This window comes from Lygodium microphyllum, chromosome 25 (genome assembly GCF_053477565.2).
Source record: "Lygodium microphyllum isolate KBCC chromosome 25, Lygodium_microphyllum_v1.1.10, whole genome shotgun sequence".
Classification (NCBI taxonomy): Eukaryota; Viridiplantae; Streptophyta; class Polypodiopsida; order Schizaeales; family Lygodiaceae; genus Lygodium; species Lygodium microphyllum.
The window spans coordinates 33675957-33811767 of NC_141159.1; the positions used below are offsets into that span (position 1 = coordinate 33675957).

General features: G+C 40.6%; 2 protein-coding genes and 1 pseudogene across 3 annotated transcripts; 2 read left to right on the forward strand and 1 right to left on the reverse strand.

The window, feature by feature from the left end:
* Positions 1-36242: 36242 nt before the first annotated feature.
* Positions 36243-83781, forward strand: LOC148014064 (phenylalanyl-tRNA synthetase class IIc family protein). Its single transcript, XM_087666168.1, has 10 exons — positions 36243-36547; positions 80033-80226; positions 80326-80532; positions 80718-80835; positions 80938-81014; positions 81215-81394; positions 81485-81529; positions 81657-81761; positions 82665-82778; positions 82849-83781. The coding sequence occupies exons 1-10, from the start codon at positions 36307-36309 to the stop codon at positions 82897-82899; spliced, it is 1332 nt and encodes a 443-aa protein (XP_087522294.1). The 5' UTR covers positions 36243-36306; the 3' UTR covers positions 82900-83781.
* Positions 70878-72012, forward strand: LOC148014065 (V-type proton ATPase subunit E pseudogene; annotated as a pseudogene).
* A 9148-nt stretch (positions 83782-92929) lies between the features above and the next one.
* On the reverse strand, positions 92930-119223 carry LOC148014066 (heterogeneous nuclear ribonucleoprotein 1-like). 2 transcript variants are annotated; one of them, XM_087666128.1, is made up of 13 exons: positions 119085-119223; positions 118675-118812; positions 118505-118594; positions 118245-118310; positions 118096-118161; positions 117933-118018; positions 117774-117819; positions 95434-95497; positions 95281-95357; positions 94800-95192; positions 94603-94707; positions 94349-94507; positions 92930-93979 (listed from the first exon to the last, which is right to left on the reverse strand). In XM_087666128.1, the coding sequence occupies exons 2-13, from the start codon at positions 118714-118716 to the stop codon at positions 93869-93871; spliced, it is 1305 nt and encodes a 434-aa protein (XP_087522254.1). In that variant the 5' UTR covers positions 118717-118812; positions 119085-119223; the 3' UTR covers positions 92930-93868. The 2 variants fall into 2 exon arrangements, with proteins under 2 accessions (XP_087522254.1, XP_087522255.1); XM_087666129.1 differs by having other exon boundaries at positions 92939-93979; positions 95443-95497.
* Positions 119224-135811: the final 16588 nt, after the last annotated feature.

Consider the following 135811-nt stretch of genomic DNA (forward strand, 5'->3'; position numbering starts at 1 on the left):
TTGTGTCACCTGTGGGATTTGTCACACCTGTGGGGACATCTACTCCAGTCACTCCAACTTTTGCTTAGCCGTCCATAGGGCAAGTGGCACCCCTATGGGTGCTACTCTGAGAGATACCACCCCCGTGGGCACACCAAATGCACAGAGGTCTCACGATCGCAAGTGGGAGAGGACACATCTTAGACATACCCTAGAGGGGTATGGATACCTTGTAGATGATAGGACAGGAGCCGTCATCATGAATGATGAGGAGAGGAGGGTGATAGCTCATATGAGAGAGTTGTTCCAACAAGTTTTTCGACACAACGTCCTAGATCATTGGAAGAACATACAAGCGGGGAGCAAGGACTACATAGTAGCATCCTTGCATTACGAGTTTTCAATACCACCGCAACATATAGGTTATCCACAATCTGGATGATGGAGTGCATGTGTGTGTATTTGTCACACAGACGATCGAACGCATGCAAGGCACTTAAGAGTGGGGTCTTGAAGCCTGAGTGGCTAGACACAAATGACTAGCACCGACTCAAGGAGGCTACAAATTCTCCAAGACGTTGGAGACAACAGTGCAAGGCAACGAGGGCATAACTCAAGGCAGGAGTGGTCCATCATCTTAGGAATGGCAGCCATAGGACTTATCTGGAGGACTTTGTAAGTTTTTCGTTTGTTCTTCTCGCTTTATTTTTTTGCAATATTGCTTGTACTGACAATCATGTTTCTAACAGTTGTATTTTTTTTCTTTGCAGCACTCAATTACAAACCGCGATCCCACCGCCCTAAAGACTCGATATGCAGAGAGACACGGTCTCACTGCATTGATTGATAGATTGTATATATGCGGCAGCCCAATAAGTCACTCATATTTCTTGTCCGTAGTTACTAGTTCTAATTAAAATGCATTATTGTATGGTGGACTGATGTGTAGTAGTTTCGTTTTTTGCAGAGTCCATTCAATGCTCCTTTGCGACGGAATGAGCTTTCAGATGGCGAGGATCTATAGCTCCCGCTTGGATCCATGGAGCGCACATCTTGCCACAAAAAAAAAAATCATCTGTAAATGTCACTATTAGCATCACAAATTTACTGTACACGTTGTTATCAGCATCGCAGTTTGCATCGCAAATTGTCGCTATTTGTGTTGCTATGTTCACTAATACTGACGTGTTTAGCGACAACATGGGCAATTTTTTTTGTGAACATTTTCGTTACTTTGAATGTCGATATGAGGCCTGTATCTTGTAGTGTTACCTAACACCAATCTAATCTAAACATGAGACAACAAAGGTGGGTTAAAGTCTTACAAAAGTACAACTTTGATATTAAATATAGGTTAGGAAACGATAATGTAGTTATAAATGCTTTAAGCTACATACAAATGACAAAACAAGAAGCTGCAAAGGGCCCTAAGTACCCCCTAAGTATCAACTATGACGAAGGGATGTTCAACTTAAAGATCAAGATCCTACGTTAAAACTTAAGTACTGAGACTTCTTGATTGAGGAAAGATCTTGTGTACTTTAAGAAAAGATTAAGTATTCCTTCTAGTCATGAACTAAGGAAGAAGATACTTTGAGGAGCACATGATTCTCCATTTTTAGGACATCTTGGCTATGACTTTCAAAGCAATTCCGAGAAGCTACCACAAGGAGAATCTCAAAGATGATGTACTTAAGTATATCAAAGAATGCCTAAGCTACCAAAGGGTGAAAGTAAATCATGTTAAAATACAAGGCAAGCTTCAACCTCTTGATATTCCTTACATAAAGTGAAAATTCATTAGCATGGATTTCATGGTAGGCTTTCCTCCAATCTAAGGAGGCTACAACTCTATCACGGTGATTGTGGATATGCTAAGAAAGGTTCTTCATCTCATACCCATCAAGACAAACTATAAGGCTTCAGACATTGCAAGATTATTTGTTAAGGAAATCTTTAGGATTCATGGGTTGCTAAAAAGGATTGTCAGCGAGATTGAGATTCTCTCTTTACCTCTTGATTGAAGAATTCATAGAAGATATCATAAAGACATATTGTTGTAGAGAGCCTAACATGTGGATGCAATACCTACCCTTAGTAAAATTTACTTAAAATGTGTCTCACCACCAAAGCATTAAGATGACTCCATTCTAGACCTTATAAGGCAAGTATATCTCACCCTGCTCAACTTTTCTAGTCCAACACTAAAGATAGAAGCCTCCAATAATATGCTAGAGGAGATGGATAAACAAGCTAAGACCATAAGTCATGATATCCAAGAGGTTAACGATTGCCAAAAAGGCTAGTTGATCTTGGAAGACAATAGCATATCTTCAAAGAATGAGATATGGGGTTTCCATGTGTCCCATCCAAAGACTAAGAGCTCACTATTATTGGGTGAATTCAAGAAACTAAGGCCATACCTAACAAGATCCTCAAGTTTCTAAGGACCAATACATACAAGTTGCAACTTTTCAAACACTTAAAGATCCATAATGTTTTTCATATTATTTTGCTAAGTGCTTATATATCCAACCCCAATCATGTATTAGATTATCAATAGATTGCTATGTCAAGCCAAGAAATCCTTGAGCTCCATCTTGAGAAAATACTAAATGTAAAGGAGAAAGTTCTTAGAAGTAGAACTTTAAGGGAATACCTCCTCTAGTGGAAGGACTATCTTGAAGAGTATGCTACTTGGATTGATGATGAGGAAGCTCTATGCACAATATCCCCAATTTCTCTCGAGAGGAGGACATCTTGATTCCCTTAAGGGTGAGAGAATAAAATTCCTTTAACCTTAAACCTTAAGAAAAAAAACTAAGCTTAATAAAAGAGTTTCAAGCAACCCAAAACGACTCTCTTTATCATCATCTATCATCAAACTCAAGGTCATTCCCCATTGTTACTCTAGATCATGACGTTAATGCAAAGCTAGGCCGCCACCATCACAATGTGCAAATCCCCGTTAGAAACATCTCTTTATCCAACTTAGGATGATCTAATTTCCACCTAACACTCACAAGCACATCAAGATTTTTATCAAACACTAGTCCATCACACAAGGTAGTTCTTGTGGTTGATGGTTATTTGTTCTTCTGTCGATTTGCTACTTGAGGCAGCACACTTGTTTCTCACTAATTTGAAGTTTATTTCTTGGTTGACTTATTAGTGTAGATCCACTGCCTAAATCAACACTCAAATGCTACTAATTTCCCATGCTATTTCTTTATCTTGTCAAACTAAGAATAGTTGCTTTTTACCCCAAGTAATGTTATGAACGTTCATATTCATATTTATTTGATTAGTTATTTATTTAAAGTGATTGGATTTTATATATTATGTGGATTTTTATTTTTAGTTGATTCATCACATAATTGTGACTTAAATTTTGGAATGTGACTTGTAAAGAATGCTAAGGGACATGCAAGCACAAGGTTTTTTTCACATTGGTTAACTTTTGCCTATGAAAGAAAACCTTTACAGGACAAAGAAAGAAACTCAAGGAAGTTAAGATAATTAAGATAATTTGAACCATCATCCATATCATTAGCATCAGGTTTTGTAAGATAATTAGGAACATTGTCGATGGTGATCCTTAGATTTTTGTAGCACAATTATAATCCATTCCTATTGTTCTTTGTATGATGCTTCTTCTTGCAGTTAACATTACCCCCCTCCTAGACAAGTGTTAGTCCCATGGCACTCAATATTGTAGGTGGTGTGCTCCAGCCTACATCAAAGACATGTATCCTAAGGATAGTACAGGAGCCGATGAAGAGTACTTTTTAGGGTTTTGTAAGTTATGGTTGGGGTAGTGGTAGGTGATAAGGCTGTTGAAGTTAATGGCATTCTTAGGGTTCTTCAAAAGGTTGTGGAAGCTTGAAGAAGATTTGATGGCGTAGCAAATCTTGCAATCTTCAATATGTGTAATTGAAAACATCTTGTGCAATCTCTCCATAGGATGAGTGCTAGTCTTCTTTTTGGGCACATGACATATTTTTGTTAGTTCAAAAGTCAAGTCAACTGAGCCTTGAGTGTTGTCCCACACTTGAGGACTCAAAGATAGGTCACTTACTCTTTTCCTAAGCATTGGTAAGTTTATCTTTACAAAAAGTTATTGATGTCTGTTAGGGTTAAGTTTATGCAATGTGCTTCATAATCCACTTCACATTTGGTTGTGTGCTTGAAACGTCTTTCAATTAGAAATTCCTATATGAAGATCCCATGTATGGGTTGATTGTTCCATCAATGTATGCAAGTTTGGGTTTCGGCCATGCATTGTAGATAAGGATGTTATAATCCACTCCTTCATTAATAAGAGCTTCGATGGCACACTCTCACTTCATGATTAGTCTGATCCTAAGATAGGTAGGTGAGATTAGTTCTTCATGCATTGTAGATAAGGATGTTATAATCCACTCCTTCATTAATAAAAGCTTTGATGGCACATCTCACTTCATGATTATTCTGATCCTAAGATAGGTAGGTGAGATTAGTTCTTCATCTTTGAGATTGATGACTATAGCCTTGACCATTCTAATTGAGATGTGTCATCCTTCTAGCCTACTTAATGTGCTAGATGTTTGGTGTTTAGGTCAATCGTGATACATGTGAGTAATATTGCACTTGCTGCATCTCAAGTCTACTTGATTTTCAATTGAAGGTTCTTACTTTCTTGGGTAGCAGTCTAACACATGCCCTGGATGGTGATGATTATAGCACTCCCATGTTTGCCTCAAATAGTTTCTACATTTTCCTCTCCCCCATCCTAGCGTCATGATGTGCAAGAGAGTTCTTCACTCCCATGTTACCTTTCTCATTGTATGCTACATAAGGATTCACATATTCTCCTTCACCCCACAATTCTTCTATCAAATGTGCAAGAGAGTTCTTAGGGGGCTAAATTATGATGTGGCCTAGAGGATTGCTATTGTTGATGGACTGATTTCAACTCTAGGGAGGATAATTGGGATCCTTGACTGGGTTGGGCTAGTAAGGCTAGTTGCTCCACTTGTTGGGGTCATGTTGAGTAGTTGAGACCATGACTAAATTGCAAGTAGCCATAGTTTAGATTAGGAGTTGGGAGCCTTTGAGGAGCTCTACAATACACAGTGCCATGCCCAACATGTCCATGATTAGTGCAAGTGCATGCAGACAGTGAGCATGCTAATGGTGGAAAGTGGTCTTTGTTGCAATGTATGCATTGCACATTCTACCAATAGGGTTGGGAAAGCTTAATGGATTGAACCATTTTTTATAGCTTCTATTGTTACTTCATCAAGTTAGTTATAAGGTTCTATGCTCTATTGGCCTAAGCCTTACCTTGACTTTACTGATATTCTTGTCTCGATAGTCTATAGTTTTCTTGTATTTGTTTCTTTCTTTGTGTAGATATTCAATGCAAATGGCTTCATTGAGCACATCATTGATACTAGAGTGATTAAGGCCCGAGTTTTCTACCATGTTTTTGTAAATCCTTCCATCAATGGCGTCCTTGATGAAAGGTTATAACCTTAGTAGTAGGTTATTTTGTAACTGTGATTTGCTTGAAAAAGCTCTTTACTTTCAAGAGGTAGTTCCACATGCTATCTTCCACTTGCTTCTCAACATTTATCAACTGGATGATAAGATTATCATCATAACCCATCTCTATGAAGTGTTTAATAAAAATATCCTTGAGTAGTACAAATGAGGTTTTCTTAGTGGCATCAAGTCCAATGAACCAAGTTCACCCCTTTTCTCTGAGGTATAGTCCAAATTCTTGTGCTACTTAGCATCACCAACAATAAGGTTGTTCACCTCACAAACATGTTCAAGCTATTCTACAAGTTTTAAGCATCTATCCTCAATGTGGTACTTTTCAAAGTTTTAGCCATACAAGGGGAATTTTGGCTTGGTCTCACATTCCAAGTGTGTTTCCTATGATAGTCAAGATTGTTTAGGCTATATGGATCCCAACATGTAACATTTTTGTTGGGTCAAAGAGGTGTCACTGCACAAGATCCAAGAGTGAATCCTACAAGGATCTTATTGCTCTATCATTTAACAACATTCTTTGAATGCCTTCCATTTCAATGTGTCTGGTGACTAGCTATTGTCTCATGTCATTCTTGAGATTCCATAATTAGGTAAGAATGCTAGCACCTTGGTCATGAAGCTCAATGAAATTTCTCTCCATGGCTTCCAAGGATTTGTTAGAGACATCAAAGCTAGTGGCATGTTGAAAGGTATCACTGGTGGCCTAAATTTCATCTAAGGTATCCCTTATATAGATGGTTTCATTGATTGTGTTTAGCATGTTATAGTCTGACAATAAGGTTTTTTAGGTCACTAATAAAAGTATTGTCAAGGTCTATAGATCCCTTTGGACTAGAGGTCTTGCTTACTAGTGGAGATGGGATATCACGGCTACTTTGCAAGCGCATAGAATGATGCATATTTTGAGATCCTAAGTTGGCTCAACGGTTCTCTTGATTGTGGTTGTTTTTTTCAAGCCTTGTTACCTTAGTTCTTTAAGTTTGCTCACACATTATCAAGTTGTTAATGGTTTCTTCTATAATTATTGTTTTTAAGCTTACTATAACACTTCTTGCTACTATAAGATTTGCAATAATATAGATTGCTATTGTAAAAACAATAGGAATGCTAGTTACTAGTATAGGTATTGGAGAAATTCAACTTGTTGCTCTAGGTACAGGAAAAATGCAAATTGCTACTATAGGAATTTTGGTTGCTGCGCTAAAGGAAGTCAAGATATTGTTGTAAGAATTCAGAGTCTTATTGTAGGAATTGTTGAGATTTATGTTCTTGTACACCATTCTAAAGCTTTCTTGATAGAGAAAACTATAACATACACTTGCTACAAGCATTCACTTCATACAGTATCATCATTATTATGCTAAAAAATCAATCAACATGAATAACATCAACCATTCCTATTGTAACATGAATTGCATGAATATCCACTATATGTATTTGGATACTTCAAGATGCTCCAACTTCAATGATAGACTGATCAAAGTCCTCAAGGACTTAAAAAATATTAGTCTTAATTGAAACATCAACAACCTGATCATGCAATGCATAGAGATCCTCAAGAATAAAATATTAACTTGAATCATGTGCAAATCAACAATTTCATTATTATTCTATAGAACAACTTTCTCAAGAGCATTAATGACTTCAAAGCAATGACTTGGAAATCCATTACATTCCTCAATTGAGAAACATCCTGCTGTGTAGTAATGCTTTCTCTTCTTGAAGCCAATTGATAATAGACAAAGCTTTAATTGCTGCAATATTGGCTGCATTTCTCTCATTTTCAAGGTCAACAAAAAACCAATGAATCATTTTAGTTGGAGATAAAATCATAGAGTGTACCTCATGCGAAACTTCAAAAAACCAAACAAACTAATTGCATTCTACAATTCTTCATATTCAAACAACTTTTGCAAACGAAATGTAGTGCCAATCTTGTAATCTCGCTCTTCCTACAAAGGAATTATAGTGTTAATCTTGCAATTCTGCAATTCCTATAGTGGAACATTGACTTGTTCGTCATGTCAAGAAATGTAATGACCTTAAATATTATCTTGCATGCTGGAAACATGGGTATCCTGAACATATACATCCAAACATGGTGCATTTTGTACTACAAGTAGTGGCACTTCTTAACAACTTAACAACTATATTATTTTCCTTAACATCAATAAGAGAACAAAGAAGATCATCCACAATGACATCCTCGTTTGCAAAAATCATAATCCTCAAACTTATCATCCATAACAACATCATCTTCTTGAATACATAACTAATCTACGTGAACACCAATTTGATCATCTTCATTGTTCATAACTTTTGGCTTGTTTTTTTCTTAATTAAAGCTAATTGGAGATTGATTGTGGCAGTTTGCAAATTAATACCAAAATATGGAAAATACATTGAGATTATTGATGCAAAGTGTGTGATGATCCACTCTCCTATTGGCAAGTTGCTTTACTGGGATTGGGGTACTCGGGCTTCTTTGTCTCTTATCCTCTCTCACTCCCTTTACCTCAATCATTGGCATGACCATGGGTAAAGAGCACCAATCATCATCATCATCACTTGAACTTGAATCAGAATCTAAATCAAAATCCAAAATATCTTTATATATTTCCTTGAGCTTTTCAACTATTGTAAGCGATCTCCCAATATGCTAAACACTCAAACAAGACCTAACTTTCTTGCCTTTATGATTATCATGCCATCCATAAGCATCATAAAGAATATCCTCAAAAGAATCCAAATTCTCCCATGCTTTATCCATCTTCGAACTTGAACCCTTCTTTGTTGCTACTAAAAACCTCTTGTGGATACCATTAAACTCATTACATAAGTCAAACATGTAGAAATACTTGCAAGATTTTCCTTCTTCACAAGACCCATAAACATAAGAACAATTCTTTGAAGGATATCCAGACTCAAAACATACTTTGCACCTCTTTTTCTTCTCCTTTGATTTACCCATTGCAATCAATCAAATTGAAATTTGCTCTCTCATGAATCCTACATAGACTTCCTATAATAGGCAAAAGATAGTGCTTCCTCTTTCTCACTAGATTTAGCTAGTGTTTGTTATAGAGAGGGTATTCCTACAATGAGTTTTTCATTTTAAAAGTTCTTTGTGAATAACATATCTCCATTTTTATCCAAAATCTTCATGCTTCTCCTCTTGCAATTTTCTAAAACTCTTGTTGTTGGTTTGCTAATGGTTTTTTCAATTCTTGAGACTTACCGCTAAACAAAATAACAAAGTAATGGTCCGTTATACAAGCAGAAAGGAAAAATTAACCTTCTAAACTACATCACCCTGCTTTACGTAATATATCACTGCTTTAGGCAATTGTCATGTTGTGACAAAAAAATTCAGATTTTTGGTATCAAACAGAGGTGCTTTGGTTAGGCTATGAAATAAGAGATATAGGAGGGTAGTAATGATAAAATTGCATCATCTTTCTGTATGAAATGTATCACTACTTCATATAAGAAATTTGAATTTTGAACGTCAAACAATGTCATTTTTGCTACTGTTTAAAACTAAAGATATAGAGAAGCAATGACAAGGTATATACATAGAAAACCCTTTGAACTATATAATGCAAATTCACTTTTTGTCCATAAAACAAAGTCATTTTTCATAAAGCTTCACATTGGAGGTTTAGGATGACAATGGTAGGATTGCCAAAGTGTTTTAGCCCCAAATCTATCTCGAATTCACAATAGGACTGAACTGCCTCATATAGAAATAGGCTATAGTACTTTAGGTAGTGTAGGAAATACAAAATGTTGTATTAGGCAATCAACCAGAAACTAAGATACAATGACATACAGACATAGCACCACACTCTTCAATACTAATAATGATAAATCAAAGATAGAAATCAAAGTGTATGACAAGGGACTAGATCAGACATATAGAGAAACCATGATGCCAACTGTCAGATCTCATGTAATATTTGAAAAATCCATCATACAATAGGTCGTAATATTATTACACTTCATGAGACATACAACTTTATGAGGCATTTTAAGTATAGTTCATAAAAGAAATAGTAAAGACTAAGGTTCTAAGCCATTCTAATAAAAAAACCTTACTTTTCACTATCAATGCTCATCTACAACAATAGGTATTCAATAATACAAATCTATTTTCAATTTTTCTTAACTTGAGCAAGCCTTTTGGGAAGAAATCAATCATATTAAGTCATAGACATTTGAATTCTTTGCTTATTGCACTTTAGCCTTGTATTCCTTGTATATTATAATAACTCCTTTATGTAGCCCCAAAAGCACCCTAAAGAGGGTTCTTTGAATTCTTTAAGCTTCTACAAGTTGCAACCAAGTATATGCAATAATATTTTATCCCAAAGAGCAAAGAAGCATGCTAAAAATTCGAGACAACACTATGCAATCTAAATATCCTATTTTGCCTTATTTCCCACAACTCATATGAGCCACAAACTCACTCTTTTGTTTCCTCAAACCATACCTTGAAGGTCCATGAGTATTTAGCCTTATTTCTCTTCACCAAAGCCTCCAATTTGCATGAGTTTTCAGTCCCCCTTCTTCTCCACATTTTTATTAGGCCTAGTTTGCCTTTGCTATTAAAGCACTTGCCTCTTGCATACTCTTTACTCCTTATAGCCACTTGGACTCTGGTACCATGTAAATTTTACACAGTGTAGCATATAGAATCTAAGCAAAGAATAGAGGATATATAACAAAATAAGAAAATAATAGAAACTTCTTTAATTCAAAACAAGTTGACATAAAAATGGCTTTGTCCAGCCATGTGCTTCCACTATGAAGCTTAGATGGGGTTTAGATTGATGATAGCAAAGAGCTCAAGGATAGTTGAAAGAACTTTCATTGGGTGAAAGGTAGATGGACAATGGCTTTGGAGGGGTCTCCTTTTTATAGCCTGAGAAGGCATTTAGGTCAGCTTGTCCAACCTATCATATTATGAACCTTCTCTAGTTAGCTAGGGAATATTCTAATGAATGTTTCCTTTATTACCTTGATACCTCCCATACCCTACAACCAAATGTAGTGTGCTTCAAGTTGCTACCATCTTAGCTACTCTTTCTAACCCAAAGGCTCAACGGTCACCTTTTTGTTAGCTCATACATAGAGCCATTTTATATACAACTCAAGACCAAAGCAATGCAAGTTTGGAGTTCACATGTTGCTTCTTCTCATAACATGAGGCTTACAATTTTGAGTGCACCTTACGAGGGTGGGGCATTGAGTATATCTTATATCATAGACCCTAGGGCTTAACCCTAAAGGCTCACTAGCATCATTCTACATAAAGGGGCATTCATCACACTCTAAGCCCATTGGCAAATACCCATAGATGTCCACTTCACCCTTATGTAGCTAATTCACCACTCATAGGAGGTACTCTTGAGTTAGGTTAAGACCATCCACTAAAGTCATGACCTACCACCCATAGTAGGATCATCATCATCCCTTTCACCCGTCCAATTCCTTAGCTCTAACTCGCTTTGGCACAACCTTAGACCGCACTTTAGGCACCTAATAGTAGGCACCAAGGTCAACACCCACTTGACCTAGTGCACAGATCGGATGCTGTATTCTCGCGTAGTGAGCCCCAGAAGGTCCCCAAGAACAAAAGAACTCTACTTTTTGCACAAAACTCAAGGTAGAAAGCAAGCACGACATGAACAAGAGATCAATTGGGTGCAATCTCCCCCCATGCCTTGTGTGAGCACTCCACAAAGCATGTATTTTATGTATTAATCATCTTCAAGCTCAAATAATAGCCCGATTTACAAAATAGCACGCTTTTGGCTTTTGAGTTTGCTTTAGTGCCAAATAGAAATAAAGCTAATGGGCGGGCGCCCAAAGAGTCAGGCATACCCAATATGATGTCCAAATACAAATATCATAATCATGCACCCATACGCATATAAAATAATAAATAAATATTTAACGCCTTAATAAATAAGCGTGACAAAATATAGGCGCCATGCCTAAGGTATGCGCCCATCAAAATATAAGTGAAAACTCGAATACACGCTATCCTCCAATGCTTTCCTCCGCCACTGCTGCTATCTCTACACATCAACTGAAGCATTCACAATCGTTAGTAAAATAATACAATTAAACCGACAAAAGTGAATACCTAGCAGTCTTCAGCTACATAAATAAATCAACTGGTTAGAAATCAATCCTAACCTTAATTTATCACGAGTGCGCACTCTAAACTCATAAACGTTTATTAATTTAATATGTATTTTACGGGATCACCCACTATGGAATCACCCATGTACACGCTAAATTAATGAAACGCCCGGAAAGGATAGGCGTCCCCATCAACTTCTCGCACAAAGAATCCACTTTGTGTATGAGCCTCGGTCAACAAAGTTTACGGAATCCACCGTAAAACCTCACGGAATCCATCGTGGCACCGAATCCATCATGAAATATGCCTCCTGGCATCATGACCAATCTCCATTTAGGTCTTCTTCTCAATTAGATACACAAGTTAGGGCACACATAAACTTAATGCACTTGAACTAGCTAGGTGACAAATCACTTAGGATTAACCATGAGACACATTGACAATTAGACTAATAAGTAGTAAGTTATACTAACCAAAAGGATAGAAAGACCAAAATCTTCCATGGAGCTAACTTGCATATCATTAAAAGGTATTGGTTATCCAAAAAAAAAATTATGGAAAGCAAAGTGCTTGCACACAAGAATAGTACATAGTGGATAGGAAACAAGAGGTGATAGTCCTTAGTTTTAAAATCATAAGTGGCATTTAAAATAAACTAAAGAGGCAGTCTAAATTACAAGTCACTCTATCCTATTGCAAGTCTTAGAATAAGTTTCTTGGGTCTTCCATAAACTTGGACAATGTCTTAGATATTGAGAATTTGAGACAGCCACAAAACAAAGAAAAAAGAGAAAAATGGCAAATTCAACTGCACATAAATGGAAACTCACAAAGAGACATAAGCTATACACCTAAATAATCGAATTCATGACAATGAATTAGGCTAGTAAAGCACCAAGAAGACATGGGCTCATACACATGCTCGGAAGTCTTGACCCTTGATGATAGTCAAAAAATCCTAGATGAAGATTTGGGGAAGTTGAGATCAAAAGCACTCTGATATATTTTCTTGTCTCGAGAGTGTTGTTCAACTTGGAGAACATGAAAGGCAAAAGCACAAATGTCACAACATGGAAAAGGAGCAACACTACAAGAATATCTCACAATACTTGCAAGAGTCCTTATGTGGCTTTTGCACTATAGTGGGTTTGGACATAAGCCAACTAGTGTAATTAGACTTAGCATGCAAATATCAAATGTTGGTAGACCAAAGTAGGAATACTTTTAGTAAACTCATGGATCTATTGATATTAGCACAATAGGAAAGAGTTGAAATGCAATCTAAGATGGATGGTGTTAGAATATATCATTGAATAGAAGCCTAGCATGATCCTCTAATGATTCCCTAGTTGATCTCATACATAGGAAATTACTTGAAAACTTGAGTGCACTTCAAGGTAGAACTCATGTGGCTAATACACTATTCATGGGAATGGGTGTCACACCCAAAACCCAGGAGCAATCCAAGATCCCCTTAATATCCAAATAATTGGGCAAATATATAATAGAGAATGACTCGTATAGCTTTATAGAGTAGTTTGAGCAAGTATGTGAGGTAAAAAACCTCAATATTGGCTCAAAAAGAGCATAAGACTTTAGACTATGTGCTTAAGAGAAGAGGGTGCAAATGGTTCATAGGGTTAGATGCTAACAAGGAGTTGCAATTTTAAGACCTCATCATAATGTGCTTTGTAGATTTGGGGCAACCTCATTTTATGCTAATGATTCTTAAGCACAAGAGAAAGAGAACATGAGATATTATGTTTTGAAAGTCCAAAGCATGTACAAAATGAATTTTGCTTAGCAAGAAAAAGATCCAATTCCAAGGCAATTGCAAAAGCTTTATCAAAGTTATCTATAATGAAAGAATTTGTAAGGCAAGTAATTCAACATTGGACAAATCTAACTTTATAGTTTCCTTGAATCAATGATCTTCAGAGGGAAAGGAGTAGATATTAGAAGGGGGGTAATCATCAAGATCCCATGCTTACAAAGAGTGACATTGAAATCGACACAAAGTGAAACCTCCTAGTCACCTTCAAGGGCCAATAGTTGGAGCTCTACAAACTCAATAAGCCCTAAAGTAGCAAAGACCTTTCCAAAAGAATGTGCAATGCATTTCGAAGTCAATCGTTTTCCATTACAGTTCCGTAAACATACTTGGGCATGCACAAATTCCAAACACTTTAGGCATTAAACTTCATATTGTTATGCCCTAAGAAGAATCCCCTACTCTGCTCCATTTGCAAAACTTGGATATCGACAACAAAACTAGTGCCCATACTACTAATGGCTACAATAGCTAGCATTATTTACACCACTAGAGAAAAAGCCAACAACTCAAATAGTAGAAACTAATGATTAGGAATACCATAACCTCCAAGGTCTATTGTGACTCACCCTCCAATGGTGCTTATGTACATTATATCAAATAATCCATAGAAGAAGAGGAGTACACCAAAAAATATATCACATGATGAAGAGGGAAATGTCATTGTTATGGATTGTCACCTGATTGAAGTGATGATGATAGGACATGGTCAAGGGACAAAAACAATCCACCCTAGGAAACCATAGAGTGCTACAATTGTAGGCAACCAAGGCATGCATCCATTGAACGTCCTTCAATTGCTTCAAGTGTGGCATCACTCATATGTACTTTAATTTCCTAACTGAAGGCAACCAATCATAAGTAGTTGGTGCATGTTAGTCTCTTTGAAGTAGATATGATCATGAAAAGGACACCATATCTATCCAAGTGAATGATATCCCCAACCCTTCCATTGCTATAGATCAATAATAAGCAAGAAGAACTCAAAGAAAAGGGGGAAACATGTTGTGATTAAGATTCCCTTAAAGAGAGATTGAATGTACCATCACAACACCACATAATGAGAAGATAGCTAGAGCTAAGGTAGGAGAATACCAAACCTTGACCATCAACTACAAGTAATCGATACATCAAAAAATTGGGTATATCAAGCACAAGCTAAGATGCAAGGTTTGTTGATTGTGGCAACCTTGTCCATGCCCATAAGCACAAATACCTTTTGGAGGCATGAAACATACCCATGCATCATTGCCACATTTACCTTTACCAACATAATGATTTGGTAAGAAGTGCTAATGAAAGAAAGTGCCATCCTTTAGAAGACTTTTGAGATTGAAGGTGTAATAGTGACAATCAAACTAGTACCTCACTAGTCTCACAAATGTGACACAACCAACCTAGCTTTGATCTTGATGTTAGGGAACTAGGTGTCAACATGTTCTGGGAAGGAGCTAAGTGTCATTGTGTCCTTCTAATGGAAGTATTGGGTGACTCCATATGAAGAGAGAGAATCGATATAGGGTGTGAGTTATCATTGTAAACAATCAATCTTAGAAGCATGGGGAAGCCCATATATTAAGAATGCACACTTCAATCTAACTGTAGCAAATAGGTTCAAAGTTTACCTATTAGGCATGTTGAAGGACTAGCTAGTTAAGATTATGAGCATGAAGTCCTCCACAAGATTTTGCAATCATGAAAGTAGTAGATTATGATATGTTGTTTGGACATCCTTGGAAGCAGAATGCAAGTTTATTCAAGGATTAGGGCAATGGTATTTAGTTTTCCTAGGCAACACAAGCAAGGCAATATGAGAAGAGATGGAGCGCTAGAAAACTACAACAATTGATTTGGATGCAATCTCCAACATGCTTAAAGGAGACTCAAATTTCTCTATCAACATCAATACCACTCAATATATACATTCCCTACCTTGAGGATGAGCAACATTGGGTGGACATCTTGGTAACACTAGACTTCTCATTCTCTAAAGAGGAAGAATACAATGAAATCCATAATCAAATAGTCAAGAAGGCAAGGAAGATATCATTGTGCACATAATTGAATCCAATGCAAACATGAATTTGGTCTAACATTAATGACAAACTTTAATATGTCAAAATAGCTTAAGATGAGAGGGCTATGTACCCAAGTAACAATCACAAAATTAAAAAATTTGCTTGCATAATGGTATTGATGCCTCAAGTATTATAATATTGGAGTGAACTTTGTCATCTTTAAAGAGTTGTCAAAGCTACCAAATTGATAATAAACTGCACTACACCAAGCATTATTTGATTATCACAATAACCTAGTAGTGACCTTGATGAGGATAGAAGACTCCAAAGTTGAGGATGGGAGAAAAATAAAGTGCTAGAATACAAAAGTGTAGTAGAGGAGTTGGGTAGGAAATGTATCAAGCAAATCCTAGTACATTCAAAACCATTGAAGCTTGACAAATAGCTCTTGATGTCGAAATAATGAGAAAATTATAGAGTTGGGCTAGAATATGGAAGTGTAGAGGAGTTGGGCTAGAATATGAAAGTGTATATGAGTTGGGCTAGAATATGAAAGTGTAGAGAAGTTGGGAAGGAAAAGTATTAAGCAGATTCTAGTAGATTCAAAATCATTGAAGCTTTATGAATTGTTCAAGATGTCGAAGCAATGAGAAGACAATTTGAAATAGAATGGCTTTACAACGTTGAGGTCTTGGATCATGAATGATCAAGGTATAAGCGCACAAACCTCATTCCATCTCTTGAAGTTCTTGTGATGATAGGAGGAGAAAATGACATAGACATTGATTTTCTCAAGAGTCAAACAAATTGAGAGTTTGAATGCAATATGGACATCGATCCTAAGATTCCTCAACCAACCAAAGAGTGATAGAAAAAGAAGGGTATTTCTATTCCCTTGAGATAATGCAGTTAAAAGGTGCTCAAAAAAATAAACTCCAATGCTAAAAACCAAAAGAAAACATAAAATCATCCTAAACAATTTACAAAATTCAAGAAAAAAGATTTCACCATCATGTTGCTTGGCATGAAGAGATAAGGTAAGTATAGTGAATGAATTGAGTGACCCACAAAGGTCAAAGAAGTAAACCTCACTAAAGAAGGAGAAGCACTTGACCAATGTACACTACCAAGGACCTTATTGGAAAAGAGGAGAATTAGTTTGCTCAAAAAATTCCAAGTCATACTTGCCTAACCTTAAGGGAGTTGCACCTCATGTGGTGATACATATAATCCCAACCAGCCCTAATGTAAAGCTAAGTGAACCCATGATAGATGCATCTTGTTGAAGAAGAATTGCATAAGCTCCTCAATGTAGGGTTCATATACAAAATTGAGCACTCGATTAGGTATAACCCATCACAATGGTACTAAAGGAGAATAACAAAATCGACGTATGTGTAAACCACAAAAAAATAAATGCTGCCATAGGAGAGATCATTACACACCACCTTACATTGTGTAAATGATCAAGTGCATGGTAGGCAAAAGGGTGTATAAATTTATACACAAATTCTTGTGCTCCAACTAAGTGCAAGTCCATTTGGACAACTATTGCAAGATAAACTTCACCATCAAATAGGGAGTATATTGCATACATTGTTATGCCTTTCAACAACCCAACTAATCTATTGATCACTTTCTAATGCTTAATACATACTACTTTTAAAAACATGCTACAAAAATGGCTTGAAGTGTTCATGGATGATATTTCTTCACATCCAAATGGAACAAACACCTAGAAAAATTTAAGGCTAATCTTTGAATTTTGTATGCAATATCAACTTTCCCTTAACCTTATGAAGTGCCAAATCAAGAGGACTCTTCCTAGCCATGTCATGTTAGAATGGAATCACTATGGATAGTGTAAAGATTTAGCTAATTATGGCCCTACCTCCTCCCACAAACCCTAAGGGAATTCAATGTTTCCTAGGCCTTACTGGATTCAATAGGTGTCTCATGTTAAAATATGTTGTAATAATAAGACTGGCATAGAAGCTCCTAGTAAATTAGAATTGGATCAGGAATTCCAAGCTGCATATGAAGCTCTCAAAAAGGCTTTGATAACAACACCCATACTAAGGCCCCTAGAGTTGGACAATAACATTTCATGTACATATCTATGCATCCAAAATTGTTATCAAAGTGGTACATTGCCAACATGGCAAGCATAATATGGATTTTCCTAGTGAGCTTTGCTAGCAAACTCCTCATAAATACAAATTCGAATTATTCAACAACTAAAAGGGAGGGTTAGGAATGGTATATGCAATAAACAAATTTTATCACTATATAATTATATTATTTGTTGACCATCAAGCATTGTTACAATTTGTACAGCATTGGTTGCATAGGTTGAGGGTCCTATTCATGCTAGAATTTCAATTTTACAATGTTTGTGTGGAAAGGTTGATACTATATGGGTAGAGGCTAAAGCCACTCGTAAGAATGTCACTGGAACCATTCATGAATTCTTGTGGGAACTATTCATTTCCTGATTTGACTACCCCACTAAAATTATCATTGACCAAGAAACCACTTTATTAAAGAAATGATAGAACAAGCATCTACTCTCAACATTCCTAGTTAGTCATAGGAAATTAGCCCCATATTATCCATAAGAAAATGGAAAAGCATAATCTACAAATAGAACATTAATAAATGTCATGACTAAGATAGTTTCTACATCCACAAATAGAACACTGATAAGTGTCCTGACTAAGATAGTTTCTACCTCTCAAATAGATTGGGATAACAAACTCATGATTACCTTATGGGCTTCAAAATGGCATTCAAAATAAACGTGGGCCAACCTCCATTTAGGGTAACTTAAGGAACTAATGATATCATGCTAGTGGAGTTCCTCATCCTTTGTTTGCACATAGCAATGTAGGAGTGATGGGAAGGTAATAAAGCTTGGACCAACCCCTTAAGAAAACTAGATCAATTGATTGAAACACACCTCCTAGCTACCCACATGTTTACCATTGAAAAGGCCCTATGAGAGCTTGATTTTACAAACATGTGCAACATAGAGAATTTGACAAAGGATATCTAGTTCTCATGTACGTGATTAAAGGCCGTAAACAAAAGACACTGGAGGATTTGGACCTTTATATGTATATATAATTAGTAGAGCTAGAAACCTTAGAAGGAGAAAACATGAGACACTTCAATGGTTACATAATTAAAAAATACAACCCTCCAAGTCATTATTTTCTTGAACCACTTGATAATGAGCTTGACGTCCCTATCAAAGCCATCACAATATCATAGTAAACTTGGTGTGAGCAAATTGAACAACATACTTGACTCACTCAAACAAGCTCAACCAACCCATCCAAGTCATGTATCCTGAACTAACACCTTAAACTTCCATGTTAGGGCCATAAAGAGTAGTAATTTAGACATGGAGTGGGAACCAAGCTCGTTCAAGTTTGTGTTGACTAAATAGGGGTGTTCTGATAGGCCTGGTTAGCTTAGGTTATCATGCATGTCCATTGTGTAGGCCATCGTTAAATTCCTGAAGGTCATGAACCATGAAGAAGATGGTATATCAAGGACATTTTGCTTTCTTGTCGAAGGGTCATGAACTGAGGGAGGTTTTTTTCCTTCTCCAAATCATACTAACTATAGCCAAGGAAGTTAAGGTCAATGCTCTCATAAACAAAGGTTTTGACTTTAACACCTTACCATATCCCTTCTAGAGTCAAGTAGGTCAATCACAATTGGTAGCCACATACACTAAGCTTCATCCCTATGGTGGCAATCCCTATTCCTTACTAGGAGATGTAAGATCATGGTTGTTGTGGATGTAGGAAGCACCCTTTTGCTCTTCTATGTTCTTTTGTGCCAAAAGATGTGGGGAAGTAGATCCTCTTAGACTAGTTATTTAACCATCAAGTTCAATGCAATGTCAATGATGCACTTATTATTAGGGCTAAGGTGATCTCTACTTTCACCTCAAATGAATTTGTGGAAAAACACATGAAAATTACTAATCTAGCCACACAACCTACCACTAGTAAGGGGATCCATTCCTTTTGCTATGAAAACTCAAGCCAAGAACTTACAACCAATTAATAGAACTAACCCCCTCCACAATCATGAAAACAAAAATGTATTAGTAGAAACCCAAGGATTAAGCTAAACCATCAAGTTCTCCCCACCTACACATAGAAAGTCAATCTAGCATAACACAAACCACACATGGTCATGTGCCTTGCTTAAACAGGTGCCCAAAGCTTTGCTTGCGAAACAAGATTTTGACAAGTGCTAACTTTAGTTGTATACTCAATAAAATAGCAATCTACTCTATTCATCAAAATTCTAATGGGCGCTCAAGCAAAGACAATCCTTGGTTCATGTGCAAGCTAGTACTAGTTCCATGAAGTTTCTAGAAGGTTCTAAAACATTCTAGAACATTTTAGAAGATTTAAGAACTACTAGATGATTCTAAGAAGGTTCTAGATAACTTACTGGAAAGTTCTAGGAGATGGTTGCATCAATGCTTACATCAACATTGCTTATGTCATCATTTATGTCAATAATGCTTGTGTCATTAATGATATCATCATCTAGAAGTTTCCGTTAGTCCTCATTCTAGTATGAATAGGGGTCTTCGGCTACAAGCTCTTCAAACTTGCCATAAACTATTATGAGGATGGCAAGTGCTCTTCGAGAGTGAGGAGATTGCTCTCACAACTTGCAAGAGAAGAACTTGAAAGAGAATTTGAACTAGAACTTGATTGCATGATAACTCAATTCCAAGAGAATGCTCAGAAGAGCATGGCTTGATTACAATACAAGACTCGATATAAGACAAGAACTAGAAGAGGACTTACCTTGCTACAAAAGCCTCACAACTTGGCAAGGCTCTTCTTAGAGTAGGTATATTGGCACCACGGGTTACCTAATGATAGTCTATGATTGCAACCCAATAAGTGCCTCATTTTTAGCATAAATAGCTTGTTGTAATGGCACTATAGCTACTGTAAAATCAGCCATAAAGCGTATTGAACGCTCATCAAGAGGCCTGAGAGGTGTCTACATCTCATAGAAGATAGCATGATGGCTGTGTATGACCTGTTGGGCATCCAAATCCCATAATATGTAGGCCTTAAGGTCACCATCTCCATAACCAAGAAGGATACATCTACGTGACATAGGCTCATGTGGCATACGTATAGATGCCTGGCAGCTAAACATCCTCAAGTTATCATAGGAGGGCTGCATGCCACTCCATGCCTCATGGGGTGTAATACCATCCAAGGTCAAGCACGGAGTCCTATTAACCAAATAGATTGCCATCATAAGGGCCTCAGCCCAAAAGCCATAAGACAACCCAGCTATGGTAAGCATAGAAGCAACATTTGCCTTTAAGGTCAGGCACATGCCATGAGCAATACCATAATACCATGGGCACAAGAAATCAATGCCATATTGCTGACAAGAGGTCTAAAAGCTAGGAGAGAGAGCATGACTTTCATAATCCATCTGCAAGCACCTAGGCCTGCTACCAACAGAATCCATAAACTTGTCAAGCATAACTGCAACATCCTCAATCTACACCAAGGGAAAAGCCCAAACACGGTGGGTAGCATGATCAAAAAAGGTCATAAAGTACAACACTCCACCAAGTGACTGGGAAGGCATAGGTCCATATACTACACAATGGACAAGATCTAGAGGAGCATGCCTCATACGATCGCCATAAGCCAAGGGGGCTCTGCAAGGACCAAGAGTACAATCAGGGCAAGCATCAAGATCTGTAAGTGACATAGGAGACATCAATGAGTCTGAACGAGACAAGATCTCCATCTCTCTGTGGTGCATATGACCAAGGCGATAATGCCATAACAATGCATGTGGTATCCAATATCCAAATAACTGCAACCATAGAATCTCCCACATGAGAGACATGCACTGGGTAATGAGAACCAACTCTAGAACCTCTGACCAAAACCAAGCAACCACAATAGATCTTCCATGACCTATCCTAAAGAGAAATAGAGTAACCTGCATCATGCAACTGACTAACAAAAATCAAGCTCTTACTGAGCATGGGAACATGTAAAATATCCCTAAGCATAAGAGAAGTCCCATTAGGCAAAGCTAGGTGTATATCCCCTGTACCAACAATAGCATAAGACTGCTCAAGGCCCAAATCAATACATCCGTCAACCTCCGTGTAAGAAGAGAACCATGCTCTATGAGGGGTAACATGACAAGATGCCATAGAGTCAAAAGGCCAATCAAACGCATAGGCCTGATCACTGACCAAGTAAGCTATAGGGAAACAAGATGACAGGAGTACATGCTCAACTGCATCATCATGGGTAACTACATGTACCTCACCACTAGTAAGAGTGGTAACACTTGTTGCATCTGTTGTATCTCTGACTCTCTGCTCATGTGGAGTCTATCTTTGTCTCTACTGCTCTCTAATCCATCTAAAGCATTTTCTTTGAACATGCCCAAGCTTCCCATAGTGGAAGCAAACAACATCTGAAGGAGAAGAACATGTAGAAGATGACAAGAAATCCAAGTCATCATGAATAGGGCTATCCATAGCATTCACGAAGATCAAGCAGTCGAGGGCTATCCCAACGTAGGGAACCTGCTCATAAAGACAATCATTTGCAAGTACATCAGTGCTAGAAGTATACTGCAAAGGCACATGAAACCTCAACAGATGGGAGGACATAAAGGCATCAACCAAGGATGCAAAAGCTCCCACATGAAGAAGAGTCGTAGCCAATTGCATGACATAACCAACCACAGTACGATAAAGCATAAGACATCTACCATAAGAGCATATGGTATTTAGCCATGAAATCATCCCATAACCATAATGGCAAACATGACTCTACAGTACATCGGACCACATAGTAGCATCCAAGTCAATGCAAGACCAGTAAGTGGCATAAGATCCTGCAATGGTCAAGCTCCAGGAGAAGCCCAAGTATTTGTACAACAACATCCAAATAAGTGGCTCTATAAAGTGCATGACAGTAGACAAAGTGCATAGCCGGGTAAGCATCAAGAGCAACTGCTCTCTGACCTGTTATGGGCAAAAGAAACCCAACTAGCATAGAAGCTAGGCAACACAGAAGCAACAAAGCCATAACCGCTAAACCCAAGCATTGTCAATAAGTCTACTGATCAAGGAGTAACCCACAAAGAACCAAGCATTGATGAGCAATGAAATCTCAATAACCAACTGCGAAGACAATGAAGCAAGCACTACTCAAAACATGTATTTGCATCCAAGTAAATCCAAGATCCATAATTGGGGCATTAAGGGCCAAATAGCATCCAAGCTGCATAAGTGATAAGCCAACCAAATGCAAACTGCTCCACAAAATTCTCAAATGTAAGTCGATTCAAGCCTAAACATCTACCATACTGTAGTCGAACCCAAAAGCATCCACATCAGACATCAGTCCCATAATGGGTAGCATGGGGCATAAACCTTGTCAAGTGAAATGCCAATTGCAAAGAAAATGACAGTGAACCAAGAATTGAGCTCCACTCTTTGCTCAAGAAGCATCCAAGAGCATAAACATCAAAGTGGCATCATCCAAATACATCAGCATATCATTCCAAGTAGTCGGGAGCACCCATAGACCATAGGCATAACCAAATTGGGGGTAAAAAAACCTATCAACCAAGGTAGCATAAATCCCAACCAACAACGAAGTGTTCGCATCCAAATCAAGACTCAATAGCTCTCAAATAGCATATCTGGGCATAAACCATGATGACCAAGCATCAATACATCCAACAAGACACCCAAATGTCAACAAAGAGCATTATGTATAAGCCATCCCTGATAAGACCTTGCTGCCCAAACAATGTACAACAGTAAATTCTTGCGTAAATCGAGCTATGAAAGCTCAAACCAAGTCCCAAACCATCTCAAAACATCGGTCAAACATCCCCAAAGCATTTGGGCATCAAATACCAAGCCTCGGGAGCATCACATAAGCTAAGAGCATGACATTTTCTTACTGTAAATCAACTCAGATCTGTTACAAAAATTTATGTGATTAGAATTTGGCAGATCTGACATCATCATTGCATCCGAAGCGTGCCAAAACCCCAAGTTAGACTCTTACCTTGCCTAAATCAGATTCCGAATGCCCGAGATATGAGAAAAAATGGGATTTTTGAGCCAGATTTTGAAACAGACGCAAAAAAACGTGAGCTGTTACTATGGGGCATGCTAGTTATGCTGAGGATAAGGGGAAAAATGGGGGCATACAAGGTGCCCAATGAAGCCAAGGAACACCTGCAAAGAGCCTATGATAGCCAGGGAGAGGCGGGAGATGAAATCTTACCTTGGGGGGAAGAAGCCATGGATGGCATTGAAGCTCCAAGCTCTAGGTCTTCAATTCGGGCTGAAGTAATACCAGGCCAAGCTCCATGATCAAGCTTTGATCCAAAGCTCTGATACCATTTGAAGGGGATGCAATGGCAATGGAGAAGAAGAAGAGGAAGATGCGGGAGAGAAGAGCATACACAATGTAGGTGCTGTCCAACTGAATTGACAGCCTTATTGCACTATCATCATATTATATATGAATAAAGAATGGGCGATCACAATGTACACAGGCAGACCCAGAGGCCTTTTACCCCAACACCCTAATCCTAAACTTCATGTATAAAGAGGATGAGAAATAATGGAAGAAGTTATTCGTGTGTGTGCAAAATTTTCTCTCTTGATTTCTTACAACCTATTGGCCTTGACAGTGTGAGTACAGGGGAGGTAATGTAAGTGCATGTGGGGCGAGGGACATAGCAACATGAAGCTCTTTCATGCAATCTTTTTCCTCTCCATTTCATCATGGTGAGTGCCTTTGAGAGAGAGCATGTGAGTTGAGAGTGCAAAAGGGTGAGGGGCATGGAACAAAAAGCCTTCTTCTTCTCTTAATCTCCTTGAGTTCATTGTGGGTGTTTCCTCTCCATCGCAGAGTGAAAGATGGCAAGGTTGATGATAAAGGAGCATGCACTTTGGAGAGACAAGACAATACGATGACTACAATGAGGTAAGTACATGTGTTCTCCCATCACTGGTATGGATCCATTGTGTGACTAGACTAGGTGAGAACTAATGATGGATTTCATGTGTGTTGAACCTCTTGAAACAACAACAGCATATCCAATGGTTCCAACATTAAGCTTGTAGAGAGTGATGGGAGCTAAAGAATACGTCCTATTGTTTGTAACAATATCCCTATTTAAGGATAGCTTATGGACTCATTGTTGGCCGCTCACCTTATCGTTTGTGATGAAGCACCTTGTTTCCCATGTCTATATGGATGTGCATTCAATGGAAAATTGTGTAACTTTTTCGAGTGGTCATGCTATTTTGGCATTGCATAACAAAAATATCCTTGTTATACTCTTGAGAAACCTTAATTCTATAATGGGTTTGTGTAATGATACTCGATTAGTATGCCAAAATTTCATAGAAAAGTTCTTGAAGCTCAAATTATTATTGGAATAAATATTGGTGGTACAATTTTTATTCCCATAATACTTCATTTTGTTATGAGAAGAATATAATTTCCTACCCCACTAGCATTCGCAATGACTATTAATAAGTCCCAAGGGCAACCTTTGAGGTACATAGGCCTTTTTCTTAAGACTCTAGTCTTCTCCTATGGTCATTTGTATGTTGCATTTTCATGGGTGAAATCTCCCAATTCAATCGAAGTTTTGCTCTTAGATAAAAGTGCGGATTCACAATCCACCAAAAGTATTGTATATCAAGAGGTTTTATAAAGGGCAAAATAGTTTTCTACTACAATCATGTTTTGGGATGGAAAAAAATCCTATTCGTCATGCTTTTGACTTAGTTGTGCTATTGAAGTATTGTAGTCCTTTTTTTGATGAAGTACTTGTTCTCATATATCAATATGATATGTATTTTATATTTGCCAATGATATGTGTCATTGATATTATCACCTTCTTTTGTGTTGTGTATACAATTACCTACTTGTGGGTGATGAATAGATCTCCACATGGCATTTGAAAATGGACAACCCTGTATTCCAAACATTACAATAAACAATGCAAACTTGGTGATTGCAACTTTTGCCAACAATACAAGTATCAGCGCCTCAAAAAAAGCTTCATATGCATGTGGATGCCTTACTAATTTATCATTTCCTTTGTATTGTTGTCTTCTTTTTTCTCCAATTATTTTTACTTATCTACCTCTCTTCACTTTTTCCCTTCTTAGTAGAATTGAGCTTTTGCTCAAGTAAAAAGATGGCACATCATGTGAGCTACATAAGAAAGAAGGAGAGAGGCATGCAAATGTTGCCACCTTAAAGCATTCAAGACCTTTTGGGCCAACAAGGGTTTCTTCAACATCATGGGACCATCATAAGTTGTTCAAGAAATTTAAGAAATTAGCGACCATGTTCATGCCATGCTACAATGTATCTCTAAGGAGATGCAATCTCAATCCCCATTTGTTTTTGGCATTCTTTGACAAATACATAGTTCAGAACTGAACTGTCATACTATCAATAATGAGATGTAGTTTGAAGTGAAAGGTGCAATGGAAGCTACATATGAGACAAGAAGATACACGGAAGCCCTGGTCACTAGCATGTGCCCTATGCTTGAGATTTAAAAAAAGGAGACAAATAAAGGCATCCTTAATAATGGCTATCGTGTGAGGTTGCCTTATTTTTTGGAGTAAGTGTCCATCGTGCAAAAGGAAGTTTTGACTTTGAAGATGTCTGTAGTGAGGTTCAATGCTTTATTGGCACAAATGACCCAACATCTCCTTTCTACTTTTGAAACACAACAGACCTATTTTGTTCTATGTTTGTAATGCTTTCTTTGTATTGTATCTTCATTTGAGATTCATACTTCATGCATCTGGATCTTCATTACTTCAATATCCATGATTTGTAATATTAAGATTTTGTTGGTCATTATTGTATAATTTTGAGTTTCCTCGCTTTGATATTTCTCATATTTTAAAAATTATCTTTGAGTATCGTATAGATGTGTTGCTACATTTATTTATTTTTACTACTACTCTGACTCTAAAAGTGGTCTTACATGTTTCTTAGGCAATGCACTCTTTGATTATAATATGGATATAGTATACAATAACTTTTGATTTTCTACACTAATAATAAGTGCTCTTTGACAACTCTTTCAAATATTCTGGGACTTTGTTTTTCTTGTTTTAAATGGCTACCCCACATATTGATATCATCTTGCTTTGCCAACCCAATTCTAGTTGTAGGAGCAATTTACATCCCTTTGGGTAGATCCCATCATGTGTAGAACCCTTGCTCGTGTCATTGAGCACCTCTTAACATTGCCTCTTAGTGTAAGCTTGATCCCGAATCTATAGAAGAAATCTTTGGCCTCATCAACATCGAGCTCTCCTATGTCAAGTATAATTTTCTCTTGCCCACACATCCATAATGATAGATCACATCCTCTAGTAAGAACCTACATATGGCACTAGTATCCTTAGTCCTCAAAGCTCAATCTTCAACTCAATTTGTAAGGTCCTCCTGTGCAAGCATAATATACCTCATTTGTCGTAATCCCATAGGCATGGTCATTAGATCTACAACTGATTTGTATTGCATAGAGAGAGGGTAGGTAGGATGCAAACCATCTTACAACCCATTTATAATGCCTCAAAAATGAATAAATCTAACACATATTGTAAGTATCAACAAACTATAAGACATTCTTACTTCAACATTCTCAAATGTAGCCCATATAACTCTATGACTAGCCCATAGACTCTCATGAAACTCACACATGATCTATAACTAAGTACTCTTGTCACACACTACTTGCAAAGGAGTTCCTCTTTTATGTATTTGTTAACCTCGATGCAAAGAAAGTGAGAAGAAAGCAAAAGAAAATCAAAAAGACATAGGGCAATGCGAAAAAAGGCAGCCCAACGAAAAAATAGGAGAAAAAGGGCCAAATGTATAAGACGCAAATTGAAAAGTCGAGGGCAAGTGCAAAAGGGGAAATGCACATCTTAAATATAATATCACACCCTAAATCCTTGTAAAAGAGTGCCAGGCTCCCTCTTATGCAATTTGTAAATATAGACGAGCATGAATGAAGGAACAATGGGAAGGGAATAGGGAAAGAGGACCTAGGCTAAAATGGCCGGTCATGTAAAAAAGGGATGGGTGGCCAAAGAGGAGTAGGGCATGCATAAAAGGCAAAAGTGAATGAAGAAACTCATTCTTGTGTGTGGCCAAAACTAGCTCTCCTCTTCTTCTTCTCTTCTCTTCTCTTGCATGTGGCAATGGAGCTTGGAGCTTGGGGCTTGAGGATTGAGCTTGCTTGAGCTTGCACCTTGGATCATGAAGCTACTGAAGAGCTCATGGGAGGAGGCAACTTGATCAAGCATGAAGGTAAGCGCACTACACTCATAGGTGTGAGAGTGCATATGGCTATGTGAGAGGTAGCCATAGCACTTGGCTTGAAATGCTTGAAACAATAAGTGGTTAGTGGGTCTTGGCAATCGAGCAAGAGCACCCACAATATTGGATGCTTCCAAAGATAACCATGTTTCAGAAAGCAACCATATGCCTTTCTTATTATCCTCTTAAGCTCATCATCCATATCTTCTTATCAAGGTACTCAAATATTGCCTAATCTATAGCATTTCAACATCATATGGCTCTTCTACAAAAGACTCTACCAAAGAAATAGAACACTCATGATCCAGTACATCTCCATTAAATTTAGTCTCTTCTTCACATCATCTTCATCTTCATATCTAACATTAGACAATAAATTTTCCACACTAGGTTATCCTTTCTTGCAATATATTAGACTTTAGGATCCATAGATTTTATGTATGCAATCCACCTCAACATGGCAATATCAAGTGTAGAACAACTTGTGTTTATCCCAAGAAGAGGTAAATAGGTTTTGTCTTACAATTATTGGTGCTCCAACAAAATACTCCTTATCACATTTCATAGATATAACTACTAGCCACAATTCTCTCTCAATGTATGGATACCTCTGTGTTGCTCATTTAGTACCTTTGCCCCAAATCTAATGCACCTCTTCCAATCTAGTCAAGATCTTTTCACAATCAGCAATGTTTTCAACCACAAATCTTTTACATCCCTATTCAATTCTTCATCTTTTTCTTTTTCAATGCACCCTTTTATTAGTACATCATGTAGAAAAGACTCAATAACATGAGATATATAATCCCACAATACTTTATTCATTGCATTTATCATTTGTGCAATAGAATTCATTGCCCTTAGTGGTAAAGTGCATGTCCACACTAATCTCAATGATATCTTCATGGTAGTAAGATATGCATTTTCAACTGCTAACAAGAATTGATTATAACCAAAGTATAAGTCACCCAAATAACATTTCACTCTATCGACAAGTGCCTCAATAAACTCATCTACAATAGGGCTTGTGGGCTTGCTCCCATGTTCCTAATGGCCACTTTATTAGTTGGTTGGACATCCTAAATGAATCTCACTGTCCCATTTTTCTTGGGCACTATGAATCACTCTTAGACTAAAGAAATGAAGAAGGATCCAAAATCCCCATCTTTATCTTTTCATTCAAGATATCAATCAATTTAGATAGGTAAACCTTTGGCATGTGAATTGGCCAAAGTTCCATGGCACATGTAAAATAGTGAAAATATCCATTTTGGATTCCTAAAGTTTGGCTAACGAGAAGGCAACTAAATCATCTCCTTATTGTCTAGAGACAAAGGTAATGCAACTAGTTTTACTTTCTTATCCATGGTCTTATACTTCATATCCACTTTTATTTTAGCCTTGTCATCTGCGCATAGATATTCTTGCTTCACAAATTCTGCTATCACCTAGTACATATCCAAAGAACACACCTATACCACGTTCTTTTTAGCTTTAACTTAGATTTCGAAATACCTGAAAGTTTAACCATTGTATCCACATAAGACAACCCATCATACATCCCAATTGTGCATTCTTCAAACCATTTTCTTTCATGTATTTTAGTACTCTAAAAACATATTGTTTTACGATCATTTTCATGCTCTCAACCCTTTGAAAATATACAAAACTTCTTGCTAAATACATATGAACACAATCTAACTAAACACACAACCCCTCGGTATTGGTTGAACTACTTCGAGTCCACTTATACTAGAAGATGGGACTTTTTAAAGGGGGTGATGACATGCCTACAAGCCCCATATCTAGAGTTCGCAAGCAAGTAAGGAGTGATGCACACTCCTTAAATGTGAATGATTGGGTACTACAACACTAAGCAATCCTTGAAGAGCTTGTAGATGGATGAAGCTATCCAATGGCCCGTGTCATTGGCACCGCCACAGGTGCTAGCATGCAAACATCCTAAATGCACTTGTCCGCATCAGATATTGCTTGAAGAGGATGGAGTGGAAGTGGCGCATGCACTAGTACTATGTGGGTATGTCCTCAAGGTTGGGCTTTAAGCTTAATGTGGCTGCCATCAATTACCCCATGCACATTAGGAAAAAGAGTGAGTGCTTGGAAGTCCATAATAATGTTTCTTAGATGCTCTCTAGTTGGAACAAAGATGAAGCTTGATCGAAGATTGATAATAAGCATTTTGACAATAATGTGGCTATAATTCCTCAAAATGGGCTCATAGACTTGTTTAAATTAGTCTGTAAAGTTGTAGGAATTGTCCCCTTCCCTAAATTTTTCAATTTGCTTTTGAGATTAATTTTTATACAAAAAAAGCCAATCAAAAGGCACTAGATCATGTGATAAGATCTAAGCAATGCCATAATCTAGCTTCTAGTGTTAGACGGTATTCCAAATTTAGCTAGGATTGAAGCTATTAATGTAGTGCTATTCCTCTCATTGGCGATCCAACATTTGTTTAATCAAGAACTCAAATGAAGTGAGATCCTCTTTGAGGGCTCTCTCATTTTAGCATTCCCTCCTTGTCCTATTTTCCTAGCAAGAGGTAGGATCTATTGGAATTGACTTATATTAGCCTCTCTCATTTGCTTATCTACTCATGGCAACTATGTGAATCTAGTGACTTGCTTCAGTAAATCTCCCCCTAATCTTCTTTATTCTTCCAAGTCAATTAATATTTTCTATTTTGATTTTCCTATGTGCACCATTCTTGTTTGTTGATCATATTGCATGGTTGGTTTCTGAACTTCCATTTGAGATTCAATCGAGTCAAAGCCTACAACTCAATGTGGATAGCGTTCTTGACTCTTCTTGCCTAACTAAAGTTTCTATAAGGCTCATGAGTTTAGAAAAGGGGATGGAAGTTTCCAAGAAATCCACTCTTACCTCAGGTTGCATGAAGTATTCTAGATGTGTAGCATGCTAGGTGTTGAAAGGTTGTTGCCCAGTTTGCCCTCATTGACCATAAAGGCAGTTTACAATCTAAGGTCTCTATCCCTTAGAATCATGATTCACACAAAAATCTATATAGCCCTTTTGCTATTAGGGCTTTTGACCCTTGCATAGGTTGATCCATAATCTAATATATTTGTTTTCATGGGTGCACCTATGATATATGGTTGCCCAAGGATAATCAAATGGGAAGTTGCATCCAATACAAAGAAGTGTTGGTCATGCTAGACATCTTGAAATGGTAATCTTTACATTAGGGTAAGTTGCATATAAATCTCCACATGCATTGTTAGCAACCTGCATCCTCTAACCATGTTCTATATCCAGTGATCATATGTCGTTCTTATATAAACTTTTGACCATTACGTTGATTTTGGATCCATGGTCAATAAGAGCAATGCCAAGTGTTTCTAGATTTCCCTCCCCCCCTTTTCACTATGGTTTTAGTGGTTGCACGAGCCCAATGATTTTGTGTGTGATGACTCTTAGGCATCATACATGAAGCCTCATCATCATTGTATCATCTGTCACACACCTTTTTGCATATAGCTGCAAACCATTGCATTTTCAGTCTTACCACTTACTTTCCTACCATCAACAATGATATTTTCAGCATCGGCAATTTTAGTTTCAACACTGTCATTATCATCAAGCATTGCTTAGTACACTACAACTTAGGCTCTACTTCATCCTACACCAGAGCACATGTTGATTCCCCAACTTTCTACCTTTTTCACTTAATAATATCAATGATTTTTCCATAGAGTTTACTCTTGGTAATACTAAGAATCTCTCCAATAGTAAATTCTACTTTAGTATTCAAGATGTGATCTTCCAAGACCTTTTTCAAGTTAGTTCCAATTTCTATATTCCAACATCTTGCATAGCATGCTCTAATGCAGGCCTAACAGAAGGCAGATGCAAATTTGAATTAGATCCACCACTACCTGCCCTCTTAAGCATTCTAAGATTTTCATCATTTCCTTCTCTTTTCTTCCATGACAACTTTTGTGTTTAGAGACTCAACAAGATAAGCACATGCAAAAAAGGAATTTGCAAAAGCATCCCAACTTGCCTTTTCTCGAATATTCTTCCCTGACTCATTCAAATCTAATCTAGGAATTTTATTATTTTTTGTTATATGCATAGCATGTGTCCAAATCCTTGCTTTCTTGCCAGGCATAGATGTATAGCCAAGATCTTTTTCAATCTACAACCCATAGGTAGTTACTTTCATTTTAACATATTCATTCTTTAAAGCCATATAATTGACTAGCTTTTGCATGCCGCCATTTCCAAAGTTTGGATTGAGTGGTAGGCCTATCTCATGTAGGTGAATATTTTCATCTTTGAACAATATCAAATTCTTGTCCAATGTGTCTTTATACATCTCGCAATCCCTACACTCATGCTTAGTGTTGTCACACCAAATACATCACCATACAAAGGCTTCTCTAATTGAAGCTCTTGGTCGTGTAGATCACCCCTTTTCCTCTAGCTCAACAAGCTTTAGTTGTAGGTCACACATACCCTTGACTAATTCATCCATTACATCCTCTTTTACATGGGTATCTATAGACACTTGTTATTTACTTGCATGTTCAGTAACCTTATTTGCTGAAGGCATAGGTCCAATATGCATCATGGCCCTTCTTCTCTACCTTTTGACAAGGATAGAGACAATATCCTTAACATTCATACATTCATCTTTCAATCCATATTCAATGTTTTTATCTTCCATGAGTTCTTCTAGGCTCCATTGCAATGTAGGATCAATTGATTGCAAAACAAATTTAGTATTTTCAAATTCGAAACCATGTTGCTCTACATAACTTCTAGAAGCCCTTTATTGGATTTTGCAATCCACTCCGTGAAAGTATTGTAAGGAACCAATCTTGCATCCTCTATGAAACATTCTTCCTTTACAGCTTTCTTAAACTCATTCCATGTAGCCCCTTTTGGATAAATCTCATTTTATGAGTGGCTTCAACTCGTGGATTGCAAGTCGAACAAAATAATGACTCATCCTATGAGTGCTGATACCAAATAAAACTAGCTTTTCTACATATACCTTTAAGTAATCAGGAACATTTTCCAACCATCAAATAATTTAACTTGGCTCTCCATAGCCTGCAATGCTTTAGTCATGACATACTCATGTTTTGCAAAATATTGATGCATCTATTATTATTACTATTATTGTAAATATGTGTTAAAGGTTTGCAATAATTAGCTAGCTTCTTTAGATGAACCTGTATAACCAAAATGTGTAGCATCCCTTGCACTGTAGAACTTGACTCTGGTGCTTTCACATCAAGCCCACCAAAGATGTTATAGGACAAAATGCATGTAGCTAGTAGATAGAGAGTCCCTAAACAGAAAGTCTAGCTAATGGGAAAGTATCTTTAGAATATGGAGAAGGGAGGTGTAGGTATATATCAAAGGTTCAATGTATTTAACTACCATGGTTTGCTCTCTCCTATCCATGATAGTAGCCCCCTTTTCAAAAGTATGAAAACCATAATCAAGAACTCATGTAATGTGGCCCTTTTACTCATCCAAGTGACCCCCAAGTTCTCTAAAGTTGGGCACTCTTGAATCTTGAACATAATCTTAAGGTCTCACTTAAGTGAGACTTCTTGTCTTTTGGGCAGGTAGGACATTTGTCAATACCATCATGTCAAATTTATGGATTGCCTTATCTCTTCATGTGGAAAAGACAAATAATGTGCCATGTATGGTTGATAAAGTCTTCATGTAGACAATCATTCATATGAGATTCATTCACTTGGACCTATATCCTCATAAAATCTAGGCAAATAGTATCTTGTATGCATATAGATGAAATATCTAGGTAAATGGTCTTTCCTATAGTTTTCCATTGGTGAACTTGTAGCCGCACGAGAGAGAGAGAGAGAGAGAGAGAGAGAGAGAGAGAGAGAGAGAGAGAGAGAGAGAGAGAGAGAGAGAGAGAGAGAGAGAGAGAGAGAGAGAGAGAGAGAGAGAGAGAGAGAGAGAGAGAGAGAGAGAGAGAGAGAGACTTACACTTTAGGCATGGCCAAGAGCATGGAAAAACCTATCATCCACGCTGGAGTAGATGATCTTGTGGGGAGAGATAGGTAAGGCGGGTGCATGGAGCACCCATTGTGATCCTCCTTTTAAGAGTATTATCGCTACTCATCCTCACTCTTTTAAAGGAGGGCAATGGCAACAATTAAGAGAGAGAGAGAGAGAGAGAGAGAGAGAGAGAGAGAGAGAGAGAGAGAGAGAGAGTACCCTTGCCTACAAATCGAGGGTGAGCTCATCCCTCTTCTTGAATTTGTTGTTCCTTTCATTTTAGCTCTCTTGGTTTCACTTTTTCTCCTCTCTATAATGCCATATGGAAATTATTCAAAGGTTTTCTAAGGGTTGTATGAGGTTGCAACGTGGCACTCCTTGCAAAAACTTTGCTTAATAAGTAGAAAAGATGCTTCTAAGCTACCACACTTTGCATGCTTGGGGGAGGGGCCACATGGTGCATGTAATTAACAAGAGTTTATGGCAATAAAGAAGAACTAAACCACTTGCCAAAGCATAGCCATGCCCACCATTCTCAAATTCATAGCCCATTAATATCATAACTCTTAAACCTAGGTTGCCCCTAATGTTAGCAAGGGAATGAGACACACTAATGCTCAATCTTGAGTAGCAACAATGGAGACACTTGAGCTAGCCAAAACCCCACCTCATCCTATTATACCCAATGACATGTGGGTGCTATTGTAGGGTTAATGGGGTGTAATAAATGAAAACCACTCTTTCGCACTACATGTTTAGTATACCCAATCATTTATGACAATGAGTCATTAATATGATGTAGCTTACTATTGAACTACTGTGGATTTGATGGACAAGTCCATATGGAAGTCCAACACTTTCATGCATTTTCATTACTCTTGTTAGAGTAGGGTCACATGAAGACCTCCTAGAGCTCTTAGGAGTTAACTAAGTTTCATGCATTTTCATTGCCCTTGTTAGAGTAGGGTCACATGAAGACCTCTCAAAGCTTTTAGGAAGTCCAACAGTTCTGCCTATTTTCATTACCCTTGTTAGAGTAGGGCCACATGAAGACCTCTTAGAGCTTTTAGAAGTTAGATAAGTTGGTTTCAAGTGCTATGACGGGCCCTTTTATTCTTCTTGTGTACTGAAAGTATAGTTGCCTTTCTTTGAAAAGTCAAGTATAAGTAGGAGGTGTGGCATGACCCTTAGAAGCAACCGAGCCCTTAGTGTAAAGTGGCCAATAAGGTGTGGCACAACCCTTGAAGAAACGTAACCCTTAGAATAAAGGGGCCACTAAGGTGACATACACCCTAATTGACCCCAATTGAGTGAAGATGTATCTCTTTTAGCCATTTAAAGTTATGATACAAGTTCTTATGTATTATACATAACCTTAATGTGAGCCAAACAATTGACCTATTTATAAATTTTTTATATTTTGGATTTTTAAATCTTTAAAACAATGCCTCCTTAATTGTTTTAACACACACACACACACACATATATAGAGAGAGAGTGTGTGTGTATGTGGCTTTAAAAAATTCTTTTAACTTTGTTTTACAATACTATATTTGGGCCTTTCTTACACATTAATAGCTTTGGAGAGTGTCAGTTTATTGGCCTCTCTTTGACACTCTTTTGTGAATCTTTTATTTATTTATAACTAAGTCTCCTTAATAAAAATATCAAAATACCTAAATTTTGTTAAATTTAATATCCTGTAATTATACAAATAGACTGTTTAAAAAACATAAATGACTCACTTGAAAGAAAAAAAAGAAAGAACTACTAGATGACACCCTATTAGCCCCTTTAAAGCCGCACTATGCTTAGGTTGAGTGACCTCTACATATGTAGCAAGCGTAGTTTGAAGAGATAGGGTCACAACTAAGCAAGTGATGTGGTATTGCCAACAGTGAGGAGAGACAAGGAAAGACCGCTACCAGAAGAGAGAGAGAGAGAGGTCTTGATCACCGAGCTCTTCTAGTCGTTTGATGGCCCGTATGTAAAGTGGAGGAAGTTTAGATAGTACCTTCATTTTTATGAGGTACTACCTCGACTTTGCAGAGTTGTGTTGAAGCGGTCATCAGTGGGGTCAATTGCTTGCGGAGGTCGAAGTAGGTATGCCACACAGATGTTTACTTTTACTTATCCAAGACTTGCTCAAGTCAATAGTAGGCTTGGGCGTGTCCCGGTGCTCAACCTACACGAGTTTTCCTTACGATTAATTTGCCCTCCAAATGTTCTTGCCCACTCATATGCATTCCAAAATCAAGGAGCCATATAAAGTACGCTGGAAAGGTTTTGCTAGTTCAAAGCCCTTTTGACAAAACGGATAGACTGAAACGATGGCGTTCATGCTCGTTCATCACTCCTCGTACTGTGTGATCGCCCGTCGTGTGCCCCTCTTATCTGCGGTCTGGCAATCTTATTCCGGGTCGCCGCCTGGAATGCCGTCTGCCAAGCTGAGGTCCTGCAGACATCTCTCGCAAGTGGCCACTCAAACGCAGCTTTATCAGCGGAGAAGCAGGCGGTCTCCCGTCGTCACCTCCGTCCTGGAAGTCGGGGGTGTCACCATCTCCCGTGAAGGTTTGTGGAACTAAGAATTTCTCTGGATCTGTGCTGCTCTTGTTGATGCACAAATATCTAGGTAAGTACAGTATTGCCTTGAATGGTTTATAGATGGTAGTGTTACCGTCAGATGGCAGGCTTTGAAGTGTACATTCGAAGTGTTATAAATTGGCAATGGTAGAGTGCTACTTAGAGGCGCATCAACTGTTATAGATGGCAATCTTTGAAATGTACAATTCAAGTAATGTGTATAGGCACTGGCAGAGTGCAACTCACAGGTGCATTGAATGTGTGAGAGTGGTGTATAAATATTGGGGCTCTTAGGAAAGGTTATAAGCATGTGAGGACGCTGCTTCAACACAAAATGATAGGCTCATCGGAAAGACTTGGATTTTGTGTTAAGTTTTTACATATTAACCTTGGTATCATAGGTTCAAGGTTAGAAATAAGTGATTCTTGGAAACTAGTGAACAATAGAAAAATGGAAAAGAAACTCATATTGATGGATGGTGCAGTTGCGTTTAGGTACGATACATGTGCATGTAGCTCATCAGTTGAGTTAAAATCCTCCAAACTAGCAGAATCCAACTCTTTGAAGCCTAGTGTAACGTGCCCGTCTATCAATTGTGCAGGCACGTTTTTAGCGGTCCATCGAGAGACAAATCTAAGCAACGCTGTTCGGCATTCCCGTGGAATATTACGGGGTTTGTCGCCTAGGGTTTCTCGATTTTGCCTTGCAACGAAATATTCGCGACTGAACCCACTGGGATCAACCTGAAATTTGGGTTTCTAGTGGTCAAGGTCTCCTGACAGCATTCTAGGGTCGGGTCCTGGACATCCTACTTTACGCAAAGGTACCCAAGCGGAAGCAGATTCATGCCGCACTTGGTTCAAAGAGAATGGGAAACGAGAGGGATGCGTCGCTTAACCTTTCCACCGTAGGGCATAGTTCTATTTCGGTTCCCTAAAATGGCATGAATCGGGTTTCTAACCTAATAATATCTAAGGGTCGGTCATCGGTAAAACCTTGTGAGAAGCCTCCCAATTCTTTGGGACTCCCCTACCGTAGGATAAACCTGTCGGAGGTTTCGTCCATTCGCTTTCCTTAATAGGCGTTCTTTAGTTATCTAATTAGGTCTTATCACATTTATGTGTGACATTTAAAATCAACTTCCTTAATTAGGCCTTTTAGGAAACAGGGTTCGTTCGCGTAATTTATATTATAGACACAAATACAAAGTAAGCAGTCCTTTTAACAAACAAGTTTCTTAACTTATCTTCAAGTTAATCTTTGTCTCCTGTCCATACAGGAGAATTTATATGTCTCTTCTGCCTTGCAGAAGTATCTGGTCCAAATCACGTGGCACCACAAATTCCATCCTTTATTTAGAATAGGATTTTCCAATGCCACAGACGTTGGGGCCACGGAGATCCTCAACTCCGTTCCGGACTTGGCAAGGGGTGTCCAGAGCTCCACCTGATCCGCAAGCTACCTAGGAGTGAAAACATTATTCCTGTGGTTGGCCTTTTTACAACTCGACCTTTTGCTCGTAATTCGAGCAGTATCCTTCTCGGGTTGATCCGCGGTGCAATCTTGAAGGTGATCCACCCATGCAAAGAACATTTTCTTAATTAATTCCTTTAAGAATCAGGCATAGTCAAGGCAATTAGTCCTAATATTATCTTCTAAAACAACATTCCTTTATCCTCATGGAAATTTGTCATCATAGACCCTTGCTATGAATTTACCATCAAACACAAGCACTTGGAATAATCATCAAAACGACAATCCAATAATCAATTGAACGTAAAAGCATTTAGGATGTTGTTTGATCAATCGACAAAACCAATTATATTTTCTAAACAATGCAAGAATAGATGCGATAGCATTTCCATCCGCATATTCTCTCTTCCCCTTGGGATCTAAGAGCGATACCGGGTTAATTAAAGAAGCTGGCTATTACCTATCCAACTAATGTGTTAGGTAATTAAATAACTAAAACAACCCGAGGAAAGTGCAGAGGATGGGCCATAGGTCCGTCCTACGGATGGGTGGTCCCGGTTGGCCGGGAACTTTTCTCAAATTCATGATGAACCGCAGGAAGATCGTCAAAGAACACGAACAACTAAAGCGTTGACCTAGAGTTAAAAGTGAACCCGATTTACGTCCTTTTAGGGGAACGGAATGGGACTATGCCTTATGGCAGAGAGGTTGAGCTTTGCATCCCTCTCGTTTTCCATTCTCCTTGAACCAAGTGCAGCATGAATCCGCTTCAGACCTGGTGTTTTTGCGTAAAGTAGTTCGCTTGGGTCCGACGCTAGTTGCTGTTAGGAAAATTGATCACTTACATTGATCGACAGCCCAACCTTCTTCCCAACAAGTATAAAAGTATCGGTCTTTCCTTTGACTTAGGGTTTTCTAATCCTTGAGCTCTCCACTTGCCTTTGAGGCTTGGAGTTGTTGTTTTATCTAGCTTGACTCCGAATTGGATTAATGAAGGTAATAGTTATCAGACGGATCTCAAGGTATCTTAGTTTTAATCCCTAGGATTATTACTTGTACTAACTACGTACATCATTAAGATTTCAATCTATCGAATATGGGCTATGAGTTCATGATGTTAGCAAGATATTCGCTCTCCCCCTTGGGATCTAAGAGCTATACTATGCAAAATTTTACTTAACACTCTCTTTCTTCGGCTAAGGCATGTGTTAAGGTCTCATATAACTATGCAAGATGTAAGTTCTATTGATCACTTACATTGATCGACAATCCAACCTTCTTCCCAACAAGTATAAAAGCATCGGTCTTTCCTTTGACTAAGGGTTTTCTAATCCTTGAGCTCTCCACTTGCCTTTGAGGCTTGGAGTCGTTGTTTGTATCTAGCTTAACTCCAAATTGAATTGATGAAGGTAGTAGTTATTAGACGGATCTCAAGGTATCTTAGTTTTAATCCTTAGGATCATTGCTTGTAATAACTACGCACATCATCAAGATTCCAATCTATCGAACATGGGCTATGAGTTCATGAAGTTAGCAAGATCTTGGGCAATGATATAGAGTTTCTTAAAACGATTTTCCTTTAAACTGGGTTGCTTACCATGCAATCCATCAAGTGCGCAAGCTGCAACATATACCTTTAATGTGGCGAAAACATTATTACTAATTTGCAAGAAGAGGGAGTTGACAATACTCTGGAACCTTATATGCTTTCATGCTACTTATGATTTTGTTATGTAGCACCGGGATGCAATTTACTTCTCTTGATACATGCACCTTGAAGACTCAGTTTTGCGACTATTTGAGATGAAGTTTATCCCTTTCAATGATTTTCTTTGGGTACAAGGATTTGTGCGAATCTCAATGCGCCATATGTATAAATCAATGCAAGGTTATTTCTGGTTATGGAGAACCTGATGCGGAATGAATTATCCTACGATTCCCTACGAGCTCATTAACCATTGGGAAATAAATTCAAGCTACTCATTTAAATGAGTTCATGCGCATGCCAAAGCGATATAATCTATGTCCCAATGAATAGAGGAGATGAAAATTAGTATCTGGGTATTTGGAGGTAAATTATCCATACTCGACATTGTATTCGTATTAATTGCAACGCCCTGGCCACGGCAGCTCTATTGTCAGATGCGGGATTACCGTTGGTGCGTGTCACCCTTTGTTTTGGAGCCATACTTCCAGATTATGAATCTCACTTACTCACTCACTCTCTCTTCTATTGCGACTCACTCACTCACCCACCCACCCTTTGTTTTGGGGCGACTCTTCTATTGCGAAGGGAGGAGCTCATGGATAAGAGTAAAAGGGTAAATGCGTATGGCCACCCTCTAAGAAGGGGAAAAGGGAGAAACCTTCTAGAAGGTTCTCCTCTCTCTCTCTCTCTCTCTCTGTGCTCGTGCAGCATCAAGGCACCCTTCTCCCTTGCGATGGTGGAAGAAGAGAAGTGCCGAATCGCAGTCCTAGGGGGGGTTGTATAGCGGGAGAGGTGGGGAGGAAGTGGAGTGATGGTGGTGGTGTCAGGCACCTGTTGCCGTTTGCATGGTGGCGGGTGGACTGGTCGAGAGCCAGGGGGGATAGGCCACGTGGCCTCCCCCGCGTGATCATCATTGTCACTATCTTCTCCTTCATCGATGTCATTTTCTCCTTCTTCCTTCCCCCGCCACCTATTCGGCGACGACAGAGGGGGGGGGGGGGAGATTTTTTTTCAATTTGCTTTAATTATTTTTAGGGGAGGGAGGGTTCCTATGCGAGGGGCGGGGATACTACATCCTCTTCTCCGTAGAGAACTCGAGATGTACTCATCTTGGAAGAACTAAGGATTTCATTCTGAAACCTGTGGGGTAGGACCCATCGTGTATTCATTGCGACACTCTGACCACTCATAAGCATAAGGTCTTTTAAAACAACAACTCATTGTATTTGATATATTCGAGTTTGACCAACTAACTTAAGTTTGGCTATGATTGCTTGATCGGTAGAAGCAATTCCTGAAGCAGATAAATAATCATTCATCGACTCAATCCATATCTTCGCCTGCGCTACGACGTCTATTCCTTTTCCACCAAACTTGGGTGCCTTAATCTGCTTGAGGAGGAATTTCTTCTCTTGCACGTCAACATTTGTAGGTGCAGAAGGTGCCTGATAATCAAGCCATACGACTTAGGTTATTCTGTTTAGGATATGTGTACGAACATACTTTAATCAATCACATATCATTACAAAGTTTGGCTCTGATACCAACTGTACCGCTAGAATGTTGTCAGGAGACCTTGACCCCTAGGAACCCAGATTTCAGGTCGATCCTAGTGGGTTTGGCCACGAACATTCCGTTGCGAGGCGGACTTGAGAAACCCTAGGCAACAAACCCCGTAACATTCCATGGGAGTGCCGGGCGGCATTGCTTAGATTCATCTCTTGATGGACCACTAAAATTGTGCCTGGACAGCGGATAGGCGGGCACGTTACACCTAGATGGAGTAGTTGATGGGTATGCTACAAAAGGAGTGCGGAAAGAATGGGAGAAGAGAGGAACTCCTTCGAGCAATGTTAAATAAAAGAGGCCAAAGCTCGAAGTCTACATTGGAATGGTCGAGACAATCTAGCAATGAGAAGGACAAAGTTGGGATGAAGAATGATTGTGCCCTTGGGTCCCCTCTATAGAACTTTTTGAGACAGTTGTCCTATCAAAACTTCTTCCATTTCAGTTTTAGTTTGAGCATCCTACCAAAACTAGGATAGTGTGGGGTGTTGGTGTCAGAAGTGGTGCAACAATGGAAGCGTAAACATAAGTTGTAATAAATTGCTGAAACACAAGACAAAAGAGAAAGGGAAAGAAAGAACACAATACATATGAGAACTTAGATGTATGCTCGGGAAATGGAATCCATATACCAAGACATGAGATAGTACAGAAGCAATGTGAGTCACCGGCTGTGGAGGCAATGCGGGTGGAGGCAATGACTTCTACTTCCTCTCTTCAAGAAGATAGCTATCAAGTGATGAATGAATGTGGAGGAGGGAGCCTGACAATATATAGGCCAAATAAATGCAAAAAATATGATTGGTCGGCCAACATTTAATGCTAGCTGACTCGCTACAAATAATGCCAAAACACAATAATGCTGGCAAATAAAATGCCTAAAATATCTATGTGCCCAGTTTGCTCTACCACATGTACAGATTGAACGATAAACTGACTAGTTTGCTAACACCCTCTCTCAGATCATGGGTGATCTGATACAATACAATATACAATGATAATGTTGCATCATAGTACATACAACAATGTCCATCATATTAGAACCATGGATACCCAAGTAGTGGGTGCGCAAGCCACCACCAAGGTGCTTCAGAGAGAACCTAATGTCGATGTCGATCGTACCAGCTTCTAAAGATAGAGAAGATCATAACAACTCTCAATGTCTATCAACAATGCCTCTGAGGTAGCATATGTGACCATCCAGTCACCAATGTTGGAGCGCATAAATGACCATGAATACCCCTTCTTTGGTTAGAATGCCAAAGGGTCTTCTCATGTGAGCTCGAGACGAAAGCCACCCACTCTCTATCACGTAACCAACCCATCATGAACCTGGATGTTAATCCCAACTCCAGGATTTGTACTTGCTAGACTTCGGTCGATGTGTCAGGGATGTCCCTCTCTAGATCTTGTGCATCTGTATCGAAATATAGATGAGGCACGACTGCTCCATCTCACCACCCTCTCACACTCCCTCTGGTATTGGAGAGTTGTGAGGGATGACCTCATCACCACCACTAGAAGGCAGCTAAGGAAGGGGCAACCAAGCCCTTTCCACAATCCGAAGAAGAAGATCCCTTTCGCGCCTTGGACTTTGCCTTGGCCGGAGGATCGGAATTGGAATCTGAGGCAGATGATGACCCGTCAGAGGAGTCCACATCCCGCTTCATCTTTTGCTCCTTGTTCTTCTTGGAAGCCGCTAACTCGTTGCAGTCCTTTTTTAAATTACCTTTCTTGCCACAGTGGTAACACTAGGCGTTCGACTTCTTCGTCTTCGAACACCTCTCTAAAGCTGCAAAAGCCTCACTGGAATCTCCATGTAGCGTATCATCAGTGGATGTGCATGGAGCAACCATCTGTAGAGGATTTAGAAAAGAAGGTATTTGGAGAGGGAACACAGCCAAAACACGAGCACAGATTGTAAAAAGCAAGAGTCACATACAATATAACCCAAAATCTGACCAAAATAAGACAAAAGCTGCTGTAAAAAGTCAAGAAATCAGTCAAAAACTGCCAAAAACAGCAAAAACGGCCTGATAATGCAAGCGCCCAGCTAGGAGGAGATACGGAGGCACCAAAACGCAGGCTGAAACAGATGCACAGGCTAGACGGATGCTGATGTCAGCAAAAAACGCAAGCAAAACAGGTCGCCTGGTTGGAGCAGTAGTCGCCTGATCAGCAAGGGTGAAAACAGTCCTGAATCAGCAAGAAAACACAATAGGAACACAAAACTTGAAATCTGATATCATGTTAGAAGTGGTGCAGCAATGGAAGCATAAACATAAGCTGTAATAAACTGCTGAAACACAAGACAAAAGAGAAAGGGAAAGAAAGAACACAATATCATAGTTGCACTAGTACCACGTACGAAAGGTTTGATGCTATACCATACTTTAGGTACCGTACCTTACGTATTAGTACCATAAGGTACGAACTTAATGGATATATCTTTCCCATTCGAATTGCTCTTTGGGATGAGCTAAATGCTCCTTATATTAATATGATTTTCCCATGAGATTAGGTTATTTGAGGTTCAAACAATTTCTCTCAACCTTCTCTCTCTCTCAAGCCCACATTTCTCTTATTTGTATGATCATGCATGTATGATGTATCCACTCCGATCTATGTAGTTATAAGTTGTAGGTAGTAGTAGCGCATGTTGCGCATGCAACATTAGGTTTTGGCATGTTACCCTCAAGTACTCATCTTATATACTCTAATAGCATTGCTATTTAGACTTGAAATATCTATTTTATTATCTTTAGTCCAAAATAATCAAGTTATTTTTTTTGTATTAATATCGTACCATACCTTATAAAATCTTAAGGTACCATTTAGTACCGTATTTTATCATATCGTACCGTATCGTACCTTTTGTACCTGACAACTATGCACAATACATATGAGAACTCAGATGTATGCTTGGAAAATGGAATCCATATACCAAGACATGAGATAGTACAGAAGCAATGTGAGTCATTGACTGTGGAGGCACTGGCATCTGCTCCCTCTCTCCAAGAACTGTCACGTGATGAATGAATGTGGAGGAGGGAGCCTGAGAATATATAGGCCAAATAAATGCCAAAAATATGACTGGTCGGCCAACATTTAATGCTAGCCGACTCGCAACAAATAATGCCAAAACACAATAAATGCTGGCAAATAAAATGCCTAAAATATCTTTGTGCCCAGCCTGTTGTGCCACATGTATAGACTCAACCATGAACTGACTAATCTGCTAATAGTTGGAATGAAGAATTGGCTCACATATGAGAATTAATTTTGACTAATTTTTCTTAGCTTAATATTCAAGTACTACTTTACACCCCACATCATTGTTTTAGTTTCTTTGTCTTGACCGTTGGACCACAAAATGAGAGATCAAAGGCAAGCCTATGGATTCCATCAATTCCTAGGTGTAAAAAAGGAGCAAGACTTGATAGTTGGACCACAAAATTGAGATCAAAGGCAAACCTATGGATTCCATCAATTCCCAGGTGTAAAAAAGGGAGCAATACAATGAGAATGATTTAATCAAAATGATAATAGTAGGAAGAAGTGCCTACAAATATTTTGAAGTTGTAGTGGACTGAAAACTGGTCTAACTTGCAATCTGGTCCAACTCGACCACCCATACCTTGAGTTGGTGCCAATTGAAAATATGCCTAGTCCTAGACATGCTATCTGGCTGCCCACTCCTAAAGTGGCCATAAGGAACTTTTGTTGTCCTTGCTTGCTGCCCTACATCTACCGCAAAATGTGTCAATGGTTTGATGCTAAACATGAACCCTTGAGGCTTGCTAGATAGAGGTGTGACCATCATTGAGTTTTCTTATGCCTTTGTGTTCTAGAATCTATAGTCTAGTTCAATCTTTAGAATTCTCTCAAATTTAGAACCTCAGATTTCAGGTTGGAGTTATTAACGCCTCTCTTTTTTTTGTGTGCGCACACGTTGGGGTTTAGAGCAGCAGACAATGTTTTCACGCATAGGTGTGTCATCAATTAAGGCCAAAATGAGCTTGAGTGCATCAACACAATAGTGAGCAAGGTTGAGAATTGTAGTTGAAATCAATGCTGGATGATCGAGCAAACTTGCCATGATGATGATCGGGTGCCTAATATATAGGCAAAGCTCAAAAGGCTATATACAAGAGTCATGTAGCTAAGATTGGAAGTTGATAGAACGCTTGAAGCTGGATGGAGATCCCAATGTACCCCATTGACTGAGTGATGGGGCTTAAAAGAAGTGTCCATAGTGCTAGCTACCTCCCTAGTTCTTACTAGGCTTGAGCACTTGAACCCAAACTGAAACCAGCCTTCCTTCTTGGAATGGGTGGTGATAACCTGATTTAAGAGTTAATTACAGCAATAAATAAATGCACATAAAATGAAATACACACTTTACCATAACATTCTTGGACAGTAGACTCCCTGTTGGCCCCAAAACTGGCGCCCCTTGCAGTATTTCTTTAGCTTTCATTCAATTGGAAGGAGTACAACTTGAGATTCTTCAATCTCCTCCTGCTAACCAATTGCTCTTGCTGTCATAAATGACCAGCAAGCCTTTTGGGTCATTTGCCCCTTGATTCACCCAGGACTTCTTCTCCAATTTGACCCTTGGCTGGCCAAATGCTGCCCCAAATCAATTCGGGATGGGTTGGCTCCTGAAATCTCTTGATAATCTACAATTATCAGCTGCTGATTTCAATCCCTTGAGTTTTCAATCTCTGGCACGGATCCCGAGGTGGCTGCTAAACCCTAATTTCTGTTGTAAATTAGGGTTCACTGCAGAAAATACGAATCAGCCACCAAAAATGGCTGAGATCTCCTCCGAATGGCTGAGAATTGCTGAGAATGGCTGAGCATAGGCTGAAGGAGATGAGAAAATACTGTAGAGAGAGAAAATTTTGAGATTTGTCACGAAGAACTGATCAAAATTAGTTGCTGCCCTGCTGTACCAGCCCCAAACGGATGCACCAACAACAATAGGAGCATTAGAGATTGTGATCTTCAGGAGAAAGTGCATCACCAGCAATTATTAGCTTCCCAAGGTCAAGAATATGCAATCTCCATCACCAAAATGGTCTCCAATGACTGGGAATTGGCCCCAAAAGCTGGCAACAACAGTCCAACACCTCTTTCCAACAGCTCCAAAATGAAAAAACGAGATTTTCCTCTCCCTTCAGCCCTATTTAGCCTTTCCCCCACTTGCATGGGAAAGTTTTGCCAAGTGGCAGCTTTCTTAATCCATTTTTAGCAATTTTCAGCCATTTAATTAAATTTTAGAATTAACTAATTTTGAAAATTAATTCAACTCTTAATCCATGCCCAAAAAATTGACCTTGCCCATCCAAAAATTAATTGGCTAGGCCATTTGCAACCCAAAGTGGTCCCATGCATTAATTGGCCCTTGGACAAGCATTAATCCATTAATTAATGCCTAGTCTCTAGTGTCACCACTAACAATTAATGGCCAATTAATGGTCCTAGGGGCAAACTGACACCAAAATTCACCTAGAATCTAACAAGTGTAACTTGTTACAACTTTTGCCTTTGACACCCATCTTTTTCACAGGCTCCTTCGGCCTTCAACTGTGAAAAAGTAGCTTGCACCTCACATGTGCATCTTTTAATTGCACATTTGATTAATCCTTTAATCAGATGTTGATTAAACATAAGCAAAGCATCAAATTTTCATGTCCTCGTGGCACAAACACTAAAGAATGGCAATGGAAGAGCCATTGTGAAGGATCCACCATGCTATCATGGGAGAAAGGTAGAGAAGCTCTAGCTTTGGTGAAGGATGTGCTTTCAAGAAAAATGATATTGGATTTCTTCGGATTTTATGCAAGTATGGATATGGAGGATGTGCTTTCAAACAAAATGATAGTGGATTTCTTTGGACTTCATGTGATTATAGATATGGATTCTTGACATTAGCCAAGCGAGTCTAGTTTTTCTATGAGTAGTGACAGCCACTATGGAAAGCCAATCTTAGTAAATAATCTCCTCACCTAGATTGCCTCCTAGGGAGCCTTGCTACACAAAACTGCTAGTATCTTTTGCAATGCACCTAGCTGCAATCCATCCAAAAATGTAGAGAGAGAAAAGAAGAAGTTTGAACTTTGTTCTTAGCATTATTGTGCTTTTCCTGGCTCTTAGTACCTACATGATTGTGCCAAAGGTAGCTCTGGGGCTCAAGCCATCTAATAGTTGGAGGTTACACAGTTGCTGATGTCATCATTCACCTAGTCAGTTGCTACATTTTCCAACCTGATTTGTTGCCTACATTGTTGTTGGCATCTTTGATCATCATCAACATTGCTACTGTTGCATTTTTGGGATTGATTTGAGTATGAAACATTCCAACCCCTACTCTTGCAGCGACCTTTGCTTTGAACCTAGAGGCGTTGAGGTTTGAGGCCCACTAATTGTATTATCTTTATATTCATTATTCATTCCTTAGCATCTAGCACTCGCAGATTGCGTTCTGTACACTATCATACACTTTTGCATTTTGTCTTTACCATACTATTTCTTTACATGGTTAAGCAACAAAGGGTTAATAATTTTAATCCCCTTTTAAGCTCATTAAACAATCCCAAAACTCAAATATTAAATGTGCCAAAATTGCTTGAGTGCCTACATTTAGTGCACCCGAAGTGTCTTAGTGCCACTTGAGAGAGCCAAGGTGCTATCCACATTCTAATTCTTCCATTCCAACCAACCATTATTCAGCCCTCTCATCATGTGTGACTCATTGCTTCATGGAGCCTTGTTTGAGTGCTGCTTTGCTGTCCATAGCCCTTCCGCAATTGGGTGACCTATTTCCAACTATCCTGTTGTTGTGCTTTAAGGTGTTTGGTCGGGTGTCACGGGGATATGAAATATTTAGATGCTTTAACTTGCTGATTGCAAGGTTGTTTAAGCACATGTGATGCACATGGTATATATTCCATAGTAAAAGGCCAAGGACCTCAAGGATACAGTGGGTGTCAAAGGCAAAAGTTGTCATAAGCTATGTCAATTGGGTTTTGGTGGTCAGTTGAATCAGATTTGACCCTAGGACAGTTGTTTGGCCAATAAATGTTAGTGGTGACATTAGGGACTAGCATTAATTAATTAATTAATGCCAGTCTAAGGGTCAACAGAGGTTGGGAACCACTCCAGATTGCAAATGGCATAGCTAATTTAATTAAGGATGGGCACAATTAATTTTGGGCAGGTTTAGAAGGGTTGAATTTAATTTTCAGAATTATTTAATCTTGATAATTAAATAAATGGTTGGATAATGTTGGAAAATGGGTCTCAAAGGCTGCCACTTGGCAAAAATGCCCATGCAAGAGTGAAAAACGTTTTTGGAGGCTAGAGAGAGATTTAGTTCATTTAGGCTGAGGAAAACAGAGAGAATAGGATGCTGGTCCTATTTTTCTACAGTGGGGGACCTTCTAGAGGCTGGAGCAGCAGAAATCAAACCATCTGATGCATATAACAGCAGTTTTGGGATTTGCAGGAGCTAGTGACAACAGATTGGGTTAGGCCACAATAGTTTGAGGCCTCCCGGAAACAGCTGGTGATGTTGCGTGAGAGTGCTATGGAGTGTGAGACAAGAATGAGAAGGGATAGAGTTGAGAGCTGAGAGTGAGGGAATTGAATGTGAGTGTACTAGTGTGTTCCATGGTACACAAAGAATAAAAATGTATTTATGTTAGGATATAAGTAAAGGGTGTGTTCACACCCTTAAATTTATAGACACGGGATTAATGGGAGTTTACACCCAAAGGGGCTTTACACCTTACAACCTCCCACTTAAAGGCCGGAAGTGGTACCTTTAAACTATCCAGCTCCCACTGCTCGAATGCAATGCTCATCCTGAGCCTTTGCAAGGCTTTTAGTGAGAATATCTGCAGGGTTATCTTGGGTTTTGACCTTAGTCAGTGTGACAAGGCTATCATCCAAGACGTGTCGAATGAAGTGATACCAAACATCTATGTGTTTGGTACGCGCATGAAACATGGCATTCTTAGCCAGACATACTACATTCTGGCTATCACAACCAAGCACTGGAGTACGTAAAGAAAGACCAAAATCCTTGACCAAAGGGCCAAGCCAAATAACTTTCTTAGAAGCTTCTGTGGCTGAAATATATTTAGCTTCTGTACTCAGTGCTACAATTTTTTGCAACCTTGAACACCAAGATATAGCCCCACTGACCAAAGTAAAGACATACCCATTGGTAGATTTTCTATTGTCAAGATCTCTAGCCATGTCCGAAACATAGAATCCGTGCAACTCTAGTGTACCCTTTCCATAGCATATACACTTGTCTTGTGTATTTTTTAAGTATCTAAAGACATATTTCACTGCTTCCCAATGTGGTTTGCTAGGGTTAGACTTGAATCTACTAACAACTCGCACTACATGAGCAATGTCTGGACGAGTTGCAACCATGGTGTACATTAAAGAACCACAAGTTGATGCATAAGGTATGCTCTTCATAGCAGTAGCAGTTGTAGCATCTTTTGTGCAATCTGCTTTACTAAGCTTTGTATATGGCGGTAAAGGCACACCAAGAGGCTTAGCATCAACCATATTAAATCTGTCAAGTACTTTACTGTGTACTTGTCTTGTGAGAGAAACAACAAGTGCTGTCCTCTATCTCTTTTAATGCGCATGCCAAAAATGTGTTCAGTTGCTCCCAAATCTTTCATTGAGAAGGCTGAACTCAGCTGCCTTTTAAGAGTATGTAAAGTACTCTTATGCTTTCTTGCAATTAGCATGTCATCCACATATAAAACTAGCACAATAAGGCTTTCATCATCAGCCTTTTTAGTGTATAAGCAGTGATTTGCATGGCTGCGTTTGAATCCATGGTTGAGCATAAAAGTATCAAACTTTTTATACCACTGTCTAGGGGCTTGTTTCAGCCATATAAGCTGCGTTTCAACTTACAAACTAAATGCTCTTTCCTTGGAATAACAAATCCTTTGGGTTGTTTCATGTACAACTCGTCATCCAAGTCACCATGAAGAAAAACAGTCTTCATATCCATTTTATCCAATTCTAAATCCAAGGATGCAGTGAGAGCAAACAAAACACGGGGCATAGTCATCTTCACCACCCGTGAAAAAACCTCTTGAAAGTCTATACCTTTCTTCTGTGTATGGCCCTTAGCAACCAAATGTGCCTTGTATTTGGGCTTCCCATCAATACATTTCACCTTATAAACCCATTTATTAGGAATAGCTTTCCTATCCTTGGGCAAAGGTATAAGCTCCCATGTGTTATTTGCATACAGAGACTTCATCTCTTCTTTCATAGCAAGCTCCCACTTTCTCTTTTTTTCACATGATTGTGCCTCTCTAAATGTTAGAGGCTCACCTTCATCAGTCAATAAAATGCAATCCAAAGATGGCTGAAACCTCTGTGGTTGCCTTTTGATACGTGTAGACCTTCTTACCCAATGATCTATATTGATAGGCAATGGGCCTACATCCTCAGATATGTGCACACCATCACCTAGGGGCTGATTTTTAGCATTTTCTTGCTGTTGTAACTTGTTTTCAGCGTGTTCTTCTTGCTGTACTATTCCATCATGTACATCAATTTGCTGTCCATTATCTTTTGGCTGTAGCACAATAGGTTGCTGCTCATTTTCAGCATCAAAAGGGACAAAATCTTCAGCTAGTGGTTGCTGAATGGCTGGCTGTTCATGCTGAAATTTGACCTTGTTTTTGTCAAGGTCACCATGTGTAGCATTTTTCAGCAACTTGGCCTCATTAAATACTACGTCTTGACTGCGTACTATCTTCCTATCTTGAGGAAGCCAAACTCTATATCCCATCTCTCCCTCATCTCCATATCCCATGAAGATGCCCTTGATGGATTTCATGTCAAGTTTTGTCCTCTGATTTAGAGGAATATGCACAAAGGCATCGCAACCAAAGACACAAAATGATCATATGAAGCAGGTTATGCACGATTGGGAGAGCGATTGCACACATGAATTGCAGTTTTAAGAGCCTCTCCCTAGAATATATAGTTGTGGATAGCATGCATGTGACTCTCTCATGAAGTGTGCGATTATATATTTCAGCCACGCCATTTGATGCAAGATTGTAAGGGGTTGTCAACTCCCTCTTAATGCCATGCATCTCATAAATTTTTTTGAAGTCATTTGAAACATACTCGCTCCCATTATTTTTTATTATAGCTTTTAACTTAAGCCCTTTTTGTGTGGTAACAAAAGCATAAAACCTTTTAAAAGCGTCCAACACTTCCTTTTTGCTCTTCAATACATATATCCATGACTTTCTACTGAAATCATCAATAAAAGTGACTAAGTACCGTGCACCCCCATGTGAATTAATAGGCATAGTGCACACATCTGAATGTACTAAGTCAAGAGTATTGGACTTCTTAACGATACCAAAGTAATAAGAAGACTTCACATGTTTTCCATATATGCAATTATTACAAAAGTTGAGACCAAAGTCTTTTACATCAAATCTCCCTAAAGAGGAGAGAACATGAAGGCCTTTCTGGCTCATATGGCCAAGTCTTTTGTGCCAAAGTTCCACCTGTGAATGAACTTAAGCTATAGCCAAAAACTTGCTAGGTAATGCTTTACAATGCAAATAATACAAAGCCCCTTTTTGATGCCTTACAATCAGCATGAAACCCTTGTGGACCTTTCAATAGCCACCACCAAAGGTAGTAAGATACCCTCTTGCATCAAGTTGCCCAATTGATAGCAGACTTTTCTTTATGCCAAGTACATATCTGACATCTTGCAAAATCAGCTCTTGACCATTTTCAAGGGCCAAGTGAATGGTATCTACACACTCTATTTCACATGCATAATTGTTGCCCAAGTAAACCTTGCCTAGGCAACCTACATTGTATTTAGAAAATGACTCCAAAGAGGGAGTAACATGAAAAGAGGCACCGCTGTCCACTATCCATGATTGAGACAGCCCATCATGAGCTGAAAATAAGGCATTTATCTCCTTTTTAGTGATGTGCATATCACTTGCTGTTGCCATAATATCTGCATCAGGCTGCAACAAGTATCGCTCTAGTGTTTGAGAGCTCTTCGATGACCACACTAGATGCAACATTTGCCTTTGCAACTTCTTTTGAAGGAGAGCTGTCATCATATTTTTTGTCATCCTTCTTTTTCTTTCCTTGCTATTTCTTTTTTTCTTGCTCTTTCTTGTAATAGCGACAATCGGGCTTTTTATGCCCTTTATGTCCACATTGATAGCAAGTAATATCCTGTTGTTTGCCCTTGCTTTTGCCTTTATTTCTTTCATTATCCCTCTTTTTTGACCTACCTCTAAGATGATTGGCTGAAACACCGCTTTCTCCATTGGACTTTCTTCTAATCTCCTCATTGAGAATAGAGCCCCTAACACCATCGAAGGTTAAAGCAGGGTTGTTGCTCAATGAAACAACCAAAGACCCCCAACTATTAGGCAAAGTCATCAACAAGAAAATAGCCTTCAATTTATCATTGAAGGGTTGCAAACCAGAGTCCTGCAACTAGGTCAAAATCCTTGTGAAAGCACTTAAATGCTTTGAAGCTGGCTTAGACTCATCCAACTCCATGTTTACAAGCTTGCACATGAGATGCATTTGATTACCAGAGTTGTATCTTCATAAGTGTCCATCAACTTTTTCCATATGGCATAAGCTATATCAAGACGCTTAATGTTTATAAGTACATTATCAGATACAACCATTTTAATGTATACAATGGCCTTCTTGTTGAGTCTAGCCCAATCCTCATCTGTCATAGTTGGAGGCTTGACTTCCAAAAGAGCATTATCACAATCCTTGGCAAATAGAATGCCTTGCATCTTGTCTTTCCACAAGTCAAAACCGATGCCATCAAACCCCTTGATTTCAAGAAGGGATTTAGTGTCATTGATGCTTGAAGCATTTGCAAACATTTTTCGGCAATGCACCCAAAGATCAATGCTGCAATTTATGACAGCAAACAATGAGCTGAATATTCAGGTAATATCAGCCCAAATTTTCAGATGAGCAAGATTCAGTCCAAGTACATGTATAGTAGTAGAACGGATGACTTTTAGCAGTATAAGTGAAATTTCAGCATATCATCCAAGTATACATCATTGTCACTAAGACTGCTGCAACATGACTATCCACTCTATGGGAGTTGCCCAACATGTGTACAACATACATATGTGACCAACTCAATTTCTGATACACAAAAAACACCGAAATTCTTTGCAATTTCTTCAAAATCTCACAAGTGGGAGATAAATCTCACTACTTACAGCATGAAGATTGCTTTAGCAATGTTCCCAGTGTACATTTTAGACATCAATTTTGCCAAAATTCAGCAAAAGCCCCAAAATTTTACTGACCAATATGCCCTGATTGCATTAATACATGATCCCGAGAGGATAAAACGAGCAAAATTAGCAAAATTTGCCAAAATCTTGCAAAAGCCCCAAATTTCTTAGGTCCAAATGTGCACTGATGTCAACAAATTTGACTAAGCTAAGCAAAATTTCATTGATATAAGAAAAGGCCCAAAATTTTTGGAGCCAATGTGCATAATTTTTGCACTTTCTTGGTCAGATGTCCTGTTCTGGATCACGATTCCCGAATCCGAGAAAAGCCCCAAAATTTTCAGCCAAGAAGGCACACTCTGCTTGTGCACGCAAACACTTGATAGAGAAAGAAGATTAAATTTGAATATTAAAAAAATAGACTTGTTAAATCGTTGACTTGCCCCATCTACCCAATCAACCCCCTGGCCCACTGTTGCCCACCAGCCGCTTGGCTTGGTCGCCCACCAGTCGGCCTCGTCGACCTAGCACGTTTGTCACACGCGAACTGCATCAATTGTCGGGTCCAATCGTCTGGTTTTGGTCGCCCGGTGCTGGTTAGCTAACTTCCACCTGGTCTGCTTGTTGCACACGACCTGTATTGGTCATCTTCTCAACTGCTACCTGTTGACTGTTGCTAGTTCCACGACCAAGCACACTCTTGGGAAGCATGAACGCTATAACCAATGCTCTGGCACCTGTTTGTTGCGTGAGAGTGCTATGGAGTACGAGACAGGAATGAGCAAGGATAGAGTTGAGAGCTGAGAGTAAGGAAATCGAATGTGAGTGTATTAGTGTGTTTCACGGTACACAAAGAATAAAAATGTATTTATATGTTAGGGTACAAGTAAAGGGTGGTTCACACCTGTAAGCTTATACACACGGGATTAATGGGAGTTTACACCCAAAGGGGCTTTAAACCCAACAAGTGACAGTATTAAATGTCGTTTGGTACAAGCAACAATCAGATTTCAGGCCTTTTGGTGTGAAAATCAGAAATCTCTCTCTCTTTTGATATTCTTTCACCTTCTCTAGCTTGTGCTTAGTCATTCTCAGCATTTCTCAATCTTTTGGACCAGATTTCAGTCAAATTTGGTGGACAACAAAAAGATCACTGCTGTAAACCCTAAATTTTTTTTGTAAAAATTAGGGTTTAATAGCCTCCTCAAGACTCGTGCCAATTGGGTGAAGGCATCATACACTAAATTCAGCACCTAAAATTTGTGTAATTGTCAAGGAATTCAAATGCCAGCCCATTCATTGTAAATTGGGGCAGCATTTGGCCAATTGGTGGTTCCATTTGTGTAAGTCTTGGGTGAAAAATCAAGGGGCAATTGGCCCAAATCGATTGCTGATTGTTGCTACAAGGGGCCTTTGGAAAATAGCAAGGGAGATTGTGAATCTTAGCTTGTTCTCATTTCATTAGCAATCAAGTCAAAGAAATATCAAAAGGGGCACCGGTTTTGGGGCCAACAGGGTGTCCAATGCCCTAGATTTTTAAGGTAATTTGTGCATTTCAAGTTATCTTCATTTGCTCATTGCTGTAATTAAGTGCTTAATCATGGAATTACCACTCTTTCCAAGAAATAAGGCTAGTTGCATCAAGACTATTCTATTGCTTGGTGACATGATCAGCATCCTCTTCATCAATTTCAAGGCAATGTCTACTGCTGTTTGAGGCCATCGAGCATCCACTCCACCTCCTACACTAGTTTAAGTAGACATGCATTTGATGATTTGGAGGTCTTTTGAAGTTGTTGTACTTGCATTTTTTGCTTGGACAGGTTGCCTTGCTGATCGCCTGATTGGTAGTAGTCACATAGTTGCTAACATCATCATTCACCTAGTCAATTGTTGTATTTTCAGTTTGAGCTGCTGTCTACACCTTTGTGGGTCTATTTAATCATCATCAACATTGCTACTTTGTGGTTTTGGGATCTATTTGAGAATGATACACTGATACCAACTCCTTCAGCCACCTCTTCCCCGTTCCTAGAGACAAGGAGGTTCAAGGCCCACGAATTGTGTCATCTTAACGTTCATTATTCATTCATTAGCATTTAGCATTTTGCAAAAATTGTATGACAGCATGGTGTTAGTAGATTCGTTAATGATCATAAAATGCTTGTACAATGTGCATGTGTGGGCTGAAAGCTTGAAATGCACATTTCTTTGCATAGGAAAGTCACATGAAGATTCTGATACCGTTTTTGCGATGTACACGGAAAAAGCTTTCATATGACACCCATATTGGGAGGGTCCCTTAATTTTAGGAGGTCCCTAAATTTTAGGAGCCTCGAATTAGCCTAAAAATGCTAGTTCTAAAAAATAGGGATATCATTCTAAAAATTAGTAAATTCTGTACTTTGACCGTGCTTACTAAATTTGGTTGTTTCTATTCTTGACAGTATTTAGCCCAAAAAGGAAGGCCAAAGAGAAGAGACAAGTGTCAAGACACTTGTCACACAAGTTTCCAAGTGTCCCACCACTTGTCACATCTCATGACATGTGGCTGGACACTTGTCTTGTGCTACTCCACTTTCCCCTTTTGTACTAGCTCTTCCCTCTCCTATAAATAAGAGCTCGTTTTTTTTCATTCAGCATCATTTTTCTTTGCTGTAAACTCATGTACAACACCCACAGATAGCCAGAAGCTGGCCCCATCCATCCCCATTATCATCCCCCACTTCTCCATTATCAAATTCCTCCATATTCCCTCTTCTATCATTGCTGTTTTACAGGACAGCAAGCCTGTAAATTCATTACAGCACCTCCTTCTCGAGCTCTTTCTTCCATTTTAGCAACAAGAAGCAAGCCCTATCCATGTACTGTTGATCAACGATGGAGAAATGTTGATTTTCCCTCTTTCTTCTCTCATACTGTAAAGAAATCAGTTCATATCATTGCATAATAGATAATGCATGTGTGTTTGTACATCTTTGCATGATCTTGTGAGAGTGAGAATTACTTCTCCTCACTCTCAGGTTGATTGTAACTGAGCTCTTCCTTAAGGGACTTGGGTTGAGCAGAAATACATTTCTTCAGGGGGGGTTGCCCATCTTCAACCCTCAATTTTCATGGCTGTAATTTTGTGAGTAATTTTCATTTTCAGCTTTAAGTGTTCATTCTCTTTTATATTAAATCTCGAAAACAAGCAAATATCATAATTGTTAAGCATACTACGTTGTTCTAGGCGTTTACAGATGTAGAAGGGAGAGAATGGTAAGATGGTGGTCAAGAGAAGGAACCCGGTCATGGCTTTGTGAACGCTTGTCTTCACAGTCTCAGTTGTTACTTTCACAAGCCTTGTGTTCTTGATCCACATGATTCCCCCAATTGTACTAGTGTACAATAGATGTCCTTCAAGAAGACCTGCAAAAAAGACATAAGAAAAAGACTGTTGCTTTAGATGTCCTCTACCTATTTGGGGCCCATGGGTTGTTCTGCAAGATCTAATGTGTAGCAGTGGAAAACGGGGAGTATCCAAAGCTGGAGGATCCAAATGCTGGTGGCTACAAAGGCTAATCTATAAACCCAGGTTGCTTAAGGCCTGAAGCCTAAAAATGCAGCCTATGACAGGCTGTAGACTGATTGGGGGGATCAAAAATATACTGCCCTGCTTAATACATAGTTGCCAGGTTTGCTATTGATGATGCAAGCACCTAAAAAGTGCTGCCCATGTAGTGAGAGAAAGTCACGGAGATCGAGGCAGATAGACGTTATGTGCAGTGAGAGACAGAGAGAGTGCAAGAGAGCAGAGTAGAGAGTGAGCACGTTTTTAGGTACAAATGACAAGTGTGTACCTTCAAGTTTTTAGATAGATATATATGTGTAAGTACAAGTACTAAGGGTACGTTTACACCCGAGCACATTTAAAGGCACGAGGCCTTTATTCCCAACAACCTCCCACCTAAAGGTAATGTGCCTTAAGAGGAGAAAAGAATCAGCTAAGTCTAGGTATGCACAAAGTTGAAATACATATATCTATTCAACTCCCATAATCTGTCGGCAATGAGCAAACCGCTCTGTTGGAAGATCCTTCATGAGAAGGTCTGCAGGATTATCATCTGTATGCACTTTGACAAGCTCAATGCTTTTGCTGTCAAGTACATCTCTAATGAAGTGGTACTTCACCTGTATGTGCTTTGTCTTTGCATGAAAGACAGGATTCCGTGCTAGCATGATAGCACTCTGACTGTCACAATGGAGAACATGTAACTCTGTGATGCCAAGCTCTCCCACCAGACGTGAAAGCCATAAAGCCTCCTTGCATGCCTCAGTGGCAGCCACATACTCTACCTCTGTAGTAGACAATGCAACACACTTTTGTAGCCTGGGGATCCAAGAGATTGCTCCTCCTGTGAAAGTAAACACACACCTAGAAGCGGACTTCCTGCAGTTTGCATGACCAGCATAGTCTGCATTCGTAAAGCCAACAACAGATACCTTCTGCTTTCCAAAGCAGATGCACAACTCCTTTGTGCCTTTGAGGTATCTCATAATACCTTTCACTTCATCCCAATGCTTCTTGCCAGGGGTTGCCATGTATCTGCTAACCACTCCCACTGCAAAGGCAATATCAAGACGTGTAGCAACCATAGCATATATCAAACTGCCAACAGCTGAAGCATATGGTATCTTGGCCATTTCAACCCTCTTATCATCAGATGTAGGGTTGTCCTCTGCACTGAGTTTCACATATGGAGGCAATGGAACCCCAATTGTTTTTCCCCCCTCCATATTGTTACGCTGCAAAACTTTGGAGATATACCCATGTTGAGATAGATAGAGTAAGCCTTTCAATCTATCTCTGAGTATTCGCATGTCAAGAATGTAATTTACATCACCAAGATCCTTCATGTCAAAACTGCCATGAAGACTTTGCTTCAGTGAGTCCAAGGCATGAGTATCCCTGCCAGCAATCAGCATGTCATCAACATACAAAACCAAGATAATCAGGCTGCCATTTGCTGCCTTCTTGGTGTACAAGCAGTGATCCACTTGACTTCTATGAAAGCCTTGGGACTGCATGAATGTATCAAACTTATGATACCATTCTTATGGTGCTTGTTTCAGCCCATACAAACTCCTTTTGAGTTTACATACCATTTTTTCCTTCCCTTGTTCAGCAAACCCTTCAGGCTGCTGCATATATATGTCTTCATGCAGATCACCATGTAAAAACGCAGTCTTTACATCCATTTGTATAAGCTCCATATCCTCAACTGCAACCAAGCCCAAAATGGTTCTCAATGTAGTCGTCTTGACTACAGGAGAGAAAATTTCATTAAAATCAATTCCATGCTCCTGCTTGTACCCTTTTGCAACCAATCTTACTTTGTACTTTGGTGAGGAACCAGAAGTGACCATCTTGTAAACCCATTTGCATGGAAGGGTTTTCTGCCCTTTAGGCAACTGCACCAAGTCCCAAGTGTCATTTTTTTCAAGAGATTCCATCTCTGACAGCATGGCTTTATACCATTTCTTGCTGTCCTGTTTGTCATTGCTTCCTTGAAGCAAGACGATTCACCACAGTCTATCAACTTGACATAATCAGCCACATTAATTGCACCAGGAATAAACCTGTCAGGTTGTCTAGTAGCCCTAGACGATCTCCTAACCCAATAGTCATTGTTTGCTGGCTGTTCTTGCAAAATTCCATTTTCAGCATGCTATCCTGGCATTTCAGCCTGCAAATCAGCATTAAGAGCTTGTTGTCCTAGCTGTTCCTGCACATGTAATGGCTCATTTTCATGGGCAATAGCTGGCTGATCATTTCCAGCATCATTTCCTACATTTACAGGTTCATTTACAGCAGGTATTTGCTGCTGTACAGCGGACACATTTTGCTGTCCAAAAGGTATTTATTCCCGAAATACAACCCTACGGACCTCCTTAGTCTTTTCGGGCTGTTTGTGCATGCGATCTTCCTGGAAGATAACGTCATTGCTGCGTACTACTTTTCTTTTCTCGGGATCCCACAATTTATACCCCATTCCATCCTCGTCACCATCTCCTAGGAAAATGCATTTACAGGACTTCGGCTCAAGTTTGCTGCATTTTTCTTTACGAATGTGCACAAAAGCCTCGCAACCAAACACTTTCAAATGAGCATATGAAGGTGGTTTGCCCCGACCACGCTTCTTGTGGAACTCCCCTCCCCAAAGACCTGTTTGGTGACCGATTTATTAAGTGAACGACTGTCATAACAGCCTGTGCCCAAAAACCATGGGGTAATGCAACATGAGACAACATCATACGGACCTTATCCTGTATGGTCCGATTCATACGCTCTGCAACTCCATTTTGGGGCGGATTATGAGGGGCAGTGAGCTCCCTCTTTATCCCTTTGCTGTCACAAAATGCCTGAAAGGCCTTGGATACATATTCCCTACCATTGTCAGAGCGAAGACACTTAAGTGTCTTATCTGTTTGATTTTCAGCCAATGCCAAGAATTTTTTAAACTTATCAAGCACTTCATCTTTGCTACGAATGGAGTAAACCCATACCTTCCGTGTAGCATCATCGACAAAGGTGACAAAATATTTTTTTTCCCCCAAAGATATTCCTGGCATTTGACATACATTCGAATGTACTAACTCTAGAGGAGAAGATTTCAAAGAAAGAGGCTTTTTATGTGACGTCTGTGCATGTTTGCCATAAATGCAATGATCACAATGCTCAAAATCAGCATAACGAAGACAAGGCAAGTAACCCAAACGAGAAAGCACTTTCATTCTTGTTGAACTCATTGTGTCCCAACCGGCCATGCCACAAAGAAACTCTTGGCTGCTCGGTCACGGCAACAACATGGTCATGCATACTAGATATATGAAGTGGATACAAAGTATCACTCTTGCAACCTCTGGCAATAACCCTAGATCCCTTATAGATTTTCCATTTTCCATTACCAAAGGTGGTATGAAAACCATCATCATCTAGCTGCCCTGTGCTAATCAAGCTCTTCTTGAGTTGAGGTATATGCCGTACGTGCTGAAGTGTAAAGATAGAGCCATGCTGAAATTGTAACTGCACACTACTAATACCTGCAATCTCACATGCATAGTTGTCCCCAAGATGGACAATACCATGTCGACCCTATGTATAGGCGAAAAACCACTCATGAGGAGGGGTGACATGAAAGGAAGCACCTGAATCAAGAATCCAGGTATGCATGTTATCATCTGTATCTACAAGTAAAGCATGTGCACCAAAGTGTGAAGAGACAAAGAGTACGTTACCCCCACTGTCACTGTCATGAGTGACTACATTCACCTCTTCAATTTTTACACTGCTCTTCTTAGGCTGACTGTCGTTCTTCTCTTTCTTGCTATCATCTGTCTTCTTACCTTTTTCTTTCTCTTTCTTCCGTTTGTAGCAGTTACGTTTAAAGTGACCCTTCTTGCCACAATGATGACATTCAACATCTTTGCCACGTGATTTACTGCGTCCCTTGCCATCATATTTGCCCTTTTGCTATGATCTGCCCCTAGTATGCAAAGCACTGGAAGACTTACTGGATGCATGGTTCTGTTGATTCATCTCTTCCATAAGTAGAGCACTCTCTACATTAGCATACAAAAGGATCACATTAGAATTGCTCATAGCAGTCCTGAATGTATCCCAACTCTCTAGTAGAGTGCAAAGCAAGAAAGTAGCCTTAAATTCCTCATCAATCATGAACTTCAAGGCAACTAGCTGGCTGAAAATGGAGTTAAACTCACTCAAGTGAGTAGATATTGCTGTACCTTCTTTCATAGGCAAATCCATAAGCTTTTTCAGCCAATACACTTTGCTTGTAGCACTCTTTTGTGCATACAGTTCTTCCAGTCTAGTCCATATAGCATATGCAGAATCCAAACCTTCAATGTTGAAGAGCAAGGCATCAGAAATCGATAGCTCTATGGTTGAGCGTGCAAGCTCATTCAACTCATCCCAATCATCCTGATCCATGTCCGCGGGCTTTGCCCCTTTGGTTTTGATCTGCTTTGTCTACTTCTTTTGTAACAGGATATTGTAGTACTGCTTTTGCCAAATTGCAAAATTGTGTGCGCCTTCAAGCTTCCTTATGTGCATTAGATTACTGCTGTCATTGTTGCCAGCCATGATTTTCAGCCCAAATGTGACCACAAAACTAGCAAATGCAGGCCCAAACTGTCACCCAAGTGACCAAGGTACAAACAAGTACCAATCAGCAATAAATGACTTCGCAGAAGTACAGATTTCAGATCTGTAATTAAATTTTCAGAAGCACCAAACCATGTGCTACAACATTATCCAACTGATTACAGCTGTTTCAAGGGCATTTGCATCACATTACATGAGAAATCCCAAAATTTCAGCTGCAATTTCTGTTGTACATGTACCCACGGGCATAAAATTTGACACAAATGGTCAAAAGCCCCAAAATTTTGTGCTCAAAGTGTCAAACACACATCTGCATTTCCTTTATCATGCATAGGACAGTCCAATTTTACCAAAATAAAGCAATTTCAGCAAAACCCCCAAATTTTACTAAGTGTTGATGTCCAAATTGCGCGGAATTCAACCTGCATGTACATAAAATGACCAAATGCTGCACAAATTTTGCCCAAATTGCAAAAGCCCCAAATTGCACAGGGTCCAATGTGCCTCAATGTCGAGAAATTGGATTAATTTCAGCCCAATTTGTGCATGTACATTCAAAGCCCCAAATGTTTGTTGAGATATCGAGCTCCACTCGTGATATGCCAGGGTGATCGTTGTGCATTTATGTCACCGACTTGTTAGTTACAGATGCGGTTGGTACACCGCTCATGAATAATAGCTAGATGACAGCTATCCGTATCTACTCTAGTTCGTGGTTCAGTTAGTATGCCACCTTAGTTAGTTGAGTTTGGTTTGAGACCCATATATAGGGTTCTTCTATTTCTTTGTATGAGTGTTCTTTTTGGCTTACACAACTAAGGAGAGGAAAACTGTTTTCAGCCTCCATCCTTGTGTGTATTCCCCCATTGTGCAAGCAAGAAAGCTACAAGTGAGACTCCTTTCTTCTCTCCCACAATCTTGACATGGTATCAGAGCCGGGTTCGTGGTAAGGAACTCAAGAAAGCAAACCAAGTTCGCGGTGTTCTGGTAAGAGGACCAGTGTTGCTTTCATTTTTCTGTTTTGGGAGCAAGTCTCTGCAGGTAGCACAGCCGGAAAGTGCAAGAGTGCATTGTCTCAGATTGAGATGCCCTTCGCGGTGTAGCAAGAGGGCAGTATATGCTGCGGGGGAGGCCTTTAGCCCTTGGTTGCTTTGTTTTTTTGATTTGAGGCCATTTCGGAGCCTGTTTTGAAGGCAAAAGTTTTTTGCATGCACTCAGGAAAAGGCCCTGTTTTATGCTGTGCGACCACTATTCTACAGGTCGGTCAAAAGTTACCGTAGAAATTGCATCGTATGCCTGTGCGCAGAGACATTGGGAGTTACAGAATCATTCTTGTTGCCTGTTGATGCAAAATCGTCACTAAGAAGTGACTGTGTGGTCAAATACCACTTTCATCAGTTTTGCAGATTTGCCCTTGTGAGGCTGAAGCTGTGTTTTTTGCAGTGACAGAATTCTTTGCAGTGTTCTGTAATGGCGTCTGATTCTCTTTCACAGATTGCCATTGAAAAGCTTGACAAGAACAACTTTCAAGCATGGAAGTTTAGAATGACAAATTTCCTTATGGGAAAAGGATATTGGGAATTCGTTTGCAGGAAATGAAAAAGAACCAGTTCTTCTTGATGTTCCTAATCAACAGCTAATGCAGGCATTTAAAGGATGGCATGAGAGAGCCAGAAAAGTTATATACTGGCTATCTATCAGTATTTCAGACTCTATGATTGTGCATATTCAGGATGCAAGTACGCCAAAGGAGGCATGGGATACTTTGTCAAAAATGTATAGCATAAATACGTAAGCCAGGAAAATGCAGCTCAAGCAAGAGTTGCACAATGTGCAAAGAGAAAGTATGAGCATCAATGACTACCACATGAAGGTGAAGAAGATTCCAGATGCACTTGCTTCCATTGGGTCGCCAGTGGAAGATGATGATTTAGTTTCCGTGAACTTGAATGGTCTAGGAAAGGATTGTGCACAATTTCGGACATCCATTTCCATCCGTGAAAGATTTCCTGATTTTGAGGAGTTGATTGCTCTTCTAATTTCTGAGGAGCAGAGAAATGGTGGTGCATCTTCTTCAGGAGGAACTTCAAAAGAAACTGTCTTCTACTCAAATGCTGGAAGAGATAGAGGCAGAGGTAAAGGAGGCCGATTTGGAGGCCGTGGTAGAAATCAGAATATGCAACAAACTCAAGAAAACCAGTCCTATGGAGGAGGACGTGGTAACTCTAGAGGCAGGGGGAGCCAAAGAGGTCGTGGTGGATGACAAAGAGTCCAAAATGCAAACAGTAATGTTGAATGCTACTACTGTGGTAAAATGGGTCATATGGCTAAAGACTGCTATAAAAAGCAAAATGACATCATGAATGGAAAATTGCAACAAGGGAATTATGCGTCTTCTAGTAGACAAGGTGATGACAGAAATGAGCATTTGTTTATGGTGCAGCACATGAACAATTCTGTGACAAGTGCAGAAGAAAGCAACGAAGTGTGATATGTTTACTCAGGTGCTCAAACCACATGACAGGTCATGCAGAATGAATGCAGGATGCAAGGAAAATGGAAAAACCAGGATTTGTGGAGAATGGTGATGATACTGTACATCCTATTGTACAGATTGAAAAAATTCCTTTGTCTATGCAAGATGGGAAAAAAAATACCTGTCAGACGTATTTCATGTCCCGAATATCACCAAGAATCTGGTTTCTGTTGGTCAAATGGTTGAGCAGGGCTTGCAGGTCAGATTTAATCCTCATGGATGCTTTGTTGAGGATATGAAAAATAAAGTTTGCTTGATAGCAAAAGGAAAGAAGAAGGGCAGAATGTTTACGTTAGATGCAGACATGTCTGAATTGAGTGCAGCAATGTTTGCACATGGGACTGGTGTAGTTGCAGATATTGATATCTGGCATAAACGCATTGGTCATGTTAATGTACAGCGACTTAAATCAATGCAGACCCAAAATATTGTTGCAGGATTGCCTAGATTCAAGGTTGCAGAAATGCATAAGGTATGTGAAGCCTGTTAATTTGGAAAACAGGCAAGGAAACTATTTCCTAGACATGTTTAAGAGAGTAAGAAGCCATTGGAATTAATCCACTCTGATGTGTGGACTACTAAAGCTGCATCTATTGGAGGCTGTCATTATTTTGTCACGTTTATTGATGACTATAGCAAAAAAGTTTGGGTGTATTTTATGAAAAAGAAAAGTGAAGTTTTTGGGCATTTCAAAACTCTTAAAGCTATGGTTGAAAAAGAAACAGACCTGCAAATAAAGTGCCTAAGGTCAGATGGAGGGGGAGAGTACCTCTCAAATGAGTTTGCAAGGTTCTTGCAGGAGCATGGCATAAAGCAGCAATATTCATGTAGTCATACCTCACAGCAAAATGGAATTGCAGAAAGAAAAAACAGGCATATTGGAGAGGTATCTCGTGCCATGCTCAATGAAAAAGACCTATCAGATTTTTACTGGGCTGAGGCAGTTGCTATAGCAGTCTACATAATGAACAGGACTCCCACTGCAGCAATACATGGTATGACTCCAGAGGAGAGATATACTGGTAGAAAATCAGATATTTCTCATTTGAAAATTTTTTGTTGCATTGCCTATGTTCATGTGCCAGATGAGTTGAGATCCAAGTTGGATCCAAAAGCTGAGAAGTGCATCTTTATTGGTTACTCTCTGCAGCAGAAAGGGTATAGATGCTATAACCCTTCTACTCGTAAGTTTACAGTGAGCAGAGATGTTGTTTTTGATGAGATGAGTAGCTGGTATAAACCAGTAAATGTGATTGATAATGTAGATGCACAAAATGGTAATGCTGCACAGAATTCACAGCAGCAGTCACAAGATATTAGTGGACCTGGAGTGTTCTCTAGCAGTGGTTCACATTCTTCGCCATGGACAGGCAGATTGAGATCAGGAGAATCTTCTCAAAGCAATGCAGATAGTGGTATGCAGGTATCACGAAAAGGAAAAGAGAAGGTAGATCAGCCCATGTTTGATGTGAATGCAGGTCACTCTTATGTGGATGGTGAATCTAGTGGCTCAGAACAGAGCATTGATGATGAGTTGGGTATTCCTTCTATTGTTACACGTGGAGTAAGGAAGACAAGGGATGTTTTGAGAGCACCTGAAAGTGAGCCTACTTTGCGCAGGTCTACTAGAGCTAGATATCCTGTGGATAGGCTGAAATATGATGGATTTAAAGCCATTCATTATGCCTATATAGTCAAAGTGATACAGGAACCAGAACCCACTCCTTTTGAGCAAGCCATGGGAAAAGAAAAATGGGAGAAAGCCATGGATGAAGAAATGGATGCTTTGGAAGCAAATGCTACATGGGAATTGGTACCTTTGCCTAAAGATAAGAATGCAATTGGTTATAAGTGGGCTTTTAAGGTGAAACACAATGCAGATGGTTCCGTGAACAGATACAAGGCAAGATTAGTAGTCAAGGGGTATGCACAAACATATGGAATTGATTATGAAGAAACATTCAGTCCGGTTGCAAGGATGGCAACTGTAAGAGCAGTCATTGCTATGGCTGCATCAAAGGGATGGTCTTTATATCAGATGGATGTAAAGAATGCCTTTTTGCATGGTGATTTGCAAGAAGAGGTCTATATGGAGCAGCCACCAAGCTATGTGCATGCTATTCATCCTGAGTTTGTTTGTAGGTTGAAGAAAGCCTTGTATGGCTTGAAGCAAGCACCTAGAGCATGGTCTGACAAGATAGGATAGTATCTTGTCACTATTGGCTTTCAAATTTCCAAGGCAGATTTCTCACTTTATATGAGAAAAACAGAGAAAGGTATTATGCTGCTTGTCATTTATGTTGATGATTTGATTATCACAGGTGATAGTGATGAAGATATTCTTCATGTGAAAATGCTATTGAAGCAGAAGTTTGAGATGAAGGATTTGGGAGAGCTGTGTTATTTCTTGGGCATTGAGGTGATTAGATAACCAAGTGGGATATGGCTCTTGCAGAGGCAGTATGAATTGGACATGCTGTCCAAATATGGAATGACAGGCTGTAAGTCTATTTCAGTTCCTTTGGAGCAGAATGTGAAGCTGAGCGCAGATGCAGGTGAGCTTCTGGAAGACCCTACTATGTATAGACGCATAGAAGGAAGTTTGATTTATATGACTATTACCAGGCCAGATTTGAGCTATGCTGTTGGATTGGTAAGTCAGTTTATGCAGGCTCCAAGGAAACTGCATTTGGATGCGGCTAGACGCATACTCAGGTATGTGAAGTCCACATTGCAGTATGGACTATTTTATGAGACTGGGGTTCAGATACAGTTGCATGGATACACTGATGCTGATTGGGCTAGTAGTATTTCTGATATCTACAGTGGATATGTATTCTCTTTTGGGAGTGCTGCAGTCACTTGGAGCAGCAAGAAACAACCTACAGTTGCCTTGTCGAGCACAGAGACTGAGTACAGGGGTGCAACAATGGCTGCATGTGAGGTAGCTTGGTTACATAAGCTACTTTATGATATGCATCAGTCTACAGATGGGCCAGTTGTCATTTATTGTGACAACATGAGTAGTATACACTTGGCAAATAACCCAGTCTATCATGCTAGAACAAAGCACATTGAGGTGCATTATCACTACGTGCGAGAGAAAGTTTTACTAGGTCTTATTGATCTAGTTTATGTCGGCACAGAGGATCAGGTAGCTGACATATTTACGAAGGCATTGGGCGCAGAGAAGCTGCGCAAGTTCAGAGACCTGCTTGGTGTGCAGGAATTGGGATTGAGCTCGAGGGGGAGTGTTGAGATATTGAGCTCCACTCGTGATATGCCAGGGTGACCGTTGTGCATTTATGTCACCGACTTATTAGTTGCAGATGGGGTTGGTACACCGCCCATGAATAATAGCTAGATGACAGCTATCCTTATCTACTCTAGTTTGTGGCTCAGTTAGTATGCCACCTTAGTTGAGTTTGGTTTGAGACCTATATATAGAGTTCTTCTATTTCTTTATATGAGTGGTTTTTTTTGGCTTACACAACTAAGGAGAGAAAAACTGTTTTCAGCCTCCACCCTTGTGTGTATTCCCCCATTGTGCAAGCAAGAAAGCTACAAGTGAGACTCCTTCCTTCTCTCCCACAATCTTGACAATGTTGGGGACAAAATGTCATAAATTCCTGCAATTTCTGAGACAGATATCACTATTTCATCTTGTTCACACCAAATCTGGACAAATCCCTAAATTTTCCAAGTCCTGCGTGCACTAATTTCAGTGAAATTGAAAGAATTTCACTAAAACATAAAAAGCCTCAAAATTCCGGGAAAATGTGCACCGACTTTGCAATTTTTGAGTCAAGTTGTCCAATTCTGTGTTGAGATCCCCTAATTCGGGAAAAGCCCCAAATTTCTGGGCCAATTTTACACAGATTTGAGATATTGTGCTTGCGCGCACGAAACCCATCAAGAAAAGGGTAGAATTTGAATTTTTCTTTGAAAAAAAAAGAAAAAATTGGAACGTGACAGGGTTAGTTGACCCATGTCAACATCAGGTGTCACGTTGCCTACCCAGGCGCCGTCCCGTTGATCGCGCTCGTCAATGTCCGCCCGCTAGTCCACGACGCCATCCCGTTGGTTGTGCTCGTCAGCACCTGCCCACTGGTCCATGCCTAATCCAAACGACTGCTGCTCCTGCTGTCGCCTCGTCTCCAGCTTGCCGCCTGTCGACTATGCCTGCAGCTGTCCACGATGCTTGACGACCTACTTGTCAACTGGTCCCGTCAGGCAGGCTGCATTTGCCTGCAACCTGTTAAGTCTACCGATTGTTGCTCGCTAGCAACCCGCCAGCAACTCCTGCTTGCACCTGACTGCCTCTTGCCCGCTGTGATACCAGTTTGTAGTGAGAGAGAGAGTCACAGAGATCGAGGCAAACAGACGATACGTGCAGTGAGAGACAAAGAGAGTGCAAGAGAGCAGAGTAGAGAGTGAGCACGTTTTTAGGTACAAATGTCGAGTGTGTACCTTTAGGTTTTTAGATAGATATATATGTGTAAGTACAAGTACTAAGGGTGCATTCACACCCGAGCACATTTAAAGGCACGAGGCCTTTATTCTCAACAGCCTAGCAGATCAAGAAAGTCACCTAGCTGAAAACACCAGTTGGCCTAGCTGTAGCAAGGTCTGCTCGCTGGCAAAGTATGCAGTATACAAATGATTGTCCATGACACCTAACACAGCTGTCACCCTGGTTTGTTGAGCTGAAAAATGCAGGGTTAGCGTGGGCGTTAGATGAAAGTAGGGGGATTGCAGAAGAATGAGGGCTGGCTGAATGAAGCCCAAATGGAGTGAGGGGGCGAGCTGCCTATAAACTGGCAAACTGAGGCTACAATTGACTTACAAACTGGCTAGGCCCAAAATGTGGGCACCTAGGTCAGCTTTCCCAACTAACCAAAATGGTTATAGTGCTAGAAATGAAATGCATCAATGCACTCTCCATCTTAAGTGCAAAACAGAGAAAATGATGGATAATCACAATGTTGGAGCTCCTAATGTTCTTGTCTAACTTAGACTGAGGCGCATAGGTAGGAGATGACTCAACATGCAACTTTGAGTGGAGATGGGTGGAGCTTATGCAAGAGTTTGACTTCGAAATCCCTTATAGAAAAGGTGCAACTAATATGATTACTGATGCTCTTAGTTGAATTCTTGAAGTTAATGCCTTATTCTTCTCCGAAATCTCGACCAATTTCCATCTTTCTCTCAAAGATCGTTGTCAAAATGATCTTTACTTTGGTAAGATCTGGCAACTAGTTTAAGATGGATCTAGTAGTCCGGGAAGCTTTGGTGGTGTGGATGTTCGAAAGTTGGCTATTGAGAGAAAGATGATAGAGAAGTATTCCATTCGTAATAGATTATGTTTTAAATAAGGCAAGGTGTGTATGCTTGATGAGATCAGGATATCCACAAGAAAATTTTATATGATTGTCACGATGCGTTGAGTGCTGGCACTCCACCATACACCGGACTTTGGCCTTGGTTACTCGCTACTTCTATTGGCTTGCTTAAGTCTTATGTGTGTGAGTGTTTGTAGTGCTAGCTTAAAAAAGTTGAATGGCACAAATAAGTGGGGATGTTGCATTCTTTACAAATTTCCGATAGAAAGTGGAGTAGCATTTCTATGGATTTTGTAGTAGGATTGCCTTGCATGAATCAAGGTCATGAGGTAATTTGGATTGCAGTGGCCTAATTGACGAAAATTGTTTGATTCATTCCCACAAAGACGATCGTGAAAAGCCAAGAGCTCACTGGTCTCTTTGTCGAACATCTTTATGCACTTTATGGTTTCCCTAAAAGTGGAAACTTCATTGTCTATGTTGTCCTCGGAACATCTTGAAACCGATGGATAAACCGAACGGACAAGTTAGACCATGGAGGATATGTTGCATGTGTATGTCTCTTTTAGGCAATTTGATTGGGAGTGTTATCTTTCTCAAATTGAGTTTGCTTATAACAATGCTATGCATTTGGGTATTGGTTATAGCCCGTTCATGCTTATGTATGGTTATGAGCTGAAACCATCGATTACCACATAACTTGGGGGACTTCAAAAGGCAGTTTGTAGTTGAATTTTTGCATGATATATAGAAGATGTTGATGATTGCTAGGGAAGGATTAAAATGGCCCAGGATTGTGCCATGTTTTATGCTACCCAACATCGTACTCCTCGAGAGTCCGAGGAGGGCATGTAGGTTTACCTTAAAGTCCCAAAGGACTTTGACTCAATGACTACTGGCAAGTGCTATAAATTGACTTCGTGATATTTTGGTCCTTTTTAGATTACCAAGAAGATTAGTAGCATATCCTATGAGTTGGATTTAGCTTCAAAAAGCTGAGTTCTCCGTTGTCGTACTGCTGCATATCCAAGGTGTGGAATCCACCAAAAAGTGTGTGTGACATTCGTGTTTTGTGTATACCTAGTCGTTGCGCTTGCGTGTTTGTGTGTGTATGATCCCTAGTTTTCCCGTAAGTGTGTTTCGAGTTAGTGAGGTTGGTAAAACTTGGAAAAGGTTCTAATGCTCTGGTTAGGGAGATGGATTGAAAACCTTGTCTACAGTAGAATGTTTTGAGGCTCTTGCAACAACCTCATGCATGGTGCTAAGTTCTCTCCAAGAAATTTGGTGGTAATGGACTAGGTATGAAAGGGCATGCTCCTTGAAATACTCAATGTTTGGTCATAAATTCATTGTGGTCCTATGCCTTAAGCGGCACAAGGAAAGAGGAGGATATAATTGCAATAAAACTTTGCTGGCAATTGTTGCAGTGATAATGGGCTGAGTGTGGAAGGGCTTACTGTTTGAACACTCAATGTCTAGTTGTAAATTGAGTGTGGGACTTAATGATGCCTTCAGTGGCACAATGAATGGTGCTGATCTCTGCTTTTGGAGGGAGTCGTGATGTAGATCGGGTCTATTTCAGACATTGTGTTGGCAACAATAGGGGGAGAAAAGCAGCGACAATGACTGGAAGGGAAAAAAGGCATAATGCTTATTGGAGACAACTGCGTGTGGTATGCTAAAAAAGGCCAGACCAGAAAAACTGCGCGGAGAGAAAAAGCTCCAACACCATATTACATGGTCAAGATGAATGACTCAGGGGTCTCCAAGCAGGTTCTGCAGATGGTCCAGTTCATCCGACAGGAAGCAGAGGAGAAAGCTAACGAAATCGCTGTCTCCGAAGAGGAGATTTGTACTCTCTGATGCAGGAGTTCAACATTGAGAAATTGCAAATTGTTGAGGCTGAGAAGCGGAAGATTAGGCAGGAGTATTAACGGAAGGAGAAGCAACTTGAAATTCGTAAAAGAATTGAGTATTCCACACAGCTAAATGCCTCCCGTCTGAAGGTGTTGCAAGCACAGGAGGATCTTGTACGGTGTATGGGGACCTACTGTGAAAACCTCGAATGTGCTGGAGACATGAAAATTTGATGCCAGCGTGGTGGCAGGTGTGCAAGTTGTTCAGGAGATTTCCAATCACTCTCAGGGGATCCAAAGTGCAGCCAGGCGATGTTTTGCAGCAGCTGCTACGGACACAGTGGGCTGCCATCGTGATTCGGTGCTATCCTTGGCTTCTGCCCAAACTAATCAGTGGCTTCTCATTGCAAAGTCTGCTTGTGGGATCGAGCTGGAGGGAGGCATCATCCAAGGACTCCGCAGCGACGGACGAGGCCGTCACGATTATGTTAGCCTGCTCTTATTTAGTCTCAGTCTGTCATCTCCTGGTTGTGAGCTCCTGTCAGAGTCTGACAGGAGACAGAGGAGCTCTGTCAGTGTGTTTTTAGGCTGCTTTAGTCAGCATGCAGCCTTGGGCATTTTACAGCCCAGATCTGGGCTGTTTTTGGGGTGACTGCCCATTATTTTGGGCAGTCGGACCAGTTCTGGTCAGTCGGACCAGATCTGGCCATAGTCGGCCAGATCTGGCTAGGTCGGCCAGTTTAGCTGGTCGGCCAGTTTTCTGGCTGGGGGCTATTTATAGCTGCCCCCCCAGTCAGTCCAGCATTCATGCTCTGCAGGTTCAGCACTGCTCCCTCCATCTCCGTCTCCGGCATTGGTGCTGCCTCTGCTTCCAGTCTGTCCTGGTTCCCTCACTGACGCTCCGGGCTACGTGCAGGGACTGTTCTGTCCATTCCAGTGTATTCAGCATTCATCTCAGTCAGTGCAGACTTTCTTCCTTCATTCTCTGCTTCCTCTCTCCACTCCTCTGTGTTCGTGTTCTTCTTTCGCTGCGCACTCTCACATGGTATCATCGCCTGATTGAGAGCACGGAGGATGAGAGAAATACCTTACTGCTGCTGCCCACAGTTCCACAACAGCCAGGAGATTGCTTCAGGCGGCTGCCAGCAGGTCTTTTCCAGCCAGGCGACTGCATCAGAAGGCTGTACAGCCTGCGTTTGCTGTACACAGGGGCTGCCACGTCATCCAGTGACGCAGCAACCCTGCGTTTGCTGCCAGGCGACCTCTTCTGCTGCAGGGCGACCCCCCTACAGCTTGCGTTTTGCTGCTCTGCAGGTCGCTTCTACCCCAGGCTGCTCCTTTCCTGCAGGCGACCTCTGTCTGGGCTAGTTCCCGGTGCTGGTGGTCTCGATTCTGGTGTTCGACATCAGATCTATTTGCGTTTTGCAGATCCAGGTGGTTGTAGGCACTCTCTGCCTGCATCTTGGTGGTTGGTGACCACACAGTTGGTCCTATTTCGTCAGCGGCACAACTTTCTTGGTATTTTGCAGATTGGAAGATGTCTTACCAGTTTTCAGGCTTTGAAGACTCAGAGGATGAGCTTCTTTCTCATCATTCCTCTGAGCGGAGGCGGGACTATCGTGAAGTTCGTCATTGGGAAGACCCTCCTCGCACTCGTCCTTCTTCAGTCCATGCATCTCAGAGGGTTCCATCTACTGCGAAGGTTTCTTCAGTGAAGACTGCATCAACTGTGCGGATGTCTTCCTTGATTCCCTCTATCCAGGTGCCGATTCTCCCTTCCTTTCCGAAGGAAGACAAGTTGGATGGTTCCAACTATTCCCTATGGTCATGCAAGGTGGCTTGCATCCTTGATACCTTTGATCTATGGGAGCTTGTTTCTTCGCCCATCGACCGACCCCCCGTGGATTCGTCCGATGGCACCTCCATGGACCGTGCAGCCTTATGGGATAGGCTCAACTCTCGAGCCCGTTCCTTTCTTTTTATGAGTCTCCATGATTCTGTTCTTGTACATGTTCACAGGTTAAAGACCGCGGCGGAAGTATGGACAAAGCTTGCGTCTTTGTATCAGCACAAGACATTTGCCCACAAGATTTCCCTGGAGAAGAAGTTGCGGATGCTCAGTCTTGATGGTTCTTCTTCCATGAAAGAGCACATCACGAAGATGGAGGATATGCGAGGCGAGCTAGCCTCTCTTGGTCGTCTGATATCGTCTAAGGATATGGCGATGATTCTGTTGACTCAGCTGCCATCACCCCGATATGATGTCTTCTACACCAGCCTCATCACTACGAGAACCCGTGAGACTCTCCTATGGGAGGAGCTTTCCCCGCTTGTCTTGGAGCATAACGAGCGACTCAAAGAGGTGGGAGCCAGTGGCTCCACCAAGGCATTTACGGCTGGCACAGGTGGTGGCAAGAAGAAGAAACAAAAGAAGGAGAAGGCCAAGGACAAGAAGGAGGAAGACAAGAAGGATGCGAAGGAGAAGAAGCCCAAGTGTCCCCATTGTGGGAAGGGCACTCATCCCGAGGGGAAGTGTTGGCAGAAGTATCCCCATTTGAAGCCTAAGGAGAAGGACTCGAAGGCGGCCCCAGCCACAACCGAATCTGCGTTTGTGCATCTCTTTGTTGAGGAAGACACTGCCCTAGCTTCTACCACTCAGGAGAAGCCTTGGCTCGTCGACAGTGGAGCATCTTCACATATGACCTTCCGTCAGGATTGGCTTCAGGATCTTCGTTCCAGAGGGGGTACAGTCACCATTGGTGACAATTCTACAGTTCCTGTTCATGGAGTGGGGACTTTACCTATGTTTTCTGACAGGCGGTCTTCCTCCGCCAAAGTTCTCTATGTGCCTGATTTGGGTTTTAACCTATTATCTGTGCATGGTCTTACTCAGTTAGGTACCCGAGTCATTTTTACTCAGGATGCAGTCACAGTGGAGGATGCTTCTACAGGTGATGCTCTTTGGACAGGTACACAGGAGGGTGGGCTTTATACGCTCACAGCCTTGGCTGCGCGGACTTCCCATGAGCTTGGGCTGCTCTGGCATGCTCGGTATGGTCATTTGAACCTCGATTCTATTCGCCGGGCTTCTCGGAGGAAGATGGTGGAGGGACTTCCTGATTTCCCTCCTCTTCACACTTTGTGCCCTAGCTGCTTGAGGGGCAAGCAGCACAGGCAGCCTCACCCGCAGGTTGCTTCTAGGAGGGCTACTTCTCCGCTTGAGTTGGTTCATACCGACCTTTGCGGACCTATGGGCACGGCCTCCCTTGGGAAGGCCAAGTATTTGATGCTGATTGTGGACGACTTTAGTCGTTATGTGTGGCCTTATTTCTTGGAGTACAAGAGCGAGGCGTACTCCCATTTCTGTGAGTGGCAGGTGTTTGTGGAGACCCAAACAACTTCCAAAGTCCGTGGTGTTCGAGCTGATCACGGTGGAGAGTTCACTTCTCACCTTTTCTCTCAGTTTTGCAGGGATCATGGTATTCGGGTGGAGTATTCCCATCCGAACACACCATCAGAGAATGGTGTGGTGGAGCGTGCGAATCGGACCATGATTGAGATGGCCCGATCTATGCTGGAGCATAGGAGTCTTCCTCATTTCCTTTGGGGTGAGGCGGTGGTGACAGCGGTGCATATACGCAACCGCTCTCCGACTTCGGCATTGCAGGACATGACTCCATATGAGGCTTTCTTTGGAAAGAAGCCTTCCGTGTCCCATTTTCGCATCTTTGGGTGCGATGCTTTTGTCCATGTGGACAAGAAGAAGAGGAAGACGAAGTTCGACTCTAAGTCGAGAAAGCTTATCTTCGTTGGTTATAGTACGACCACGAAGGGATATCGGCTCTACGACCCGACGACGCGGCAGGTTGAGGTGAGCAGGGATGTGATCTTTGATGAGGCTTCGGCCTCTGAGGATCCGATTGATGGTTCTATTTCCGATGTTTCTTCATCATCGACGGACCCCCCCCCCCCACCTTCTCTCCCTTCACTTCCTTCCAGGATCACTCTTAGCACCCCCCCTATTCCTCCTCCTTCGGCTTCCCTTTCCCCTTTGGTGGATGTGCCTTCGTCTTCTACGAGCTCTTCTACCGCCTCTTCGGGATCTTCCCGGGATATACAGCCTTCTTCAGATGCGGAGGATTTACCTTCTCTCGGTGAGGGGGAGTCCCTCTCCGATTTGGGTGCTTTACAGGTTCCGGAGACCCCACGGTCTCCCTCACAGAAGGAGTCTCTCAGGATTCCTTTATGGTATCGCCGGCTCATGCAGGATTCAGGTGTTACTCACTTTCCTGCTTCTTCTACAGGTCCACGTCGATCAGCCCGTTTACAGGCCCAGCGGGACAGTTCACTATGTGTGAACTATGCTCTTATGTCACAGATTCTTCAGGATTCCGAGCCTTCCACTGTGGAGGAGGCTCTTGCACAGGATATTTGGAGACAGGCTATGCAGGCCGAGCTCGACTCCATCGAGTGAAACCATACGTGGGAGCTTGTACCGCGTCCCGCGAAACGGAAGGTGATTGGTGTGAAATGGGTCTTTAAGACCAAATATCTTGCAGATGGTTCCTTGGACAAGCATAAAGCTCGGCTTGTTGCCAAGGGTTTTGCCCAGCGTGCAGGGTTGGATTACTTTGAGACTTTTGCTCCTACAGCTAGGATGTCCACCATCCGAGTGCTTTTGGCTCTTGCTGCTCACCACCGTTGGCCTGTCTATCAGATGGACGTCAAGTCTGCTTTTCTGAATGGCGTTCTTGAGGAGGAGATTTATGTTTCACAGCCTCCTGGTTTTCTTGTGCAGGGGAAGGAGGATCATGTCTACAGGCTGCGGAAGGCTCTTTATGGCCTAAAGCAGGCTCCTCGTGCTTGGTACCAACGGATTGACCGCTTCTTTCTACAGAGTGGCTTTGCGCGCTCCGCTTATGATCCCAACCTCTACTTACGGGTTGTGGATTCTCTTTCGGTGTTCCTCATCTTGTATGTGGATGATCTTATCATTACAGGGAGTGACACTCAGCAGGTGGAGCATACACGGTCCATTCTACAGCAGGAGTTTGACATGACGGATCTAGGGATCCTTCACTTCTTTCTAGGTCTGGAGATCTATCAGATGGCACAGGGCATTTTTATCTCGCAGCACAGGTACATCTCCGAGCTTCTTTCGGAGTTTGATATGGCTGAGTGTCGGCCTATCTCATGCCCTATGGACCCTGAGTCCAAGCTTTTGACAGCTGGAGTTCCTCTTACCGATCCCACCCATTACAGGTGCCTTGTCGGCTCTCTTATCTGGCTACTTCACACTCGGCCGGATATCTCCTTTGTGGTGGCTTTATTGTCTTCCTTTATGCAGACTCCTACCCAGGATCACTGGCAGGCGGCCTTGCGGATTCTTCGCTATTTGCAGGGGACTCGATCCTTTGGGATCATGTATGGAGATGGGATTACCCTTTCTGGATGGAGTGATTCTGATTGGGCAGGTGATGTGGATTCGCGACGATCCACTACAGGTTATGCTTTCACCCTTGGATCTGGTGCTGTCTCTTGGAGCAGCAAGAAGCAGCCTACTGTGGCACTTTCTTCTACAGAGGCTGAGTATCGGGCCCTATGTTCGACCGCTATGGAGGCAGTTTGGCTCTGTCGCTTACTCGCGGAGATTGGCTTTTCCCAGACCGGACCTACGGAGCTGCGCGTGGATAACCAGAGTGCTCTTGCTCTGGCCAAGAACCCGGTGTTTCATGCTCGTACGAAGCACATTGAGGTTCAGTATCACTATGTTCGAGAGCGGACCGTGGATTCGGAGCTGGTGGTGGTCTATTGTCCTACGGCGGCCAATGCAGCTGATCTCTTTACGAAGCCTTTGCCTCAGGCTTCTTTGCTTCATCACATGCGGTTCTTGGGTTTTCAGACTCTCCCAGGAGTTGAGAGGGGGTGTTAGCCTGCTCTTATTTAGTCTCAGTCTGTCATCTCCTGGTTGTGAGCTCCTGTCAGAGTCTGACAGGAGACAGAGGAGCTCTGTCAGTGTGTTATTAGGCTGCTTTAGTCAGCATGCAGCCTTGGGCATTTTACAGCCCAGATCTGGGCTGTTTTTGGGGTGACTGCCCATTATTTTGGGCAGTCGGACCAGTTCTGGTCAGTCGGACCAGTTCTGGTCAGTCGGACCAGATCTGGCCATAGTCGGCCAGATTTGGCCAGGTCGGCCAGTTTAGCTGGTCGGCCAGTTTTCTGGCTGGGGGCTATTTATAGCTGCCCCCCCAGTCAGTCCAGCATTCATGCTCTGCAGGTTCAGCACTGCTCCCTCCGTCTCCGTCTCCGGCATTGGTGCTGCCTCTGCTTCCAGTCTGTCCTGGTTCCCTCACTGACGCTCCGGGCTGCGTGCAGGGACTGTTCTGTCCATTCCAGTGTATTCAGCATTCATCTCAGTCAGTGCAGACTTTCTTCCTTCATTCTCTGCTTCCTCTCTCCACTCCTCTGTGTTCGTGTTCTTCTTTCGCTGCGCACTCTCACAGATTATCGCGCTTTCTTCATCGAGCTTGGGGTGGTTCCACAGGCTGAGCTTGGAAGGCCCACCTCTAATAGATCAAATCAAGGAAAAGTCGAAATCAATGTCGAATGTTCTCCGACTGCAGCTCCAGAGTTCGGAAGGTAGAGAGGAATTATCCTTGGAACTTTCAAGAGCGTTGCAAAGAAGTTTACTGTGGAGCAGGTGAATATAAGGCAGAGGAGCAGTTGTTGATCTAACAGCCTTATGCATTTTTGATGCCAAGCTGTGTTGGGTTTTATACATTGATGGACTTGTTCTGAGCTCCGAAGGAAATCTTCTTGATGCCTTAGCTATTGCAGTCAAAGCAGCACTGAGTAATACGGGGATCCCCAAAGTGGAAGTGACAAGTGCTACTAATGAAGAAGAAGCTGATTTTGAAGTGAGTGATAATCCAGAGGAGTTCTGCAAATTGGATACTTCCAAAGTACCTGTAATTGTCACACTAACAAAGGTACTGGAAGCCAAAGCACAGGCAAACATTATTGGTTGGCAAGTATTATTTTGTTGATGCGACAGCAGAGGAGGAAGCCCATATGAACTCAGCAGTGTCAATTGTTGTGAACAGTTTGGGCAATATCAGTGATATTACCAAACGAGGAGGGGAAGGATAGTTGTTTTTTTTTAATGCAGTGAACAATAGGCCAGCATTGGGCAGCTCTGATTGAATCCTGGAGTTCTCAGCCGTTAAAGAAACACAAAAGGGCAAAACAAACCAACTTGTGTCAATAAACCTGTATCTTCCTTTCATGCTGGAACGAATACTTGTCTTTATTTCCCCAAGAAAAGCTCGCCTGCGTTTTTCTTCTCATGTTGACATGCAAGAAGGAGCTTCAAAGATCCATACGATCATTATAGCAGAAGGATCTACAAATGCTGCAGAATTAAATCGGGTGGCCTAAAACCAGTGGACTGATCAGATTGGAATTCATCTTGTATTTTGTAAACATCTTGGCAGTAATACAATTGTTACTTAGCATCATTTTCTCGTCTTGCTTATTCATATTATTGATCTTCTATCTTGAAATTCGTCAAGGTCCTCTATGGACGCGACTTTGCTTTCGAAAACCCTTCGACACCGTGTGTTCCATGTTAGTTTGGGACAAGGTGAACTGATTGTTTTGATTGAGGGAGTCTAGTGGCATGAGGATACTACTTGTAATATTCCACTCCAAGCCAAATTAGTTCTTGGCCTTGGGGCTAACTGATCTCTTTGGACCACTTATCCCGAGTATTTAGTCAAGTGAAAAGTGTTACATCCCATGAAATTTGGATGGGCGCTAGTAGCATTGGTCACTATGGTTATGAAGTGACTTAGTGTGAATGCACTAAGGACACTTTTGAGGTTACGGCAGCTGAGTCCTATTTATAGGATTCAAGGCCCTATCGTTCACATTCACTGTGTGATCACCACTCTTGGGCTTTTAGCTTGTTGGTTGATGCACCCATACACAAGGATGGTGTGGGTTGGTGGTATGGGACACCAACCCTTGGGATGTGGTTGTGACCCAGAGTGCTGCTAGCTCCCAGGCTCGGGTATGGCTGTATGGTTGGGAGGTGAGTCTGATGTCGAGTCTCTTTTATTTTAGATATGGCTTGTGTTGTGTCTCACGTGCAGGTTGGATCCTAGGGGAACGTTTTAGGGCCTGTACTGACCTTGTGTCAGCTGCCATGTGACCAACTAGGTGAGAATCAGAACCAAAGCTGTGATATCATGATATAAAAACCTGAATTAGAATGGAGCACGTAAAGTTCATGGAAGCCTCCTCAATCATACTAAATTTTGTTCTGTTCTGGACGAAGCTGTAACTAGTTACTGTTTTATATGTTAGAACTTCAGAAGTGATACAGCAACAAAGTAACTTATCAATTGTTGTTGCATTTTGTGAATCCATGCAGGGCTCTGATCGTTTTGTTTTCTGTATTCTGTTGTTGACTTCAAATAGAAATGTTTCTCTCTTTACAGAGGTGGTGAAGGAAGGTGATCCAACAAACAACGTACCTGATTCTGTTTTCTCGAAGATTGGACTTCAGTTGCACAGGCGGGATGACCATCCCATTGGCATTTTGAAAAATGAAATCTACAAGTATTTTGACGAGAAGTTTCCTGGGTTATATGATAAATTTGAGAACCTTAGCCCCATTGTATCTGTCAAAGCTGTAAGTATTACTTTGGTACTCTGACAGTGTTCAAGTCCTCTGGCTAGATTGTTAGACAAGCCTAAATGGCAGTCCATGGTTAATGTTGCCATGGTGCAGAATTTTGATGATGTCCTGGTGCCAAGTGACCATGTAAGCCGGAGTTACAATGATACGTACTACATTAACTCTGAGACTGTTTTGCGCTGCCATACGAGTGCACATCAGGCAGAGATGTTACGTAAGGGTTGTACCCATTTCCTTGTTACTGGTGATGTATATCGTCGAGACTCCATAGATGCAACACATTATCCAGTATTTCACCAGGTATTTGAATACATGATTTGGTATCAGTACATTTTCATCTCATGCATCTTCTGACCTTTTGTACACATCATTGCTTGTGACTTCTTTGCTTTTCAGTTGTGGGGTAAGAGACATAACAGCAATTCACTAAAGCATGTACAGTTCACTTGAGCACTAACATGCTTGAGGCCATTTTACTTTTGCAGATGGAAGGCTTTCGAGTGTTTAGTCCATCAGAATGGGAAGCAACTGGTGTTGATGGATCTATACTTGCACTCAATGATCTGAAGGAGACATTAGAGGGACTTGCAAAACGATTATTTGGTAAATGGACCTTTACTGCTAAGTGAAAAGCTATTCTCAGTTTGTATCATGGATGGCACTTTTATGCTTTGATTTGGTTTAGAAGAGCATGTTCTTGTTCAGGTGATGTAGAGACAAGATGGGCGGAAACATACTTTCCTTTCACAAATCCTTCTTTAGAGCTTGAAATATTTTTCCAGGTATTTGGGTTCTTCCTTTAGTATCGAGACTATGTTGAATGAAAAGGGCTGTGAATTATGTGTCTACTCTATACATTATGTACTTGGCTGTGAGTGAGATATGTTTCTTCTCTCTCTGCTTTATTAAGAAGATTTCAATGTACTTGGTCAAATGTGCTCTTTCTACTACTCATTCTTGTTGTTTTAGACCACTTAATCAGGGAAAGTGGTTGGAGGTGTTAGGTTGTGGAGTCACACAGCCAGCCATTCTTGAAAACAATGGTCGTGTGGGAACTGTAGCATGGGCTTTTGGCCTGGGGCTAGAACGGCTTGCAATGGTGTTGTTTGACATTCCTGACATCCGACTATTTTGGTCAAGTGATGCACGCTTTGTTTCCCAGGTATATATAGCTTCAGCTTTCATCTGATGTTGATGAAATTAAGAATGTTTTTGCAATCTTTTAATTTAACAAAACAGTTTTTGCTGTCAGTTTAAAGCAGGTCAGTTGGGGATCAAGTTCAAGCCATTTTCTAAGGTAATTAAGGTTGTATGAGTCGGATGCAAGACTTCTCTTTATGTGGCAGCAGGCACCTGTGTTAAAAGAAAATTTGGATTTTTGAGAATTTTAAATGCCAGTCCATTTTTGGTGTCGATTTTTGCAGTTTCCTCCTTGTTTCAAGGATATCAGCTTTTGGATAAATGATTCGTTCACAGAAAACAATCTTTGCGAAGTTGTTCGAGGCATTGCAGGAGACTTAGCAGAGGAGGTAATGTTGAACCAGTGTCACCCTGCAGCATACAGGTTTTTTGATGCGACTCTCATAGGCTGCATTCATCTTTTTCATGCCCAACAAAATTCTCAGCAAGTCACACATGACAAGTCCTGTAACTGAGCAGATCTAGTACTGTTATATCTTATTGTGCAAACAAGGGTTGTTACAAAAGAGCCGTTTGATATAGATAGTATTGATCACATTGGTGAACATAAAGCAGCTGAATCGGAAAAATTAAACACTGGGCACTCTGATGTCCCCCAGAACTCTAGATTTTCAGTAGGATGAGATTCGTTTTGGGGATCCTGTGCTTAAGTAGCGGGTAATGTTTGGATATCACCAGTTTTGAGCAGCCCAAGTTTGAGCCCCAACATTTTGCTGTTTGGCACAAATGTGGAAGGTTCTTACTGTTCTGATTTGCTGTCAACATAAATGACAGTCAAGAGTGGGCTGATGCTTGGTGTGACTCAATAATTGGCTGGGAGTAAACAGGGCCCCTTGATTGACTGCAATGTTATTAACCATTGTTTAATATGCATGTGCAAAGTAATGCTAGAATCTGCTGCAGTTTATGTGCTGAGGCTGTGTATACATGTATGATGTGTACCAGTCGGCAGCTCTATGCAGAATAGCTTTGTAGATTCACTGACATACCGCCTGTCCATGCTGTCCAGTGTTTATAATGTGGTTTAGATTTTCTTAATTGTTAAGCAAGGGAACAACAATGATGTAATTGAAGCTCTCCCTTGAATAGTTAATCTATGTAGTCAAGTACCTGGCAGTTGCTGGCTCAGAATCAATGCTGCATATGGCTTTTGGCTAGAATTCTGGATGTCTTTTAAACAGTGGATTTTTGAAGTATGCAAACCATATGAATCTTTGACTTGTTATGTGAAGGTGACACTCATAGACAGCTTTACAAACAAGAAGGGCATGACAAGCAATTGCTTTCGAATCACATATCGGTCAATGGAGCGCTCACTGACAGACGATGAGATCAACGAGTTACAGGTTGGCTTTTGGGTATAACAATGGGAGACATTGAAATTGCAATGTCTAAAACAATTTTTTGCTTTGGCAGGCTCAAGTGCGGGAGCAGGTGGAAAGCAAGTTGAATGTGACTCTCAGGTGATATGCTGGCATCAAGCAAACGATTTTCCTCCCTACTTTACATTGTTAAGATGCGCTTCAGAATAAGATAGGAGATTCTTTTCCGCCCTTCGTTTATGGGCTTTATAGGGAATTAAAAAGCTTTTATTGAAGAGAGTGAGCACAGTAAAGGTTTTACGCAATAGAGGGAATACTGTATTATCATTATGACTCTGGATTCATTCCAAATACTGGAGATTATATTCAGAAGCCATTCCAAAGAGCACTAGTCAGGTCTTGCCCTTGCATTTCTTTGGCTGTTCTGGTGGGATGACAGAAACTTCGTTTATATGTAGTCTATTTGATCCTCAATTCAAAGAGTGATACATTCAAACGCAGAGTCGTTGCTTTACTTCTAATGTTTGAGACGTCTCTATGCTCTCCGGGTATGAATCCATCAAAACTTGGATTTGATCATACTGTGCACCTAATAGCATCTGCAACTTTGTCATCTCAAGCTCGAGATGGTCCGTATGCCTGGAAATAGCAAGACCTAATATGAGTGCTCTTTATCTCCTAGTAGACTTAATGGGAGATGAAGGCTTATTTCTATGTAAGACCCAACTTCATTACTAACTTTTGTATTATCCAATCCAAACCCTATCAAGGTTTCATCCCTGAGATCACATGGGCATGTGTGCTTTAAATCCAACTATTCTAAGCGTGTTGTGGTCGTTGGCCTTGATGTCATGTTTGAATATAGACAAAAACTCTTGGAGGTGAGTTTCTCATATGGATCACCTAGCCATTAGCCAAGGTGATCTCGAAAATGGACGATTGATTTGGTTAAAATAGCATGAGATCATTTGCTCACCATTTTGTAGTAGACTTCAATGGGAATTATCCCATCCCAACCCTATCAAGGTTTCATCCTTGACATGACATGGGATAACTTTGTTGAATGGAGCTTGCATTGGACCTTGGCCTTGATGTCATGTCACTCTAAGTAGAGGTTTGCCTACCATGAAGATGTATTTCTTGGTAAGCATTGACAAGCTTGTACGATTGTTTGTAACGACATAAGATCCAACTAACTTGCAAAACATTTTTCTTCATAACTATCGATGAGACTAATGAAAAACTGTATTTGATAATTGCATAATATGTTGTTCATAATCTTGCTTTTGTGTCACTTAAAATGGGCTTTACATAATGAAACTGCACATTCAACAAATGAGCAAAACATGTTATACTAAGTTGTAAAGTCCATGCTTAGAAATTAGAATGTGGCTATTTGATGGAGGACTTAGATTGCAAACCTTGATTGTCTCAATATCAACTATTGATCTTGTTTCTTTGTATATGTAAAAATATTGATTGTCATAGAACCTTGGGGTTAACATGTAATGAGTCGATTTTCTTGATGGGAATTCTCAATCATCCTAATTTTAATAGATGTCTACTTATAGTCATTAGCAATAGTGTTTATCCATGAACCCTGTTAGGTTATACAAGGTGATAAATATTTGTTGAAGGAAGGTGTATTAGACATTGAAATAAATGTTGAGGCACAAAGAGTTAAAAGTAAAACAATGACAATTAGATGATTGTAGTGATTCTTGAAGAGTCATACAATGCAAAAGTGAGTCTTTTGTTATTTTGATTGGTGCTTTTGGGTCCAAAAATGCCTTTGAAGGCATGTGGTGCTATCGGTGAAAATTCCTACATTACTCTAATTGTCTTTTCATTACATTTCTAAGATTTAAGTGCATTCCATCTTGCAACTCGTTGAGGTATAATTTTTCATATTTTCCAAGTCTTATGCTTCATGTGAATGAAGTAAGCTCATTTGAACATCTTTGAGTGAAGACCTTGTTTGACTTTGCAAATTGTCTTTGAGGTAGGTGGTACATGTAAGTCTTTGATTAGCTTATTATTGCAACTTACATTTGTTCTCATGACAAATGATAGTGCTTCTTTGGACTTGAATAAGAAAAGCCTTGAGCTCATCTTCTTTTTTTTTGGGGAATAATCAATAGGTTACTTAGTTAAATTTAGTTGGTTGGTTTTGTTTGTGTGTTTGATTTGAGTAGCTTAATCAAACTTTAGCTCTAAGCACCATAGAAATCTTACAATTTGACGATACATTTTCATTGTCAAATAACACATTGAATGGAAGAAAAAGAAATGTGTACACGCAAAAATTTGGATCACTATTAACATGCATAGAAATGCACACACATAAAACTAGTAGTGATAGAATCAAGAGGGTAGCATGTTTATTTATTTATTTAAGTAGGGGAGGGGAAGGGATTGTGGGTGGTTGCATTGCGAGGGCTTGGGAGTTGGTATTGACCAAATTGTAGCTTAAATAGAGGTATGGTAGAAGGATAAAATGTCTTATGTGTTGAAAGGACCAAGGAGGTAAGTGGAAAGAAGGTATTTAGGAATTCGAGAAGGAAGAAAATAGGCTTGTTCTCATGAAAAGATGTAAACATTGTTGAGCTTCAAAATTTCTAATAGGTGATGGGGATGGTGGGGAGGGAGGTGGAGGGGTGGAGGCAGATGAGGGGGAGAAGGAGGTGGCCCCTAGGAGAAGAGGGGGAAGACATAATAGAGGGCAAGGTTTATTGGGTGAAGGTTGAGAGAGAGAGAGAGAGAGAGAGAGAGAGAGAGAGAGAGAGGGGGGGGGGGGGGGGGGGGTTATATTAATGTTGGCAAAAGGAAAAATTAGCCTATGAGACCAAAATGTTACATGTAAAAAGTCAAGGAATTTTCCTGAGTTCAAGCTAGTTGTCATCTAATGCTATGACTAACTAAATGAAAAATGAACAATGAACAATACATAGTTCATGACTACAAAATGATATCTAAGCTAGATATAATGTGGAATTGCTCAAAAAGCACTCTCATCCCAAGATCTCTCATGGGTCTATCTAGCATAGAGAAATTGAAGCGGTGAGGTATGGTCCCCCAATGGTAGTGTAATATCCTTTGTATTTGTAGATGATGCTTTCTACGGAGGCGTGGTCTTGTTGGGCGTGGATGACAAGCTTTGCATCTCTCTTTGGCCCTTTCTAGGGTGGTTCCTTGTGGTGAGGTTGTTAGTTGGTCCGATGAAGGCTCTATAGTGAAGGGAGTAGTTGATGCTTGATAAAACTGTGTGTACCTTGTGTGTGGCTCCATGTCTTCTCTCTTGGGCTTGTAAGATGTGTTGTTTGTGACGGCATAGCTCTAGTAAGAAGAGCAAGAGACATCTTTGATCTAAGATATTCATCACCTTGAATAGTGGCCCAAATCCCTCTCTAAATAGGCAATGGAAGTGCCCTTTGATCTCATATTCTAAATCCAACCATTGGTGAGGGGTTATCTCCTTTGAATTGAGGTATGCTAATCTTCTACTTGTATTCTTTGTTGCAATGATAATGCTATCCATTGTTGTTGGGTAAACCAATTGGCTATTATCTATAAGAGAAATTGTCAAATATTTACTATCCATGGTTATTGTTCAAGAAATATTATTCTTGTTGCCAAAATAATAATAACCTAGTGAATTAGTCCCATATGGGTGATGATTTTGGTTGGGTTGAATATGTGGCATCATGTTATCAAGGTCTTCATCATGTTGAAATCAGTCATCACTTCTAAACTATTTCTTTGACTCTTGAAGGGCCACCATACTCATAACTTGAATGCAATATCACATTTTATTTTTATAGATTTTTAATATTGCTTAATTATTGCATGATTGTAACTCGTCGTGCATAGGCCTGTGTGTGATTGATTGGCTGCTTTAGACTTCACATTATCATTTGGGAATAGCACACCATTGTTACTAGAATGTTGATTACATTGCCATTTACTGTCCAAGTTATTGAGTGTGACAATCATTTGATCAAACTTTGCATCCAACATATGATTGTGATGTATAAACTTCTCAAATACATGAGAATACTGAGATTTTAGTTCTTGAAACGATAATGGATTATGATTTGACTACTACTCGAACTAGTAATCAATATCACTATATTTATACTAATAGAAAAACCATTCTCTTAAAGAATCCCAATGGATTCAAAAATTATATATATCCCCCACTCATGATTCCTTAATTGATGTTTACCATTTGCATTCACATTAAAAGTCCGAAGGCCACAAATGTGCTACATTGAGGCAATGATCTATGAAAGTCTATGGGTAACTTATTTTCCTTTGGGATATGTATAGATTTGCCACATTAAGGAAGTATACTCATTAATTTAGTGTAGATTCACCACATTGAGACAACACTAGCATGTGGTTGGCCATCCTTGCATTTATTTATGGATTATTTTATTCAACTTAGGACATTTTCTTCTTAATCCCCTGACATATTATCAAAATTACAATAAGAATTACATGGAAATAAGAATATGATTTCATGTATTTTCTTTGTATCATGGATACCTTTCTTATTTCTTTTATCATGTGTCAAAAAGCATGTAAAATGGATGCTAAGAGATCAAACTACAAAAGAGTTAGGAAAGTATCCATAGTGACCACTAGCACAACATGATGAACCATTTCCAAACACTATCCTTGGTCCATGTCTTGTGTTCTATTGGCCTTGGGTCCACACAACATGAGGGGGTACTAAGACTATCGGGACCCTCTCCCCCTCGCATTGTGTTGAACCTACACTAGCATAATGTGAGAGGGGCCCTTAAGACCATGTTGAGTCCCCCACTCCCGATTATCCCAACCCAAGGCCACCACAATGTGCAAGGGTGATTTTGTATTGTTTTATGTATTAATATATTATTGTCTATGTATATTTGTAGATGCATTTTATTGAGATAGAGAAAATTATCTCAACGATCTAGAAGGTTATTTCATTTTTTCTATCAAGCGGTATAGTGTCATGGCCATCAATAGGTGTCTTGATATAGAATAGTATCTCTTGGTAGATTAAAATGTCAATGATATCAATTTTCATTCTAATACAAGGGTCTTAACATAAAAATATCTTGATGTATCCATATATGAGATCAATCTTTTCACTAAGGTAGAGTTTGAAACGGTCTAGTGTAAATTGACTATTTCCCATATGGGGAGACCAAAAGAACCTTTGGATCCTTCATGAATGAAGGTTGAGCAACAAAGTTTTCCAACATGGAGCGATGATTTGCTTGTACTTATGATGAATCAAAGTGTTTTGATATAATGAATTGTGTCATGCTTTTGGTATGCATGGTATAATTAATAGTAAATGTTTTAGTATACGTGAAGCTTATGAGAACTTTAGAAAATTTTTGGTACAATTCTAATGTGATCTTGCAAGTTATGTTATATGATGATACCTTTATTGGATATATGGAATTCATAGATAGAATGGAGGTTTAAGTGTGGACATTGTATTCCCATGATATCTTTAAGGATTTTTAATTACTACCTTAGATTTGTGCCATGATTCCCCATTGCTCATCTCTTTAAATACTGTGTTACTTTGCTTTGGGTTGGCTCTGTGAAGAAGAAGATATTCATTAGTATAATTTCTCTAAAATAATAGATTTCACCACTCCTTTGCATCTATATGGCTAAATACTATGAATGGGCTTGATACCATGGTTTCTCCATCCCTTGACAAGCCCTTAAGTTGATCAAATTGCATACTATTATAATCTTTTGGAAGCCAGGAGCTGTGATTGTGTATATTGTTCCATCAAAGAATTCAAAATAATAATAATTAGTACAAGTCAAACTAGTTAATTGTATGACTCTTTTTTTAATAACCAATTTTTTGTACAAGCAAAACTCCAATATTTAAGATTTTTATCTTGAAGGATTTATTACTTTGGCAGATTCAATAACATTTTTACATATGCACTAAATGTTTTATGATTGAATGAACACATCTATTTTTAGAAATCCATGGTCAATTTCAATGAAAGAAATGAAAATTATTTGAGATACATGAATAATAAGCATCAAATGATATTTAGAAAATGTCTCAAATATATCTTACTTCATTGCATGTATCCTCTTTTTATACCACCCTATTGCAACTTCATATCCTACATATCTTAAGGCTTTTACTTAAAGTACAAAACCCTAATATTTCTTTAGAAGCAAAAGACAAAAACAATTATTATTTTTCATACTTAAGGATTTATACTCATGATCAAGCTCATGGTGAAGATATTGTGCATTTCACCTATGGCTCTCTACAAGGTATCTCCTAAAAAATCTATGCATATCAAACTTGACATGGAGGTGATACACATGTCTTGTACCCCTTTGATGATGATTAAGCCCCATCCATCTCACTCTATGATGTTCATTCAGCCCAAGGCCCATCTCACTCTATGATGTTGATTCAGCCCAAGGCATCCTCACAAGCTTTTCTATCTTTTTTGAAGTTTCTTCTAATATATAAGAATATCTTGAATCCAAATGTGACACGTCAAAATATAGCTCAAGCCTTGACATGGTATTTTGACTCAATTATGATAAAAAGCAAGTGTGCCAATGTTTCAAATTGATCTAGATATAAGCCATCAATTTTTTAGTACTTACTAGTCTATTTTGGATGTATTAAACCTTTAGACTCTTTATTACAAGTAATTGACAAGTTGAAAGCTTCATGCTAAATTTTGCTTTTTGAAAAAAAAGCAAACTTTAATTAATATACATTATGCTATTTCAATTATGTTTGAATCCTACCACCAATGCCATCATCAATGATACCTTGGAAGAAAAATAGCACAAGAAAGTATATGCACTACGTGTGTGAGGGGTGTGCTAAAGCTCATGGCACAATGGAAAAACACACCAAGGAGTTATATGGAAAGATGGATATAAAAAAAACAATGCACACATTGGTTTGGAAGCTAGATAAGAAGCCAGACAAGCAAATGGGATTGTTGAAAGCTTAAAAGAGCCAACTCTCATCATACATTTTCCTATATTAGAGGCTAGGAAGGATTTTTTAGCAAAGCGCACAACAATAAAGAGTTAAGTCTATTCTTGGGAGATGATCTCACCTCTACTCAACTAGCCCAAATGAGAGTGTACGGCTAGCATTCATATAGCCAAGGAGGAAGGTAAGATGGCCTTCTACAAGGAAGGTAGAGTAGTAATCTTTAAGCAATGCACCAAATGATGACACAAGACCTATGGGACTAGTCTAAAGCTAGTTGTATGGAACTATAATGGATCACTATAACTTGATATAGTTGCATTCAAGGAGACTTTCAAAGGCTAGGATAACATCTTCTACTAAGAGATATACCAACCTCCACATAGCACCCTTCCATGCATGAGTGGATACAAATGAGAGTTAGCACACAAGATGGAGCCACATTCCAAGCATGTCAACCAAGGTTCTAGAAGGGTAGTGGTGTTGTTTAGGGAGAAATTCTACTCATGGAGCCAAGTGGTTTGTCAAGAAGAGCATGCCAAATATATGTGGGTGAGGGTACAAGAGGAGAAGAATGCTCCTCGTATATTGCCACATACTACTCTCCTCTCGCCCCCCCCCCCCCCCCCCCCCCCATGACATCCAAATATGCCCTCTCCCCCCAAGGGGCATCAATCACCATATACCATTCTCTGGATTAGGACATTTAGGACTTCAAGAGAGAGCATGATGTCATCTTGTTGGGGGACTTCAATATGCTTTTCAAAGACATTGAAGGAGATGTTCCCTACTCACGTCCCACACAACAAGCTCCTTTAGACTAGTACCTCAAAAACAATTGGTATAATGATGAGTGTCATGAGACCAACAACACATCTATAAAGGAGATGGCATTACGATCTACTACCCACAAATAAGCAAGAGTATGCCTCATATGACAAAAGGAGATCTTTCCTCACCCTATTGGAGAGAGATTTTTACCAACTATAATTGAGCCACAATTCCACAAAGGCATGGAGACTTTTCAAAGAGCATCTTCTAGCCACGCCCATCGCATCTTCTAACACATGGAGAGTATGCAACCAATCTCTACATAATACACAATCAACCATCTCTCCCAAACCCTTGCCCACAATTAACTATTTTCTTCACAAAGAGCTTGCAAGAGACCATTTATAAGCTACACACATGTAAGGCACAAGACCAGGATGGATTGGTAGCTAAATACCTTATATATGCTATAGATATGGTGGCAAAACTCTTGGCGTACATGTTTAACAGAGCCACCTGTAAAAGCAACCTGCAAGGCTTGGCCACTATTACTATTGCACCCATTCTTTGGTCATACAATCCTACCTCACCCGATAACTATCACACTACTATGTTTGGCCACACATTGGCCCAATTGTTTGCCTCCATCCTAAAGCAAGAATTGACTCAGAGGAGTTGGTCTTTGCATGGATAGGATACGTATCATTTATTTGCCTCCATCCTAAAGCAAGAATTGGACTCAAAGGAGTTACGTGGTCCTTTGCATGCATAGGATATGTATCTCACTCCAAGCAAATTAGAGATTGGTATGACCATCATACAAATTCCTCTTCAACTAAAGACTAGGACATGGTTACCAACACATGAGATAGGGGTGAAGATGGCATTCTATCAAGAACTAAAAACAAAGGAAAAGCTGGACATGGTTACTAACACATGAGACAGGGGTGAAGATGGCATTCTATCAAGAACTAAAAACAAAGGAAAAGTCGCTCACTCTCTTTTTTGTTGAAAGCCAAAGACAATGGGGGCACTTTCATTGCCTATTCAAAGATGAATTTGAACCATTTTTCATACAATCATGGATAGCACTCACCAAACATGCCTTGGCCTTTTTCTCCTAGAGATATTAAGATAGAGAGAGACGACCCTCACAACCAAAACACTAATTTGTTGAGGGCCTATCCAAAGCACACTCACATTTCTTAGCAAGAAGCACCTCGACAACCTCAAGCCAAACTTATTTTACACATGAGAAGAGTACCAAGGAGTCCCCTACACAACCTACTTACATCTACCCAAGGGACATTGATTGATTGAGCAATACAGCTTAGTCAATTTGTGTCCTAACACTCAATCAACTTGTCAACAACACATACACACAAGAATACAACAAATCATAACTCAAGCCAAAGCTAGACCACCCAAGTTCACTACATGGAAGGAGATGCTTCATGAACAAATGGCATGAAGACACACAAGAACTAGATGATAAACACTACCAAAGATGTTCAAAGCACATGCTAAAGACCAAAATCAAGTCCAAATGTGGAGGGAAAAAAAGGCTAAAGTGAATGGCACGATGCAAAATGATCAATAACAAGACCAACAACTTTGGAGCTTGGAGGCATTCAAGTACTAAAGCAAATCAAAATGTTTCAAAGATGTTCAAAGTACATGCTGAAGACCAAATTAAGTCGAATTTTTGAGAGGGAAAAAGGCTGAAGTGAATGACATGAGGAAAAATGATCAATAAAGAATCCAACAACTGTGGAGCTTGGAGGCATTCAAGTACTGAAGCAAATCAAAATGTTTCAAGGAAATGAAAGTATAGATCATAGATAAGCTTCCAACAACACATCTCAAAGCACAATAATTTGAATCAGCAGGAATAAGGCAAGAAATGAGGAAAATTGTGTGTTACCTTTGGTAGTTTTTTATTTTTGCCAATGGTTCAACTGGAATCTTGATGCGTGTACCTTTACTAAAATGAAGATTTTCTACAATGTGGTATTTTCCTTCTCAAAAGAGATCCCTTACTAATGCATTGCCCACTAAAACCTACTCAAGTATGCATCAACTATTGACATAAATAAAACTCATCTTATATCTTATACTATCGTTAATGCATTGCCCACTAAAACCTACTCAAGTATGCATCCACTATTGACATAAATAAAACTCATCTTATATCTTATACTATCGTTTTAATTGGCAAACTCTCATATTTCCATTTACCTACTTTAGCCAAATAGTATACATTTCAACAAAACAAAAAGTATGACCAGCCTCTGCATCAAGATGCATCACTTAATAGGTGCATGTGTAAGGCGGATGAAAGCTTACATGAGAAATTATAGAAGTGCCTGCCATTCATTGCTTGGTCAGCAAATAGGTGGACTTCCATTTAGATCATTAGGTTAATCTCTTTACTAGCGTTTCTTAACTCACTTCTTTGTTAACGTCTATTCTTTGATTACCCCAGCTTATACATTTTGAAATTTGAGATATAATTCAGATTGAAAGAGGCCACCTTACAGTGCTTAATTAAGATTGAAAGAGGCTACCTTTTGGTGCTTAGTTATGATTCAGAGTCCTGTCATGCTACCTTTTTTATGTACTAAAGTATGATTCAGAGTCCTGTCATGCTACCTTTTTTCTGTACTAAAGTATGATTCAAAGTTGCCTCCAGGACTACCTTTGCAGTGAGAAGCCACCTTGTCGTGCTAAGATGTAATTCAAAGTGCCCATCCACAGGAACCCTGTGTAGTTGTTTCTGCATTGTCAAAAATTGCCAACAAACTTGACCTGTCTCATCTCCAACTTGTTAGATGGGAATGAGTTGGGTGGAGTTCACATTGAACATCGTACCTCAGAAAGCCACACCAAAGAGCTACCAACTACCGTAAGCACTTCAGTCACACTAGTGGAAACCTTCAGAACAAGTTGAGCCTTACCTTCAACACTTGTTAATGCAGTCTAAATTTTTCAATGCAACTAGGTAACAGCCTTAGAACAATCAGATATGAAGAGGATCCTTGACAATGTTCACAAATGGAAGCTTGCAAGCCTCGATGAAGCTTGCAAATTGATCCTTCTTGGCTAGCCAACATCAGACATCAGTAAGCCATGCCAAACGAACTACCAACTGCTATAAGCACTTCAAAATCACACTATTGAATGCCTTCAAAACTGTTGAGCCTTTACTCCAACATCAGGGATTTCTGTCACCGGAGGCAGGTTACGTTGAAAGACATAGGACTGCCTCTTCTCAAATGCATCATCCAGCCCAGTATATTGAGAGAGAGACCTTTGGAAGGTATAAATTCCCATGCAGCAGTGTTTAGTAGGGCCTGTAGCGGTAATCTGTCCTTGAAGCTCTACTACCACCACCCAGTGGGCCTCCATCTCCTGTCACCACTGGACCAACACCCCCTCCACTCGCTGCTGCCCACTGAATACAAACAAAAAGCCTTTTTAGAACTACACTGCACAATAAATTGTGTGATTCTCAGCATCTTTAACATGTCACTGAAACCCACGAAAAAAGTATCACATTAACAAAAAATGCAGCCTAGACTCTAGAATGGTTCCTTTAAGCGAATGGCTCAACACAATGAACAAGCAGGATGTTGTCAATAGCCTGACAACAATGTCTTCAGGGTGCCTGTGTTTTCCCAAATGCCAAAGTTAGGCCTGGCTAAGAAAATCATAAAATAGTGCACATGGCCTCATAGATCCTGGAAAAACTGCAGGCTAGACTCTGTGATAGTGCCTTTAAAACGATTGTTAAATGATTCACGCAGAGAGAAGGCAACAGTACCCTGCTATAATAGTCCAGACTGCTCTCATATGTACTCCCCCCTCCATAAGCTGCTGGGCCAGCGCCTGCCCCAGATAAACCCATGCTGGCCCCAGTTAAACCTGTATATTCATCCCTAGTCACAGCATCATCTGGAGGATCAGCACGTTCAACAACTATCTGTAAAACACATCATTACAAAAATTAGTTTAAGTGCTAGGCATCATAGTGGTAACCTGAAACACACAAAATTAAAGAATTATCATCATACAAACCTCATGGCCAAGAAGCTCATGGGACCTGCGTGCTACTCGTTCAGCTGTACCTTCATCAGTAAATGTCACAAAGGAGAAACCACGGTGACCTTTTCGCTTTGAATCCTGTGGTTAAGTTTTCATAAAAGATAGTTAAATACCTCAATCAGATGCCAGCAACCTTGAAACATTATAGGACCAAAAATCTGATAAACAACCTTAGGTAAATAAATATCCAAGATACGGCCAAAATTTCCGAAGTACCGCCGCAAATCTTCACTTGTAGCTTCTGATGGGAGCCTTCCAACAAAGATCCTATTATTTACAGTAGCAGCAGAGAACTTAGTAGAGCTAAAGTCAGAGGGTCGACCAATTCCAGCTCCTCCATAGAGACCAGGGGGTGGTGGACGAGACCAACTATATCCACCATAACCTCCACTAGATCTTTGCTCATAGTCGTAGGCTCCATAAGGAGGCATGCCATAAGCTCCAAATCGAGGAGCAGCAGCTGCTGCTATGTAAGGACTATATGCTCCATATGCACTACCATAATCTTTGTCAGAATATTTTCCAGTGTAGTCGTTCCTGCTGGCAAACTTGCCTCCTTCATCCTGTTAAAGAATGCAAGAGCTTTTTAATTCTTTGCAATGGACACCAGCTTGTTTATTTAGAATGGAAGCAAGCATTTCCACCCCAAACCTTAGGAGTAGCCTCATCCACTGCAACAGTTGCTCCTTCCAACTCATGAGTCTCTGCCATAACTCTGGCCACTGATTCTGAATAAAACAGATCAAAAGCCCAAACTGTAAGCAAATCAGAGCCATAAAATATTATTTTGGTTCACATGAATACCTTGATTACCAGGCTTCTCATAGGTGATGAATCCTATTCCACGATGAGATTTTGCATTCTGATCCTGTTCATAAAACACTAGAATATGTTAAGTCAATCAAGTGATGACACCCAATACTGTCAATTTGAAGCGAAAGTTTCTTGGTATCATTTCTTGTTGTAATCCTCAGGCTTTACTTATTGATGATGTTATATATATTTTGTCAATTTCAACTTTCCTTAATATAATTCAATCCTGACACTGTGGTCCAGTAGGATTGACTTAGCGAACATAGTGGAAGGTGCAAGTGTCTTAGCCTGCAGAGACCAGTGTCACGACTCCTAGAAGTATATGCTCTAGAGACTTGTGTCATGACTCCATCATGAGATAATTGTCTTCTGTCCCTTTTGAAGCATGGTTTACAGCCCACAGAAAAACTCTAGATAGATTGTTTGAGACCTTTCCAATCTTTAAATCAACCTTCTAGAGCCGAAATTTTGTATCTACAGACCTGGGGGTATTATGGTTCAGCATTTATCTGCATCTAGATGTACATAATTTCTGTTAGTATTAGTAAATTTCATGGGTACTATTGGTTGTGTTTGGGCATTTGGGCAGGTGCTTGAGTGGGCATTTGGGCAGTCATTTATATCCGGCTCGGTTGTCTCAGGCCTCACCACGTGGCCTATTTATAGGTGTCTCTTGTCTACTCTCCTTATTCATTGCACATCTGCATCCATTCGAGAGAGGGAGACTGAAAGCACTCTGGTGGTCGCCATAACCCATGTGGCTTGTACGCATCTTTTCATGCTCTAGTAGATGGATTTTACTAAGTTCTTATGTTCTTGCTTTCTAGTTCAACTCTTTCACTGTTAGGCAGTTGTCTCTTTGCTTCCATGTTGTATTTCTTTCTCACAATTTCATGGTTGTATTCTTAGGAACTATGGGTTCACGGTACTCATTTTCAAAGGTACACGTGTTTGGTGGCTTTTCAGTATTCTTAGGAACTATGGGTTCATGGTACTCATTTTCAAAGGTACACGTGTTTGGTGGCTTTTCAGTGGTCTCCCATATCTACAACTTCATTTTGCAGGTGCTTCTGGCCAGCTAGATCCTACATACATGAAAGTAAGAAGGGGCTTATTTATGCCACTTTGGGGCTCTGGGACATGAGGGTAGACAGCCAAGAGTGTGTAGAGAGTATCACTTAGGCATGGATCAAAACATTGAAGCTTAAAAACAATAGAAAAAAAGTAGGCAGCACAAACAACTTCCCTACAGCAGCCACCAATGTTTCTTGCTTTCTTCTCCATCAAAACAAGTAAAAGCCCTCGAGTAAGCCCGACTTAATTCTCAGCCATGATGATTCAAGAAGCCACCTTATTTGATGTAGCTTAAAAATTTTGTGTGCGCACACACACAAATATATAGACAAGCCAAACACTCACAAGGCCCATTCCGTAGTCTTCTTTGGCACCCATGGTGATTAACCATGGATGGGGTATGCATCTAGCTCTGCAAGAATAACGTGAAACTCACTTTTTGAATCAATACCAGCGACTGAAACCTAAAAGGCTTTATGGTGCCTAGATTGGAAAGCCATTTGCAATTTGCTCTATGAATTCGAGCTCTTGATGGTGCATTTGGCTCAACGCCAAACATCCCCATCAAGTTACCCAAACACCACATGATTTGCACACCACCATCTACACAGGCCTTCCTGATATGGACACCATCACTCTATGCCACAATTATAGTGGTGGAATCAAGGCCATGGTAGACACAAACTACTTGCCATAATTCATCAATTACCACTCCTTGAATATGCTTTTTATTGTGGGCCGTGAGAGAGAAGTTAACTCTTCTGTCTACTTCGGGACAAACTACCGTCAACTCACCCAAAATCACACTAGAGAAAAGTGTACCTCAATTGCAACCAGCTGCTAATGAAGGCACAAACAGCTTTCAATCAGGGGAAAACAAACCATCTTGGAGACGACTAGTAATTGCATGTGTTTTTTCATCCCAACTAGGCCCAGTGGTTTCATATATACCTTTTGGCTAGTATTGATAAAATTCTCTCTTTTTATTAGCTATAAGTTACTCTACTATCCTAGATTGGTATCAATATGGAAATTACAACAGCTAAGGATCTAAAGCAAAAAAAACTCAAAAAGGTATGGCTATCATTCACCAAATTTTAACTTCGATTTCATGTGAGTATGATTTTAGTGCCTTGAAGTCTGGACTCCCACCCATCCACCCTTATCTAGCTTGCACTTGGGTTCTATTCCATTTCCTCCCAGAAGTTCAGGTTTGGATCCCTTTTCTCAAGGTGGTTCATTTGAAACTCCTTCCCTAGATTCATTTTCTTTCCCTCAAGTTTGATCCTAGTGTAGATTTTAGGTCATCTTATAAAGAAATGGTAGGGCAAACACAAAAAGCGCAAAGTCTATGACAACATGTAGAGCACAAATTGTACAATATTGAATGAGAAGGTATGAATGATAATGAAGCTGATACAATACCTTTGCGTCTGTAAGAACAAGGCACATGTGTTTGAAGGAGGCATTGGAGTCTATCATACTCAAACAGATCGCAGAACTCAACAGCACAAGTGATGTCTGAGTGAGAGCAGTAGCAGTAAAGGCAACCTAGAATGCTGTAAATGGATGATGTCAGCTGTCCTGAACAGGTCTGAAGCCTAGGTCACCAGCACGCAGCCTACTTGCCAATGAAATGCAGATCGCAAAAACCCATCAAGTCCAGTCTGGTGCATACACAAGGGCTGAGGGTGTCAGTGGATACTAGATGTGACACAGATGCTGGGTGGCCTATGTGGACAACAAACACAGGGCCAGGCCTGCTGTAGATGCCATACATCAGCTGGGCAGCATGGTAGATGGTGAAGGGCAGCTGGAAACAGAGCAAAATCAGGTCGCAAATTTGTGGATGGCTGTTGGTAGCTGGGCAAGGTGTATCTAATTAAGGCAATGCTGTAGAAGATCTTAATTCAAGTAAGGCAGCTGGGAAAGGTGTGTTTGATGAAGGCAATGCTGTAGGAGCTCTTGAAATCAGGTCGCCTAGCTGGATAGACTGTGTACACAGCAGGGGCAGCACTTAGGAAGGCTCCACGAATTGAGATGTATTTTGGGAAGGGGTGTGGACAGCAATAGAAGGTGAGTCTGTGTAGTATCATGTGAGGCACATCTATGCATGGTGGGCCGCTCTTGGCCACATTTTCAGTATACTATGTTCAGCACTAACACTTCAATCGTGACAGCCAAGAATACCTTCAAGCTTCAGGTTATCTAAGCTCGTGAAGGTGTATTTTATTTTGTATGCAGATTGCAGGCCACTAAATTCATGTTTGTTTACCTTGAATGGAATGCTTTTATGCTTAAGATGTGGTCCTTTTGTGTACTAATTTATATGAACCAAGCATTCAAATAAAGAAGTTACCATTCAAGTATGAAAATATTAAATTCTTGAACCTCTAGGAAAATGGAAAATGGCTCAACAGTTGGATAGAAAGGCGGAATCAAGAATTTGAAGGTTATCTCAACCAATATTTGACAATGACTTGAAGCTCTAATTTCAGTGGAATGCCCACACAATGTGTGATCAACAGGTGATGGCCATAATTGTAAGTCTTGTAAGGCAACATGGATCGCTAGGGATGACTATGGCCATGTCTTGTGAAGCAACCATGGCTATGGCCATAAAGTCTGGTAAAGCAGTGTTATGGATGACTAAGGTATCTACTGGAGCGTAGTGTTTGCAAAAGCATCAGAGTGTGGCAAGTAGATTCATGCATAGTATTCTCTGTGGATCTTGAAGAACAAGGGAGGAGACACTTTTGTCATGAGGGAGCTCATACACATCGTGATTGTGCCAAGAGCGGCCCACTATGGCCAGTTCTAATTGTGAAGTTGAGTACAAGGCAACTTTCACAACTACGGTTCAATGCATTTAGCCTAGACACCTCTTGATTGATTTGGGTGTTGGACAGTCATCTACCACCACCATATTCAATGACAACCAAAGTGCATTGGCAATTGCACAAAATCCAATGTTCCATGCACCTACTAAGCACATTGAGGTGCACTATAATTATGTCAAGGAGAGACTCTTTGCAAGAGAGATCAGCTTGGCCTATATGCCAACGCAAGACAACCTTGCGTATGTTTTCACAAAAGCTTTGACGGATGAGAAATTCGAAGCTTTCTGCAAAGCTTTGGGCTTACTCCCCTTTGTGGATTGATCTAGTCCACTAGGCATGGCCTTTCCCCACACGAGTGCCAGCTCTCATTCACCACATCACTCCCAAGGGGAATTTGTTACTATATTTTGGTAGTCATGTGTGTGAATACACTTGGGACTACCAAGGAACTTTTTCCCTCTTTAGGAGGCTTTTTTTTCCTTGACCTTTTATGTATGCCTTTTCACTTTTAAGGGCATACTTAGTCTTGTAAATCTTCTCTATTGATACCTCCCAATACACTTTGAGTTGTGCTCTCTCAAGCTTCTTCTACAAGCAATATACTTGCATTTTTGCAACCCTGAATCCAACAATTAGAAAGGCACCATTTGAGATTATGAAACAAGGAAAGAAAGTTCCACCCATTTTGCATATTAAGGACAACATATTTGAAGCAAACAAATATATAGAAACTTTGGATGATGCCTACAAGTGAGTTGAGAAAGCTCTCCAAAAGACTTGAGCAAACCAAAAGAAAATAGCAGACTGTCATTGCAAGGCCCTAGAGTTTGCAAAGGGTGATTGGGCTCTTATGTGACATGAAAAGGCCAAATTAAGAAAAAGGAAAGGAAAGCATGAAAAGTGTGATTGGGCTCTTATGTGACATGAAAAGGCCAAATTAAGAAAAAGGAAAGGAAAGAAAAGAAGTTTTACCCATCTTGCATAAGAGTTTGCAAAGGGTGATTGGGCTCTTATGGAGACCTTTCCATAGGGATGTGCATGTGGATACTATTAATGAGGTTCAACCCAGAGTTGAGGAATTGGATAAGATCCTCATTCATCATATAAGAAAAGGAAAGTTAAAGGTAAAGTTTCCCATCATTATCTAGTGAAGTTTAAAAACTTTGCCATTCAATGTAAAGTGGATGGAATAGAGTAACTTAGCAAATTCACCTTAACTCGTGCACGCATTTTAGTTGGAGCCAACCTTGTTTACAGCTCCATCAAGCTCAAAAAAATGCAAATCTAGAGCATTGCTTGATACTCAAGATGAAAGTGGCATTTCCCCCCCTAGTCAAATACGCTCAAATATCTAGTAGTCACTTGATATGCTTTATGTTCACCCAAGGTACTATATGTCAATAGTACATCTGTTTTGGAACTTATTATGAGTAGTGTTCTAGACACTATGTATGTTGTTATACAATTGTATATGGATGCTTACCATGGCACTCAATATTATACTTTTCGGGCAACAATGATTTGGATTACACTTGTGGACATGTATTTGACAGCACCAAATGCACTTGTTTTGGTCATTTATTATATTGAGTGTCAATATACTAGTTTTGGTATGCTTGTGGTTTATACACGCATGCTGAAACCAGTCTTCCTTCCATGGATGGGTGGTAAATCCTTGATTTCAACTTAATTACAGCAGCAAACAATAAATGCAAATCTGAAAATACAAATTTACCTACTAATCTTGGACAATGCACACCCGATTGGCCCCAAAATTGGCACCCCTTTCAATATTTCTTTAACTTTATTGAAGAAGAAGTTGATTTACAATGGGATTCTCTCGATCCCCTTCGCAATCCAAACTCCCCTTGCTGTCAAAAAGAGCAGCAAGTCTTCAATCTGATTTGCCCCTTGATTTGGCCAATTAATTGGCCTTCACCCACTTCATAGACGATGGAAATGCCCCAAATTCAATGGTTCGTTGGTCCTCCACCTGAATTTAGCTGAAATTCACCTTCAGCCCTGAAAAATCCAAGTCTTGGAGCTTCCAATTTTTGGCACCCTTCTCGAGACTGCTGTTGAACCCTAATTTCTATTGTAAATTAAATAGAGTTTACAGCAGAGATATTTGCAATTTCTCAGCCTCCAAGGGTCCAAATGCTGAGATCTTCAAAGCAAGGCTATGAAATGGCTGGGAGATGAGAGAGAAAGCTGTAGAGAGAGAAAATTCAGAGTTTTGTTGCGAAGAATAACTGAAAATCGGTCAAATGCAGCTGCTGCCCTGCCACAACAGCATTAAATGCTGTCGTCTATAGCTGAGAAATCCAAATCAGCTGTCACCTTGTACCTTGGAGGGTCCGAAACTACAATCGCCTCCTCAAAACTCACTCATGGCTGGCTGGTTGCTATGGCTGAAAATAGGCTCGCCATGGCTGCTCACAGCTCTCCCACATTTGCTATAGCAAGAAAGATCTCGTTTTTCCTCTTCTTTCCAAATGGTTTTTCCAACATTATCCATCATTAAATATTAATTTTCAACCTTTAATTACTGAAAATTAATCTAATAATTATTTCGATACCCAAAAAAAAATCTGACTCGCCAATAATTAAATTGGTTGGGCATCTTCCGCTCTCGAGTCTCTCTGTGCCATCTTTGACCATTAGATCGGCATTAGGTACCATTAAACACTACATCTCTAGTGTCACCAACTGACACTTATGGCCAAATGAATGACCTAGGCCAACAATTGACACCAAATACCACCAAGTACCTGTGCAACATAACTTATAGCGACTTTTGCCTTTGACATCTTGTGATTTTCTCAGGTCTTGGGCTCGTAAATTTACTCTAACCCTAATTGCACCTCACATGTGCAACATTTACTTAATCATGTGATTAAAAATTAATCCACATGTTAAGTGAGGTTTTAAAAATACATGTCCTCATGACACATGCAATTGGGGTCGATTGCCAAGTTTTAACATAAGGGTGTGTCACGAAAATGACAAATGAGCTTAATGATTTAATTAAAAAATGAACTCTAATTTTGGCACCCCTAGCTCTTGGCATGGTGATCATTACACTAGTATTAAAAGATTTGACATTGCACTAGATAAGTGTGCAAGCTATGTGGTACAAGGACAAGGTAAAAGGAGCAAGGAGAAATGTGAAACTTTCATTAGATTGAAAGTTTAAACCTTAGAATTGAGTTATATTGAAAGTTGCGGCCAACTCAATTATTAGCACACTTAAGTTATTAAGCGAGCCTTGAGCTTAAGTTTAGTCTAGCTCACTTATGATTGATGATCAAGTCATTAGTTAGCCCTTAATAAAAATCTAGATTTAATTAAGGAGCACATGATTACTCATTTAGAAACTTGATCTTGGCTATTTGGGCGCTCTCTCTCTCTCTCTCTCTCTCTCTCTCTCTCTCTCTCTCTCTCTGTGTGCCATCGTGCATAATCACGGTAAAGGTACAATGAAAGCAGAGTGACTAAGAAAAGGTAGAAGAAACTATAGTGTGCCAAGCAAGTAAATCATGTCTAGGGAGAATATCTATTAAATCAATCAAGTCTAGCTGCCAATGAAGAAACCCTTTCAAGCAGTCAATGACTCTGCACGCTAGATGAAGCGTCAAAGATAAATGCATTCATCATGGTCCATATATGCCAACAATCTCTCTCTCTCTCTCTCTCTCTCTCTCTCTCTCTCTCTCTCTCCCCATTGTCCCATATAAATCGAGATCATGATGCAATCTGGGGTGTGATCAACAGATTGACAAATATAGCTCAATTCATTCCCGAGACAAAGGCTACTTGGAAATTTGTAGATTCATTGAAACTTCATCCTTAAGGATATTGCTAAGGACAGCAATCATTCATAAGGGGGAAGGAGTTATACCCTTGGACATTCAAATGGGTGCTCGCACCATTGGTCACAGTGGTCACAAAGTGACTTAATGCAGATGCACTAAGGGCACTGCAAGATTAGGGCAGCCAAGTCCTATTTATAAGACTCATGGTTCTATCATGCACACTTTTGTGTGATCACCACTCTTGAACTCTAGGCCCATTGGCCGACATATCTATACATCGGGATGGTATGGGCTGGTGGTATGGAATGTTAGCACTTGGGATGTGGTCATGACCCAGAGTACAGCTATTTTCTTAACTTAAGGGTGAGTCTCTTTGGCTCTCTTTGGCTCTATGCCTAGGAAGTAAATCTAATGTCCAATCCCTTTTATATGTGGATATGGATTATCGTGTCTCATATAGAGGTTGAATCCTAGAGAGACATTTCACTAGGACTAAGATTCGTGTGAACTCCTCCTTGATTGCAACGTGGCAATAGTAAGGGAACATAATGCATTTTTAAATGTCATATTGATCAATGTCGGAGTAATTGCACCTCTTTATGCTTGAAGATATATTACTTTGAGTGTGTAACTGAAACAGATTCAAAGCTCATTGGTCATGGTTGGTGAGAGCAACTAAGGACATAGTAATTGGAACAAAACTAGTCCATTGAGGAGTCGTGCACGTGAAGAATCATTAGCTAGAGAGAAAACGAAAGAATACTACAAAAGGAGAACTCAAAGATGTGCTCATGAAATGAAATTCATATACCAAACATAAGATAGTCACGTACAACAATGAGCAACTAGCTTTGTGGGTATTAGCACCAGCTCTCTCTCTCTCTCTCTCTCTCTCTCTCTCTCTCTCTCTCACAATAGGACCTAGGACCTACTCCAAAAGCCTACGAGTGAATAATGATGTCTAAGGAGGAGGACGCCTAAATATATAGGGAATAAACAATGCCAACAATGCATCAGGTTGGCCAGCTGAATATAACAACTGAAACCTCATAAAATAATCACCAAAAAAATTCCTAAAATAGTCTAATGTGCTCAACCCACAAATACACCTACACAGACTCTCTCATGAGCTAGCTAATCTGCTAACACCCTCTTAGATCATGGATGATTAGATACAATACAAAGATACAATGATAATGACTCATCATAGTCCATAGAACAAAGACCACTAGAATAAGACCTCGAATACCCAAGTAGTGGGTGATTTAGCCACCGCCACAAGGAGCCTCAAAGAGAACTTGATGTCGATGTCAATCATACCAAAACCTCGAAATAGAGAAGAATCATAGCAACTCTGTGTTTGTCAACAATGCCTCGCAATAGCATACATAACCATCCTATCAACAATGCCTTGGAGCATACATGAGAATGGATTTCCCACCTTCAACTAGACCACTAAATTGTCCCCTTGTAAGCTCGGACTAGAAGCCAATACTACTCTCTCTCAAGAAACAACTCACCACAGGTTCATTGAGCTGGGATTGCGCTCTATAAGCCCCCTTCAATGTTCGATGGATTAGCCAATGCTTTGCAAGCCTAAACATCATTAATGCTAGTCAGCTTTACATACATGTCATTGTTGCTATTTGAGCATGAGGCATCATTGCGGTCACTAGGGAGACTTCCATCTCAATATGGTGGCCACAATGAGGCATTTGTTGATGGCAGATATGCAAGGGTCAAGGTAGAGTGCGGATCAAGTTTAGTGTAGAGTTCAGAGTAGAGAAGGTGAGCAAAAAGAGTGAGAGCACAACACTCAATGTGCGGGTACAATGCCTCATACCACTTTAGGTTATTTATTTATTTATTTATTTATTCATTTATGCATGCATACCCGAACACCGTAAAAGGCACAGTGAGCCTTTATTTCCAACAACCTCCCACCTAAAGGCAACCTGCCTGAAGGTAGAGCAAAGAATCAACTAAGTCTATGTATGTACAAAGCTGAAATACACATATACTATCCAATCCCCACCATTTGATGACAATGAGCAAACCACTCTGGTGGAAGACCCTTCATGAGAAGGTCTGCAAGGTTATCATCGGTATGTACCTTGACAAGCTCAATGCTCTTGCTGTCAAGTACATTCCTAATAAAATGATACTTCACCTATAAGTGCTTTGTCTTTGCGTGAAAGACAGGATCCCATGCTAGCATGATAGCACTCTAACTGTCATAATCAAGGATAGGAACCTCTGTAATACCAAGCTCTCTCACCATATGTGAAAGCCATAAAGCTTCTTTGCATGCCTCACTGGCAGCCACATACTCTGCCTCTAGACAATGCAACACACTTTTGCAGCCTGGATATCCAAGAGACTCCTCCCCCGGTGAACATGAACACATTCCTAAAGTAAACTTCCTGCAGTCAGGATGACTAGCATAGTCTACATCCGTGAAGCTAGCAACACATGACTTCTGCTTACCAAAGCAGATACACAAATCCTTTCTGCCCTTAAGGTATCTCATGATACCCTTCACTACTTCCCAATGCTTTTTGCCAAGATATACCATGTATCTAAATGCATAAGGAATCTTTGTCATCTTAGCATTTCCATCATCCAATGTAGGGTTATCATCTGCACTAAGTTTCACATATGGAAGCAATAGTATACCAATGGTTGTTGCTACATGTCCTAACATTGCATTTGCGGTGGGAGTGGTTAGAAGATACATGGCATACATCAAGCTACCAACAACTGGTTGCACCTAAATGGTTCGCAAAGTAGTCATTTTGACTACAGGAGAAAAGATTTCAACAAAATCAATTCCATGCTCTTGCTTGTATCCTTTAGCAACCACTCGTGCCTCATACATTGGCAAAAAACCAGAATTGACTTTCATTTTGTAAACCCATTTGCATAGTAGCACTTTCTGCCCTTTAAGTAAATGCACCAAATCCCAAGTGCCATTTTCATGAGAGATTCCATCTCTAACAGCATAGCCTTATGTCATTTCTAGCTGTCTTTTCTGTCCATTGCTTCTTGGAAGCATGACGACTCACCACAATCTGTCGACGTGACATAATCAGCCACATAATTGACACCAAAAACAAACCTATCTGGTTGTCTTTGCACTCCGGTCAACCTACGGACCCAATGTTCAAGATTTGCTCGCTATTGAGCCTATAAATCTGCATTAACAGCTTGCTGTTCTACAGGTTCAACATGCTGTACAGCGGGTTCTGGTCGTTCCAAAGGCATCTGTTCTTGCTGAATTTGTGACACATCATGGGCAATATCTTGCTGATCATTTTCAGCATTATTTCCTGCATTTTCAGGGACATTTACAACAAGTATTGCTACTGTCTAGCGGGCAACCTTTGCTATCCTATCAGTGCATCCTCCCAGAATACAACTCTTATGACCTCCTCTGTCTTTTCGGGCTGTTTGTGCATGTGATCTTCCCGGAAAATAACATCATTGCTGCGTACTGCTTTTCATTTCTCGGGATCCCATAATCGATACCCCATTTCACCTTCATCACCATATCTTAAGAAAATACATTTACAAGACTTTGTCAGAATGCAGCGATGAGGAAGCATAAGACAAAGACTGAGAGAGAATGAACACAAAGAGAAGGGAGAGAAAGAGAAAAGGAGACAGTGTAAACACAGAAAATCTACAGTGTAATATGCTGTATAAGAATGCAGAAATACACAAGGGGGCAGAGGAAATATCTGCGTATGTCTCCGACTTGATGACCCTCAATCTCCGTCAACCCGAGCACAGTTTGTCTCAGCCAACAGATCTTCAAGATCAAAATCTGGATAATGAATACTGGAGTGAGCCACCAAACACGCTATAAATAGCCGAAACAATAGAAAATCCCAGCACCGACTGCACAAAATCTAGCCGACTGCACAGCAAATCTAGCCGACTGCAGGTGCTGACGTGGCGCCTGCTGACATGGCACTGACATCCGTACTGTCTAGCTATCCAGTTGTCCAAGAAATCACTGTCTAACACCCCCTCTCAGATCCTGGACGGGTCCAAAGACTGAGGGATCTGGAATGTTGCCGAAGAAGAGCCTAGGGCAGCGCCTCCGTGAACAAATCTGTAAAGATTATCTTCCGTCTTGCAATACTCCACATCAATGGTCCCATCCAAAAGCTTCTCCCGAATGAAGTGATATTGGATCTCAATGTGCTTCGTCCAGACATGGAATATTGGATTCCGTACCAAGGCAATGCAACTCTCATTGTCCTGCCGCAGAAGAGTAAGACGAGTCTAGGGGCAGCCAAGCTCCAACAATCTCCGAAGCCACACAACCTCACATGTGGTGGAAGACGCAGCCCAATACTCCGCCTCAATAGAAGAAAGGGCTACCATGAGCTGCTTCTTGCTACTCCAAGAGATAACACCTGTACCCAAGATAAAACAGTAGCCTATAGTAGACCGTCGATGGTCCACATCTCCAACCCAATCCGAGTCACTCCAACCGACAAGAACCAAATCAGAAGCATCTGTACCTGCGGGATAAGAAATCCCTAAGTCAGAGGTCCCCCTCAAATACCGAAGAATCCTCAAGGCAGCTTGCCAATGCACCCGTTTAGATTCCGTCATGAACCTTGCCAAAAGACCCACAGCAAAACAAAGATCAACACGAGTGTTGAGAAGCCAAATCAAGGATCCAATCAATTGACGGTAGCGTGAAGCATCCATCACGGGAGAATCTAAGTGTGAAGTGGCCTTCCAATTCGGATCCATAGGAGTAGTAATGGGCTGACAAGTCTCCATCTCAAAAGTCACCAAGAGCTCCTGAATGTACCTCTGCTGAGAGATGAAAATCCCCCACTGAGACTGATAAATCTCATGACCCAAGAAGAAATGAAGAAGCCCCAAATCCGTCATCTCGAATGCCTGATGTAAAGCTGTCTTGGTCTCTCGGACCTTCTGTGCATGATCCCCTGTCAAAATCAAATCATCAACATACAACACACGACCAACCTCGAAAGTGTGCACATAAAGCTGCGGATCGGCCTTGGAGCGCCAATATCCCAACTTCGACTGAAGAAACGAGTCAATCTTTTGTTCCATGCATGCAGAGCCTGCTTGAGGCCATACAAAGCCTTCTTCAACCTGTAAATTGTCCCATCCGAGGATCCAAAGCCAGGAGACTGCTCAACATAGATCTTCTCCTGAAAGTCACCATTCAAAAAGGCCGACTTTACATCCAACTGATAAACAGGCCATCTGCCATGGCCAGCCAAGGCAAGAACAGCTCGAATAGTCGCCATACGAGGAGTGGGGGCAAAAGTATCATGGAAATCAATGCCTCGACGCTGAGCAAAACCTTTAGCAACAAGGCAAGCCTTGTGCTTGTCCAAAGAACCATCACTAAGATACTTGGTCTTGAAGACCCACTTGACACCAATCACCTTCTTATGAGAGGGACGAGGCACAAGAGACCAAGTGCCATTCCTCCCAATAGCCTCCGACTCGGCTTCCATGGCCTTCCGCCAATGATCAAACTGCAAAGCCTCCTTCACCGAAGTGGGCTCTCGATCCTGCATAACACGGGTCTGCAAACAATAGTTGGAGCAAGCTCCGAAGAATGTGCCCGGTTCCTCCGTGACCTCCGCGGTCCATCCTGCAGTTCCCACTCCTCAAGGACCCCCTCGATCCCTGAATCTCGGAGCTTGTCACGGGCCCAACGAGGAGGAGGACGAACCTCTCTCCGTCGCTCTCCATTAGCTGAAGATTCAGGAATATCCTCGGGGGTGGCCGATGCTCCTCGAGGGTGGCCGATGGAAGAGAAGACTCTGAATCCGAAGAAGAATCTCCATCAAGAGGCTCTGGCTCCAAAGAAACTGTCTCAAGAGCCCAACTCTCCCCTAGATCTCCAAGGACGGGGTGCTCCTCACCCCCCTCTGTGGCCGGTACTTCCACGAACCTCACATCTCGGCTAGTGTAGACATTCCGCTTAACGGGATCACACAAACGATAACCTTGGGATTGGGAGCTATAGCCAACAAAAACCTGTCGTCAAGAAGCCGCCTTGAACTTATCACGCTGCGTCTTCGGAATGTGCACATAAGCGTCACACCCAAAGATCCTGAAATAAAAGACATCAAGCTTAGCCCCAAAGTAAGCCTCAAAAGGTGTCATCCTGTCAATGGCCGAAGTGAGAGATCGATTAAGGATGTGAACTGCGGTAGCCACTGCCTCGGCCCTCAGAAACTGAGGTGTCTGTCGGTGCTCCATCATGGTGCGTGCCATCTCGATCACACTTCGGTTCTTCTGCTCCAAAATGCCATTCTCTTGGGGAGTGTTGGTGTTAGCAAACTCTTGGTGAATGCCCCTATCTGCACAAAAATAAGCAAACTCATTAGACATAAATTCACCTCCCTTGTCTGAATGCAAGGTCTTCAATTGCCGGCCAGAACGGTTCTCCTCAAAGAAAAGCCAATCCTTGAAATGAGAGAAAGCCTCAGACTTCAAAGTCAAGAAATAGGCCCAAGTTAGCCTGCTGTAGTCATCTACGATCAACATGAAGTACAAGCTTCCCTTCAGGGACTCGGTCCTCATCGGACCACAAAGATCCGTAGATACAAGCTCCATGGGTGAAGTAGACCGCTTAGAAGCTTTGTTGGGAATCGCATCCCGATGCAGTTTCCCACGAATGCAGGAGACACATGGCTGATGGCTCACTACGATGTCCAGCAAGCCTCGAACAAAGGACCCTCGCGACGCCTTCCGAAGGTACTCGTAGTTCAGGTGGCCAAACCGAGCATGCCATAGCTCGGACTGTAGACTCCATTCTCCTCATACCCTGCAGAGAGAACCTTCCTCGATCCACGATCAAGGACTCGAACAGTATCACTGTCAAACTCCACCAAGAGGCCAAGAGCACAAATCTTATGAACCAAAAGTAAATGACAACCCAATCCTAGCACATGCAATACCTCAAAGGTGTGGGTACCACCACGTCCATCTGGCATAAGCTGCATCTCACCCCGCGCAGCAATAGACACAAAAAAGCTGTCTCCAATGAGAATCTGCCCACGCGAAGGTCGCAAATGGGCAACACCAACGAAAGGAGTCATGTGCCGTGAGGCACCACTGTCCACAATCCACTCTCGAGCTTGGGGAGCTGTCATCGCAGCATCAGAAGTTGTCGATGTAGAGTTCTCAATGACTGCTAAGTGTAGAAAAGCAGCTGATGAGGGTGCAGCCACCACTCCAGAGTCCGTGTTCTTCTTCTTGGTATAGTTGTCAGGTACGAAAAGTACGGTACGGTACGATAAAATACGGTACTAAATGGTACCTTAAGATTTTATAAGGTACGATACGATATTAGTACAAAAAAAAAAAATTAACTTCATTATTTTGAACTATAGATAATATAACAGATATTTAAAGTCTAAATAGCAATGCTATTAGAGTATATAAGATGAATACTTGAGGATAACAGGCCAAAACCTCTATGGCATATGCCGCATGTGCAACACGCGCTATAACTTACAAGTACAAACATAGGAGTGGATACATCATACATGAATGATCATACAAATAAGAGGCATGTATGCTTGAGAGAGAGAAGGTTGAGAGAGAGAGAGAGAGAGAGAGAGAGATGAAATGACGAGATGCTTTATTAACATCTACAAGAGGCCAAAATGACCTATGAGACCAACAGTTGCCAAACAAACCGCCAAAGATTTTGGTAAAAGATTTATGAATTTTGTTATGGTTTTGTTTGGCATTGCTAAGGCTAAAGTGGCTACCGATTGTACAATCACTAATTCGTGTACTCTCAGAAGGTACATTGGACCAAGCTATCCTCTGGCCTAGTTTTATTAGCAATGTGTACTAATGCTTTGGGTTGGGTGGTGCAAAATGAGCTATGAACAAAGGTAAAATCAATAGGATTAAGCTACTTGATGATTCTCAAATGGTGCTTAATTTATTTATTGATGACACTAACATATTGTGAAAAAAGATGGGACATCGATTAGAAACGTTTGGAACTGCTTGAATACCTTGCGTATGGCCTTTGGCTCTAGGATAAATCATAACAAAACATGTATAAGGAGTCTAATCAAGCTTCCACCCCCTTTCTTGGTTGATCGATCAAGGCTACAAAATCACCACCATCACCATAACAACAACAGTCACAACCCAAACCACCACCAACAACAACAACCACGCGCAAAAAAAAACCCCAAAAAAAGCTTGTTTTTTTGTACGATTTCATACGGTACGAACCGTATAGTACGAACCAGTTCGTACTACGTATGAGTGCATCTATGCTTCTTGGTATCCTTCTTCTCTTTGTCAAGGCAATCCTTCTTCTAGTGATCGGTCTTGCCACAAATATGGCAAGTTGATTCCTTCTCCTTGTCCTTCTTAGATTTGTTGTCCTCCTTCTTCTTCTTTTGGTCCTTCCCCTTCTTCTGAAAGGCTTGACCAACTAATGCCTCCAATTCGGAAGCATTCTGTCCCTTCATATGTTCCTCCTGGTCCAAGACCATGGGAACCAACTCTTCCCACCGAAGAGTCGACTCCCACCCTGAAGCAATAAGAGTGGAATAAAAAGTATCGAATCATGGAGGAACTAGGATAGTAAAGTGATCGCCATGTCTTCGGAAAAAATAGGCTTCCCCGCATTTTGAACCTGCATCTGAAGCTGTCAAAGCTTGTTGATGTGTTCCCGAAGCGAAGAAAACTTATTCACGAACAAAGTCCGCATCTGCACCTCCAAAGAAACCCTCTTCATCAGAGTCATCTGATTGTACATCTGATCAAGCTTCAGCCATATCTCACGAGCCACCATCAAATGCTCGATGTGAGCTATCACGGCTGTGGTGCAAGACAGAAACAGAAAAGATCGAATCCTAGCATTCAGTTTGTCCCAATGAGACTAGGCCTTGGTCAACTCCACATGAGCATTGGAAGAGAGTTTGGACTCATCCCTCACCGAGGGCCTGTTAATCTCCTCCATCACCAATTCCGCCAAATCATAAGATTCTAAGATGGCCAACATCATCACCCGCCAGATGCGGTAATTGTCACCATCAAGCTTTTGATCCATTGCAAGAGCTGGTAGGACAGGCACCTTCCTGTCCATGATCGCCTGGAACTCCAAATCAGTCTTTGAAGACATGTTAACCTGCAATACCTACACAAATGCAAAAGCAGCCCCCTCTAACTGTGAAAACGCAGCCTTCTAGGATTGATTCCTCCACTGTCCAAACCTTTTGACCCGCCGGAGGCGATGAAAATGTAAAATTTGCAATGAAAGGCCTTAAACGCAGCCTTCCTTCTCTTCCAATAGTAATAACCTGCAGCAAATTCACCGATTAGACTCCTTTCCCGCATGCCCACGCTCGCTTCAGCCTTGATCCGATGCACAGCCCTCCCGCTTGCCCTCAAAACCTGAAAAGGCAGCCTTGTGTCGCGCTGAAATCTCCTCTTCAAATAGGTTCAGCTCTCAATCAGTTCATCTTCACCGCTTTGATACCATGTCACAGTACAGCGATGCAGAAGCGTAGCACAAAGACTAAGAGAGTGAACACAGAGAGGAGAGAGAGAGAGAGAGAGAGAGAGAGAGAGGAGTGTGAACGCAAAAAATCTACGGTGTAATATGTTGTATAAGAATGCAGAAATACACAAGGGGACAGAGGAAATATCTGCGTATGTCTCCGACTTGATGACCTCAATCTCCATCAGCCCGAGCACAGTCTGTCTCAGCCAACAGATCTTCAAGATCAAAATCTGAATAATGAATACTGGAGTGAGCCACCAAACAGGCTATAAATTGCCGAAAAAATAAAAAATCCCAGCACTAGGTCGCTGCATTTAATGGAGCCGACTGCAGGAAATCTGGCCGACTGCAGGCGCTGACATGGCACTAATGTCCATACTGTCCAACTGTCCAGGAAATGACCATCTAACAGACTTTGGCTCAAGTTTAATGTGTTCTTCCTTGCGAATATGCACAAATGCCTCACAGACAAACACTCTCAAGTGAGAGGATATGAAGGTGGCTTGCCCAACCACGCTTCTTGAGGGACTCCCACCGCCAAAGACCTATTTGCTGACTGATTAATCAAGTGTACGGCTGTCATAACAGTCTCTACCCAAAATCCATGAGGTAAAGCAACATGTGATAACATTGTACGCACCCTGTCTTGAATGGTCCTGTTCATGCGCTTTACAACACCACTTTGGGATGGATTGTGAGGGGCAATGAGCTCCTTTTTAATCCCTTTGCTATCACAAAACTCCTCAAAGGCTTTGGACACATATTTGCCCACCATTGTCAGAGCGAAGACACTTTAATGTCTCGCTGGTTTGATTTTCAACAAGTACCAAGAATTTTTTAAATTTATCCAAGGCCTTGTCTTTACGACAGATTGCATAAACCCTTGGCAACAATGCGAGAGCCCTTAAAAATTTTCCATTTGCTATCCCCAAAAATAGTGTGATAGCCTTCATCATCTAGCTGCCATGTGCTTATCAAGCTCTTCTCGAGCTAAGGTACATGCCTCACATTATGCAAAACAAACACAAAGCCATGCTGAAATTCCAATTTCACACTACCAATGCCTGTAATTTTACATGCATAGTCATCCCCCAAGTGGACAACACCACATGCACCACCATTGTAGTCAAAAAATTACTCATGATGTAGTGTAATATGAAAAGATGCGCCTGAATCAAGAATCCAAGTATGCATGTCATCCTCAGAATCTGCAATCAATACATCTGCACTCAAAGAAGCAAGACTGAGTGATTACATTTACCTCTTCTATCTTCACACTACTCTTCTTTGCAGGCTGGCTGTCCTTTTTCTCAGTCTTGTTGTCTTCAATGTTTTTGTTTTTGCCTTTCTCTTTCTTCAATTGAAAAGAGTCTCGTTTTTAGTGCCCTTTCCTGCCACAATGATGACACTCCACATTTTTGCCTTGAGACTTGTTGTGTGCTCTATTTTTAGATTTGCCTTTTTGTTGAAATCTGCCCCTAGTGTGCAATGCATTAGAAGACTTGTGTGCTGAATTATTTTGTATGTTGAGTTCTTCCATCGACAAAAAACTCTCCACATTAGAATATAATAGCTGAGCATTTAAGTTACTTAAAGCTGTCTTGAAAGTACCCCAACTTTCATACAAAGTGCACAACTAGAAAGTAGCCTTAAACTCATCATCAATGTGAAAATCCAAAGCAATCAACTAATTGAAAATTGAGTTGAACTCATTCAAATGTACAGACATGGCTATGCAAATTTCAGTTTCTCAATGTTAAAGAGCAAGTTATTTGACACTCAAAGCTCAATGGTAGAGCGTGCAAGCTCCTCCAAATCATCCCACTCTTCAGCTTCTCAATGTTAAAGAGCAAGTTGTTTGACACTCAAAGCTCAATGGTAGAGCGTGCAAGCTCCTCCAAATCATCCCACTCTTCTTGTTCCATACTTGCTAGTCTTATTCCCTTCGCTTTGATAGGCTTTACTTGTTTCTTTTGCACCAAGACATCGTAGCACTGTTTTTGCCATATTACAAAATTGTATACACCCTCAAGCTTCTTGATGTACAAAAGGTTGCTGCTGTCATTGTTTCCAGCCATAATTTCAGCACTATATTGACTCGAACGTCAATAAATGCAAGCCCAAATGTCACACAAATGACCACGGTACGCTGCAAGTACCAATCAGCAGTGAAAATCAAATATTTAGAGTACAAGTGTAAGGGTGTATGCATATCCGAACACCATAAAAGGCATGGCAACCCTTTATTCCCAACATAGAGATACATCGGAGAAGATCAGAATATGCACAGGTATCATCAGAATCCATGTAAGCACATGCCTCTTCATGGTTGATAGGGTTGCAATCATCTAGAAGAGGAATGGGAGGCTGAGGCCGCTCAATAGCTTCGGATTACATACCATAATCGCTTCTACACAAACCATGCTTTCATGACATAACTCCATGTAAGGTAGTGAAGGCCATGAAGATCACCAGTAGGACAACAAGGAGATGCCATGGGGAGAGAACAAGAAGAAAGATAAAGGAAAGAACGAAATAGGGAGAGACTAGAGCCAAAACACAACACAAACTACACTGTCAAGAATTCACATGCAATATAAAGACGAACTAATTAGAAAACAACTGCAAAACCTGGGAAAATCAGGTTGATTACAACCACAAACACTGTCAAAGGCTGGAAACATTGTCACCTAGCCGACAGGGACATTAAGTGCTGAAAATGAAAATGCAGCATGATGCAGCACAAAAACGCCGAGAATTGAAGACTGAACACGGGCAGAAAATACCCAGAAACTGATCGCCCAGGCTGCAGCAAAACAGACAAAGTCAGATCAGCAATAAAACAATGTGGGCACAGACTGCCCACAGCAGAAAACAACACCCATGTTAGAAGTGGGTGCAGCAATGGAAATAGAATCCATATACCAAACACGAGACAATCGCATATAACAGTGAGTCACTCGCTCTGTGGGCACTAGCACCAACTCCCTCTCTCCAACAAGACCTACTCTGGAAGTCTGCATGTGAAGAATGATGTATGAGGACGGAGCCTAAATATATAGGCAATAAATAATGCCAACAATGCATCAGGACAGCCAGTTGAATATGATGGCCAAAACCTCATAAAATAATCACAAGAAAAATGCCTAAAATAATGTGCCCAGCCCACAAATAGACCTGCACAAACTCACTCGTTAGCTGACTAATCTGGTAACAGTCAGTGCACATTTGCTGCTGTGCATTTTCTGCAGTTTGCTGCCACCAGTCACCTGGAGAGCTTCAGCTGCTATCACTTTTACTCTCAACCCTGAGTTTTGTATCCTAGAGGTCCAAGTCAGCAGCTGTTCATCTGCACTTTGCTGCCCAGCAGACCACCCTGCTATCGCATTGAGCCTCCAGCCAGATGCAAATAGGTAGCTTCATCTTCATCCACACTGATCTTCATTTTTAGTCGGCTGGTCACTCATCCAGCTGCCACCTACATGCTGACATCATAAGAGACTGCCTGCTGCGTTTTGAAGGTACTATATGCTTTCTGAACAATCATCAGTGTCTCCAACTCCTCATCCAACTCACCTCATCCCTAGTCCACCCGAGACATGAAGGTTTGAGGCCCATTGTATCATACCAGCATACAACTTCATCGTTCATTCATCTCTCCTCCTTGGTCCTATTCTTCTTGAGTCCTAATGCCTTCACCATGTTTGTCATTACTTTTTCTCAATCTCTGTTCAAACATTTCTTTAAACAAGACACAAGGGAGAGCCTTATATAATAGTCTAAAGTCTTCGCTAGACAAGAAAAACCATCTTATTCTCGCAAATAGATATCATCTTTAGCAATTAGGCTTTATGTATCCTTCCAAGTAGTCCAACTAGTTGCTTTTCCATTCTTCACTCACCTTTGATAAGCAATGGGCACTACCCACAATGAACACCCTGGTCTTGCATATCCCTTTTCTAAATATTTGCCGATCACTTTTCTAGTCCTCGCTCAGTATTTGCCATTTGCTACCCTTACTCTTAGCTATGGCAAAGGGTAAGAACGCTCATTCTACATGCATAAAATGTTACTAAGCCACTTGCTCCCCTCGAGCTACTTTGGCATTGCGTTGTCCCTCAAGCAAGCATAATCCGTTGCACTTACTTTGGTGGGCAAGGTGTGTGCACTCAAAATTCACACACACAAGCCTCAACCCTACCCTTGATAGGTCATTCTCCAATAAATTCTATCACCCCCCCCCCCCCAAAAAAAAGTTATATTTATTCTTCTCTAACACCCTTCATGGCAATATATTGGACTAAGCACATGAATAAAGGGATATCCATGACTAACAATGGGTACACTGCTGTCAATATTATTAGTTCTCTCCATGTTGATATCTTTGCTAGAGTACAAAACCACCAAACACAGAAAATTTATTGAGACTATATCTATCATCAACTTCAAATATAACGCCACTACAAATTTCAATGGCATAACTTGAGGGAAAGCTGCCAATGTCCATAGATTCACAAATTATGACCTTGCATTTAGCAACATGAACTTGTTGGGGCTATGAACACGCCATCAAAAGTGCAATTGTCATTGTGGAACCATCTTACACAATAAGAATAACAAATTTAAACAACACACATCTTTTATGTAGTAGATACAACCCATTCTTTCTTCAATGTAGTGTGCATGCATCTCAATTTTCTTTACAATTTCCATAAGCCATTTAGCTGTCTGCACTTTAACAAATCCATCTTGCTAATCACACCATAGTACAACCATAGTCACGAGGCATCTATTAAGGCTGCATCCTCCTAACCAACAACAAATAAAGCACTTGCCTAGGTAGCACATTTGCTGAGCCAATGAGCTTAGATACTTCCACATTACAAAATGGAGAACTATCAATTCCAATGTCAAAAAGTATACCTAAGTCCCTAAACACACTAGCTGAGCTTTAATCTACATCTGATAAAAGCCTAGTGACAAGAGCTGGCATTTCCCTCCCTCCTTGCTGTGCTAACAGATTTGTTACTATATGATCAAGGTGATCAAAATTACCCTGGGCATGTAGATGTCGGTGATTGTTCCAAATTGTTCAAAGTGCCTGCAATGTATGCCATTTCACAAATCCCGCTCTTCTCAATTGAAGAAATACCAAAACAAAACACAACAGGGAACTAAACTGACAAGCAATTTCCAGTGAACGCATCCACTTGCCTTCGAAAAGATTCTTCTGTCACTTTGGATGAGATTCTAGCCACAAAAATTCGTGTGATTTTTTTGGAAGAGGACTTCATCTCTTCCTGAAAGCAATGCATCAGAAGCAATGTCATTGCATGCCTATAAACTAAATTCCATATATTACAGCAACAATTCAAACCTTTGGTGTTGCAACTTTGACTTCCAGTAACCGCCCATTCAGAACGTGTTTTGATTCCAGCGCTTTCTACACCACAGGTTTACATATCTGAGCATTACATCAAGACAAATCTTGACCAGTATAGTATACATACAAAAAGCCGGAAGTACCTGTGCACTTTCAGATGTTGAAAATGTTACATAACCAAATCCACGGGAACGGCCAGTTTTTCGCTCCTGCAGCCATCATAAAGAACCACAATAGCAGCCAGCAATTGAGCCATTTGAGTTCTGTGCGGTCATTTACAACCTTGAAAAGCCTCAGATACAGAGGTTCCATGTGTCACCAAAATTCACAAAATCAGACGCAATGTGAGTTGATTCGCATGAGATGACCTCCCAGAGGAAACTTGAAGCCTTCAACGACTCACCGTCATGACAACAACATCATCAAGGCTTCCATACTTGTTCATATATTGCCTAAGCCCGTCAGTGTTGACATCCCATGGAATGCCCAGCACCTGTTTTGATACAGAAGAGCAAGTTTGGAAGCACTGGTTTGCAAAAATATCATAAAGAGACATGGAGAGATCAGTCTCACCACCAGCTTTCGATCCCCAACATCGGTGCGTGCCTCACCCATGGGACTGGCAACAAGAGTATCCAACACAAGGCCTCTCGGGCCTTAGCTACTCCCTCACTCTCTCAAAAACTGTTCCTCACCCTTAAGCACTCCTTCCTGCAAAACATGCTCGGTGATCAAGATGTGGAAACCCTAGCATTTTGAGTTCACCCCACATGTAAAATTAAGGGGTCAGGAATGCTGGCAACAACCAAGCCTCTGTGACAACTGGCAACCGAGCTGCTGGCCATCTCTCTCTCTCTCTCTCTCTCTCTCTCTCTCTCTCTCTCTGTGTCCATTTCGCAAGTGCAGATAATTCTCGCATGATTAAGTCTCTCTCTCTCTCGCTCTCTCTCAAAACAGAGTCAAGGAAACTCAGAAACGCTTACTATCTCGCACCAACGCTTGCGCCCTTGCAACGTTCAGTCCTCTCTGCGCCACTCTCGGAGTGCAGTTTATCACGACAAGAAAACATTACTGTTAGAAATGACGCCCATATTTATCCCGTTTCTTAGCCTTGGTGCCAGAAATCTCAAACACTAGTACAATTGCAAAGTCCTGCCAAATATAAGACTTTCTTTTAATGAGAATAGTAAATATATTGATATTGATGATCATTCCGATATTAATATTTCTATCAAAAGGATTCACATCTGCATCTTAAAGAAAGATGCATCCGATTAAAAAAGATAATCCCAAAACAAGTCGCACATGTGTTCTCTACCTGCTCTCAAAAAGGTTTGTATATTTGTTTACGCATTGGGCACAAATACAAATGTCGAACTCCGATCGAGGTGTGATTTCAGCACATGTAGGTTGGGTTTGGCTGTTCAAAGTTTAGAGTAAAATCTAGTGTAAAACAGTGAGCTGTCTGCAATCTTCCCTACACTAAAATATGGCCATAAACAACCAATCTTTAGCCAAAAGAGTCTACCAAAAAAGATGGGTGTTGGTCTAAATGAGATCCCAAGCAATCCATTAACCTCCTGGATCAAAAGGTATTCCATCATAATGATTGTCCAAGAGAAGAGAAAGCCCATCAACCACACACTCCAATCCACCCAGATCAAATGGATACAATGGAGTATCCCCATAATCAAGTCCATGATCACATCCATAATCTCCAGGATCATAGGGAAGCACAATGCCATCTTCATATTCATGTATGCCCAAATCGTGTATTACATCATCATCGAACATACGCCCGTCATCATAACCATGATCAAGGTACTCATTATCAAATGCGTTCAATGGCTATTGTAAACCTTGATTTAGTGTAAACCGATGCTCAAGAATATCATGACGTTTCTCCAAGAGTCTAAAACCTTCAGCATAGCCATCTACATATGTGAGTGCCTCATGTGATTCATCAGCTAACATGTCATAAGCTTGTACATCTTGCTCTTCACTGTTCCCTTCTTGTACATCTTCTTGGTCTTCTTGCTCATCTTTTTGTTGATCATGTTGCTTATTATCCCACTATAATTTCTCTTAGTGTTTTGTACATCTTCTTGGTCTTCTTGCTCATCTTTTTGTTGATCATGTTGCTCATTATCCCACTATAATTTCTCTTAGTGTTTTGAGATTTTAGAGAAAGAGAAAATATTTTAAATGTATTTTTAAAAGAATTATTTATCTAAAAACTTATTATTTACAATTGTTTGCTAAATGAAAAGATATGTTTACTTCAATTTGTGATATACAAGGGTATTGGAGCATAGTGATAGTTTAGAATAAACATTTAAGTGAATATGAGTTTATCTTTTTCATGCAAAGAAACAATTCAAACAGTTAAGTTACAAATTTATCACTATATTCCAAAATAGTTTATTTATTTATATCAATGATTTAGTGGTGTGGGATTTAGCCTCAATGTTGAATTTAAACTTTAAATGTATATGTCAATTTATTTCATCATGAAAATAACTTCTTCTTTTTTGTATAAGGAAAGGCAAGAGAGGAGGGCTAATAGCATAATTTGCTAATTAGGGGGAAGTTCTAGGTTTTAGAAATAAACTCTATATGTGTATGCGAGAGAGTGAGGAAGGAAATTATTTTTATCTTGTTTGTTGTTTAGTTAAAAGAAAAGAAAGAAGAATGTCTCTATTGAAACTTAAAATAAAATAATTATTTAACCATTAAAGTGCAAGAAGACGTAGCTAATAGTCATTGTGAAAAATGACGTAAATGGAGCTGAGTAGGTTTTTGTAGTTCACAGACATTGTGCACTGCTGGTTGGGACTACCACAAAACAGTGTCGTTACTTGGAAGGCTAATTCAAATCATAGAAATTAATGATAAAACCCACCTATCTCATGCAATAACTTTTAGGAGTTGGCTTGCCAACGTGGCTTAAAATGGCTTTGGGTCATTTTTGGTGCGTTTGTCATGAGTCAAGTGTACTCGAACAGGTAGTGAATCTCCCTGGGACATTTAAATTGTAGGTACACATATGCAAAGTTAATTAGTGAATATGAAGTCTCTTTTTTAGGGGACTATTTTTCGCATTTGCTCCAAGATTTCCAAATGCAAGTATTAGATTGGGCAAGAGACACAGATTTAGTAGAGAGGGAGGCTAATATTTTGGCCCACAACTAACTGTAGACGTAGAATAATTGTCCTCTTGGAGTTGGGCTATAACGACTACGTACAAACCATTGCTTTCTTAGTGGCACATTTTGGATTGGTAGATGAAATTGAGATAAATATGATTAGCATGTCATACCATTTGATTGGTACTATCAGACAACTTATTGTACTTTTAGAAGGGTCTCATGGGATTATGTATTGCCTTGGATTCATGTTCAAAGGTTTGAAATTTACCTTTGACACAAAAGATGTAAGAGAGGTCATAGAAAATTTAGGTTTAATTCCAGAGCAAGAGGAGAAACTGCCTTATGGAGAAGTAGACCCAGAATTTCTAACTGTTCTCAAACTATTGAATGTGTATGCCATCACAAAAACCTCAACTTTATAGTTTTAGAGAAAATGCATAAGTAGAAAGAAATGGTAGAGGATAATATTAGTAGGTACAAAACTAGTTGTGGATGAATTCTGAGGAGGGGACAACAAAATGAAGACCAAGATCAACAAGCAAGAGAACAAGCAACTCGGTAAGAAGCTTGGCTTGCTAGAGGCTAGACAGGGTGAATGCGTTATTGAATTTCAATATAGACGTAACGTTTAGCTCAAACAAGGAGTCTCTTGGACCTAACACAGCATTTGATAGAACACCATAAAAAGAAACTAAGATAGATTTATATCATTGGGATCAAGTAGTTTCAAGCATTGATAGTCCTACTAGGGAAAAGAGTAGGTAAAGCGTGAGCATAGCAAGTGAGACCAATGCCATGATAGAGGGAGTTATGAATCTTCATTTAGTTGGGATTCAAATTATACTTTTGGGTTAAACCAACAATTTAAAGGGTCAAAATAAAATTATTGGATAGAGCAAGTGTCTAGTTTGGGATTACGGTCCTTGTTTCGTATCCCTTGTCAAAGAGAGAAATCAAGCGACGTGTATGAGTTGGGATTAAGATCCCTATTCAAAAAGCTGAATGAACCTACATGGATTCATTCTACTCAGGATTTTGGGTTAGGAACATTATTCAAAGAAGCAATGGCTCGCAACCTATAAGACTAGTCGATTTTGCCCAATTTAGGGGACTACGGGATGACGATCTTAATGCACATATGCAAAGGTCTGAGGTGACCTATGTTGCCCATGAGATAGTGAATGATGATCAAAAGCTTCATATCTTTCCAGGAACGTTAAATGATGAAGTTGCAAGGTGGTATAGTTACCTAGATGCTCAAAATAAAGGATCTTATACTACCTTATCAAAAGCATTCTTTAGAAAAAATTTGGCGGCAAGGTTTTCAAGATCGGTTAGCCCTTCAATTGGACTATTTATCCCAAGGAGCATTACATTGAGCATATGGAAATAATTATTCAAAAGATGAATCCAACTCTTGATGAGCCTACACAAAAGCGTAAATTTATCAACGGGCTTAATCCTGAAGCCCATTAGCATGTTAGTTTACAAAGGCCAACTACATTGTTAGATGCTAAACACATGCTAGATTGTGGGAAGAGGTGCAACTTAGCCAAAAATGATGGAAGGATCTATTCAAAGAACCTTGGGTGGAATATCTAAGCACTTCAAGTGGGGTACCTAAGAACGTGTCATGTGTGATCGTTTCATTAAATTCACCACCTGTAGCTGCAAACTCAAATTTACCAAATGTACCCTTGAATATATACACTTCAATTCCAACTTATATGATGCAAATAGGAATGCCATCTATACCCAAAACTTAGTCTCCATTAGATGAAGATAAAGTAGCAAGCATTATTGCTAAATCCCTAGGAAAATTAAAAGAGGAAATAATGGGTGTAGTCCAAGAACCATTAAAAGAGATCTATTCAATAACAACACAAGCTGCTTATTCACAATAGCCTTTGAGCAACTCGACTTTGAACCCACCCAAACCAAATATTTGGTGTGGTAAGTGCCATGGGTATGGTCATGTGGCTACTGAATGCCCAAAGACTTCAAGATTAATGCTTGACCATCCTCTGTTTTGTACCTTTTGTCTTAAAACAATGCATGTGGATGCAAATTGTTGGCATAAAATAGGCCAAGAACAGCAACACACTCGTGTGATGTAAATAAATTACAATTACATGGATCTCATTAATACTGCTTATGAGATTTGACCCCCTAATCAACCTTTTAGGCCATGTGGGATTGCCTATCCCAAGGTGTCAAAGAGAGAACCAGTGAGAGAGATAGAGGAGAGAGAAGATTGCAGAGGAGAGAGAAAGACTGCAGGAAGAGAGAGAATAAGAGTGACGAGGAGAGAGAAAGACTAGATTTAGAGAGAGAAAGACAAGAAAGAAGGGGAAGCCATAGAAGCTGCGAGCAAGAAGGGAGAGAAAGTCTGTAATTGTATTAATGTGTCAAAAAGATGTGTAAAATTATATATTCTCTCCTTTTAGACCAATGTCAGTGTGACATGGCATAATATCAACATTATTAACACTTATTTGTTATTCCCAGCTTCTTACAATCCATCCCTTCCCAAAAGTTTTTGTCCTAAAAAATAAACCTAGAAACAGCTAGAGAGGAAATGGATAGAACAGAGTACTACTCTGTTTTACAGCTTTACAAATGGGAAATGAATGAAGAATGACCATTACAAGAGCTGAATTTGAAGAACGGAAGTAAGGCCCAACTATATACATGATTTGAAATACTTCAGAAGCAAATGGAGCCATAAAGTCTTCAACAAATAATCCCAAAACAAAGTAGACAGCTTGCTGAATAAACAGTACCTGCTGGACCAAATCTGCCATAACTTTTGATAGAAGTGTCTAAATGAGATGTACCATATATCAAAACGAAGCTCTTGAAGAGTACTTTAAGCCCATATAGATACCTTAATTTTGAAAATTAGGTACGATAAAAACTGTTCTAAAACAGCGTGCTGTCCTGAACCAGTCTGCATCAATACTAGCTCCATAAGCAATAGGCTTCAGCCACCAATGTCTCCCTTAAGTATGGATACTCATCCAATATAGAATCAGGTCTCCAAGAAGCCTCTTCAGATGGTAAACCTCTCCATTTGATCAAACACCTTCAACAAAAACAGCTCTCCTTCTTGAAACTCTAAAGGCCTCCTCTTCTCATCAGCATACATCTTCATTTGATCTTGAGCCTTCCTTAGATTCACCTTGCATTGCTGAAGAAGGGTCTGCATTCTTTCCAACTCCTCCTTCCCATGAGGATTGATCTTTTCATTAAAGATGACTGTGGGTAAGGGCACCTTGTAACCATACAAAGCCTCAAAGGGTGAAACTCCTATGCTCGCATAAGTGGAATTGTTGTAAGCAAACTCAGCCAGGTGTAACCAAGAATCCCATGAGGTTTGGACATCATAGCAAAAATGGCGAAGATAAGTCTCCAACCATTTATTAACTTTCTCTGTCTGTCCATCAGTTTGGGGATGATAAGCCGTAGATGGAGCCAACTTAGTGCCCATAGATGTAAATACCGCTTGCCAAAAATTACTCATAAACTTTGAGTCCCTATCATGGACAATCACCTGCGGTAATCCATGTAGTCTAAAAATATGCTCCATAAACTGGTTAGCCACTTGAGAAGCAGTAAACTGAATTTTTGTTGGGATAAAATGAGCTGCTTTGGTGAGTCTATCAACCACCACATAAATACTATTCCACCCCTTCTTAGTAGTAGGTAAGCTAGTGATAAAGTCCATAGTAATATGAGTCCATTTACCCGTAGGAATAGGCAATGGCTGTAACAAACCTCGTGGCTTATGGGTGCTATCCTTATTTTGCTGACAAGGCATACACTTCATAACGAAGTCCTTGACATCTTTCCACAGTCCTTTCCAATAAAAGCTTTTGCTAATCCTGTCATAAGTCTTGAAAACTCCCAAGTGTCCAGCTAAAGGCGAAGAATGTAACTCCTCCATAATTTTCCGCTTGAAAGAAGAAGTAGAGGGAATAACAATCTTGCCTTTCCACCAAATAAGACCATTTGTAAGCTGGTAATGCGAGTTTTCTTCCATAAGACCTTCCTGTAATTTCTGAAAAATTTGGTTGAATTCCTCATCTAAAAGATAGGCCTCCTGTAATTCTTCAATCCAATCATTATGTAGTTCTGTCATGGCTAACACTTTGCAGGCCCACATACGAGAAAGAGAATCAGCCACTATGTTATCTTTGCCCCTTGTATGAGTGATGTCAAAGTCATAATTCTGTAATGTAGCTACCCATCGTCATTGCTTTAGAGTGAGATTTGACTGAGTAAGGAAATACTTGAGTACCCAATGATCACTATGTACTCTGAATCGGCTGCCATATAAGTAATGGTGCCATTTCTTGATTGCATGTAGGATAGCCGTCATTTCCTGGTCATAAACATTCATGGCCATCTCCTTATCTGTAAGCTTACGGCTCTCTAATGTAATTACTCCATGCTCCTGAAGCAAAACAGCCCTAATGCCACGGCCACTAGCATCACACTATATACTAAACTCTTTGGAGAAATCCGGGCATACTAGGATAGGAGCAGAAGTAAGTAGTTCCTTTAACTGGTTGAAGCTGCTATCTGCAAGAGTATCCCAAAAGAAAGCCTCTTTCTTCAACCTGTCAGTCAAAGGAGCTGCAATTGCCGCATAATGCTTAATAAATCGGCGATAGAATGAAGATAGACCAAGAAATCCTCTAAGAGAGGTAGTAGTAGTAGGCGTTGGCCAATCTCTTATACATTGCACCTTCTTGGGATCAGCCTGTATTCCTTTTTCACTGACTATATATCCCAAGTATTCCACTTCAGTTTGCATGAAAGAGCACTTCTTCTCCTTAGCAAAAAGCCTATGATGTCTCAACACATCAAAAACCTTCCTCATATGTGCCAAGTGATCCTGTAAAGTCTTGCTATAGATCAAAATGTCATCAAAGAACACCAAGACAAACTGAAAGAGGAAAGGTTGCAAGATCTTATTCATCAAGCTTTGAAAGGTAGCTGGAGCGTTTGTAAGCCCGAATGGCATCACTAAGAAATGATATAGCCCACGATCAGTCCTAAAAGCAGTCTTGACTTCATCACCCTCTCGCATACGAATCTGATGATACCCTGATCTCAAATCAATCTTCGTAAAGAATCGAGCCCCCTTAAGCTCATCAAGCAAATCATCAATCCTGGGTATAGGATACCTGTTCTTCACTGTTATCTTATTGAGATCCCTGTAGTCAATGCACATTCTGAAAGATCCATCTTTCTTTTTGACTAACAGGACTGGAGATGCATAAGGTGAAGAACTTGGTTCAATGAATCCCATTTCAAGAAGCTCTTTGATTTGCTTGGCTACTTCCTCTCGTTCACATTTTGATAATCTGTAAGGTGGCTTATTGATTGTCTTTGAGTTGGGCTCCAAATCAATGGGTTGATCCACCGCTCTCTTAGGAGGCAATGAAGTAGGTACTTCAAACAAATCTCTATACTCCTCAAGAAGAGTTGTCAAGGCTAGATGGTTTGCTGAATTATTGGGCTGATCCTATGTTTCCTTGTTCAAATGCAAAACAAATATTTGTGAGCGCTTCTTGTACTCTCTCTTGAGTTGTTGAATGGTGATAAGCTGAAAATCAGATCTACTAGGAATTCCCTGTAAATGGATAAGCTGTCCATTGGAGATAAACTCCATATATAACTGTGAGAAATCCATAGTGATCCTGTCTAATGTCATCAACCAATCACAACCAAGTACAATATCTATGGGCCCCATTTCCAAAGTGATCAGGTTTACTTTGACTAGACCTACCCACATAGTTTTACGTGTGGCTGATCAAAGGAAAGTGACTCCTTTGGGGTTACTTTGCAATGTGAAATGTGTAATTGTTGGACTAGAATTTCATGTGAATTACCTGGTAGTCTGCTCATTGACAAATATTTCTTCATAATCTGTATTGCTCGATTGACCTTGGCTATACCAAGTGAGATGCAGTCAAGACTGGTATAAAGGTGATTGGCCCTCAAAACGATAGGGTTAAGATACAAGTTATTGCAAAGGGGTTTTTGAGAGAGTCGTGAGATGTAGTTAGTGAGAGGGATGAAAAATCCAATGGTGAATTCTATGATTCAGAAGTAGAGAGGGATAATGAATGAAGGGCCTTACACCTGGTTATTTAATGCGCAATGACTAGCAATAGTAGAAAAAGTAGAGGTGAACTCTGTACATCAGCCTCACAAAGCAAAACATGTGGGTATTGGTGAATACGCTTTAAATTTTTCATCAGATAATGATTTTGATAGTGATATTACTCACTAGTTATCTACACGAGAAGATACAACTTTAGATTGCTTAATGATTTCAATTGGGAAAGACAAATGTTGTTAGGATGTAGAGGAAAGTCAATATGAAGATGCATTTTTTGAGTATCAAAGGTTTGAGTCCTTCTCCAAGGATGACTCAAAAGAGGAAGGGATGGATGAAACAATGACAATTTCTTCATCAAGTAATGAGGAATTGGCACTATTAAGGATGATTATTACAAACCCAAGGATAGTTTAGTTACTACATTTCCTTATGAGGTATATATTCTACACTTTGGGTTTGAACAACTTCCAATTATTGCAAAAATATATTATTATCGTCAATTGGAAAAGAGGGAAAAGGATAGGAGAAATAGGGACACTTGCAAACCTTTACAACAATTGACATCAAATAATGATAAGGATGACCCATCTTCGGTCCTCCACTCATCTATATGCCGATTGTCCTAGATGGAAACCCTCCACTAGCCCAACAATCATGCCTTTAATGCCACTTGGACTTTTCAGTATGGAAGCCTCAAATGATGACAATACCCTAATATATTTAAACATAATGACTAGAGCCCAAGCAATTTAGGCTAGCATCTCAATACCAAGACCAAGCAACCTAAATGCATCTTTGATAGGAAAGAAGAACCAAAAGAATATACAAATTTGAGCTGAAGAAAACTTCACCATGAAAACAAATAGCGCTAAAACATTAACTAAGGGAAAACAAGTCGCTGATGGAGAGGCAAAAACATCTACTCCAAAGATGAAAGAAAAGGGATTGCCTAGTTCTTTAATATCTCAAAAAGTCTAAATTTTTTTCCATTGGTCAATGTGACATTAAAACAATCCATTTCAATAGGTGGGTTACCCCAAACTTGCAAAATCATATGGCTAAGGATGTTAACTCCTACCATAGTATCAACAATTCCCTTTTTGGTTGTTCACCCAAAGCTATGACTAGGAGAACTACATACATTTTGGTTCCTTCCCAGAAGGCTTTGACTTGTAGAGTTCCTAACATTGGGTTTAGGGTTAGGCTAAGTATGTGCATTTTAGCACTATATCCCTACATGATTCCTGCTTTTGATTGCACTGATCCTTTTATTCATTTCTTTTAGCCCTTCCCAAAGCATCAAGATTTGTTTCAATAATTGTCCAAGTAGCAAAGATATTGATGTTGAGGTTAGAGAGGCAAAAATTTTAGTGTATAGTCATCCATGCTTATGCCATTTGAATAATTGAAGTTAGGTTTTCTAAGCATTTGATTTTTATCCAATCCAATGTACATGGAAAATGAAGGCAAGCTCTTGAGAGGTCATGCAACTCATTCTCAACTATGGGTTTTGCATCTTGGAGGTGTGCTTGTGCCTCTCACCTAGTGTCTCACCTTTTTCACTATTTTCATTGGTTGTTTTGGATCAAGGTACTCTCCACATGTGAGTTGATTATGATATCCTACTGAGAAGACTATAGATGAGGAACACATGTGCCATTGAGGACCATGGCAATGGATTGGCATCCTTTGGCAACTCCACGCGATCCTTGTGACCAGTGACTTTCTCATCTTGAACAATGAAAATTACTACAATAAATTAACTAATCAAGTGAGCAATGTAGGAAATCAAGAGGGATAGGGATACCTTAAACACTACCCTCCCTCAACTTTGTTGGTAAGGAGTGCAAGTAAAATACCTCACTTGACCTATCAAGTGCCTACTAAAAAATTAGAGTTAATAATAATCTTAGAGTTTATAAAAAGGGGATTATATGACAATCCTAACTCAAATTTGAAACTATTAGAATAGTGAAAGAGAGATCAGATCGAAAGGATGCTCAAGTACATATAAACCAAAATGCAAGTATAATGACAAAAGAGAGATGTTTATTCATGTAGAAAGGGTGCCCTTATATAGAATTACAACCAAGTGGTTTAGGATAGTAGATTTGGATATTGGTTTTGGTAGGTACCTTTTTACCAGTGCTTTCTAAGTGGATAAATGGAGCAATCATCCAGTTCAATTACAATTGCATGATCAATCAAAAGCAAGAGAGCAACTCTCAACTATGAAACACACTTGACCAATAGTTTTCATTCTTAGAGATAGAATGGCAATACAACATATCATTTTTTAATACAATGAATGGAGCAACAAGAAATTTAGCACCATTGGATGAATAGGTTATACCACAATTATGGCAACATCATTAGCAAGAATGGTATGATAGTAATAGTGCTCACATTTAATGCAATCCAATTCAATATGAGAAAATGAGCAACACCAATGTTGTGTTTATCAATGCAAATTCAAACTAATCTACACAACAATTGATGACATCTATAGATCTTTATATTTTCAATAGGAAACAACTCTATTTTATTAGTAGATCTAACCGGTATAATTTCAATCCTAAATATGCAACCATTACTATGGAACAAACAAGCCCATAGTTGGAGTAGATCTTGTGGCAGTGTTCTTGGTCAAACACTGGTTGTGATCAACAATAAAATAATGTGGATATGTCACAATATTTCATGTGATATAGATGCATATTCAGCATGATTCAAGGTGGGTGGATAGCCTAATGTTACTTCATTTCACCAACATAAGTAGTAACCAAAGATTGAAGGTGCTTGACAATGTAGGCATGAGCCTATAGAAAATGGAAGTAGCCCACCAAAGGGAGTGAAGACCTTTAGTAATGGCACACATATCAGCAACGTCGATAGCAGTAGCACCATGGATTGTTGAACAACAACTTTATAGCCTCAACTAGTAGCACAAACTTGATTGCCACATCTAATGCCATGGCCATACAGCTCTTCATTGTGATTGCAAGGCAAAATAGGAGTAAGGATCCATACCTCTAAATGCTCTAAGACACCATGTTAGAATATTTCAAAGAGAGATGAGAGGAAAGGAAAGTACCCAAGTACAGCTAGACTAGAATGAAAGTACAATGAAAAAAAGTTATATGTTTATTCATGTAGAAAGGGTACCTTTATATAGGTTTAAGACCAAGTGATTTAGGATAGTGGATTTGGATAGTGGTTTTGATAAGTATCTTTCTACTAGTGGTTTCTAGGTTGATAAGGTTGGTAGCTAAAGGTGACTAGATCAACGCATGCTCGATCTACACAAGTGAATGCTCAAAGGGCAACAAAAGACACGACCACTTCCGATCGCCCTAGGGACTTGACACTGCAATCTACTAGCAGTAGCCAGTCCATTGAAATAATTACTACTACCTCCAATCAGGGATCACATCAGTCACAGCCCTTGGCCGTAACAATGCCCCTTGCAAAACGTGTCCTTAGCAGTTCACCTGTGGAGGAGGTGCCGCAACCAGCATCCTTGACAACTCCAACACTTCTAAAGTGCTTAAAGCCTAGGCTAGAGGAGTTAAACAGAAGGGAATTGGCTGAAGAGCTAGACTCTCCAAAAGGAGAGACAGTTGTACCCTCACAACCTGGTAAGACTATTCAACATGCCATGGCTATGTCCCATAAGGACACGCTAGAGAAAGAGAATGCTGAGGCCCAACCAAGCACATCAATGGTTGACCTAGTCCAGGGTCTTGAGTCGCTGAGAGATGCACCTTCACTGACCAAGAAAAAGAGGAGAAAACAGCGAAAACAATAGTAGTTACAGGTAACTGTGGACCCCAAGAACATTGATACCAAGAGCGTTGGAGAGCTGAGGAATAAAGCATCGAGTCCATCCACCAATGACCCCATTGATGCCTCTCCTAATAGCGGTGAAACCTCAGACACATCCGTGTGCTCTGAAAAATCAAAGCAGTCGTTACCATCAACGATTGCTTACAACACTCAATCCACTAACAGAACTCGCATTGACCAATCAAGAGTGGATACAACGCTGTCACAACAGGGTGACAAATTTATACTAGTCACATCCAAGGAGAACCATGATGCAATAACAAAGCCTCAGGAGAAACATGGAAACCCCAAGAGCATAAGAAATCCTAGTGCTAGCCAAACTTGCTTGTCTAGGCCTGAATCCCCAGCAATGTTGAAACCCAGGCAAACTCCTAGAACCTTGCATGAGATAGCAAACGAGCAAGCCCTCGTTGAACATAGAAGTGGCACAGAATGCTTAACCGAGTTGGATGCTAAGCTCAAAGTGTTCGCATGTGTCTATGTCCTGGCCGACATGGGCACATTCCCTAAAGAGCAGCTTGAAGAATACTTGCCATTTCTCTTATCCTGGGAAGAGCAAGAACATCTTAACGGGCACTATAATAGGCTCTTGTATGAATGCATGCGACTCATCTTTGACAAGGAAGCCGACGAACTATGCTTAACTGTCACGTTCAATGATGTGCTCTGCCAACCAAATCTCTTAGAGATAGAGCAACTAAAGCGACTATCAGAGGGTCGAAGTCAATTTGAACAATGTTGGTGTGAAAACCGCGTTGCAATGGCCGAACTAGGAGCCCAGATCATGATAGTCTCAGAGGAGCGATTGGCCAAATGGCGGTCTCAAAGAGACCCAACCTATGCGGCACCAACTTCCCTTCGAGTGCTGACTGCCATTCGGGGTATGGACTTAGCTGAAACTAGCCAAGAGGACTCTCTATTTGATAAGGTTCTCACTGAGGAGGAGTTACATGTTGCCAGTAGACTCGGACAAGGTTCCATGCTACTCGACATTGCAAAATATTTATCGGTGTTAAGTAAGCTGCCACGAGTACTAGATGCATATGCTACGCTCCAGTACAATCCGGAGTTCTACAATTGGCTTTTATCCTCGCGAAGTGACATGGATTCATAGATATGTATATAAATAAACAATGACTTTTGTGACCCTGTATAGACACTATCAATACACACAAGCAATAATAGTCAAGCGCAGGGAGAAGAGTTAGGTTCAACAGGCTAAGCTCCTCAGGTCCTCCTCTCACCACACATTTATAAGTTGTGTGACCATTCCCACCTCAGGAGGAGGGCATGCAACCCTCATTACCACCATAGGAAGCCCTGACCAACATCTCTGAGGGTGTAGACAGGGTACCGTCCCTTTCTATATACCTTTCCCCCTTTCGGGTCTATCCTTCCGAGGATGAGCCCTGCCCCACTCCATGACAACCACTCAACGTAACTTAGCATGAGCCAAGATCTACTAATGGCTGGAGGCCAAATGAACATCATCATGGGGGCCATCCCTCTACAACAAACACTGCATGCCTCACCCCTCCCCTTCTTGTCATATGCGCTTGATAACCCACACTATAATCCCTTCCATGCGAATGGTTTAATCCTATATCAAGGCCTAATCCTTGGTTCGCATTTTGCAGGTCCCCCTATGAGGAAGACATGGAGCACCCAGGGCAGCTGGCTTGCAAAGACGCTCTCCGTCATCGAAGGGAACATGCAGCATGAGCTCCTCCGCCAGTGCGCTGCGTGCCTAGCCTCAAAAGGTATGCAAAGAAACGAGGTCCCAAGTGACGCTGCCCTGGATGTAGGCCGAAAAATCCCCAGGCCAGGGGAATAGAAGCTCAAAGAAGCACACAAGGCGTGGCAACATTGGATGTGAGGGCCCCCAACAAACGCTCGGGCACCAGATGCTCGAAAGCAGAGAGGGCAACACGAGACAAGGAAGAATTCGATGCATTGTTCAAAAGCATTTTAGAAACTGTTGCAGCCAGAGACTACACCATTCAGGTCTCGGCCGACATCTTCCCTGCCCAACCTCACAGGAGCCCCTCACCAGAAGCAGAGCCTCAGTCACCTGACCACCTAGACTCACACCGCCTTGTGCAAATAGAGTAGCTCCTATGATATGCAAGCAACTTAACAAAGGCAATCCTGCCATAACTTTTTGTCTTTTGATGGTTAAAGGGGCAGGCTCCCCACTTGTACACATTTTCCTCACCTATTGCTAATATATACCAAGTCTTTAACAAGCACCGAAATAGGCATCGCAATCAGCATCATAGGATTTTGAAAAAGTAATATCTTGACATGATTGCATTTATTCGTTATACTTGACACATGCGACTTGCATATACTCTCATGAAGTGACAAGTGGATGCAGGATGACACACGTTTTCGTGCGAACGTGTTCAATGCCCAAGTCACCACAAGACCACTAATCTCATAAAGAACCGTGACAAAACCACGCTGCCGAACGCGAAGAATCACCCTTACGAGTGCCCACATCATATGATCCAAAGTATAGTCATGGGCTACGCTCTCTTTCTGGATCAAGCTCTACAGTTGGCTCACGACAGTGTGTACCTCAATTGTATCGACATCGTGTGTCGCAAAGAGGTTTGCAATATCTCAAGTGTATCTCCCCATCTCAACAACTGCTTCTCTAACAACGAGGCTAGGGCACAGTCATCATTGTAATATCCATTTCCTAAGCCTTCGAAGCTTGACATTTCCCAACCTATTGTAAGGCTGATAGCCTCAACATATTGTAATGATTGTACTCAGGCCAAAAAAAGAAAAGAAAAGAAAAGAACGAAAATATAAGAAGCACCCACGATCATAGCACAGCACCTAGGGGTCCTCAAATTAGGTGTGTCTAGTGAACTTGGTCGGCTGGCTCCGCCCCTAATCCCCTAGCCCCTTAACATCACCCACAATTGTTCAGGGCACATCAAGGGCAGGACATACCTAGGGAGCTTGTCTCGTCTATGGTTAGACCTGTCACCCTAGCCCATTCACACGATTCCTTCTTGCACTGCCTTAATACCATTGCAATCAATTGTGGTAAGCCCCGCACGAATGGCCATGAAAAGTACACTGTCCTCATCATGCAGGTCCACTAGCTACCAGCTACCAATAGTGCGGTGTCCCTGTGTTCAATTATGTTACGTCGTATAGTCACAATGCAAGGGATGTCGCATACACCTTCACGTGTACTTATTCTCAACATGGACAACTTTATTTCATCCACACATCGTTATGAGAAACCGGTCCGCAGTCTTCTAACTACGTAATATCTAAGTATGCACGAGCACTCACATAATATCTGCACCGAAGTATATACACAGTTTGGGCCCTCAGGTGCAGGAAAATACTCTCAACTTGCTTAGAGTTTAGCCTCTCTCCCAAACTAATTGAACTATGTCTTGTGCACGATAGAGAAGGCTAGCACTACCCCTAGGGAGAGACCACCTATGAGAGGTTTTCAATTGCAGGTATTAAAGACTCCAACGAACGTATTGTTCGCTCTACATCGACACTCAACTCTGAATTCCTATCCTTTATCATCCTGCAAGCCCGCCAAAAATCGTCATGTGCAGAATTACCAACAAACCGCTACTTGTACTCCATCAGTGCAATCCCCACAAAGAACGGCCCTACCACCAACTCCAATAGCCCTACCACCAACCACCTAGGCCACCAACGTGCCCCAAACGACTTTCCTCCACATCACCACCAACACTCCTCCACGGCAACCACCGATGTCCCTTCACACCCACACCTTTAGTGTAGGCCAACGCCTGCTACCTATGACGGTGAGTGCCATGGGACTGGCATTCGTCTAAGAGGGGGGTAATGTTAACCCTCAAACGAACGAAGGTGGAAAATCCGAGAAAGCTAAAGCAAAATACAAAGGCCAAGGCAAAGTGAAACGGAAGACAAAGACACACAAGGAGAGAAGTCCTAAATAAGGGAGAAAGGCGCACAAGGAAAAGCGCAAGTCAATACTTTTGTAAAAGAGCACAAGCGCATCATGATTTAATTCAAGGAGCGCCGGACTCTCACCCATGCAATTTGTAAATGTAGACGGGCGGTGGAAAAGGAAGCTAGGAAGATAGAAGGACAATGGGGAAAAGGGCCTAGGCCATGGCCGGCCATGTAAAAAAGGGGATAAGGGGATGACCGCCCAAAAGGGATTTAGGGTTTTGTATATAAAGTTGAAAAGTGAATGAGAAGCTCATTCTTGTGTGTGGCCAAAAGTAGCTCTCCTCTTCTTCTTCTTCTTTTTCTTCTTGCTTGCTTGAGCTTGTGCTTGAGAGAGGGAGTGTGAGAGTGTGAGGGAGTGAGTGTGTGAGGGTGAGGGACCAGGGAGGAGAAGCTCTCCATCTTCTCCTCTCTTCTTCTCTTCTCTTCTCTTCTCTTGTCTTGCTCGTGGCAATGGAGCTTAGAGCGTGGAGCTTGAGGATGGAGCTTGCTTGAGGCTTGCACTTGGATCGTGGAGCTACCGGAGTGCGTGGGAGAGGAGGTAACTTGATCGGCATGGAGGTAAGCTCACTACACCCGTAGATATGGATGGCGCGTCGGC

What these genes read in the sequence shown, in the direction of transcription:
- LOC148014064 (XM_087666168.1), top strand. Translation starts at nt 36,307, where the DNA reads ATGGCGTTCATGCTCGTTCATCACTCCTCGTACTGTGTGATCGCCCGT. An exon ending in ACTTGCAAAACGATTATTTG is followed by an intron (nt 80,836 to 80,937) that starts GTAAATGGACCT and finishes GTTCTTGTTCAG; the next exon opens with GTGATGTAGAGACAAGATGG. An exon ending in ATGCACGCTTTGTTTCCCAG is followed by an intron (nt 81,395 to 81,484) that starts GTATATATAGCT and finishes TTTTGCTGTCAG; the next exon opens with TTTAAAGCAGGTCAGTTGGG.
- LOC148014066 (XM_087666128.1), bottom strand. Translation starts at nt 118,716, where the DNA reads ATGGGTGAGGCACGCACCGATGTTGGGGATCGAAAGCTGGTG. An exon ending in TGAGAAGCCTGGTAATCAAG is followed by an intron (nt 95,358 to 95,433) that starts GTATTCATGTGA and finishes TGTTTTATTCAG; the next exon opens with AATCAGTGGCCAGAGTTATG. An exon ending in TGGATATTTATTTACCTAAG is followed by an intron (nt 94,708 to 94,799) that starts GTTGTTTATCAG and finishes ACTTAACCACAG; the next exon opens with GATTCAAAGCGAAAAGGTCA.